We start from the raw sequence: 144,179 nt of genomic DNA, 5'->3' as shown, positions 1-144,179 counted from the left end.
TTTCACAACACAGTAGCCTATCTTATCACATTTCACAACACAGCAGCCTATCGTATCACATTTCACAACACAGCAGCCTATCTTATCACATTTCACAACACAGTAGCCTATCTTATCACATTTCACAACACAGCAGCCTATCTTATCACATTTCACAACACAGCAGCCTATCGTATCACATTTCACAACACAGCAGCCTATCTTATCACATTTCACAACACAGCAGCCTATCTTATCACATTTCACAACACAGCAGCCTATCTTATCACATTTCATAACACAGCAGCCGATCTTATCACATGTCATAACACAGTCAGCCAATCTTATCACATTTCATAACACAGTAGCCAATCTTATCACATTTCATAACACAGCAGCCTATCTTATCACATTTCACAACACAGTAGCCAATCTTATCACATTTCACAACACAGTAGCCTATCTTATCACATTTCACAACACAGCAGCCTATCTTATCACATTTCATAACACAGTCAGCCAATCTTATCACATTTCATAACACAGTAGCCAATCTTATCACATTTCATAACACAGCAGCCTATCTTATCAAATTTCATAACACGGTAGCCAATATTATCACATTTCACAACACAGCAGCCTATCTTATCACATTTCACAACACAGCAGCCGATCTTATCACATTTCACAACACAGTAGCCCACCGTATCACATTTCACAACACAGCAGCCTATGTTATCACATATCACAACACAGTAGCGTATGTTATCACATTTCACAACACAGTAGCCTATCTTATCACATTTCACAACACAGTAGCATATCTTATCACATTTCACAACACAGTAGCCTATCTTATCACATTTCACAACACAGTAGCCTATCCTATCACATTTCACAACACAGTAGCCTATCTTATCACATTTCACAACACAGTAGCGTATCCTATCACATTGCACAACACAGTAGCCTATCTTATCACATTTCACAACACAGTAGCGTATCCTATCGCGTATCCTATCACATTTCACAACACAGTAGCCTATCTTATCACATTTCACAACACAGTAGCCTATCTTATCACATTTCACAACACAGTAGCGTATCCTATCACATTTCACAACACAGTAGCCTATCTTATCACATTTCACAACACAGTAGCCTATCTTATCACATTTCACAACACAGTAGCCTATCTTATCACATTTCACAACACAGTAGCGTATCCTATCACATTTCACAACACAGTAGCCTATCTTATCACATTTCACAACACAGTAGCCTATCTTATCACATTTCACAACACAGTAGCGTATCCTATCACATTTCACAACACAGTAGCGTATCCTATCACATTTCACAACACAGTAGCCTCTCTTATCACATTTCACAACACAGTAGCCTATCTTATCACATTTCACAACACAGTAGCCTATCCTATCACATTTCACAACACAGTAGCCTATCTTATCACATTTCACAACACAGTAGCGTATCCTATCACATTTCACAACACAGTAGCCTATCTTATCACATTTCACAACACAGTAGCCTATCTTATCACATTTCACAACACAGTAGCGTATCCTATCACATTTCACAACACAGTAGCCTATCTTATCACATTTCACAACACAGTAGCCTATCTTATCACATTTCACAACACAGTAGCATATCCTATCACATTTCACAACACAGTAGCCTATCTTATCACATTTCACAACACAGTAGCCTATCTTATCACATTTCACAACACAGTAGCCTATCCTGTTGTGGCGGACACAAAAGCCCACTGGCGTGGTGACATCATTCCACGCACCAAGTGGGCGGTGGCCACGCCCGAGGGGTAGGCGTGGCCTCATGATATATACCGGGCGACCAGCCCGGAGCAGTTCAGTGTTACAGTGTGCTCTTACAATAAAGACGTTTATATGTTACCGCTTGTCCGCTTCCTCCTTGCTCACAAGCAGCGCGCGTAACGCCGCACTTCACTGGTGACCCTCGACGTTGGATCTGCCATCGCGATCCTTCCGAACACGACGCCATTGCAATGGCCAACGACAAGGCAATGGCGATTAAACTTCCTGAATTTTGGGAGGCCCAGGCCGAAGTCTGGTTCGTTCAAGCCGAAGCGCAATTTCAGCTTCGGCGCCTCACCAACGACGACCTGCGCTACTGCCATGTCGTCGCCTCCCTCGGGCCCGGCACGGCCGCTCGAGTTGTGTCCGTCCTTCGCCACCCACCGGACGGCCACAAGTACGAGGCACTCAAGCGGCTACTCCTAGCCACGTTCGGCCTCACGGACGACGCACGGTCCGACCGCCTCCTGGATCTCCCCGAGCTCGGTGAGACGCGCCCGTCGGTCCGAATGGACCATATGCTGTCACTGTTGGGCGACGAAGCCCCCGGTTCGCTATTCCGGGCGCTTTTCCGGCGCCAACTTCCAGCGCAGGTTTGCCTCGCGTTGGCCGGGACCGAGCTAACGGAACCCCGAGCATTGGCAGCCGAGGCGGACAGGTACTTCGCCGCTTCGGACATGCGGGCGAGCGTCGGCGTGGCCGCCATGGCCCTCGACGCTGATGTTCAGCAACATGTTCCACAGCATCAGCTTCTACAGCACGCTGATGTTCAGCAGCATGCTGATACGCACCTCTTGAACGCCGCCACGCCCCGCCCACCGCCGCAGCGAAAACCGCCAACTCCACCGGCCTGGCGGAGCCAGCCGCGCTCCTCCAGCTCCACCACCTGGTGCTGGTTCCACGCCAAGTTCGGCCACGAAGCTCGGCGGTGTCATCCGCCGTGCTCCTTCAACGGGTCGGGAAACGCCCGGGCCGGCGCTCAATAGTGGCGATGAGCGCCGGCCGTTCGAGCAGCCTGCTGTTCATAACGGACACCTTCTCCGGGCGCCGTTACCTGTGCGACACGGGAGCGCAGGTGAGTGTCATTCCCGCCGGCACGTCAGACAAGCACGCCGCGGGTGGGGGCCCCGCGCTGCTTGCCGCGAACGGGATGCCGATCCGTACGTACGGAAAACGCTGCCTCTCTCTGCGGTTTGGAGGGCAGGTTTTCCGATGGACGTTCGTCACCGCCGACGTGCACATGGCACTGCTTGGCGCGGACTTCCTGTGCGCTAATGGGCTCCTGGTCGACGTCAAGCGCAGACGGCTTGTCCAGGCCGAGACGTTCAGCTCGCTCGCTTGTGCGTTGCCCAGCTCAACGAGCGGCTTGCCAAGCGGCTTGCCGAACGATTCGGTTCCGGCCACGTTGGTCTGTACGCTTCCGGCAGCGGACGCATTCACCCGCCTCCTCGCCGGCTTCCCGGCCCTCACGCGGCCCACCTTCTCGGCGGGGGCCGTCAAGCACGGGGTGGCCCATCACATCCCCACCGTCGGGCCACCGGTCTACGCCCGGGCACGCCGCCTCGAGCCGACGAAGCTGGCGGTGGCAAAAGCGGCGTTCGCTACCCTGGAGCGACTCGGCATCGTTCGGCGCTCAGAGAGCGCTTGGGCGTCGCCGCTGCACATCGTGCCGAAGCCCGGCGGGGGATGGCGACCGTGCGGGGACTATCGCCGTCTCAATGACGCCACGACTCCCGACCGCTACCCCGTCCCCCACATTCAGGACTTTTCCGCCCGTTTGGCGGGCAGGTCCTTCTTCTCGAAGGTGGACCTCATACGCGGCTACCATCAGGTCCCCGTCAGGCCGGAGGACGTCCCGAAGACGGCGGTCATCATGCCATTCGGACTCTTCGAGTTCCTGCGCATGCCCTTCGGTCTGAAGAATGCGGCTCAGACGTTCCAGCGACTGATGGACAGCGTCCTGCGCGACTTGGATTTTGTCTATGTCTACCTGGACGATATCCTCATCGCCAGCGCGTCCCGCGAAGAGCACCTACGCCACCTCCGCACGCTCTTCGAACGTCTGGGCCAGCATGGCCTGATTGTGAACCCCGCAAAGTGCCGGTTCGGCGCCGCCACAATCGATTTTCTGGGGCACCGTGTCACCAGACACGGAGCCGTCCCCCTGCCGGCCAAGGTGGAGGCGGTGAAGGGGTTTCCGCGCCCCCGCACGATCAGAGGGCTGCAGGAGTTCCTGGGCATGGTGAACTTTTACCATCGGTTCCTGCCCCGTATCGCCCAGCTCCTGCGCCCCCTGCACGAGGCTCTCCGAGGTAAGCCGGGCAAAGGCGACGTTACCTGGACCGAGCAGATGGACACGGCGTTCACGGGCGCGAAGCTCGCCTTGGCTAACGCCACCATGCTCGCGCACCCGGCGCCCGATGCACCGATCGCCCTCACCACCGATGCCTCGGACTACGCGGTGGGCGCGGTGCACGAGCAATGGGTGCGTGGAGCTTGGCAACCGCTGGCGTTCTTTAGCCGGCAGCTTCGCCCGCCCGAACGCCGTTACAGTACCTTCGACCGCGAGTTGCTCGGACTTCACTTGGCGGTCAGGCACTTCCGCCATCTGCTCAAGGGCCGGGCGTTCACTGCCTTCGTCGACCACAAGCCGCTGATCTTTGCGATGGGCAAGGTCACCGAGCCGTGGTCGGCCCGGCAGCAGCGTCACCTCTCGGCCGTGTCCGAGTACACGACGGACATCCAGCACATTGCGGGGAAGGACAACCCGGTGGCGGATTGCCTTTCCCGGGCCGTCGCCCACGCAATCCACCTCGGCAGCGACTATGCCCGGATGGCAGCGGTCCAGGCCGCTGACCCCGACGTCCAGGCCTTGCGGACCGCCGTCACGGGCCTCCGCGTCACCGAGGTGCCGTTCGACGGCGCGGGCGCGGCCCTCTTGTGTGACGTCTCCCTCGGGCGTCCTCGCCCCATCGTGCCCGCGGGCTGGCAGCGCCAGGTGTTTGACGCCATCCACGGCCTGTCCCACCCGGGCGCGAGGGCCTCCCAAAGGCTGATCGCCAACAAGTTCGTCTGGCATGGACTCCGGAAGGCCGTCCGCGGCTGGGCCAGGACGTGCCTCGCGTGCCAGCGCGCCAAGGTGCACCGGCACACCCAGGCCCCGTTGGCCCCGTGCACGGTGCCGGAACGCCGGTTTGACCACGTCCACGTGGACCTGGTGGGACCTCTGCCTCCCTCGCGGGGTTTCACCTACGTCCTCACCATGGTGGACCGCACCACCCGGTGGCCGGAGGCCGTGCCCTTGGCGTTGACAACGGCGGCCGATGTCGCGCAGGCTTTCATCGCCACCTGGGTCGGCCGGTTCGGCGCCCCCTCAGACATCTCATCCGACCGCGGCCCCCAGTTCACCTCGGAGCTCTGGGGGGCGGTTGCGCAGGGGCTCGGGGTCCGGCTGCACCGAACCATGGCTTACCACCCCCAGGCTAACGGCCTGTGTGAGCGATTTCACCGCTCATTGAAGGCCGCGCTTCGGGCCACCCTCCGCGACGGCGGCTGGGTCGACAGGCTCCCCTGGGTCCTGCTGGGCCTCCAGACGGCGCCCAAGGAGGACCTGCGCGCATCCGCGGCGGAGTTGGTCTTCGGGCAACCGCTGCGGGTGCCGGGCGAGTTCCTCCCCGACTCCACGGCACCATGGTCCGTGGCACAGCAGCGCTCCGCTCTGCAAGAGACCGCCCAGAGGTTCGCCCCGGTGCCAACGGCATGCCACGGGCACCCACCGACGCACGTCGCCCCGGAGCTTCGCACGGCGGAGTACGTCTTCGTCCGCCACGATGCCCATCGGACACCACTGCGGCCCCCGTACGACGGGCCTTTCCGCGTGCTGGAGACCGGGGCGAAGCACTTCACCCTGGACATCGGCGGTACTCCTGACCGCGTTTCGGTAGACCGCCTCAAGCCGGCCCACCTCGATGTGGACCATCCACCGCCAGTGGCCCGACCCCCACGTCGGGGCCGCCCTCCTGCGGGCGGACCCCCGGCACCGCCCAGCCCCGCCGCCACGCCGCCCCCCGGTCCTGCACCCATCCCAGGGGCAGCCAGGGGCATCCCACCTGGCATCCCTGCACCCCGGACGCCGCCGATCGCCAGGGGGCGCTTCGGCCGGGTCATTCGTCTGCCCCGCAAACTGGCCCTCCAGGTGCGCGGGGATTCTGGGGGGGCGCGTGTGGCGGACACAAAAGCCCACTGGCGTGGTGACATCATTCCACGCACCAAGTGGGCGGTGGCCACGCCCGAGGGGTAGGCGTGGCCTCATGATATACACCGGGCGACCAGCCCGGAGCAGTTCAGTGTTACAGTGTGCTCTTACAATAAAGACGTTTATATGTTACCGCTTGTCCGCTTCCTCCTTGCTCACAAGCAGCGCGCGTAACGCCGCGCTTCACTATCACATTTCACAACACAGTAGCCTATCCTATCACATTTCACAACACAGTAGCCTATCTTATCACATTTCACAACACAGTAGCGTATCCTATCACATTTCACAACACAGTAGCGTATCCTATCACATTTCACAACACAGTAGCCTATCTTATCACATTTGACAACACAGTAGCCTATCCTATCACATTTCACAACACAGTAGCCTATCTTATCACATTTCACAACACAGTAGCGTATCCTATCACATTTCACAACACAGTAGCCTATCTTATCACATTTCACAACACAGTAGCCTATCTTATCACATTTCACAACACAGTAGCCTATCTTATCACATATCACAACACAGTAGCCTATCTTATCACATATCACAACACAGTAGCCTATATTATCACATTTCACAACACAGTAGCCTATCCTATCACATATCACAACACAGTAGCCTATCTTATCACATTTCACAACACAGTAGCCTATCTTATCACATTTCACAACACAGTAGCCTATCTTATCACATTTCACAACACAGTAGCCTATCTTATCACATATCACAACACAGTAGCCTATCCTATCACATATCACAACACAGTAGCCTATCTTATCACATTTCACAACACAGTAGCCTATCTTATCACATATCACAACACAGTAGCCTATCTTATCACATTTCACAACACAGTAGCCTATCTTATCACATTTCACAACACAGTAGCCTATCCTATCACATATCACAACACAGTAGCCTATCATATCAGTAGTTATCACATATCACAACACAGTAGCCTATCTTATCACATTTCACAACACAGTAGCCTATCCTATCACATATCACAACACAGTAGCCTATCTTATCACATTTCACAACACAGTAGCCTATCCTATCACATATCACAACACAGTAGCCTATCTTATCACATATCACAACACAGTAGCCTATCTTATCACATTTCACAACACGGTAGCCTATCCTATCACATTTCACAACCCAGTAGCCTATCTTATCACATTTCACAACACAGTAGCCTATCTTATCACATTTCACAACACAGTAGCCAATCTTATCACATTTCACAACACAGTAGCCTATCTTATCACATTTCACAACACAGCAGCCTATCTTATCACATTTCACAACACAGCAGCCTATCTTATCACATTTCACAACACAGGAGCCTATCTTATCACATATCACAACACAGTAGCCTATCTTATCACATTTCACAACACAGTAGCCTATCCTATCACATTTCACAACACAGTAGCCTATCCTATCACATTTCACAACACAGTAGCCTATCTTATCACATTTCACAACACAGTAGCCTATCTTATCACATATCACAACACAGTAGCCCCAGCTTATCACATTTCACAACACAGCAGCCTATCTTATCACATTTCACAACACAGCAGCCTATCTTATCACATTTCATAACACAGCAGCCAATCTTATCACATTTCATAACACAGCAGCCTATCTTTTTTCTTTTCTTTTTCTTTTTTTTTTGTATACAAGATCGAGGCTCGTGAAAGAGCGAACATTAATCACACAAAGACAAACAGACACATAAAACAAATAACATCGGGAGCGGTAGACAAGATGGGGAGAGAGGGGGAAGGCCACAAACACAACATTTGAGAGCAGGGACCGGGAGACATGGAGACATCGAGAGATCTGTGGGAGGGAGAGGGCTTTGGGGGGAGGCATGTGAAGGGGGGGGGGGGGGGGGGTGGGAGAGGTATAAACATATGGACACTGCCAGGACTTCCAGGAAAGAAGTTGGAATTTCAAACAAGGTGGATCTGGGGTGAATTAGTGGGGGTAGAAAAGATCAAGGTTTTGGATGGGGGAAGATAAGAGATGGTGGTGAACAGCTGTTTTAAAGACCTGGAGGGAGGAGTGGGATTGAAGGGAGTGTGGGAGTTTGTTCCAGAGGCAGGAGAAAAGAGGAATGAAAGAGTGAAGGTGAGCAGAGAGCCGAGATTTCGGCAGTTTAACCATCAGAGGGTTGCTGGCAGATCTTGTGCGACCAGTAGGAATATTTGGGGGACAGAGCACAGAGAGAGCTGGGGGAGCAAGGCTGGAGAGGAGTCGGTAGAAGACAGAAAGACCACCTACCTGCCTGCGGTGAGTGAGTGAAAGGCCCTCAGAGATAGCTTCATCGCGGGAGATTCCAATGATTTTGAAAGCTTTGGATTCAACAGCGTGAAGCCGAGCCAGGTGTGAGGCAGGAGCACCAGCCCATAGGGGAGAACAGTATTCCATTGAGCTGCGGATGAAAGCCTTGTATGTGGTGAGGAGCTCAGGTGTGCCGAGGAAGGACTTCACACGACGGAGGATGCCCAGTCGGCAACTGGCTTTGGAGGCCAGCTTGGAAATGTGGTTTTCCCAAGAAAGATCATGGCAGATAGTGAGACCCAAAAGCTTGAGCGACAGAACTTCTTGGAGAGGATTGTTGAGAAAGTAGATGGGAGGGTTGTCCAGTCGATCTTTTCGGAGAGACATAGTAAGAGAGTGAGATTTGTCAGGATTGAAAGACATGTTCCACTTGTTTGACCAGTCTGTGATTTTGTCCAGGTCTTCAGAGAGTGAGGAGGCTGCAGACTGCCGATCTGAGGGAAGAGGAATTGGAGCGGCAGAGAGTGGAGTCATCAGCAAAGAGATAGAGAGGATTTTCCAGAGAGTCGGAGAGATCATTGATAAAGACCAGAAAAAGCACAGGGCCCAGCACACTGCCTTGGGGAACTCCAGCCTGAACAGGAAGGGGAGATGAGAGAAATCCATTCAGGGCCACACGTTGACTACAACCAGAGAGGAAGTCCGCAAGCCATGCATGGAGATTTCCATGGATACCATAGGAGGAGAGTTTGGTGAGCAGAGCTGGGTGCCAGACCGTATCGAAGGCACGTGATATGTCAAGGGAGACAGCTCTGATTTCCTGTTTGGCATTGAGGACCTCCATGCATTGTTGAGACAGCAGAAGCAGCATGTCCAGAGTAGAGTGACCTGGTCTGAAACCAAATTGATGATCAGAGATCAAGCCATTGGAGAAGAGGAAAGATTTCATATCCGAAGCAATGATGGATTCCATGACTTTGCTGATAATTGGGAGCAGGCTGATTGGTCTGTAGTTGCAAGGATCTGTTTTTGCACCTTTTTGTGTAAAGCGGTAATGTTTGCTGATTTCCAGGATGCTGGCAGATGACCTTGAGCAAAAGATAGGGTGAAAAGAACAGAGAGAGGGTGAGATAGAGCGGCAGAGCAGGATTTTAGGACCCGTGGGCTGATGCCGTCTGGTCCAGTTGCAGAATCAGAGTCGAGGTTTGACAAAAACTCCTCCACCTTGTCAGGGGAGAAGGACACAGAGTCCAGGAGCAGTTGGGTTCGACTGGGAAAGGTGGGAACAGAGAGAGATGGGTTTGGGACGAAGGATTTTGAGGCAAACACAGAGTTGAGGCATTCGGCTTTGTCACGTGCGATGTCAACTGTGTGGCCATTTGAGGTAAGGGAGGGGATGGAGGGGGAACAAACACCAGAAACGGATTTGACCAGACGCCATCAGGATTTGGAGGAAGGAGACCGGTTTGAGAGTTCATTCTTGAGTGAGGAGAGATAGTGCTTCCTGGCACTCCTGAGGGTAGACACACACTTGTTCCGAGCTTGGTGGAAGGAACTGAGATTGCCTTCAGTTGGATTAGCCTTCCAAGAGGCAAAGGCAAGTTGTTTCAGGGCAACTGCCTCACCACAAGATTCAGTGTACCATGGACGGGAGGAAGGGTAAGACAACTGAAGGCGAGATGGGATAAATCTGTGCATGAGAGAGATCAGTTTGCTTTGGAAGAATTTCCAGGAAGAATTTATGTCGGAGGCAGTGGAGATGGGAAACCAATCCAGACGATTGATGGCTGCTTGAAGACCGTCCCAGTCGGCCTGAGTGAAATGCCAGCCTCGTCGACGCTGAGGAGGCTCTCTGAGAATGGCCAGAGAGATGTCCACTTTGACAAGCACATGATCAGAAGAACCGATTGGAGCAGAAGAAGAGCAGCAGATATTAGCAGGGAAGTTTGTCATAACCAAGTCTAGAAGAGAAGATACTCCATTGGCTGAGATCCGGGTCGGGAAATTGACAGATTGTGTCAATCCCAGTGAGTCACAGAAGTCCTTTGCTGAGGTGCCATGACTGGTGAGAGAGGAACCCACACCCAACCAGGTGGCATGATGACAGTTGAAGTCACCACATATGAGGAAGAGAGAGTTGGGATGAGTGGATTGAAGTTGGTCCATGTTGTCAGACAGTGAAATGTAGATGGAGTCATCACTATTTGGGGGACGGTACAGAACACATCTGAACAAAAGGTGGGAGTGGAGAGGAAGCCGTAGCCAGAGGTACTCCTGGGGGTGAGGAGGAAAGAGGGCAGTGCAAAGAGAGTGAGGAAGAGAGTTTTTGATAAAGATAGCCACCCCACCACCAGGCCGAGGCTCAGGTCTATCATACTGGAGGAGGGAGTAACCAGGAAGAGATATTAAGGAATCAGAGACATCTTGAAGGAGGAAAGTCTCTGTTAAGCAGATCAAGTCTGGATTGTCAGAAGCAACCTGTATGGAGAGATCAGTCACGTTTGAGCGAAGGCCCCGGATGTTTGAGGTCCATACCGTTAATGAAGAGAGATGGGGAGCATCGGGTACAGGACAGGGGAGGGGAGGAGTAGGGTAAGATGAAGGATGAGAGGGGGAGGTAGGGAGAGCAGTTGATAGTGTGTCAGATATTGCAGAAGAGTTCCAAGAAAGGGAAGGATGAGGAGGATGAAAGGTTTGATGGTGAAGGGATGAGGCACAGTGAGGGGTTGTTTGAGGGGGGGCAGAGGAAAGTAGAAGGTTTGGGGGGGTGGAGGTATGAGATAGAAGGGAGACGAAGTGGGGAGGAGGAAGCTTGGAGGAGGAGGGGGGAGGAGGGAGAATTGGAGAGGAATGGTATGGGGGGAGAATTGAATGGGAGGGGTTGGGGGGGGAGTTTTGAAGGGGAGGAGTGAGGGGGGAGTTTAGGAGGGGAGGGGCAAGGGGGGAGTTTAGGAGGGGAGGGGCAAGGGGGGAGTTTAGGAGGGGAGGGGCAAGGGGGGAGTTTTGGAGGGAAGGGGCAAGGGGGAAGTTTAGAAGTGAAGGGGCAAGGGGGGAGTTTAGGAGTGTAGGGGCAAGGGGGGGGATTTTGAGGGGAGGGGCAAGGGGGGAGTTTAGGAGGGGAAGGGCAAGGGGGGAGTTCAGGAGTGGAGGGGCAAGGGGGGGATTTGGAGGGGAGGGGCAAGGGGGGAGTTTAGGAGGGGAAGGGCAAGGGGGGAGTTTAGGAGTGGAGGGGCAAGGGGGGAGTTCAAGAGTGGAGGGGCAAGGGGGGAGTTTAAGAGTGGAGGGGCAAGGGGGGAGTTTAGGAGTGTAGGTGCAAGGGGGGGATTTGGATGGGAGGGGCAAGAGGGGAGTTTAGAAAGTGGATGATTAATGAACGACGAACATTGATAACAAATTGGGTTTGTTGTGATTTTCAAGTTAGCAATCCGATTCAGAACGATGGAGGAGGGATGGAATGAATGTGAATTTAGACCATGTAGTGAGGGAGACGTATAAGATATTGAATTTCTTTTTTTTGAAGTGGATGAGTTGGAGAGGAAATTGAGAAAAGCCTTTTAAATAGGAAGAAAAACAGCATGTTGTAATATACCACTGAATAAAACACAGAAGGGGAAAGGTTAAACATATTTAAATAATATTTAAACAGAACTGTGAACAATCCTATATGCACAAAATACCAATGGGGGGGAGAGCCGAGAGGGACCACCACGAGTCACGTGAACAGGGCAAACGGTGGATGGCAAGGAGATAATGGGGGCGGGGCGAACAGCACACCTGGACAGAAAATACAGGATGAGACAGCAGTACACGTGGAGAAAGGAAAATAAATGTTTTTTTTTTTTATGGGGGGGGAGGGTGGGGATTTTGAACGTTAGACAGAGTATTATGTTCGGGGTAGAAGGGAAAAAACTAAGAGCCAAGCAAAACACGCTTAAGTTAACAAAACACTGACGGGGGTACAACTACAAGGCCACACACGAGGAGCAGAACACGATTAATTAATTACGAGTTACAGGAAATTCAAACCAAAACTAACTATAATCAAACAATAACGCATGGACGATAAAATAACGAGTTGAAATTTGACAATCTATCTGGGGAAATGGGGGAGAAACACGTGGTCGAAGAACGAACGAACGAATAAGAATGAATAAACGAATGAGCACAGAGAAGGTAATGTCTTTTTTTTTTGGTTTTTTGAGTTGAGATTAACATAAGGAAGTAGGCTCTGGGGTGAAAAGACTGGGAAAACAGAGAACGAAAGTTATTGGATCACAAACGACGGACCGCTGAGAGAAAAACAAAGCCTCAATTTTGTACAGTGTACACTGTACAAGGCCTCAAGACACGAATTAACACGATTTTCAATACAGGTATGAAAGATTTGCACCGAAAATCTTTGTCGGGACAATATACGTACATACACCATAAAATAAATACAGTTATAACGAAAATACAAATGGGAACAATTACTTTACTTCGATTTCAATGGAGAGCGTGTAGAGCTGCGAATAAACGAACCCTCGCCAGCAAGACCGGAAACGGAAGTCCTATCGGAAATGGAAGAAACGGAAGACCGGAAACGGAAGACCGGAAACGGAATCTTATCACATTTCACAACACAGCAGCCTATCTTATCACATTTCATAACACAGCAGCCTATCTTATCACATTTCACAACACAGCAGCCATTCTTATCACATTTCACAACACAGTAGCCCACCGTATCAAATTTCATAACACGGTAGCCAATCTTATCACATTTCATAACACAGCAGGCTATCTTATCAAATTTCATAACACAGTAGCCAATCTTATCACATTTCATAACACAGCAGCTTACCTGAACACATTTCATGACAAAGTAGCCTACCTTAACACATTTCATGACAAAGTAGCCTATCTTAACACATTTCATGACAAAGTAGCCTACCTTAACACATTTCATAACACAGTAGTTTATCTTATCACATTTCATAACACAGTAGCCCACGTTAACACATTTCATAACACAGTGGCCTACCTTAACACACATCATAACACAGTCGCCCACGTTAACACATTTCATCACACAGTAGCCTCCCTTGTTGGAGTTCCCTATGTTAATTCACTTCATAACAAGAACCACAACTGCCATGTGTGTCTGTGTGTGTGTGTGTGTCTGTGTGTGTAGTTTTCACATTCCATCAGGATTATAAACATTTCACATCGCACTTGTATGGTATACATAGGAGAATATGCTTGGAGAATGTTCTCCCACGAAGTGGAGCTATTTAATTACATATAAGGAAAAACTGCCTTAATAGTGTCAATTCACTATGCTTTTCTCTAGGGTGTGGTTGTCTGCTTGTAAGCAGAGGATGATGCATTGCAGCATTTGTCGAGCGTATTTTGTGCAAACTTGGTGACACTGTGGGGCCTTTCCCTTTAGCAGCAGGGAGCGTGCACTTGTCTGGTACAAGCTTAGCCAACTTATTAAAATTACCTATCCGGGACATTTAATGTACAATTTGTTTCCATAACATACATTTATATTGCTGCTTTAATTACAAACAAGCGTTACGCCTAGGTCCCCCGGCGGTGACGTGATGCGAGTTGACAAAGTGGAAGACGCAAGGCGGCCATCTTGGATTTTGACGTGGCGACCCAATTTTCAATAGCGTTCTCCCTTATGCGTAGATACACCTACACACCAGATTAGAAGTTGGTACTTCGCTTATTTTTCAAGATATTCCACTCACAAGGTTCAGACATACATGGCGGCGGCCATCTTGGATTTTGACGTGGCGACCCAATTTTCAATAGGGTTCTTCCTTATGCGTAGATACACCCACACACCAGATTATAAGTTGGTACTTCGCTTATTTTTCAAGATATTTAGCTCACAAGTTTCAGACATATATATGGTGGCGGCCATCTTGGATTTTGACGTGGCGACCCAATTTACAATAGCGTTCTTCCTTATGCCGAGATACAGCCACACACCAGATTAGAAGTTGGTACTTCGCTTAGTTTTTCAAGATATTCATCTCAAGGTTCAGACATACATGGCGGCGGCCATCTTGGATTTTGACGTGGCGACCCAATTTTAAATAGCGTTCTTCCTTATGCCGAGATACACCCACACACCAGATTAGAAGTTGGTACTTCGCTTATTTTTCAAGATATTCAGCTCACAAGGTTCAGACATACATGGCGGCGGCCATCTTGGATTTTGACGTGGGTTGCACCCACACACCAAATTCGAATGCGGTCCTTCGCTTACGCACGCACGCACGGACGGACACACGGACGGAGGGGAAAACCACAGGCCCCCTTTCGCTCCGCGGTGCGACGGGGACAATAATGTGTAGGTTTTTTGGGGGTTTTTTTTTTTTTTTTAAACATCGGAGAATGGTATACATAGGAGAATGTGCTTGGAGAATGCTCTCCCATGAAGTGGAGCTACCTAATAACAAAGAAGGAAAAACTGCCTTCATAGTGTTAATTCACTATGCTTTTCTCTCGGTGATCTTTTCACATGGTCTTGGCTCGTGGTCTCGTGGAAGAGCTATGACACAGAACAGATCAGGATACAACATAGCAAAGGGAATAGCAGGAGAAAGGGGAAATGCCAATAGCAGGGCGGAGGGAGAATGTAGATAGAGACTGACAAACCAGGGATGCAAGTAATGATGAGGGTTAGGAGATAACACGAGGGCTGGACAAGATGGACACACAAGCAAATTTTTAGGAGGAGTGGTGACGGTTTAACGGGTGGAGAAAAGATCATGGCATTGGATGGGGGACGCAATACAGTCTGTTGAGACACCTGCCATTGAGACGATCGGTGAACATGATAATGAACTGAATCAGGAGGTAGTCCATAAGGCAATACTGCTATGCATCCTTGTGTACAACAAGAAAGATGACTTTGATGACATTGCTAATCTGCGATCTCAAACATTCCTCAACCAGAAATCATCTTTGCGACTGAAGCCACTTCCACCTGCAGAGGATTTGTCTCGGCAACATATAAAGCGCTGTGCTCCTGCCACAATCATTGACAAATATGCTTATTTGGCGCAGCCGACCCTACCATTCATTATACCAGAACTTGGGCTGGGCCAGAGAAGATACAGGCAAAATCACCCGATCCGATCTCTTCAATAAATCCACCACTGGCACCAACGGATGTCAAAGTCTCTGTCCTGCAGGGTTGTTGTCCAGCTGGAGCGCACCGGGGCGGAGCTCCGGTAAGTCAATCCATCAGAGGCGGAGCTTAGCTCCCCAACAGTTAAAAAAAAACCGGTTAGTGTCTTGTTCGGGGAGTATAGTAGCATTTTTTTTTTGTCATTCTGTTAGTCGGCGTGACGTCACAGCTATGCACCGCGGCGGCGCCATCTTGGAATTGGGGAAAACATTGGGCGCCATTCGCACGTGTTTGGTCACAGTTTGAAACCGCAAAATGCCAAAAAGCTGCTGTATTGTCGGCTGCACAGCCAACAAGCTGAAGAATCCAGAGCGGCAGTTTTATGTTATACCTCAGGACCCGGTGAGACGCCAGAAATGGCTTTCTGCCATTAGTCGAGCCGTTTTACCACTTCTGGAAGGGTCCAACTCGGCCAGCTCTGGTCGCTGGTCACCCCCCTCTCAGCACACCTATGTGTGCTCGATCCATTTTATCATAGGTAAGTGCAACCTGACAACTGCTACTGCTTCAGCCGGGCAAGGCTTGACATACTCTAGATAATACCGTTAGCCTGTTAAAATTAAACGCTGAATTATTGTGTGGTCGTCATAGAGGGGGGCGGGGGGGGGGCATGGGCATGAGTGTGTGGATCGACCACTCGGTCCACTGTCGCCACTGTGAGTGTGACACACTGTACACTGGTGTGTGTGTATGTGTGTGTGTGTGTGTGTGTGTGTGTGTGTGTGTGTGTGTAGGGGGGGGGAGGTCAGTTATCAATCACTATGTCTAGGAGGGGGGGGGGGGGGTTCAGGCTGTAGGCTAGCCCAATAGGAGTGGTCAGTGTTGCCCAATGATTGTTATGTTTCAAAAATATAGTAAACATATGGATTGCATGTGCATGGACTTACACTGACTGTCCTTTCTACAGGGGAAAAGGTGAACAATCCAACCCATCCCGACTTTGTCCCGTCACTGTTTCTGCAGCCAGCTGACACAAGTGGACGTGCTGACCAATCTGCCGAGAAGATGCAACGCTGCCAGAGAGCATCCAGGCGGTCAAGTGCCCGTGGTGAGTGTTCTTCGTCACAATTTTAAGGAATGCAGATACGGCACTATGGCTCAGATTAGCCCCAATAATTATGGTAGATTAAAGTAACCTGAAAAAATAACTCTTAGATGTAATTTGCTGGCACTTCGAAGCAGACTCTGGGATACAATTGGGTTTGTTTACATGAAGGCATATTAGTAGTGCTGGAAATCTCACTAAACAAATGTCAGTGATTGACCTTAGCAATGTGGGCATTGGTGGATTATAGTCAGATTATAATAAGGAAATATTGTTTGGGTTTGAGGCCAATATGCAGTTACGTTGTCCCGAGGGCTGAATATTGGCCGAGGCCATAGGCCGAGGTCAATATTCCGCCCTCGGTACAACATAACACGCATTGGCCAAAAACTCAAACAATGTTTCCATTATTATTATGATGGATGAAGGCAATGATAATATAATGGCTCCAATAATCACAGACAAACCCAAACTGCGCTACTCCGTATAGTAGGCCTACATGTATGTGGTCGTGCACAGGCCACGCCCATTCCTGGCCAATATTTAGGGTGAATATTGTCCTCTGCCATGTCTGGACAATATTCACCCTAAATATTGTTGAGGTGCACGTGCAGAAGCAAAATACCGTGGTGGTACACAGACCACGCCCATGCCTGACCAATATTTAGGGTGAATATTGTCCTCTGCCAGGCTCTGGCCAATATTCAAATATTGGCCAGGCATGCATGTAGATGCAAAATACCATGTTTTATGGAATGACACAATGAATCGAGAGTCTTCATCCATCATATAATAATGACTATTATTGTGAGCTCTTGTAAATATTCCGGTGTTTGTGCCATTTTAGCATTCACTGTCAAGGTCGACATGTGCTTTTGAAATACAGACTAGTCCCTTTTGGACAGTGGTGCCACATAGCGATTACATTAGGAGGGCCCTGGTTGGGGTCCAGAATCCAGTGTTGATTTTTCAAAATCCCCAGTGTCCAATGTCCATTTTTCACCAAGTTCAGTGTCGATTTTTCAATAATCCCAGTGTACATGTATACTCATAATACTTGTAACTGTATCAGGAAAGCAAATGTCCTTGTCAATTTTTTCAAAAGTCCAATGTCGAAAAGTCAATACTTGTGCCGGATGTCAAATTTAAAAAAAGGCATGTGTTGTGTGTTGCAAATTACCCCTTCCAGGGCCATATTAGGTAGCAGAATTTTCACAGGGGGTGATGTCCAACCCCATTGCCACCCCCCTGGCTATGGGCCTGATATTGATAATCTGAGTTTATGTCTCTACAACTGTTTCCATTCTTGTTTTCAGAAAAAGGTAGCCTAACTACAAGGCCTAAAGCCAGAAAGAAGTGCAAGTTGTCTGATCAGTTGGTGGAGGATGTCACTGTCACTGTCAATGACCCAGACCCAGAAGATCTGTGTGATTGTGATGTCCCTCCAGTTCCACTCCATGAGCCATCTGGACGTAGGCACGGTGGCAGCTTTGCAGTAGATGGGGTAGGTCCCATGCCAACAAACCTGTTGGCATAGTCAGTAAATGAGCTGAGGCCAACCACACCATGACCACCAAGACCCGCCAAGGCTGAAAGAAACTGCTGCTGCTCAGCTTCTGTAGAGGGGGGTATCTTAGCAGCCTTTCTTGCATTCCTCAGTCTATTTTTTGATCCATCCTTATAAAACTGGATATCTGTGATGCGCGATGCCTTCACGTCCTTTACAAAACAGGCATTCCACAGGCAAGGCTCATCAGTGCATGCTGTTGATGTGTAGCCCAGCCTGACTGCAGCCTCAATCTTGAACAAAACAGCACCGATGTGCGAACACGTTTCACCAAGCCTGCAACAGAAAGAACAGATTGTTTATGCTGATGCCACTTCTAGTGTTTCCTTCCCCTAGTGTTTCTTTATGAGGATTCAAGCACTATCAAAGTCCCCTGCCTAAATGTCATAAATTAAGATTCAAATACATGAACACGATGAATAGAGTATTTGAATGAGCCACGTTTCAGACAAAAAATCACTTTCTAAACTGAGATACAAACATAAATTATGTACATGTCAATACCTGTTACACTCTTACAGTATGCCTATATCTGTAACATATTATGTAGCTAAATTGCAAAAGAGCTGCAATGTGGCTCCCATGGTCACACTCACTGGACATAATTTTAAATATCTAGATGGAAAATGCACCTTACCCTGCCATGTAATCACAGTGAGTGGTAACCACAGAGCCGTCCATCGCCACAGCAACCCAGGGGTGGTGAGGCTCCTCAGTAACCTGCCATGAGGGCTTAACGTCAGCCTTGAAAATGAAGCAGCTGCTGGTCCTGATAAAGGTGACGGTCTGTACCCAGCCAGACACAAAAAAAACGTGTGCATCCAGCGACCTGTAGTTGGCCATCGCCTCTGATGAGTAGATCCCTGAAATGACACAATTCATAAACATGTGATCATAAACATTGCATTGAGATCAATCATTACTACAGGCTGAGGTATACACTTAAAGTTTTGGCACAGTTGGCAGGCCTACAGTGTGTGGTAGCCTGTACTATACATATTGTTACGGGACCGCGGATAAGATGTTGTTTGCCGAGCGGAGGCCCCGCGGCCGTAACAGTTACCCCGACTAACCCGATTCCTGGACGTTGGCCGAAATCGCGCCACAGATATTCAATTTGGAAACCTCTAAAGCGACCGAATGTAAAGAGGAAGAAGAAGAAGACGTACGGAGGAATAACAGGATTTATAAATTATTTTCACAAGCCAAAGCAAAGAGAGCAGTTGGTTATATACAGAAAATGGAATGAGCAGAAACAGTGAAATCATTAGCTTACCTATACAAGCTTAATTAATAAACCCCAGGACAACGTGAAAGACAGACGGACGATCACACTTACACGGGGAAATGCAGGCCGGAAGGAATGGCTTGGAGATGGGTGGCTTTTAGAGGCAAGGAAGGTTCAGCGGGTACTGGGCACGGTCGGGCCAGAAGGCACCGCCGTCAAGAAGCCGAGCTTTGGTCCCAAACTGCACGGGCGAAGTTCCTTTCTCCGTACTGCTGCCTCGTGCGCTCCTTGCGTTGCCCCGGTCCACTTTTCCTGCAGCGCGGCACGTCTCACGGCGGCTCGGTCACACCTGCTCATCTCCAGCGCATCTCCTGGACCCATCTCCTGGACTCATCTCTCCTCTCAGCTCATCTCCTGGCCAAACCCCTTGTTCTGGGTTGGATGAGCGGGGCCGACTTACTCCTCCCCTCTATGACGAGGTGGAGACCCGCCTTTCTTCTTCGGCGTTACCTCGTGCGTAATGGAGTCAAATGCTGCAAAGTGGACGGCAGATGAAAATGCAGCAAAGTGCCTAAAGAGCCAATTGCAGCAAAGTGGCAAACCTGGCACTTGGAAGCTGCCATGGGGCGTCGGAGGGCCTACTCTTATTTAATTCGGTGCAATGAAGAGTCAAACTAGTGGGAAACACATCCTTATCCTACAGAGAATAAGGGACTAACTATTTAAAAGGATATATCGTGTCCTGTGTGTAGGTTTATGGAATTAACTAAGAGGACGAGCTGCGACCATTCTTTACATTACGAGGGTCAGTTACACACAACAAAACCATACTCTTCACATTCGTTACACTTTCTCAAAATTGTTACACTTCTCAAATTCGTTACACTTCTCAAATCCGTTACACTTCTCAAATTCGTTACACTGCACCCTCCTTTCTTCAGGCCCGTCCTCGGGCTTACAAAACTTTAACTTAGTGTGACACGTAGGTGTAATTCCCTCTACAATTAACCTGACCCTGAGTGTGACAATCTTAAAACACAAATAAATATGTCCCCCTGCTGCATTGCACCCTGCCTAACAGATTTGCGCCCACAGGATAACCGAATTACGGAATTGTTTTCAAGCTATACATTTACGGTGGGGAGCATTATTTACAGTGATGTTATTTCTTATTTACAACGCAACCCAGGACCTGTGTTTTTTTCCTTTTTTAAATTCTTTTTTTTAGGGAAACAAAGAGAAGGAAATTCCTGTTGGGAGGGAGGAGACAGCACGCATTGCATCGATGCACCAGTACCAATAACACCAAAGCACCCAAAAGCACCCAAACGCACCAACCAGTGCACAGTCATTACTGTTTGCAATAAACACACAAAAAAAAACAACTGGTGGTGGTCTTCTTCTTCTCTGCTGGGCCGATGTTCTTCCCGATGTCTTCTTGCTTCATGCGGCCTAATTGGAAATATAAAAAGCACAAACCGTGTCCATTTTTATTTAGGGCCACAGGGGCCAACTAAGGGTGGTCCACCTGTTTGGCATAGGTGCCACCTTACCGAGGTCCGCAAGCAAGATTCCCTGGCCACTATTGCCGGTCTCCAACAGAGGTGCCCTGCCCCAGAACCTGGGGTCCATCAAGTGGTACTCAGCCACAGAACAGCGGTCCATAAAGTGGTACATCAATGCAATGCATGCTGGTTGAGAGGGTCCTGGCACACAAGACGACCTCCGCACGCTCCCCTCAACACCCAGTGGCGCACAGTCCTCAGGTGGGAGACAAAAGGGGGGAAAGACAGATGAGCGAGGGGTAAGGTCACAAGGGTACACATCAAACAAGGCAATGCAAGGCGAAGTGCGTATGGAGAGCGAAGTGAGAAAGCTCGTCCCTACCGTACGTCACCCCCCCCTGTCACCTACTCTACCCTTGCCCTTACCCCATATTTATAAAATCTACACCTTTACAAATCCATCGCTACCCTCACATCTTCCCCATATTTCCCCTACACCAAATTCGTCTCCACAATCCCTCTATCCAAAATTTGCCATCACCCAATTCATCATCAACCCTCATAAGGAGGAAGAGATGGAACATCAAGGCACAATGTCACACCCACGTCATGATGTGTCTCACACTCCAAACATTTGCATCAATAAAAATAATAAAAACCACCTGGCATGGTGTGGAGTACCTGTCACCTCAGGTGAGTGGATGCAGATGGTACAAGGAGATTTTCATCCTAACTACTTTCTAAATGACATTAACACACTTTACACTACCCGGGGTCTTTCCCTGCCAATCCATTGGCCAACTTACACTATGGGTTCTAAAAACCAATTCCCATTGACCAAACTGTGGTGCTTCTCAATTTGGGGTCTCACTTCCCCGATTCATCTCCCTGTGCCCTTGCACAATTTCAGGACTGGGGCGTGTAGCTCTCCCAGCAGGTCTACCCACCTGCACACCTCCACCACTGCAGTTGCCACCCGAGCTTACCTAGCTCCTCACCCTAACCTATCTAATTGGGGAAGGCCCCTCCTGGCTCTGTCACCCCTCGGTGCCCTCTGGCACTGGGCTACCCGGGTCCGTCCTCCGGATCCTCGGGCCCCATCCACAACAACTCTACCGGCTCCCAGAGCCCACCTGCGGCCTCACCTGGCCGACATCCTCACAGTGGTGGAGTGCCAAAACCAACTACACACACTAACAGGGTACACGCCCAGCCATTTCCACAACACTAATGCACCCATCCAAATACCATTCTTTCACCCGCACCACAGATGCCAACATCCAACTACAATTTACCTGTACCCGCTACCTAACACTTACACTACCCGCCCCGGGTATCCGTGATGGGGGTTCACTCTTCCCCCATTCACACCTTCGCACCATCCACTCCACTCCATAGTTTCCACCATACTCACTCCACGACCATCCATTCCAATACTCCATATACTCCAGACCATTTATTCCATACACCTGTTCTCCATTCACCTGTAGTTGCACACCTGTGCAATCATACCTGGTGCCACCTGCACCCTCCGTCCTTCCTGGACCATTTGGTCAGCACAACTCACAATCACCTTCTCTCACTCATACACTGCTCCATACCCCTGTTCAGTGCACACCTGTGCAATCACACCTGTTCCTCACACACTTTTCACAATACACTTCTGAATACACCTCCAACACTCACACAGCATCATCTAAACTACCTGTTGCCCTGCTAACTTAGTGCTCCCCGTCTTCCCTTTAAACTAAGCACATACCACGTCATTATCATCCACACTAACCTACCTGCGTCCCCACTACAGGTATCATTGTCACTACCTAACCTTAACGTTACCTAAGGTCATCTTCTAGGTCCCTACACATTATCCAAACCCTCCCTCGGCGATCTTACACTGCCATAAACCCCATAAATCTAGTGCTCCTTTGCCCCCGCTGTGAGGGATGACAGAATTGCCATCCCACCACATCGGGCATCTCCCACTACCATTTTTGCACACCAAATTTCAGCCAATCAAAATTTTTGCCAATCACTACCCATTATTTGCCAATCATCACTCTGCCAATCCTTTGCCAATCATTAAATTTTGCTTTGCAATTTCGGGTCCAAACCACTATCCTCGTCATCAGTCTTCTCACTAGTGCCTCTCGGTGCGCCAATTCACTTCTAAAGCTCGGCTTCGTAAAGCCGAGCAATGAATGCGGGTTGTTTGGTGCCGGCGGCTGGATGCGTCCGACACTCGGTGCAGGGAAGGACGCTTACCCGGGCCGAGATCCCACGCACCACCTCGGCACGGAGCCATCCAATGGCCCGATCTCGACCTGCCGGAACGCCTCAACAAAAAGGGGTCGCCATGACGACCCTTCCTATCGGGCTGCCCGCTCCGCCTAGTGGAGCACGGACGCGGCCGTTCAAAGCGAGGCCCAGAGTGGATCGCGTTCGGCGGTTCTTTCGAAACCGCCGTGGTTCGGATCCCCGCTGGTCCTCGCGGCACGCGAAGCTGCACGGCGCGCACCGAGGGCCCGATTCGGCTATAAGTCGCTCTAACCGCTAACCCGGTTACCGTCGATGCTTCACCTGCATGCTCACACGCATACGCTACCCCTTTCACCCTCACCGAGCTCGGTGCTCCAACGCCGCCCGTACACCCCGCGTACTTCGCTATTGCCCTCGTTCTTTCGCTCACAGACTTGGTCACACACCTGACCACCGCACACCTTTGCACACACTCGTTGTTCGCACACCTCACCAACACACCTCTTCGCGCCCCCTTCTCGGTCACCTCCTCTGTGACAATCACAGGTGTGCTCTCACTCGCACACCCAACCACGTGCCTCACTTCCAACTCAAGTGTGCATTCCCACACACGCTCTACCATTCCAGGTGTGCATCCTTCCATTCCAGGTGTACATCCTCTCTCACCTGTCACAACCAACTCACGCTCCGTGTCACTCTCACTACTTTCACCACCACTCTTGACAGCGCACTCACCCTTACTCTCGACAGCGCACTCTTTCCTCCTGCACCTGTCCGTTACACACCTTTCTCGCGCATCCTCTTGCGCACACTCTCCCGTTACTTCCTCCGTAACACTCACCACAGGTGTGCATCCTCCCTTACTCTAGACAGCACACTCTTTCCCCATGCACCCGTCCGTTACACACCTTTCTCGCGCGCCCTCTTGCGCACACTCTCCCGTTACATCCTCTGTAACACTCACCACAGGCGTGCATTCTCCCTTACTCTTGACAGCGCACTCTTTCCCCATGCACCCGTCCGTTACACACCTTTCTCGCGCATCCTCTCGCGCACACTCTCTCGTTACTCCCTCCGTAACACTCACCACAGGTGTACATTCTCTCGTTACATCCTCTGTAACACTCCCCTCTACGCGCTTCCATGTGCTCCCTCGCACACGCGCTACGACCGACTCACTCTCGACAGCACACTCACTCCTCGGCGCGCACATTTTCCTCACACACCCCAGAGTCGGACATTCTCGCACACCTCCTCTTTCGCACCCCGTACCTGTCGCACACTTCACCAACGGCCTCTCACGAACACCCGGATCCAAATCAACCCCCAAGCCGACTGAAGCTCCCCTCACATCATGTGCATTTCCTCGTATATCGCCACTCACCTCGGTACCTCGTCGTCGCACCTCTTCTGCCACCTGCAAACTCTTTATTTGGTTAGCGAGCACATCATCCCGATTTGAGCACCGACCTTGTACATATTCCATCACCTCCTCCTGTATTTCTCTCTTAGTTTCTGTCCGTCTCTTCTTAATTTCACTCACCTCTTCTTCCACTTCCTCTAATTTTTGCTTCACCTCTTTTATTTCCCGGTGCATCTCCTCAAGTTCGTCCTCTAAGGCTATATTGACCGTCTCTATGTGCGTCCTCACCTCCCGGTCCTTCGTCTCCATTACTTCTGTCACCTCGTCCAACCTCGTTGTCAGTCCCTCACGTACCATCTGACATTGCCTCTTTGTCGCTATCAAGTCGTCCTTGATGTCTTTGTGTCGCTTTTAACCCTCCTAGTACCGCAGTATTCCTTTGTACCTGCTCCACTAACTCCGTCTGTCCCACCGTCAGCTGTTCCACCTCCTGCGTCAGGTCTTCTATTCCCCCTTGTAACCTAGCCGTATTATTCCTCACCTCTTTCTCTATACGCTTTTCACCTCGCTTTACCTCCTCGCGTACCCCCGAGACCTCCTCACCTACACCTCGTCGTATCTCCTCTTTCATCTCCTCCATCTCTTTTGTAGATGCCACCCTCATCTGTCCCAATTCATCCCTCTGAGCATCCAATTTACTTTCTAACCCGATTTTCACCTCCTCTATCTGCTCTCCCATTTGTTTAATTTCTCGGGCGGACTGCTCCCCTATTTCCCGCAATTTGTTTTCCATCTTGTTTTCTAACCCCTCTAACCCATTTTTCACTCCCTCTATCTGATTCTCCTGGGCAGCCATTCTATTTTCCACCCCCGTTAACCCATGTTTCACCCCTTCTATCCCATTGTCTAACCCCTCAAATTTCTTATCTAACCCCTTAAAATTATTGTCTAAACCCCTCAAATTTTTTGTCTAAACCCTCAAATTTTTTGTCTAACCCCCCGATTTGATTTCCTAGTCGCTCCCCCATTCTGTTTTCCATTTTCTCACTATCAGCCCTCGCTTCGTCCCTCATTTCTTTCATTTCCCTGCTTCTTTTTTTGTTGTCGCACTTCGACTCCGCCATATATTCGCCGAACCGTGCCATGAACTGCTGCATGTCAAACGACTGCATGTTAAAGCCCGCTGATACAGCGGGCTCGGCTACCGCGCGCTCGTACGAGGCACCATTTTGCGCCTCTTCAACCACGTGCGAGCCACCATTTTGGGTCCCTTCAACCACGTGCGCGAGGGCTCCATTTTGCGCGCCTAAAACCCCCTCAACCACATTGCCATTGTTCTCCTCCTCCCTTTCCTCCACATACATTTCCCCGAGGTCCTGGGTCGATTCTACCCCGTCTATCTCTCCCACCGGCATCCCGTCGCCTTGACCAGCCATGGCGCGACTTTCAAATTTAGGATTTTATAAAATACAATTTTTGGGCCACTCGTAATTTGAGCGCGCTAAGCGCTTCAGGTCCGAATCCGACACTTCTGACACCAATTGTTACGGGACCGCGGATAAGATGTTGTTTGCTGAGCGGAGGCCCTGCGGCCCTAACAGTTACCCCGACTAACCCGATTCCTGGGCGTTGGCCGAAATCGCGCCACAGATATTCAATTTGGAAACCTCTAAAGCGACTGAATGTAAAGAGGAAGAAGAAGAAGACGTACGGAGGAATAACAGGATTTATTAATTATTTTCACAAGCCAAAGCAAAGAGAGCAGTTGGTTATATACAGAAAATGGAATGAGCAGAAACAGTGAAATCATTAGCTTACCTATACAAGCTTGATTAATAAACCCCAGGACAACGTGAAAGACAGACGGACGATCACACTTACACGGGGAAATGCAGGCCGGAAGGAATGGCTTGGAGATGGGTGGCTTTTAGAGGCAAGGAAGGTTCAGCGGGTACTGGGCACGGTCGGGCCAGGAGGCACCGCGGTCAAGAAGCCGAGCTTTGGTCCCAAACTGCGCGGGCGAAGTTCCTTTCTCCATACTGCTGCCTCGTGCGCTCCATGCGTTGCCCCGGTCCGCTTTTCCTGCAGCGCGGCACGTCTCACGGCGGCTCGGTCACACCTGCTCGTCTCCAGCGCATCTCCTGGACCCATCTCCTGGACTCATCTCTCCTCTCAGCTCATCTCCTGGCCAAACCCCTTGTTCTGGGTTGGATGAGCGGGGCCGACTTACTCCTCCCCTCTATGACGAGGTGGAGACCTGCCTTTCTTCTTCGGCGTTACCTCGTGCGTAATGGAGTCAAATGCTGCAAAGTGGACGGCAAATGAAAATGCAGCAAAGTGCCTAAAGAGCCAATTGCAGCAAAGTGGCAAACCTGGCACTTGGAAGCTGCCATGGGGCGTCGGAGGGCCTACTCTTATTTAATTCGGTGCAATGAAGAGTCAAACTAGTGGGAAACACATCCTTAGCCTACAGAGAATAAGGGACTAACTATTTAAAAGGATATATCGTGTCCTGTGTGTAGGTTTATGGAATTAACTAAGAGGACGAGCTGCGACCATTCTTTACATTACGAGGGTCACACACAACAAAACCATACTTTTCACATTCGTTACACTTTCTCAAAATTGTTACACTTCTCAAATTCGTTACACTTCTCAAATCCGTTACACTTCTCAAATTCGTTACACTTCTCAAATCCGTTACACTTCTCAAATTCGTTACAATATTATAATACTGCCAAGATGCTGGGAAAGCCTACAGTAGAGCTAGCCTAGCAGAACAAATACTAGCACTATACTACTGCAATGGACTGAGTGGTGTACTGTAGATTGTAGAACCATAATAATAATACTCCCCACATACTGGTACTAGGTAGGGGCCGACCAATGCAAGATAATGCAATGTGTGGGCTAGCCTTGTTATTTGCAGATACTGTAGTATAATATTCCAAACTAGATTACACTATGATAATAGTATACAGGTGATACCCCCCCACCACCCCCTCAACCCCCCCTCCCCCCGGCTCTGCTAGCTATGACTGTACAGATTAGGTCTAATCTACACTGAACACTCTACACTAGTAGCCGGCGAAGCCGGTGTTGTGAATGAATGCGTACATATTATGTTGAAAAGCCAGATTTTGCTGAATCCTTTGAGAATTCCAAGCTTTGACGCACCAAATCGCTCCATGGAGGCCGCCATCTTGCGGATGTGGAAGTATGCATAAAAAAATGAGAAAAAGTTCAATATGAGTTTGTTTCACCAATCTTTTTTGATTCACAATCTTATGCACCTCTAATTTGTAATTAAAATACTTCAAGACCAACCTCATTCCCCGGGCCCGCATGGGCCCTGGTTATCTTCAACGAAAAACGAGTTCCGTTTCCGGTCCGGTCGTGAGAGGACGCTGGCGTCACTTGCTCGCCGCTTCTCTGACTGGACCATTGTCCGTATCTTGCTTTCCTGGTGGTCGTGGCGGATTTTTGGCCATTGAGTCTTCCTCTGCACGGTCCCGGCTCTGCTCTGCTGCTCCTGGCTTCACCTGCTCGGCTCCTTCGCTGTTTCCTCGGGCTCACTCTCGTGGGTTGTGCCGCCCATTGTTTGCAGCGGCGGTGGTGGCGGTTTGCCGCCGTGATCTTGATTAGCGGCGGCGGTCATTTGTCGCTGCATTTGCCACTTTGCCTCCTCAACCTTGGCCTCGTGCTCGTCTCTTCGCTCCTGTCTGCCCTCTGCATGGTCCCGGCTCTGCTCCTGGCTTCACCTGCTCGGCTCCTTCGCTGTTTCCTCGGGCCCACTCCCGTGGGTTGTGTCGATTGTTTCGCCTCCTCACCCTTGGCCTCGTGCTCGTCCCTTCGCTCCTGCTGGCATGGCTCTGCGGTACTCCGCCGCAAGGCTTCTCCTGCTTAAAACCCGCTCCACCCCATCATGCATCTCTGCAATCAAATCGAATGGACTCCTGCGTCGACCCAGGTACATTCACCGTGGCTCCGGTCGTAAGTTTGTTTATTTACAATCAGGTCACTCCATCCCCATCCTCTGGTCGGCTCAGCGCACTCCCACTCATCGTCCCAACACACCTGGTCACAACAACGCACAAAATCGCACCTCCTGTCTGCGAACCCTGGCCAAATCACCTGGATTCATACCCGCCGTACAAAACAACATCAAGCTCACCCTGTTCAATACCCGGTCCCTCAACAACAAATGCCTCATCCTGAACGACTACATCCTGGAAAATAAACTGGACTTTCTCTGTCTCACTGAGACCTGGCAACAACCACTGGACTACTACACGCTCAACCTCACCACACCCAATGGATATTCTTACATCAATAAACCACGCTCGGAGGGCCGAGGTGGTGGAATTGCCGTTATTCACCGACAAGACATCAAGACCAACCTCATCTCCATCTCATCTGCTCCATCATTTGAACAACTGGCTTTTAAACTCTCTGGTCACACACAGTCAGTCATGGCTGTTGTCTACCGCCCTCCCAAACCACACCCATCATTCCTGTCTGACTTCTCCTACTTTCTGACCAAGCTATGTTCCCTCTCCCCCTCAATCCTCCTCCTTGGTGATTTCAATATCCACATGGACTCCACTGACTCCACGCTAACCACTGACTTCACTGATTTACTCACCTGCTTTAACCTCACTCAACATGTCAACTTTCCTACCCATAACCGTGGTCACATTTTGGACCTTGTCTGCTCTACTGGACTAATTTTGCACCATCTCTCTGGCTCTGACCTCACTCTATCTGACCACCTAGCCATCACTCTGACCATCAACATCCCCACCCCAGCACCAAGGCATTATCGCACTATCAACTTCCGTAAGCTAAACGCTCTTTCACCTGCCTCATTCTCATCGACCCTCTCTGAAAAAATGTCCACTTCTCCCTTCGTTGACCTCCACACCCCTTCTGACCTCACTGACTACTACAACCACACTCTCTCCTCCTGCCTTGACCAACTTGCGCCTATAAAAACCAAAACAGTTTCTTTCACCCATTCTGCTCCCTGGTTTACCCCTGAACTCCGCCTGATGAAAACTCGTGCTCGCCAACTTGAAAGACTCCGCAATAAAACAGGTCTCACAGTTCACTCCCAGGCCTACAAGGACCACATACAACACTATAAAGATGCCCTCCCCCGCGCCCGCTCCGCCTACTACTCTCAAATTATCCACTCTGGCTCCGGAAACCCAAAAGCACTCTTCTCTACAATAAACAAACTCCTCAGCCCCCTGAACACCACCACCCAGTCATTCACAATAGACAACTGCATCTCCTTCCTTTCATTCTTCCAACGCAAAACTGAAAACATCTACAACAGCTTGACCACCGCCGCACCCGCTCCCCCTCAAACCACCTGCCCCCCCTTATCCTGCCATCCCCTGTCTCAATTCTCCCCAGTCTCCCCTACTGACCTCTCTGAACTCCTCATCGGAATGAAAACTGCCACCTGCACTCTTGACCCCATCCCCTCCAGCTTTGTCAAGGCCTCCCTTCCTGCTCTCTCTCCACTTATCATTGCAACAATAAACTCCTCCCTGTCTACAGGCATCGTCCCACCATCCCTCAAAATTGCTGCTGTTACCCCCATTCTGAAAAAACCTGGACTAAACCCTGACACCCTAAATAACTTCAGACCCATCTCCAACCTACCCTTTCTGTCAAAGGTTTTGGAACGCGCTGTAGCCACTCAACTCAAACATCACCTCTCTGCCAATAACCTGTATGAAACATTCCAATCCGGATTCCGCTCCAACCACAGTACTGAAACTGCTCTCCTCAAAATCACCAACGACCTTCTCCTCTCCTCTGACGCTGGCAACCTCAACATTCTCATCCTCCTCGACCTCAGCGCCGCCTTTGACACTATCGATCACACCATCCTCCTCACCCGACTTGAAACCACCTTTAACATTACCGGCACTGCCCTCTCTTGGATTAAATCATACCTCTCTGACAGACGTCAGTTCATCTCCATCAATAACTGCAAATCCCCCACTGCTCCCCTCCCCCAAGGTGTCCCCCAAGGTTCAGTTCTTGGCCCCCTCCTCTTCATCCTTTACCTGTCCCCCCTCGGTCACTTAATCCGCCGTCATGGTCTCCAATTCCACTGCTTCGCCGATGACATCCAGCTTTTCATCTCCACCAAGTCCATCTCCACCGCCACCCACTCTATCCTGACAAACTGCATCACTGAAATAAAATCCTGGCTTCAAATCAACTTCCTCAAACTTAACTGTGATAAATCTGAAATAATCATCATTGGCCCAAAAACGCTCACCAAGTCCACCCATAACTTTGCCCTCAACATCGACGGTTTCCCAGTATCCACCTCCCCTCACATCCGGAATCTTGGCATCATCTTTGACCAAACCCTCTCCTTCGACAAATACACTAAACAGATCACAAAGACAGCCTTCTTTCACCTGAAAAACATCGCCCGTCTCCGTCCATCCCTCTCCTCCGTGGCTGCAGAAACCCTCATCCACGCCTTCATCACTTCCCGTCTGGACTACTGCAATAGCCTCCTTTATGGTTCACCCTCAACAATCACCAATAAACTCCAATACATTCAGAACTCCGCTGCCCGTCTACTCACCCATTCCCGGACCCGTGACCACATCACCCTCGTCCTTTACAAGCTTCACTGGCTCCCCATCTCCCAGAGAATCCAGTACAAAATCCTCCTCTTGACCTACAAAGCCCTCCATAACCTGGCCCCATCCTACCTGGCTGACCTCCTCTCCAGACACACTCCCACCCGCAACCTCCGCTCTGCTGGTACCAACCTCCTGACCCCCCCCCCATCCGGACCAAATTTAGATCCTGGGGGGACAGGGCCTTCTCCATCGCTGCTCCCACCCTCTGGAACTCGCTACCTCACACCATCAGAGACTCCTCCTCACTCACCACATTCAAAACATCACTCAAGACCCACCTGTTCAACACTGCATTCAACATTTAACCCACAGCATCTAACCCCTGACTATCTCCTCTCCTTCTCCCTCCTTTGTGCTTTGAATATTTCCCTATTGATTCTTCTTTTTTTGCAATTGTCTTTATGTTTTGCTATGCATTATGTTTTGCACTCTGTCAAAGCGTCTTTGGGCTTCCTGAAAAGCGCTATATAAAATAAATGCATTATTATTATTATTATTATTAAAAACGTCACCAAACACCGGAACCAATGAGATTCGAGCATTTGAAAAAATATTAAAAAAACCAAATCGCTCCATGGAGGCCACCATCTTCCGGATGCGGAAGTATGCATGTAGTGAAATCGTATTCGTACTGAACCCGGGGTGATGCTCGCTGCTCGTTGACACCGCTAGGGGCGTGACTATAAGACCCGCTGCTGCGGACGGTGCTCCGAGACTTCTCCTGTGACACGTTACATCTGGTAGACTCGCTAACGGTACGCCAGCATAGAATATTCAGCTTGCTTGCATTGAATGTTATGAATGGTCCCATGTGATGCCACATCGTATACTTATTGCATTTCCTGCATTAGAGGATGATGTCATGATCTAAATGGAATTAAACCACAAGTTGGACTAAAGTTGTGTGGACCTGATTGGTTTTCCACAACACTTAATTCCATTTACATCTACCGACATGGCTGGCAACAAGACGCTGGCGGTTGCCATATTCTGCGCCGACCAGCAAGCCCCGGATGGTGGCTTGCAACTGAAGCACTGGCTCAGAACATTGGAGAATCATTTCGAGGAGCCTGAGACCGCGCCGATGGCTGCCGCGAAGCTATCAACGCTTCATTCAAAAATCGACTACAAGGTGTACAATTCCATCGCTCAATTCGCGACGTATGACCTCTCGATCGCGGAGCTCAAACGGCTGTACATAAAGGGAAAAAGCCCGGTGTATGCACGATATTTGCTGCTAACGCGACGTCAGCAACCCAACGAGGCGATGGACCACTACGCCCAGGAGCTCCGGCAGCTCTTGCTGGACAGCATCAAGGAGCCACGGACTCCCGCGCAGTCTCAGGATGATCTTCTTTTAGATGCCTTTATTGCAGGGGTCTCCTCCCAGGAACTAAGGCTCAAGCTCCTAGAGAAGACCGACCTGACCTTCGCTACGGCACTCGAGCAAGGGAAAGTATACACCGAAGCGCGGATGCAATCGAACACCTATAATCGCACGCGCCTCTTGGCGGGCACTACACTACACGCCCGGCCGGAGAGTGCTACCGCCGAGGACGCGGACCTGCTCGCGGAACTCCGGGATGCTCCGGAGGAAGACCCAGTCCTGACGGCTGCCGCTACGGCCAGACCCAAGGCCTTACGCAGGGCCGCATGCTTTTTCTGTGGGGGGCCACGTCATGCCCGGCCCGTGTGTCCGGCACGAGACGCTATATGCCATTTGTGCTCGCAAAAGGGACATTACACGAAAGTGTGCAGGAAAACGGCACGCGGCTCGCGGCTCATTGAATCGCGCGGTCGCGGTCGCGCGGTCGCGGCGACCTTGAATGGGCTCATTGCGGAGCCTGCGAGCCGAGCCCGAAACCCGGCGCCTTACCCATCTTCGAAGGGGAGGGCCCCTCTCTGCGGGCCCCTGGGCGCTCAGACGTCCTTGGCGGGCGTCACTGGACAGCCACCACAGTCTCATCCTCAATCGGGCACGAAGTATGTGTCCTTGACCAAACTCCGGGCCACGCAAGGGGCTTTGAAGCCTCGCCAAGCCCCAGCGGAACGTTCTCCTCGTGTCGTCCATGAGCTAACGGTGGCCCTCACCCCGGAAAAGGCGATTTCGAATATTACGGAGGCCTTTTCCTGCCAAAAGTGTCAAAAGGCGTTTTCAAATACTACGGAGGCCTTTTCCCGTCAGAATTGTCCGATTTTGAATCGCGAAACACCGGAATGTTTGGGAAAGCCCTCTGATGGCATTAATGGATTCCCCATGGACAACGCATACTCCGGCACGACCGCAAAACTGCTGCTGGCATAGGATCCACCCGCGAGGCTTGTCCGACCCATTCGGGATGTTCAGTCCCACTCCCAGCAGCCTCGTCCGGCCTGGCTCAAGCCCTTATTCCCCTCATGGTCGAAGGCCATTGTGTTCGGGCCTTGGTGGATACAGGGTCTACGGATAGTTTTATCGACCAGCGACTTGTGCTCAGGCATGGATGGCGGATCTGGAGGTCTACGAGACGGATCTTCATGGCTTCCCAGGGGCTTCGACTCAGCACGAAGGGGGAATGCCGATTGAAACTCGTGCTAAAGGGACGGGTTTTTCCTGATGTACACCTTATGGTTTTACCCGCTTTATGTGCTGATATTCTGTTAGGACACGATTTTCTTAAACTGCATGGACGTCTGGTAATGGAGTTTGGTGGGCCTGACACGCTTGTTGTGGGGGCGGACGACGCGTTTGCGGTGTGCACCCTAGCGAAAATGGACATCCAGCCACTTTCGCTGTTCCCCAATCTAACCTCCGACTGTACCCCTGTCGCGGTGAAATCACGGCGCTACTCTCGCGCAGACATGCAATTCATTGCGGACGAAACGGCTCAGCTCTTGAAAGACGGCATCATAGAACCTAGCAGGTCGCCGTGGCGCGCCCAGGTCTTGGTGGTGCGCAGCGAGGCCCACCGCAGACGCATGGTAATCGACTATTCCCAAACGATTAACCGCTTTACACAGCTGGATGCCTACCCCCTTCCGGGGATGGACACGCTGGTGCAACAGGTGTCCCAGTATTAGGTCTATAGCACTCTCGATCTCCGTAGTGCGTACCACCAGATCCCTATCTCTAGGGCGGATCGTATCTATACCGCTTTTGAGTCGGGGCAGCGGTTGTACCAATTTACTCGATTGCCTTTTGGGGTAATGAACGGGGTGTTCTTGTTTCCAGAGGGCCATGGATGACCTCATTGCGCGGGAGCACTTAACCGATGTTTTCGTCTACCTCGATAATCTTACGGTTTGTGGATATGACCAAGGGCACCATGATGCTAATCTGAAGCGCTTCCTTGAGGTCGCGCAGAGGTATCACTTAACTATGAACGAGGATAAGTGCCAATACTCCCTACGCACGATAGATCGTCTGGGGTACACCGTGACCCATGGCTCTGTCGCTCCGGATAAGGAGCGTCTGTGACCTTTGCTCGACATGGCCCCTCCCTGTGATCGGGCGTCCCTGAAGCGCGACCTCGGGCTATTCGCCCATTACTCCAAATGGGTGCAAAATTTCTCCGCGAAACTTCGCCCCCTCGTGGCCTGCGACACCTTCCCACTGAGTCCGGCCGCATTGGCGGCCTTTGAAGGCCTTAAGGCCGACATCGCCTGAGCCGCCCTGGCGACAATCGACGAGAGCGGATCTTTCGTCCTCGAAAGTGACGCCTCGGATCAGGCCATCGCGGCGACCCTCTCCCAAGGGGGGCGTCCCGTGGCTTTCTTTTCACGGACTCTTACCACCGCTGAGCGGAGACACTCGTCCGTTGAAAAGGAAGCGTATGCGATCGTCGAGTCTATTCGGCGATGGCGCCCGTACTTACTTGGGCGGTGCTTCCAAATCATCACGGACCAGCAAAGCGTTGCGTTCATGTACGACACCTTACACGCCCAGCGCATTAAGAATGAGAAAATCACTCGCTGGCGTATCGAACTCGCCGACTTCTGTTACACCATCAAATATCGCCCGGGGAAGGATAACCGGGCCGCCGATGCCTTATCACGACCGGCTACATGCGCGGGTATCACCTCTTTGGAGGGCCTACGTGTGCTGCATGCCACTGCGGGCCATCCCGGCGTAACACGTTTCGCTCATTTTGTGCGGCGTGGCAATGTCCCATACTCGATTGACGATATCCGCCGTATCTGTCGCGACTGCGCTATCTGCGCAGAAATCAAACCGCGTTTCTATAACCCTCCCATGGGGACTCTGGTTAAGGCTACGCAGCTGTGGGAACGCTTGGCGATGGATTTCAAGGGCCCATTGCCGGTGTCGAGCAGCTCTCGCTATCTGCTCACTATCGTCGATGAGTACTCGCGATTCCCCTTTGCTTATATGTGCGCGGACATGACTGCTGCCACGGTGATGCAATGCTTATAGAACTTGTTCTCAATGTTCGGGTACCCGGCCTATGTCCATACCGACCGGGGTGCGGTCTTCTTGTCTCAGGAGGTGCGCGGCTATCTGCTCCAAAATAACATTGCTTCTAGTTACACCACGCCGTACAGACCCCAGGCTAATGGGCAGATCGAACGCTTCAACGGGATTATCTGGAGGGCCGTCATGCTCAACCTCCGGACCCTCGGCCGGGGCCTCGATAAATGGGCTTGGTCGCTACCTGCGGCGTTGAACTCGATCAGGGCTCTCCTGTGTACGGCAACCAACCAAACTCCCCACGAGCGACTTTTCCACCACCCCAGGAGCACGGGGTGTATACGGTCTTTGCCTAGTTGGCTCGCTGGGCCCGGGCCGGCCTACCTTAAACGGGCGGTTCGCGCGAGCAAGTACGACCCCCTAGTGGACAAAGTGCAGATTCTCCAGGCTAATCCTGAGCATGCTCGTGTGATGACGGCTGATGGCCGTGAGACTACTGTCTCCGTCCGTCACCTTGCCCCTTGCGGGGTCGCCGACCTGAGTAGGGAATCGGACGGACCGATCGAACCCATCTATGAGACTATGGCCTCTCCCGACGCTCCCATCGCCGAAAGTCTACCGACCCTCCCCTCGCCGGGTCTACCTGGGCCCGACGCCTTGGAGTTACCCCCTTCGTCACCCGACCCTGATGGCGCCTCCGACGCCGGGGACACAGGGATACGTGATGCCGTACCCGGGGAATTTCGGACGCGTGCTGGCAGAGAAATTCGCCGCCCGGCCCGATACGGTTGGGTCGACTGATGTTCCGCACCCTGTTTGTGCTGACGCTCGCTCGCTTCTAGCCGCACCGCCGTATAATTCTGACGGGGGGGGGGGGGAGAATGTAGTGAAATCGTATTCGTACTGAACCCGGGGTGATGCTCGCTGCTCGTTGACACCGCTAGGGGCGTGACTATAAGACCCGCTGCTGCGGACGGTGCTCCGAGACTTCTCCTGTGACACGTTACATCTGGTAGACTCGCTAACGGTACGCCAGCATAGAATATTCAGCTTGCTTGCATTGAATGTTATGAATGGTCCCATGTGATGCCACATCGTATACTTATTGCATTTCCTGCATTACAGGATGATGTCATGATCTAAATGGAATTAAACCACAAGTTGGACTAAAGTTGTGTGGACCTGATTGGTTTTCTACAACAATGCATAAAAAAATTGAGAAAAAGTTAAATAGGAGTTTGTTTCACCCGTCTTTTTTGATTCACAATCTTATGCACCTCTAATTTGTAATTAAAATACTTTAAGACCAACCTCGTTCCCTGGGCCCTGGTTGTCTTCAACGAAAATCGTCACCAAACACCGGAACCAGTGAGATTCGAGCATTTGAAAAAATATTTCAAAAAAGCTTATTACCGGTACCGCGTTTCGGAGGCTGAAAACGGCATCAAATATTCTAAAATTGACGAAGAATTATTTTTTAGAAATCTCGCGGCCGTAGGGGATAGTTTTTCACGGCTGGAAATATCCGAAATTGAGACGGAATTCACCGAATTAATCAAGAAGGAAATTAAATAAATTTTAATCTCATCCAGAATGCAAATGGTGCCATTTTGAACTAGGTATGGTAGTGGTACCTACTACACCTACCTACCTACCACGAACTACCTAACCTACTGATGCCATAGTGATGGGTAAAATAGTGGCAAGAGGCTTTGGCTTCGCTGGCGCATTGCAGCTTTGCAGTCGGGTACGAGTACTAGTCTACACTCCATTACAGTGCTCGGCCTAGGTCAGTAGAGGCTAGGCGGGGCCCACTGTACTGTCATGCATGGGCCTACTATCTACTACTAGCAGTCCACCTGTAAACGGGTTACTGGATGTACTCACGAGGATGTTTGATGAGATAGATGTACAAATCACTGTACTCAAGAGTGGGCCACACCTTCGGATCGTCGGTCCACTGGTCGGCTGGCACCTTATAGGGGCACATCTCTTGGCCTACCAGCCTCAATTTGTCCACATACCGGTGCTGCGCCTCTGGGGGCAATTCATCTGAGTACTGGTATGTCATGACAACTTACAACTAACGCACTAAAACTAGTTTTTCGCCGCGATGATCGGTTTGCGCCAACTTTCGCGCAATTTTCCCCAAACCAAGATGGCGGTGCGTTGCCCCGTGACGTCACTATGTATTCACGTGCATGACCGACTTCCAGAATGCATGTCAGCGTTCGCCTTTAAAAAAAGAAAAGGATGTACTGTATAAATACATTTATAAAATTAAAAGTATTGCAAGTTTTTTTAGAAATGAATGAAGAACCGGAGAAAACTAAATAACTGAAAAATATACATTACATGGACGTCACCTGTCACTATATTACCTATATGTAGGGCCTATATGTAGGCCATCCCCCAAATACAAATAGCTTCCGGTATGAGCTCGTGCGTGCGTTAAACACAAACAAATTTTTATTCTCGGTTTGTTACCCTACCTTCTTTATTTGTTTCTTGTCCACAGAGATAGAGTGAATGAAAATTGTTTTTCCTTTTATTTTGCCGAATAGACTCAATGCCATTAGTTTCCTGGGCAAACATGGCGGCCTGCAGGGAGGGGCATGTGTGTCGTCACTGATGACATATTCGACACGATTTACAAACTCTATGGGTGAAGTTTATTCTTCATTTTTGTTATTTCTGCTATGTATATACGTTTTATGTTTAGAACAAACTTTTCGTTCGGTATAACCAACCAATTTAAATTATTATATTGAAATAATTGCTTTTCAGAACAAAAAATAAAATACATTCATTGTTGCGCCATTATATGTGAATGTGATTACTGTTGGTGATTAGGCATAATTATGCATCATGGCTATTTGCGCATGCGTGGCCCGGCGGTTCCGGTGTCTTGTTCATATTGGTGTACTGATGCCTCATGGCTCGTCATCCGATAAAGTGTGGTGATTAAATGCTGATGTTATGACAAAGCCTGAACGTGGTTTGGTTGAACATTCGCTTCAAACAAAGGAGAGGCGTTTACCTTTTACTGGCGTTGTATAAGATATCCCACAATGCACTGCATCTTACGATAATTCACCAAATGTCCGTCTGTCCATTTGAAGGTACCTCAAAAACGGCTCAATCGATCGCAACGATATTTTGGGTGGGTATTCCTGGGACCCCTGGGAGTAAAATAGGCTATATTGTTTTTCCAAATTTTCCAGGTTTTCCAAACACTATGGAATAATATTTACCGATATGAACAGTGATGTGGCTTTTGTTGAAATTCTACAAATACTGTTTAGATTTTGATGACAATTATGAACCCGCAGCGAATGCAGAAGTGGACAGATGACGGTAATGAGCTGGTTTGATAATATCCCAATACAACCGTCATTCAATCATAATGTTAAATCGTTAAACGTTAATCCTGTTAATCGTTTTGTTAAAGTATCAATTGACGATTGGAATTGAGTGAATACAAGTACGATTTTGAATTCGTAATTATATTCACCCATCCGTACGGAACTTCACATCAGGATTTAAATATTTGTTTATATCACGAATGTTGTTAAAAGTTTATTTTTTATATTAATGTTATTTCATTTGTGATTGGAGTTATGCTGTTTGGAATGAAAAATAAAGATATCGAGTTCAAGTGAATGACGAAATGCCGTGACGGTTTCTACTTTCTAAACATGAATTCGCGGATCGCCATATGCAGATTCGCCATTGACTGGGTATGGAACACACGTACTCGTTTGTTTGCGAATGGGTACGTTTTTCATGGAAGTCCTTCACGAACTTGCTGTCCATGTCTGACGTGCGACTGAGGGTGCTACAGGAATGTGGAATTTATTGGTTTCTTGCTTTAGCATTTGCCGTTTCTGCATTGTCTGTTTGCTTCTGGACTCGCACCCGTGCGTAGCATGGGTACCTCACTAGTTTGTAAAATGGAGGAATCCATCGAAGAAGGTAGTTTTTGTTGCTGCGAAACAAAAACATATGACAATTCTTTGTTAAAGAAAGCACAACACTTTGTCATTAACAAACGGACTGACAATGGAGATGAGGAGATTTGCAGTGTTGCAGCAGCTTCAAGTTCAACATGGCGCACACACACAGTGTGGCACTGAAATTGGGGTTGATACGGCAACAGGTGTGTATACCTGTGCGGATGTGTGGACACAGGAAAAAGGAGACATATCCTTGGATAGACTGTAAAGATGGAAAACTCGGATGTAAAGTGTTTGTGAAAATCGATAAATACATCACTAACAATGCTATAAATACTAAATTATTCATTATACCACATGGTACTAAGTAAAAAATAATAATTTTCTCTTCATGTCTTAAAATACATAGTTTTGTCGGAAAATGGTGGATAGAGACTACATTGACCTGACCTTTTATAAGGGGATTCTTAATTGTGAGGTTAAGTGGGTGTTAGTATTGTGTTTTTGTTTATCATGGTAAAATTTGCATATTTCATTTACCACTCATTTTAGGGAAACTCATATGGTTAGTGACATGTTAAAACGTGATGTGATGGTACATCTGGCGATGACGTCACGGCTTACATTTTTGCAGAGCTCCTGCGTCGATGAGGTCACGGCTGACATTTTTGCAGAGCTCCTGCATCTCAAAATTTGGGACTACACCACTGCTGTCTTGCAACTGCAAAACAGGCTGTACCTACCGGCAGAAACTGTTCATGTTCTTGGAGAGGAGTTTCCTGCTACATCAGTTGCCAATGCACCGGAACATCTGGGAAATGTACCTGATGGCAAGACATAAATGTAGTTATACATAAATGTATAACTATACAATAATGAAATCCATGCACAGTTATTTTTTTGAAATAATGATGTGATGTGTTGACCTGATAGAATTGCATAATGAGAGTAAATGATTGTTAGAAATTTATTTGAAAGCTTTATGTCTATTTTGTATGGACCAAAATGTTACTCATATATGAGCAAAATGGCGAGTTCTGATAAATTGAATGGCGGCTATCTTGGATTTACGTTGCTGGGCTTTGAGTAAAAAACTGGAAGGGTTATACCTGCCTAATTTGTTCCTAGCCTCCTATAGAAGGTAGCCACATGATCAAAGCAAAAATATCACGCCGTGCCAGGTACACCTCATTTTATTGGGCCGGGGTCCAGTAGGTATGATGAACATGGATGAAGAGATACAGGAGTGACTGTCCATCGGTGAGGCTGCAAACACTGTGTTACTTCCTGGCAATTGAACGAAACTGTCGGATGAAAGGACAGAAGACAAATGTCTCATTAGAATGGTTTATTAAATTGGAGAAGCCGATTATGTATTAAATTGAACGCCAATTGACCTGGTACTTCGTAAGGAGTTAGGGTTAGGGTTATTATACCTTGATGTTCTTGTTCACAAGTGAAGGCCTTCTGACTGAATATTCTCTTTTTATTACCTAAAGGCATCAATGTGTGTGCCGTCCCTCGGATGGAGGTTAAACTTGGTGTCCCGTCTGACACCATTAGTTGGTGTTGAAGGAGCTGGGGCTCCCACGTCGATCGGAAGAATGGATGCGACAAAAAGCTGGAATTCATCCGAGTTGCTTTAATCAAACCAAACACTCAGGCACTCTGAAAAGCCCGTTTATCGGGCAGCAATATATATACATATTATCCCGGAGCGTTTGCCCAGGAAAGGCGAGAGGGGGCGTGGCCCAGCGTCCTGGCTGCGGCCTGGCAAGTTGAGGGCGAGCCTGCCCGGGCGTCCTGGACGAGCCCGGCATGGTGATCGCTCCGCGTCCTTGATAGGTGCAAGGTGATTGTGAAAACCCAGCGGTAGCCGCTACACACGTCCCCCCAGAATCGACTTGCACCGGCAGGGTCAATTTGAGGGGGGTCCTGATGACCCGGCCGAAGCGACCCCTGGCGGGTCATGGGAGGGGGTCCGGTGTGGTGGTGGGCGGTCGAGTAGGGGGCACCGTGGACGGGGGGCGGCCTCGCCGCGGCGGAAGGGCCACCCGTGGTGGGTGGTCGACGTCCACGTGCGCCGGCTTGAGGCGGTCCACCGCAATCCGGTCCGACCTGCCGCCGATGTCGATGACGAACGACTTGTCGTCCCGTCGCAGCACCCGGAACGGCCCGTCGTACGGCGGCCGGAGTGGCCCCCGATGTGCGTCGTGACGCACAAAAACATACTCCGCTGTGCGAAGTGCTGGGGGGACGTAGGACTGGGGGTCACCGTGGTGGGATGTTGGCACGGGGGCAAACCGTCGGGCGGCCTCCTGGAGGTCCGAGCGCTGGTGAGCTGCGGACCAGGGACTGGTAGCGTCGGGCACGAATTCGCCCGGGACGCATAGCGCCTGGCCATAGACCAGCTCGGCGGTGGATGCCTGGAGGTCCTCCTTGGGGGCCGTGCGGAGGCCCAAAAGGACCCACGGCAGCCGGTCGGCCCAACCGCCGTCTTGAAGGCCGGCCATGAGCGCGGCCTTCATGGAGCGGTGGAATCGCTCGCACAACCCGTTTGCTTGGGGGTGGTAGGCCGTAGTACGGTGGAGCTTGACCCCCAGGTTGCGGGCGACCGCGCCCCACAGCTCGGAGGTGAACTGTGGTCCGCGGTCTGACGAGATGTCCGCCGGTGCGCCGAAGCGGGCGACCCAGGTGGCGATGAAAGCCTGCGCCACGTCGGCGGTGGTGGTGGAGACGAGGGGAACGGCCTCCGGCCACCTGGTGGTCCTGTCCACCATGGTGAGCAGGTGTGTGAACCCCCGTGACGGGGGGAGGGGGCCCACCAGATCCACGTTGACGTGGTCGAAACATCGTTCGGGCACGGTGAAAGGTGCCAGCGGGGCCTGGGTGTGTCGGTGGACCTTGGCCCGTTGGCAGGCCGTGCAGGTGCTGGTCCAATCGCGGACGTCCCAACGAAGGCCGTGCCAGACGAATCGCGCCGACACCAGCTTCTGGGAAGCTTTCCGGCCCGGGTGGGAAAGGCCATGGAGGGAGGCAAAGATGCGGCGTTGCCAGGTGACGGGCACGATGGGGCGAGGCTGGCCTTGGGAGACGTCGCAGAGCAGGACAGTGTCCGCTAAGGGGATGTCGGCCAGGCGGAGGCCCGTGTCCGCCGCCCGGAGGGCTTGCACCGTGGTGTCGGTGGTTTGGTCCGCCGCCATAAGCGCAAAGTCCACGCCCAGGTGGACCGCGTTCGCGCTGGCCCGGGAAAGACAGTCCGCCACGGCGTTGTTTTTGCCGGCGACGTGCCGGATGTCCGTGGTAAACTCCGACACGGCGGAGAGGTGGCGCTGTTGGCGGGCCGACCACGGCTCCGTGACCTTGGCCATGGCGTAAACCAACGGCTTGTGGTCGACGAACGCCGTGAAAGGTCGGCCCTCCAGGAGGTGGCGGAAATGGCGGACGGCCAGGTGTAGACCGAGGAGCTCCCGGTCAAACGTGCTGTATTTGAGCTCGTTCGGCCGGAGCTCCCGGCTGAAAAAAGCGAGTGGCTGCCAAACCCCGTTCACCCATTGCTCATGTACGGCGCCCACCGCGTAGTCGGAGGCATCCATGGTGAGGGCGATGGGAGCGTTGAGCACCGGGTGAGCGAGCAGTGTTGCGTCGGCGAGGGCCCGCTTTGAGCTTTGGAAGGCCGCATCCATTGCTGCGGACCAGGCGATGTCGTGCTTGGCCGGCTTGCCCTGGAGGGCTTCGTAGAGGGGCCACATGAGTTGAGCAGCGCGGGGCACGAAGCGGTGATAAAAATTCACCATTCCCAGGAATTCCTGCAGGGCCTTTATGGTGCGGGGACGCGGGAACGTGGTGATGGCCTCGACCTTGGTTGGCAGCGGCACGGCCCCGTTCTTGGTGATGTGGTGGCCCAAAAAATCAATGGCCGTCGTGCTGAAGTGGCATTTGGCCGGGTTGACGATGAGGCCGTGCTCGCTGAGGCACCCGAACAGTGTTCGGAGGTGGAGGAGGTGCTCGGCCCGGGACGTGCTGGCGACGAGGATGTCGTCCAGGTAAACGAAAAGGAACGGCAGGTCACGCAGCATGCCGTCCATCAAGCGCTGGAACGCCTGAGCCGCGTTCTTGAGACCAAACGGCATCCGCAAGAATTCGAATAAGCCGAACGGCGTGATGACTGCCGTTTTAGGGACGTCGGCCGCCCTGACAGGTACCTGGTGATATCCCCGTATGAGATCAATTTCCGAAAAAATGACCCATCCCGCCAGATGGGCGGAGAAGTCTTGGATATGCGGGATCGGGTACCTGTCGGGGGTGGTAGCGTCATTGAGACGGCAGTAGTCGCCACACGGGCGCCATCCACCCCCCGGCTTTGGCACGATGTGCAGTGGCGAGGCCCACGCGCTATCAGAGCGCCGCACGATGCCGAGGTGCTCCAACGCGTCGAATTCGGCCTTCGCCACGGCAAGCTTGGCTGGGTCGAGGCGGCGGGCCCTGGCATAGACCGGCGGGCCCGTGGTTGGTATGTGGTGCTCGATCCCATGCCGTACTGCGACGGCCGAAAACGTCGGCCGCGTGAGGGCCGGGAACTCCGTGAGCAGGCGAGCAAACTCGTTCGCCGCCGGGACGGCGCATGCCAGCTCGGTCGGCGCGGAGCTGCTCAATGTGCATACCAGGGAGCTGAAGGTTTCGGCGTTGATTAAACGACGCCGTTGGACGTCCACCAGCAGTCCGTGTGCGCAGAGGAAGTCGGCGCCTAGCAGAGCCATGGGCACGTTTGCGGTTACAAACGTCCAAGCAAAGCGTTGGCCGCCGAAGCAGAGGGTGACGTTGCGCGGGCCGAAGGTGCGGATGGTCGATCCATTGGCCGCAACCAAGGAGGGGCCGCAAACCGCGGACTGCCTGTCCTGGTCAGAGGCGGGTATGATGCTCAGTTGGGCGCCGGTGTCGCACAGGAAGCGCCGTCCGGACGCTTTATCCGTGATGAACAGTAAGTTGCCCGTGTGGCCGGCGCTCATGGCTGATAATGAATGCCGGCCCGGCTGTTTCCCGGCCTTCCGAAGGTGCACGGGGGTCGGCATGTCCGGGCCTTCTGTCCGAACCTGGCATGATAGTAACACCACGCTTGGTCAGGTGGAGGCCGCGGTCGTCGTGCTGGAGGTGGTCGGCTCGGTGTAGCGGCCGCCAATTACGTCGGCAGTTCGGTCGTCGACCGTGCCGGGTGCTCGGGCGCCATGGGTGTTGCGTCGGACGGCGGTGGGTCCCATGTCGCCGCTGCGATGCGCTGACCTGCGGCGGAGATCTTGTCGGCTTCTCTGGCAAGGGCCCGGGGATCTGTGATCGTCGTGCTTGCCAGGGCGAGGCGTACCAGGTTAGGCAGCTGATGGAGGAACAGCTCCCGGAACAGGAATGCCGGAGAGTGCTCGCCGAGCAGTGAAAGCATGTAGTCCATTCGCTCGGAAGGGTGCGTGTCGCCGAGCTCGGGCAGGTCGAGCAGGCGCCGTGCGCGTTCCGCCGACGGGAGGGCGAAAGCGTCGAGGAGAAGCTTCTTAATCGCGCCGTATTTGTCAGCGGCTGGCGGGCTCTCGAGGAGGCTCAGGGCGCGGGCCGCGGTGGCCGAACCGAGCGCTGCTACCACATGCTGGAAGCGGGTGTCGTCGGCCGTGATGCCTCGCAGGGCGAACAGGGAATCCGCCTGTGCGAACCAAACCGCCGCGTGAGCCTCCCAGAAGGTAGGCAGTTTAAGGGCGACTGCCGTGTCCATGTCGGTAGGTCACCAATGAAGGAGCTGGGGCTCCCACGTCGATTGGAAGAATGGACGTGACAAAAAGCTGGAATTCATCCGAGTTGCTTTAATCAAACCAAACACTCAGGCACTCTGAAAAGCCCGTTTATCGGGCAGCAATATATATACATATTATCCCGGAACGTTTGCCCAGGAAAGGCGAGAGGGGGCGTGGCCCAGCGTCCTGGCTGCGGCCTGGCAAGTTGAGGGCGAGCCTGCCCGGGTGTCCCGACCGAGGCCTGGCAAGTTGAGCGCGGGCCTGCCCGGGCGTCCTGGACGAGCCCGGCATGGTGATCGCTCCGCATCCTTGATAGGTGCAAGGCGATTGTGAAAACCCAGCGGTAGCCACTACAGTGTACGTTAAATATCCCATGGGCCCTTCACGAAGAGTAGGCGAGCTATCACCGGCATCCTGAACAAATTCCTGCTCTAATCTACAGTGAGAATTGTATCAGCAGCAGAGCTGCAACTCCAGCGAATGATGCTACCAGCAACCATGTATTGCATACGAATGAAGAGGAAGAAGATTGTTAGAAATTTGGGAGGGGGGGGGGGGTCTTTTCTTTTTTTTGCATACAAGATCGAGGCTCGTGTAAGAGCTAATTTTAATCACAAAAAGACAAACTGACACATAAAACATCAGATAAAGGGAGAGGGAGACAAGATGGGGAGAGAGGGGGAAGCGCACAAGTACAATATTTGAGGGGGGGCGGGGGGCGGGGAAGGGGTGGGAGATGTGTTAACCTGTGTTAAACAGCCAAACATTGATTCTTTGCTTTGGAGCTCCGGTTGCCATGCCAACGTACCAGCTCTCGATAATGAAGAAGAAACGGGCCATGTGGCACCAAATGAGACATGTCCCCATTGTGGTGTTGGTAATCCAACCCTTTGTGAATTGTATTTTTTTTAAATTCAGCATGATACTGCAAGTTGTTTTAATGCAATGCACAATGTAATAGGCTGGTGACGCTGGAGAGGCAGCATCGGGGGCAGGTGGCCTTGTAAGCCATTTTGCCAAGCTGCATGGTTTGGATTGTGTGGCACCCATAATTTACAGTGTTGGTTCAAAATAGAGAACACCCCAAGGGCTCTCCGACAGGTGGGGTGGAAGATGGGCCCAAACGGACAGATAAAACGGATAAAGACCCCTATACTGATGTTGACAAACAAGAACGGATTGTGGATGCAAGTCTGGTAAGGTGTCAGTGTGGACGTGAGTTCAGATCCATCAGAGGGTTGAGGATCCATCAGGCCAGGAAAGCGTGTGGGAGTGATCATGTGGGAGATGTATGTCTATGGGGTGATGGTGTGCATGTGGAGGCAGGGCAGGTTCGAGAGAAGTGTGGGTGTGGACGTGAGTTTGAGTTGGTGAGAGGATTGCATGTCCATCAGAGCCGAATGGGGTGTGTGCGTAAGGTGGGTGAGGAGGAGGTACAGCAACGCAGTGCCTTTGAAAAGGGGACACATAAGATGGCCGGGAGAAACAGCCAGGTAGCAAGCCACAGTGTTGTATGTCCTGGGGTTGTACTTCAGCGGGGAAAGGATGTGAGGAGAGTGAAATGGCCAGGTATGGGGGAAAGGGAAATATGGGAGAGAATGGATGGAGTGATGTGTGGGGCACTTCATAGGTTGAAAGGAAGGGTGGAAGATGGATTGAGAAAGATGAATGAGATTGTGTTTGAGTATGCATGTGTCACGTTTGGAGTGAAAGAGTGTGTAGAAAGGGGTGAGAAGGAGGCATGTTTGAGCAGGAGGCAGAGGGAGATCCATGAGTTGAGAATGGAGTTTTGGAGTTTGAATGGAAGATGGAAGAGGGCAGTGGAAGAGGAGAGCAATGGGCTTGAGGTGTTGACGAAGCAGGTGAGGATGAGGTTGCTGAAGTTGAAGAGAGTGGAAAGGATGAAGAGGCGAAGAAAGGAGAGGCAGAGGAAGAGAAAGAGGTTCTTTGAAAAGCCTTTTCAGTTTATGAAGGATCTGTTGGAGCCGTCTCGAGGTGGTGTACTGAAGGTACCAAAGGAAGAGTTGGAAGGTCACCTGCGTGTCACGTATGCAGCCACAAGGAGGAACGAAGTGGTGGAGGACATCGAAGGATTGGTGAGACCGACAGAGCCAGGTGTTCCATTTGATTTGTCAGAACCAAAGATGTCTGAGATTGAGGCAGTTTTGAGGAAGGCACGGGCAGCATCGGCTCCAGGACCAAGTGGAGTGCCATACAAGGTGTTTAAGAGTTGTGAAGGCATCAGGCAGTATCTGTGGAAGGCTCTGAAGGTGGTGTGGAGGCAAGGAGTGGTGCCCAGTCAATGGACTAGGGCAGAAGGAATTTATATTCCAAAGCAGGAGGAGGCTGTGACACTGGAGCAGTTTAGACCAATATCATTGCTCGATGTAGATGGGAAGATATTTTGATGAGTGTCTTTGTGGCACGGCTCTCAGGCTTCATCAGAGGGAATGGTTTTGTGGATGGTTCTGTGCAGAAGGCAGGATACCAGGATCACCAGGATGCATTGAACACTCGGCAATGGTCTGGCAAGTGTTACAGGAGGCAAAGAGGCAAAGGAAGGATGTGGCACTTCTGGCAGTGGTACGGCTGGATTTGGAGAATGCATATGGTTCAGTGCCGCATGCCTTGATCAGGAATGCCATGGATTTATTTTGGGTGCCACGGAGATTTAGGGATTTTTTGATGGCATATTATGATCAGTTTTGGATGCGGTTTGCGACACAGTCCTATGTAACAGAGTGGCAGAAGTTGGAAGTGGGGATCCCGATGGGATGTACCATCTCCGCAATTTTGTTTGTGCTGGTTATGGAGTTGTTGATACGTGTGGTGAGTGGACATGGGAAAGAAGTGGAGCTAGCCCCTGGTCAGAGGTTGCCAGCAATGTTTGCTTTCATGGATGACCTGACAGTTGTCCAACAGTCCACTGATGCAGCAGTAGAGGTACTGGGCCGACTGGAAAGGTTGATGCGGTGGGCAAGAATGGGATTTAAAGCAAGAAAGTCGAGGAGTGTGGTAGTGAGACGAGGAGTGGTGGATGACATGCACCGGTTTGAGCTGGGAGGGGAGGTGGTTCCATCATTGGTAGAGGCCCCTGTGAAGAGTTTGGGAAGATGGTATACAGTGGAGTTGAATGATGTGGGAAGAGTGGAGGAGGTCAGAAACAAGCTTTTGAGAGGTTTGAAGAAGATTGATGGATGTGGTTTGCCAGGTAAGTTGAAGGTATGGTGTTTGAAGTTTGGATTGATGCCACGAGTATTGTGGCCATTGATGATGTATGATATTGCAATTGGGCATGTGGAGAGGATGGAGGTTGTGGTGAGCGGGTTTGTGAGGAGGTGGTTGGGAGTGCCACGCTGTTTGACGAACATTGCCTTTTATGGTCAGGGTGGAAAACTCCAGTTTCCCTTGACATCATTAACCGAGGAGTTTAAGGTGGTGAGGGTGCGGGAGTTCATGATGTTGCGGGATTCAAGTGATGCAGTGGTAAAGAATGCTCTCCCAGAGAAGAAGGGAAGTCGGAAGTGGAATGCAAGAGCAGAGGTGGACGAGATGGAGGAGCGGTTGCAACAGGAGGAGGTCATAGGGATGGTACAGCATGGGAAGCATGCTTGGGGTGGATAAAGCATGAGCGATGGGGAAAGGCATGTGTGAAAGAGAGGCGGAAGATGGTTGAGAGGGAGGTGAGAAAAAAGGAAGAGGAGGGGGGATATGTGAAAGCAGTCGGTCAGGCACAGCAAGGTGCTTGGACTAAGTGGGAAGGTGTGCGGATGAGGATATTGAAGTGGCAAGAGATTTGGAGGATGGAGCCAATATTGTTGAATTTCCTGTTGCGGGCAATGTATGATGTGCTTCCATCACCAGTAAACTTGAGATTGTGGGGGTTGTTGCAGGAGGAGAGATGTTATTTGTGTGGAGGTGTGGGAACAGTGCAGCATGCACTGAGTGCATGTTCAGTAGCATTGGCAGCAGGACAATACAGGTGGCGACATGATCAGGTGCTGGCAGTGGTGGTGCAGATGGTGCAACAAGAGGTGCTGAGGTCGAGAGAAAGAAGAGTGGAGAAGGAGACTGATGGGGGAGAGGTGTCGTTTGTCAAAGAGGGCCAAGTGGTAAGAGGTGGAAAGAGGAGGAGGAGGTGGTGGAAAGCAAGAGGGCTGTCAGATGCTTGTGATTGGCAGGTGGTGGCAGACCTAAAGCCACAATTGGTATTCCCAGAGGAGATCTGTTTGACAAGGTTGCGGCCTGACATTGTCATTTGGTCAGGTGCAACAAGACAGGTCATCTTCGGGGAATTGTCGGTACCTTGGGAAGAGAACATGGGGGAGGTGCATGAGAGGAAGAGAGGAAAGTACACTGAGCTGGAGGCAGAGTGCCGGGAGAAGGGTTGGCGAGTTTCGTGTCAGCCATTTGAGGTGGGGTGTAGAGTAGGGCTGTCAACCGATCCGAGACCGGGACGAAATCCCGGCGGTTTCGGCTTTCGAGACGGTCTCGGGACGGTCCCGAGATAAATTGACTGACACAATTTTTCGGTAAAAAAATCCCGGTTAAAATTCCAACTTCTTGCAGATATTTTCCATAATAGAGGCATTTATTGAGCCTTGCTTTCATTACTCTGCTTCTGCACAAGCATCATTTTTCGCAAGTGCAGCTGAACTGACACAAACGATGATAGATAAAGTAAACTCACTGTTCCAGGATTTTCCCCTCGTCAACAAACAATGCACTGCAAACGAATCCGAATTCCAAATCCGGATCTTCACCAACATCTAATCATGTCGTCCTTGTCACACACGCTGCATCTCCACAAAATTTCGTCCGAATCCGTTCACAACTTTTTGAGATATTGTGTTCAGAAACAAACGGCCAAACAGACAGGAGTGAAAACATAACCTCCATCTACCTTTGGTGGCGCAGGTAACGAAATCAGGATAAAGGTCCCAATGAAAATCTGCCGCATCGCGGCTTTATTTAAACCGTTGAATCCTTCCTTCCGCTGTATCACTCCGCCTCGCCCCGCCCCGCCCCGCTGCGGTCACGTGTCCGTCCTTGGAGACGAGTTACGGAATGTGGTTGCTAGGGTCTTTTGCACATTAATATCGAGGGATTCGCTCGAGGCCCCGTGAATGGAGGGACGATGTTTATTTAGATTAAAAACACGTTTATAACGGATTATTCTACACACAATGTATTAATACAAGTACAATACATTATGTAGTTTTATGAAATGAGTTTTTGATGAACGTTTATGTTTAATTGCAACGCTATATCTATAAATTGTAAGAATCCCTCGGGGTTTGGTTTGACGGTTTGAATGTGAAAGTATTTTGGTTATCTTATCTCCACTTTCGGCCTGATAAGTTGATTACGTTTACTTTAGTCACAGAGTCAAAATAAGGAGGGGGGGGGGGGGGGTGATCACTACACCGCCTGCTTTATAATTTACTAGCAGAAGTACCCGGCATTGCCGGGCCGGGGAGGGGAGGGGAGAGGGTGGGAACGGGGGGGAGCGAGCCCCTTGGCAAAGCGAGCGATTTTTTTTTTCATAGCGTCATAGCGTCATAGCGTCATAGCGTCATCACGTGATCGCTCTGAGCGAATCAGCGCCCACCTGCTCTGATGCCGTGGTTTCCGTGCGCTGAGGTAAATATGAATAAAAAATATTTCGTTGTGTGGCAGGAACTTCTGAAAATGTCTGCCGTCGGCCTGGTGGGGCTTCCCAGGAATTCAGGTAACGCAGTCGGGTTGATCAAAGCATGGGCTCGGATAACTTGGGTGCCTTATCAGTCGACAATTGTTAAAACACGTGAACATTCGATGAAAGGCGTTATTTAGCGTTATTAGTTTCAATTTCTGGAATAAGGGGTCGGTATATTCGATCCGTCCACCGAACGGCTATCAACGGGTTGAACAAAAAATTGTACATTCCGATTTGAGTTGAGGCACGCAACGCTGCGTCATTATAGCCCGCTTAACGGAACTATTAAAAAAAAAGTAACATGCACATGTGCGCAGCAGCAGGACGCGGCAACTATTGACCTATCATGAATATCGAACGGTCGTACGTGTACGCGCGCGAGCTACGAGAACGCTTGACATGCCCGATCACAACTCACAAAATGATAATGAAACTCCAACCGGGACTCGAATATGCCTGGGCAGAAACATTATCTCCCTCTCTCTGACATTCCGAGCAAGAAATTACACGACAATACAAACTGTAATGAGATCAATCGGTCCCATCGGTGGCCGATCATCTGCATGTAGGCGGTGTATTTTATTTCATCCCGGTAAATGGAAGCTAAGTCGGAATTTAAGTACTCAACATCAGAAATGAATTTTTTTCATTGTTGTTTATATATTGTAATGAAATTCCATTATTTTTGAAGCCTTTAATTTTATTTTTATGTATTACTTTGTCAGGAACCGAGCCGATCCGAGATCCCGTTATGAAAATTGAAAATTTATCGAGACAGTTCCGAGACGGGATTTTGAATCTAGCTAACAGCACTAGTGTAGAGGGTATATTGGCAATTCCTTTTCTGCATTGCTTGCTCGGCTGGGAGTGTGTGGGACAGAAAGAAGGAGGATGTATGACAAGGTGGCCCAGGTTGCCTTGAAAGGCTCATTTTGGATATGGAGGAAGTTTATGGAGGCACGTCGAACGGTGTGGGCTGGTTCTGTGTTTTTTTTGTTTTTTTGTCACTATTATTATTTCTTATTTTGTGTATATGATTGAGTGGGTGAGGGTGTGTGTTTTTGCATGAATTAATTTTTGCATGAGTGTGTGTTTTTGTATGTTGAGTGGTGTATGTTGTAAGGGTAGGTGGTTGGTTGGTTGGTGTTGTGTGTATGTGTGTGTATGAATGATCTGGTGTGTTTTGTTGGTGAGTGGTGAAGGGTGAAAGGTGGGTGTTTGAGTGTTCCACCATGTTTGTTTGGTGCTGTGGATTCTGGATGCGGAGGGGTTGTTGTAGTCTGCGTTCACACTGGCTGGGGGTATGTACGCATCCAGGTGTAGTTGCTGCATGTGGATGTGTATGTGCCCCCTGCTGGCCCACCTTAGCTGACCGTATCGAGGTTGAAGGGCCGAAACGGGATGATACTGAGGACCTCGACTGAGGACCCGGTCAGTGCGGCACACTTGTGACCAGGTGTGTTTTGAACTTTATATATATATATATATATATATATATATATATATATATATATATATATATATATATATATATATATAATATTGTTGCGGATATGAGGATTGTATTTTTTTATTGTGTGTTTATTAATATTGCTTGATTCTGGACCCTCCTGCCTCCAGTGTTGTGTAAAGGTCAAAGGGCATCCCATAATTAGTCCATAAAGCATACACGTCAGCCAATCATAGATTTCCCCCTGGTTGATAGTTATATCTTTATTATGTGTATTAGGGTAAGGCCTTGTCTCCCATTAAGATGACACTCCATTGCACCAAGTGAAATAGATAGATTCCCATCATTCTTCATTCCCATTCCCAAAACCTCCATTTCTCCTTTCGTCATTGCCAAGCCTCGATTGCCAATTACATCCCCTCCAAAACCACCATTGAACATGTGCTCGGGTCGGGGAAGACGGGCGTGCCCGCCCGTCGTCATCAAGGGCGGAGCCAGAGGGTTGCGCGACCAACCAGGGCCGAGGTGAGCACACCGATGGGCGTGTCCTGAAGGCCGGCGGCTTGATCGCCGGAGGCGTTATAAAGGCGCGCGCGCAAGAAGCAAAGTGGTTGCGTAGAGTTGTCGGTGGTGAGGAGTGATTGGACCAAGAGAGAGAAAGAGTGGTTGGACCAAGAAAGAGGAGATCCAGAAAGAACATCCAAAGAGAGGACATCCCGGAAAGCACAAAGCCTGCTATTCGTCGCCTTGATCGCCAATGTTGGACTGAGCAGTAGTTAACAGCAAGAAGCCTGTTGTAGTCCTGGAAAAGCGCGCGACGTCCACCGCAGCAGCAGCAGACAACAGCAGCAGCAGCGGCGGCCACAGCAGCAACAATAGCCGCTTGGGGCCTGGACGGCGGTTTTGAGCAGGGCCGCGAAGGAACGGCGGCTGCTAAACGCGCCGATCGTGCTGCAAGACCCCTTGGACCTTCCTCTCCCTCCAGCCATCCACCTCCTGCCTTTCCATCCTCTTGTGTACGTGAGTTTGTTTTGTTTGTTCTGTCCTGGGTATTTAATTAAGCTTGTATAAGGAATTTGCACTGTCTCTAATATCTTCTGTAAATTATTTTCTTATCTTTCCTTCTTCCTTGTTTTTTTTGAGCCTGTAAATAGCAAATAAATTATATTAGTATTTCCAACCTTTTTGTCTGCTTCTTCTTCACATCCGTGTCACCTTAGTCTTTTCTCTATTGAATATCTGTGGCGCGAACCGGCCAACGTTCGGGAATCGGGTTAGTCGGGGTAACTGTACGACCGCGGGGCCATCCGCTCGGCAAACACAACATCTTATCCGTGGGCCGTAACAATTGGTGTCAGGAGTGTCGGATTCGGACCTGGGACTAAATTTATTTAGCCCAAATTTTGGAACACCAATTGTACTATTGGCAGTAACAATTGGTGTCGGGAGCGGGGTCGGACCCGAAGTGCGCTTAACGCGCTCAAAATTACAAGCTGCCGAAATTTGTTTTGTTTTAAAAAAAACCCCGAATTTTGAAATCGCGCCATGGATAGTCAAGGCGATCGGATGCAGGTGGGTGAGCTAGAAGAGGGGTTAGGGGTAACTCAGGACCGGAGGGAAGAAATGGTGGAGGAGAACAATGAGGAGGTGGTTGAGGAGGTTTCAAGCGCGCAAAATGGCACTCTCGCGCACGTGGTTATGGCGGCACCAAATTTAGCGGCGCCCGTGACTGTAGCAGCACCAAATTACGCTGCGCACGTAGCCGCGGCGGCCGAGCCCACGGCGCCGATAGACATGAACCTCTTTCTGATTCATCTCGCGGCAAGCATGGAGAAGCTAAATGATAAGATGGAGGCTCAGGGTGAGCGAATGAGGGACGAAGCGAGGGCTAATAGTGAGCGAATGAGGGACGAAGCGAGGGCTGATAGTGAGCGATTGAGGGGCCAAATGAGGGATGAAGCAAGGGGTACCGGTGAACGGTTAGACAGTAAATTTGAGGGGTTAGACAAGAAATTTGAGGGGTTAGACAATGGGATAGAAGGGGTGAAACATGGGTTAACGGAGGTGGAAAATAGAATGGCTGCCCAAGAGAATCAGATAGAGGGGGTGAAAAATGGGTTAGAGGGGTTAGAAAACAAGATGGAAAACAAATTGCGGGAAATAGGGGAGCAATCCGCCCGAGAAATTAAACAAATGGGAGAGCAGATAGAGGAGGTGAAAATCGGGGTAGAAACCAAATTGGATGCTCAGAGGGATGAATTGGAACAGATGAGGGTGGCATCTACAAAAGAGAGGGAGGAGATGAAGGAGGAGATACGACGAGGTGTAAGCGAGGAGGTCTCGGGGGTACGTGAGGAGGTAAAGCGAGGTGAGAAGCGTATGGAAAAAGAGGTGAGAAATGGGATGGCAAAGTTACAAGGGGGCATAGAGGACCTGACGGAGGAGGTGGAACAGCTGACGGTGGGACAGACGGAGTTAGTGGAGCAGGTTCAAAGGAACTAGGAGGGTTAAAAGCGACACAAAACGACATTGAAAATGACTTAATAGCGACACAGAGGCAATGTCAGATGGTACGTGAGGGACTGACAACGAGGTTGGACGAGGTGACAGACGTAATGGAGACGAAGGACCGGGAGGTGAGGACGCACATAGAGACGGTCAAGGTAGCCTTAGAGGACGAAATTGAGGAGACGCACCGGGAAATAAAAGAGGCGAAGCAAAAGTTAGAGAAGGTGGAAGAGGAGGTGAGTGAAATTAAGAAGAGACGGAGGGAAACTAAGAGGGAGATAAAGGAGGAAGTAATGGAATATGTACAAGGTCGGTGCTCAAATCGTGATGATGTGCTCACTAACCAAATAAAGAGTTTGCAGGTGGTGAAGGAGGTGCGGAGACGAGGTGCCAAGGTGAGTGGCGATATACGAGGAAATGTATATGATGTGAGGGGAGCTTCAGTCGGCTTGGGGGTTGATTTGGATCCGGGTGTTCGTGAGAGGCCGTTGGTGAAGTGTGCGACAGGTACGGTGTGCGAGGGAGGAGGTGTGCGAGAATGTCCGACTCTGGGGTGTGTGAGGAAAAAGTGCGCGCCGAGGAGTGTGTGTGCTGTCGAGAGTGAGTCGGTCGTAGCGCGTGTGCGAGGGGGCACATGGAAGCACGTAGTGACGAGTGTTACAGAGGATGGAACAAGAAAGTGTACACCTGTGGTGAGTGTTACGGAGGAAGTAACGGGAGAGTGTGCGCAAGACGATGCGCGAGAAAGGTGTGTAACGGACGGGTGCATGAGGGAAGAGTGCGCTGTTAAAAGTAAGGAAGAATGTACACCTGTGGTGAGTGTTACGGAGGAAGTAACGGGAGAGTGTGCGCAAGAGGATGCGCTAGAAAGGTGTGTAAAGGACGGGTGCATGAGGAAAGAGTGCGCTGTCGAGAGTAAGGGTGAGTGCGCTGTCAAGAGTGGTGGTGAAAGTGGTAAGAGTGACACGGAGCGTGAGTTGGTTGTGGCAGGTGAGAGAGGAAGTACACCTGGAATGGAAGGATGCACACCTGGAATGGTAGAGCGTGTGTGGGAGTGCACACTGGAATTGGTCGTGAGGCACGTGGTTGGGTGTGCAAGTGAGAGCACACCTGTGATTGTCACAGAGGTGACCGAGAAGGGGGCGCGAAGAGGTGTGTTGGTAAGGTGTGCGAACGACGAGTGTGTGCAAAGGTGTGCAGTGGTCAGGTGTGTGACCAAGTCTGTGAGCGAAAGAACGAGTGCAATAGCGAAGTACGCGGGGTGTACGGGCGGCGTTGGAGCACCGAGCTCGGTGAGGGTGAAAGGGGTAGCGAATGCGTGTGAGCATGCAGGTGAAGCATCGACGGTAACCGGGTTAGCGGTTAGAACGACATTTAGCCGAATCGGGCCCTCGGTGCACGCCGAGCAGCTTCGCGTGCCGCGAGGACCAGCGGGGATCCGAACCACGGCGGTTTCGAAAGAACCGCCGTACGCGATCCACGCTGGGCCTCGCTCGGAACGGCCGCGTCCGTGCTCCACTAGGCGGAGCGGGCAACCCGATAGGAAGGGTCGTCATGGCGACCCCTTTTTGTTGAGGCTTTCCGGCAGGTCGAGATCGGGCCATTGGATGGCCCCGTGCCGAGGTGGTGCGTGGGATCTCGGCCCGGGTAAGCGTCCTTCCCTTCACCGAGTGTCGGACGCATCCAGCCGCCGGCACCAAACAACCCGCATTCATTGCTCGGCTTCACGAAGCTGAGCTTTAGAAGTGAATTGGCGCACCGAGAGGCACTAGTGAGAAGACTGATGATGAGGATAGTGGTTTGGACCCCAAATTGCAAAGCAAAATTTGATGATTAGTAGAATGATTGGCAGAGTAATGATTGGCAAAGGATTGGCAGACTAAGGATTGGCAGATAATGGGTAGTGATTGGCAAATTTTTGATTTGTTGAATTTGGACGAGCAAAATTTATAGTGAGAGATACCCGATGTGGTTGGATGGCAACTCTGCCATCTCTCACAGCGGGGGCAAAGGAGCACTAGATTTATGGGGTTTATGGCAGTGAAAACTAGCCCGGGAGGGTTTGGATAATGTGTAGGGACCGAGAGATTGACATTAGGTAACGTTAAGGTTAGGTAGTGACAATGATACCTGTAGTGGGGACGCAGGTAGATTAGAGTGGATGATAATGATGTGGTATGTGCTTAGTTTAAAGGGAAGACGGGGAGCACTAAGTTAGCAGGGCAACAGGTAGATTAGATGATGCCGTGTGTATGGTGAACAGGTGTGATTGCACAGGTGTGCAACTGGACAGGTGGATGGAGCAGTGTTTGAGTGAGTGATGGTGATGAGTATTGTGCTGACCAAATGGTCCAGGAAGAGGAGGAGGGTGCAGGTGGCACCATGTAAGATTGCACAGGTGTGCAACAACAGGTGTATGGAGAATGGTTGTGTGAAATACATGGTGTGTGGAATACATGGAGTGTGGAATATATGGAGTGTTGGAATGGATGGTCGTGGAGTGAGTATGGTGGAAACTATGGAGTGGAGTGGATGGTGCGAAGGTGTGAATGGGGGAAGGATGGACCCCCATCACGAATACCCGGGGAGGGTAGTGTAAGTGTTAGGTAGAGGGTATAGGTAAATTGTGGTTGGATATTGGCATCTGTGGTGCGGGTGAAAGAATGGTATTTGGATGGGTGCATTAGTGTTGTGGAAATGGCTGGGCGTGTAGCCTGTTAGTGTGTGTAGTTGGTTTGGGCACTCCACCACTGTGAGGATGTCGGCCAGGTGAGGCCGCAGGTGGGCTCTGGGAGCCGGTAGAGTTGTTGTAGATGGGGCCCGAGAATCCGGAGGACGGACCCGGGTAGTCCAGTGCCAGAGGGCACCAAGGGGTGACAGAGCCAGGAGGGGCCTTCCCCAGTTAGATAGGTTAGGTGAGGAGCAGGTAAGCTCGGAGGCAACTACAGTGGTGGAGGTGTGCAGGTGGGTAGACCTGCTGGGAGAGCTGCATGACCCAGCCCAGAAATTGTGCAAGGGCACAGGGAGATGAATCGGGGGAGTGAGACCCCAAATTGAGAAGCACCACAGTTTGGTCAATGGGAATTGGTTTTTAGAACTCATAGTGTAAGATGGCCAATGGATTGGCAGGGAAAGACCCCGGGTAGTGTAAAGTGTGTTAATGTCATTTAGAGGATAGTTAGGATTGAAGTCTCCTCACACCATCTACATCCACTCACCCGAGGTGACGTAACTCCACACCATGCCATGTTTTGTTATTTTTATGATGCAAATGTTTTGGATTGTGAGATGCATCATGACGTGGGTGTGACATTGTGCTTGATGTTCCATCTCTTCCTCCTTATGAGGATTGATGATGAATTGGGTGATGGCAAATTTTGGACAGAGGGATTGTGCGAACGAATTTGGTGTCGGGGAAATATGGGGAAGACGTGACATTAGCGACGAATTGGTAAATGTGTAGATTGTTGTACATATGGGGTAAGGGCAAGGGTAGTGTAGGTGACAGGGGGGGGGGGGGGGTGACGTACGGTAGGGACGAGCTTTCTCACTTCGCTCTCCGTACGCACTTCACCTTGCATTGCCTTGTTTGATGTGTACCCTTGTGACCTTACCCCTCGCTCATCTGTCTGTCCCCCCTTTTGTCTCCCACATGAGGACCTGTGCGCCACTGGGCGCCGAGGGGTGCGTGCGTGAGTCCGCCATTGTGCACCCGGAACTCCCAGAACCAACTGTCTGCATCGATGCACCACATTATGGACCACATGTCTGTGGCTGAGCACCACTGATGGACCCCATGGGTTGGGGCATGGCCCCTCTGCTGGAACCGGCCATGAAGGCCCGAGATCTTGCTGGCGGACCTTGGCCACAGGGCACCGATGCCCCACAGGTGAACCATACATAGTCGGCCCCCTGTGGGCCATAAATAAAAGAAATGGACACGTTGGGTGCATTTTATTTCAAGTGCAAATAGGCCGCCAGCAAAGGAAGATGACAACACCAGGAAAATAATAATAGCCAGCAGAGGGAGCCGAAGAGCAAGAGACCACCTGCAGGGTTAGGGGTGGTTGTTGTTATTTTTATTGATGAACAATGATGACTGTGCACCGATTGGTGCTTGAGGGTGTGTTGGTGCGTTTTGGGTGCTTTCATGGTGCGTCGATGCAGAGCAGACTGTCTCCCCCCCAGAAAGAACAATCACAGGTCCTGGGTTACGTTTTGTAAATAAAGTAGAGCCATTGTAAATAATGCTCCCCACCGTCAATGTATAGTTTGAAGACCATTCCGCAATTCGGTTAGCTGTGGGCGTGAGTCTGTTAGGTAGGGTGCAATGGAGCAGCGGGACATTTTTTTTTTTTTTTTCTTTTTGTATACAAGATCGAGGCTCGTGAAAGAGCGAACATTAATCACACAGAAAGACAAACCGACACATAAAACATATAACATCGGGAGCGGTAGACAAGATGGGGAGAGAGGGGGAAGGACACAAACACAACATTTGAGAGCAGGGACCGAGAGACATGGAGACATCGAGAGATCTGAGAGAGGGCGAGGGCTTTGGGGGGGGGGGGGCATGGGAAGGGGGCGGTGGGAGAGGTATAAAACATATGTACACTGCCAGGACTTCCAGGAAAGAAGTTGGAATTTCAAACAAGGTGGATCTGGGGTGAATTAGCGGGGGTAGAAAAGATCAAGGTTTTGGATGGGGGAAGATAAGAGATGGTGGTGAACAGCTGTTTTAAAGACCTGGAGGGAGGAGTGGGATTGAAGGGAGTGAGGGAGTTTGTTCCAGAGGCGGGAGAAAAGAGGAATGAAAGAGTGAAGGTGAGCAGAGAGCCGAGATTTCGGCAGTTTAACCATCAGAGGGTTGCTGGCAGATCTTGTGCGAACTGTAGGAATATTTGGGGGACAGAGCACAGAGAGAGAGCTGGGGGTGCAAGGCCGGAGAGGAGTCGGTAGAAGACAGAAAGACCACCTACCTGCCTGCGGTGAGTGAGTGAAAGGCCCTCAGAGATAGCTTCATCGTGGGAGATTCCAATAATTCTGAAAGCTTTGGTTTCAACAGCGTGAAGCCGAGCTAGGTGTGAGGCAGGAGCACCGGCCCATAGGGGAGAACAGTATTCCATTGAGCTGCGGATGAAAGCCTTGTATGTGGTGAGGAGCTCAGGTGTGCCGAGGAAGGACTTCGCACGACGGAGGATGCCCAGTCGGCGACTGGCTTTGGAGGCCAGCTTGGAAATGTGATTTTCCCAAGAAAGATCATGGCAGATAGTGAGACCCAAAATCTTGAGCGACAGAACTTCTTGGAGAGGATTGTTGAGAAAGTAGATGGGAGGGTTGTCCAGTCGATCTTTTCGGAGAGACATAGTAAGAGTGTGAGATTTGTCAGGATTGAAAGACATGTTCCACTTGTTTGACCAGTCTGTGATTTTGTCCAGGTCTTCAGAGAGTGAGGAGGCAGCAGACTGCCGATCTGAGGGAAGAGGAATGGAGCGGCAGAGAGTGGAGTCATCAGCAAAGAGATAGAGAGGATTTTCGAGAGAGTCAGAGAGATCATTGATGAAGACCAGAAAAAGCACGGGGCCCAGAACACTGCCTTGGGGAACTCCAGCCTGAACAGGAAGAGGAGATAAGAGAAACCCATTCAGGGCCACACGTTGACGACGACTAGTGAGGAAGTCCGCCAGCCATGCGTGGAGATTTCCATGGATACCAAAGGAGGAGAGTTTGGTGAGCAGAGCGGGGTGCCAGACCGTGTCGAAGGCACGTGATATGTCGAGGGAGACAGCTCTAATTTCCTGTTTGGCATTGAGGACCTCCATCCATTGTTGAGACAGCAGAAGCAGCATGTCCAGAGTAGAGTGACCTGGTCTGAAACCAAATTGATGATCAGAGAACAAGCCATTGGAGAAGAGGAAAGATTTCATATCCGAAGCAATGATGGATTCCATGACTTTGCTGATAATTGGGAGAAGGCTGATTGGTCTGTAGTTGCTAGGATCTGTTTTTGCACCTTTTTTGTGCAAAGCGGTGATGTTGGCTGATTTCCAAGCAGATGGCAGTTGACCTTGAGCAAAAGAGAGGGTGAAGAGAACAGAGAGAGGGTGAGATAGAGCAGCAGAGCAGGATTTTAGGACCCGTGGGCTGATGCCGTCAGGTCCAGTTGCAGAATCAGAGTCGAGGGTTGACAGAAACTTTTCCACCTTGTCAGGAGGAAAGGACACGGAGTCCAGGAGCAGCAGGGTACGACTGGGTATGGTGGGTATAGAGAGGGATGGGTTTGGGACACAAGATTTAGAGGCAAACACAGAGTTGAGGCATTCAGCTTTTTCACGTGCGGAGTCAGCTGTGTAGCCGTTTGAGGTAAGGGAGGGGATGGAGGGGGGAACAAACACCAGAAACGGATTTGACCAGACGCCACCAGGATTTGGAAGAGGGAGACAGATAAGAGAGTTCGGTCTTGAGAATGGAGAAATATTTTTTCCTGGCTCTCCTGAGGGTGGACACACACTTGTTTCGGGCTTTGTGAAAGGAAATGAGATTTCCTTCCGTTGGATTTGCTTTCCAGGAGACGAAGGCAAGTTGTTTCTGGGCAACAGCCTCACCACAAGATTCCGTGTACCATGGACGGGAGGAAGGGTATGACAACTGAAGACGAGATGGGATAAATCTGTGCATGAGAGAGAGCAATTTACTTTGGAAGAATTCCCAGGATGAGTTGATGTCAGAGGTGGTAGAGATGGGAGACCAGTCCAGATGATTGATGGCTGCTTGAAGACCGTGCCAGTTGGCCTGAGTGAAATGCCAGACTCGTCGACGCTGAGCAGGCTCCCTGAGGATGGTCAGAGAGATGTCCACTTTAACAAGGACATGATCAGATGATCCGATCGGAGCAGAAGAAGAGCAGCAGACATTTTCAGGGAAGTTAGTCATAACCAAGTCCAGAAGAGAAGATGTTCCGTTGACTGAGATCCGGGTCGGGAAATTGACAGATTGTGTCAGTCCCAGTGAGTCGCAGAAGTCCTTTGCTGAAGAGCCATGGCTGGTGAGAGAGGTACCCACACCCAGCCAACTGGCATGGTGACAATTGAAATCACCACATATGAGGAAGAGAGAGTTGGGATGAGTAGATAGAAGTTGGTCCATATCATCAGACAGCGAGATGTAGATGGAGTCATCACTGTTTGGTGGACGGTACAACACACATATGAACAAGAGGTGGGAGCGAAGGGGAAGCCGTAGCCAGAGGTATTCCTGGGGGTGAGGTGGAGAGAGTGCAGTGCAGGGCGAGTGAGGAAGAGAGTTTTTGATAAAGATGGCAACCCCGCCTCCAGGACGAGGCTCAGGTCTATCATACCGGAGGAGGGAGTAGCCCGGGAGAGATACTATGGAATCAGAGACATCATAAAGGAGGAAAGTTTCTGTTAAGCAGATCACGTCTGGTTTGACAGAAGCAACCTGTATGGAGAGATCAGTTAAGTTTGAACGAAGGCCCCGGATGTTTGAGGTCCATACCGTTAATGAAGAGGAAGGGGGAGCATCAGATACAGAACAGGGGGGAGGAGGGGTAGGGTAAGATGTGGAAGAGGTGGAAGAGATAGGGAGAGCTGTTGAAGGTGTGTCAGAGATTTCAGAATAGCTCGGAGAAAGGGAAGGATGGGGCGGACAAAAGGTTTGATGGTGATTGGGTGAGCCACAATGAGGTGTTATTTGAGGAGGGGGAAGAGCGAGGCAGAAGGTTGGGGGAGATGGAGGTGAGAGTTTGAAGGGGGAAGAAGCGGGGAGGATGCTTTGAGGAGGGGGAGTGAGAGGGGGGAAATTGAGAAGCAATGAGGGTGGGGAGATTTGAAGGGGAGGGGTGAGGGGGGAGTTTGGGAGGGAAGGGACAAGGGGAGGGATTTGAAAGGGATGGGATATGGGGGAGATTTGGAGGGGAGGGGTGAGGCAGGAGTCTAGGAGGGGAGGGGCGAGGGGGCGTCTTGGCGGGGAGGGGTGAGGGGGTAGTTTAGGAGGGAGGGGGCAAGGAGGGAGATTTGAAAGGGATGGGTGATGGGGAAGATTTGGAGGGGAGGGGTGATGGGGAAGATTTGGAGGGGAGGGGTTATGGGGAAGATTTGGAGGGGAGGGGTGAGATTGGATTTTTGAAAGTGTACGATTTATGGGAAACGAACATTTATTGCAAAATGAGTTTCTTGTGACCTTCGAGTTAAAAATACGTTTAAGGACGCTGGATGGAGGATGGAGTGCAGGAGAGTTTAGGGAATGTAGAAAAAAGGCACTATAGGAGATGGATATTTTTTTGGGGATGAATTGATTTGGTGAGCAAGTCGAAAGCAGCCTTTTAAAGAAGAAGAAGAAAAAGGTGTTTTAAAATATGACGGAATACATAACTTGAGGGGAAAGTGTAAACATTGAAGGTTAATGAGTGAAAACTATCTGGGGAAATGGGGGAGAAACACGTGGTTGAAGAACGAACGAACGAATAAGAATGAATAAACGAATGAGAACAGAGAAGGAAATGTTTGTTTGTTTGTTTTTTTTTTTTTTTTTTTTTTTTTTGAGTTGAGATTTACACAAGGAAGTAGGCTATGGGTGAAAAGCCTGGGAATACAGAGAACGAAAGTTATTGGATCACAAACGACGGACCGCTGAGAGAAAAACAAAGCCTCAAGGTTGTACAGTGCACACTGTACAAGGCCTCACGACACGACACGGCAAACAGACGATCAATTTATGAAAGATAAACACCGAGAAACAACCAAAGTTGCACACAATAACTTCACACACCGAAAGATAAATACAGTTTCGACAAAATACAATTGTGAACAGACTTAACTTCGAAAAACGTGGAGACCGTGTGGAGCTTCGAAAATCCCTCCCACCGTCTCCGAGATCTCGCGAGATCTCTCATTTATTTATGTTTTAAAACTGTCGCACTCAGGGTCAGGTTAAAAGTAGAGGGAACTACACCTACGTGTCACACTAAGTTAAAGTTATAGGCCCGGGACGTGCATAAGAGGAGGAGGGTGCAGTGTTGCGGATATGAGGATTGCATTTTTTTTTATTGTGTGTTTATTAATATTGCTTGATTCTGGACCCTCCTGCCTCCAGTGTTGTGTAAAGGTCAAAGGGCGTCCCATAATTAGTCCATAAAGCATACACGTCAGCCAAGCATAGATTTCCCCCTGGTTGATAGTTATATCTTTATTATGTGTATTTGGGTAAGGCCTTGTCTCCCATTAAGATGACACTCCATTGCACCAAGTGAAATAGATAGATTCCCATCATTCTTCATTCCCATTCCCAAAACCTCCATTTCTCCTTTTGTCATTGCCAAGCCTTGATTGCCAATTACATCCCCTCCAAAACCACCATTGAACATGTGCTCGGGTCGGGGAAGACGGGCGTGCACACCCGTCGTCATCAAGGGCGGAGCCAGAGGGTCGCGCGACCAACCAGGGCCGAGGTGAGCACACCGATGGGCGTGTCCTGAAGGCCGGCGGAGGCGCCGGAGGCGTTATAAAGGCGCGCGTGCAAGAAGCAAAGTGGTTGCGTTGAGTTGTCGGTGGTGAGGAGTGATTGGACCAAGAGAGAGAAAGAGTGGTTGGACCAAGAAAGAGGAGATCCAGAAAGAACATCCAAAGAGAGGACATCCCGGAAAGCACAAAGCCTGCTATTCGTCGCCTTGCTCGCCAAGGTTGGACTGAGCAGTAGTTAACAGCAAGAAGCCTGTTGTAGTCCTGGAAAAGCGCGCGACGTCCACCGCAGCAGCAGCAGACAACAGCAGCAGCAGCGGCGGCCACAGCAGCAACAATAGCTGCTTGGGGCCTGGACGGCGGTTTTGAGCAGGGCCGCGAAGGAACGGCGGCTGCTAAATGCGCCGATCGTGCTGCAAGACCCCTCGGACCTTCCTCTCCCTCCAGCCATCCACCTCCTGCCTTTCCATCCTCTTGTGTACGTGAGTTTGTTTTGTTTGTTCTGTCCTGGGTATTTAATTAAGCTTGTATAAGGAATTTGCACTGTCTCTAATATCTTCTGTAAATTATTTTCTTATCTTTCCTTCTTCCTTGGTTTTTTTGAGCCTGTAATTAGCAAATAAATTATATTCGTATTTCCAACCTTTTTGTCTGCTTCTTCTTCACATCCATGTCGCCTTAGTCTTTTCCCTATTGAATATCTGTGACGCGATCCGGCCAACGTTCGGGATTCAGGTTAGTCGGGGTAACTGTACGACCGCGGGGCCATCCGCTCGGCAAACACAACATCTTATCCGCGGGCCGTAACAAATATATATATATATATATATATATATATATATATATATATATATATATATATATATATATGTATATATTGTTACAGACGCGGTTTTGGATGTTAGTTTACCGAGCGGTTTGGTATGACCGCGTCTGCACAGTTTACCCGATTATACTCGAACGTTGGCCGAGTCGCGCTACGCTAGATCAATGAAGGAAAGGACACAACGGCTGGGTCAAATGACACGACACCAGGGGTACAGTTCTCAAGACCTCCGGAGGAGGTTATAATATTTGTATGCAGAACGTTTAGATTACACTGACAAGAGGTACAGCATAGGAAGGTGGGCACTTAAACACGGTCTTATATTAGCCCCGACAGACCACAGATAAACGGGACAAGACTGACTCACACAGGGATTGATGGCAAGGAAGGGCAGGTAGTCGATGGATAGCACAAGGTGCACCTTGGCTCAGGGACAGGATAAAGCGCGGTCCAAAAGATGCAGGGAGATCTCTCAGCGCTCGGAGGTGGCGACTTCTCTCTCCAAGCTGGGGGCGCATCTCACGTCACCTCCGGTAAGTGGCTGCGTATATCCAGCGGGGAGTGACACGCCCTCGGCTCGTTAGCTCCGCCCCAGATGGAATCGGCCCGCCGCTTCTTATTGGGTGCGGGGGGGTTACCGGGCTCCGCCCTTGACGAGGAGCTGACAGTCAGCCCCTTCGTGGTAACCCCGTCGGAGCACATGGGCAATGGCGGCCAACCAAGCCGGAGTGAGGGCGCCCACTCCCCGCACCGCGGCCGCGCCGCCGCCTGCTGTTGTTGTAGTTGTTGTTGTATGAGATGATGGGAGGATGCGGAGATGAGGTTGTGGGGAGGTATTGGGAGGTCCTAAACTCACTACTGGTGCCATAAAATCACATTCTGGTGCAACGAAGAGTCAGAATTAATGGAAACGAGTCCTTAACTGACATAGACTAAGAATAACTAGCAAGATGTCCTATAGTTGTCTACGTGAGATGCGGTGGACCTGGGCACGACATTTAATGGGGGAAAAAGGGGAAGGTCGGTTCTACAGAGTGTTGTTTACAGACAATGGGACTAGGGAATGGGGGATTGGGGATAGTTGGGGAGTATTGGGGAAATAGGGGAATATTTACAAGCGGATATGGATGGAGGCCAAATCCCATATCCGCAACATTGCACCCTTCTCTACCTCGGGGCTGTCCCGACCCGATAAATCTTTACCTACTTTAGTGTGGCACTCAGATGTAGTTCCCTCTACTATTAACTCTACCCTGAGTGCGACAGTTTTACAGATATTCACAAATGAGTAAATATGTCCCCCTGCGACGTTGCACCCTTCTCCTCACAGAAACACACCCACAGGATAACCGAATCGCGGAAAGAATTCTCAAACTAAACATACAGCCGGTAGGGAGCATTATTTACACAAGACTACGCTGATATTTACACTACGATCCAGGACCTGTTTTTGGAGGAACACATGCAGATGTTATGCATAGAGAGAGAGCACGCATGCCAGCATCGATACACCAACCCACGAGTGCTCTGTGGCCCTACGGCCTTTAATAATGTGCAGAGCACCCCTTCCAAGCACCAAAAGCACCACCCCCATAACACAGTCAGCACCATCCGGTGCACCAATAAAATGTTCAACGTCACCGGTGGTGTCGCAGCCGGCCGATGTTCTGCCGCTGGTCTTGCCTTCGTGTGGTGCACTTGGCCTTCTGGCTTCTTTAAAAATAAAGAAAGGCGCCAACCGCGTCCATTTCTGTATTGTGGTGTCAGGGGCCAACTATTAGTGGTTCACCTGTATGGCATAGGTGCCACGTTGACCCATAGGTCCATCCACGGGTGGTGCTTGGCCGCAAAAGAACTGCGGTCCATTGTGGGTGGCCACAAACATTGCGGTCCATATGGTGTATCGATCCAGGCAGCAAGCAGCGAAAGTACAGGCCCACAACTGCGGAGCCAGCACCTCTCTCTCCTCTCTCTCTGCCCCAAAGCCAGATCCTCGGAGGTGGGAGACAAAAGAAGGAGACAAGTGAGTAAGGTGGTAAGGGCGCAAAAGTGCACGCAATACAAGGTAATGCACACTGGGGGCACATGGGAACCAGGTGAGACAGGTACGTTCCTACCGTACGCCCCCCCCCCCCAACCAGGTAACCTACATTGCCCCTCCCTTACCCCTTACTGTATCCACAAAACACAACACTACCCATAAACATCTACTTTACAAATCAACAAACGTCCCTACTGTCTTCCCCGTTCCTCCCATAAACCAAATTCGTCTTCTCTCCCTCCTAACCAATCAAATTTGCCATTTCCAACTCTCATCAAAATTTGCCATCACCAATTCATCATCAGTCCCTCCTAGGGAGGGAGAGATGGAATCACCCCAATGTCTCATCCACGTCGTGATGCGTCTCACCAATCCCCACAGCAATTCTCATTTCCTGCACACAGAACAAAGGAGCACAGGTGTGGAGTCATCATCATCACCACAGGTAAGTGGCTGCGTATGGTGCGACAGGTTCATCAATCCTAACTATTTCCTAAATGACTTTAACAACTTTACATTACCCGGGGTCTTTCTCCTGCCAAACCATTGGCCCTCTTACACTATGGGTTCTAAAAACCAATTCCCATTGACCAAACTGTGGTGCTTTTCAATTTGGGGTCTCACTCCCCCGATTCATCTCCCGGTGCCCTCGCACAATTTCTGGGCCGCGACGTGTAGCTCTCCCCGCAGGTCTACCCACCTGCACACCTCCACCACTGCAGTTGCCTCCGAGCTTACCTGCTCCTTACCCTAACCTAACTACCTGGGGAAGGCCCTCTGGCGCTCTCCCCACTCGGTGCCCTCTCTGGCACTGGGCTACCCGGGTCCGTCCTCCGGATCCTCGGGCCCCATCCACAACTCTACCGGCTCCCAGAGCCCACCTGCGGCCTCACCTGGCCGACATCCTCACAGTGGTGGAGTGCCCAACCAACTACACACACTAACAGGCTACACGCCCAGCCATTTCCACAACACTAATGCACCCATCCACAACACCATTCTGCAACCGCACCACAAATGCCAATATCCAACCACAATTTACCTATACCTTCTACCTAACACTTACACTACCCGCCCCGGGTACTCGTGAAAGGGGTCCACTCTTCCCCCATCCACACCTTCGCACCATGCACACCACTCCGTACCACTTACTCCAACTCTCTCCACACACCTGTACTTGCACACCTGTGCTCTCACTCTTGGTGCCGCCTGCACCCTTCTCTCCCCAAGCGCATTCGCGCTGATCCACAACACTCACTACTCATACACTGCTCCACACTGCTCCACACACCTGTCCAGTTCTCACACAGCAATCACACCACAACTCACAATCATCAAACACACGGCATCATCTCATCTAACTACTCCCCTCTGAAACTTGCGCTTCCCAGTCGTCCCTTTAAACTATTGCGCTCCCTCGTCATTATAATCCACACTAATCTACCTGCGTCCCCACTACAGGTATCAGTCACTATCTAACCTTAACGTTACCTAATGTCATCTTCGCTAGATCCCTACACACAATATAACCTAACCCACCCGGGCTAGTTTTCACTGCCATACACCCCATAAACTATTGCTCCTTTGCCCCACTTGGGAAGGGTGGCAGGGATGCCACCCTTACCCACCGGGCCCATCGCTCACTACCAATTTTGCACATCAAATTTCAACAAATCAAAAATTTGCCAATCACTACTCATCATCTGCCAATCATTACTGCCAATCCTTTGCCAATCATCAAATTTTGTTTTTCTCTAATTTTGGGGCCAAAACACTATCCTCATCACACAGTCTACTCACTAATGCCTCTCGGTGCGCCAATTCCTGTCCAAAGCCCGGCTTCGTAAAGCCAAGCCATGAATGCGGGTTGTGTTGTGCCAGCGGCTGGACGCGTCCGACACTCGGTGCAGGGACGGGGGCTTACCCGGGCCGAGATCCCACGCACCACCCCGGCGTGGTGCCATCCAATGTCCCGATCTCGACCTGCCGGCACGTCTCAACAGAAAGTGGTCGCCATGACGACCCTTCCTATCGGGCTGCCCGCTCCGCCTAGCGGAGCCCGGACGCGGCCGTTCCACGCGAGGCCCAGTGTGGATCGCGCACGGCGGTCCTTTCCAACCCGCCGTGGCTCGGATCCCCGCTGGTTCTCGCGGCACGCGAAGCCCGGCACGCACCGAGGGCCCGCTTCGGCTAAAAGTCGACCTAACCTCTAACCCGGTTACCTTCGATGCCTCACCTGCATGCTTACACCCCGCAGCCCGTTCCTTGCTCACACATCCAGCCGTTTCCATGCTCCTCGTCGTACCTTCTCTAACACACCCAGGTACACTCATTCCACTCCCAGCCTTGGTCACACACCTGACCACCGAACACCTTGGCACACATTCGTCACCCGCACACCTCACCAACACACCTCTTCGCGCCCCTCCTCGGTCACCTCCTCTGTGACAATCACAGGTGTGCTCTCACTCACACACCCAACCACGTGCCTCACTACCAATTCCAGCGTGCATTCCCACTCACGCTCTACCATTCCAGGTGTGCATCCTTCCATTCCAGGTGTACATCCTCGCTCACCTGTCACAACCAACTCACGCTCCTTGTCACTCTCACTACTCATACCTCCACTCTTGACAGCGCACTCACCCTTACTCCCGACAGCGCACTCTTTCCTCATGCACCTGTCCGTCACACACCTTTCTCGCGCACACTCTTGCGCACACTCTCCCGTCACACCCTCTGTAACACTTACCACACCGCGCTTCCACGTGCTCCCTCGCACACGCACTACGACCGACTCACTCTCGCCAGCACACTCACTCCTTGGCACGCACTTTTTCCTCACACACCCCAGAGTCGGACTTTCTCGCACACCTCCTTTTTCGCACACCAGACCTGTCGCACACTTCACCAACGGCCTCTCACGAACACCCGGGTCCATCTCGACCCCCAAGCTCATTAAATCACCTGGCGCATCATACGCACGACCATATTGGTCACCACTTACACCAGGTCCTCTTCCTCTTTGCTTCTCCTCCATCACCTGCGAATCCCTCATCCGGTTAATGAGCACATCATCACGATCCAAACACAGACTTTGGACCAATTCTTTTATCTCCTCTTTTATCTCTTTCTTATCCCCTCTCCGTCGCTTCTTAATTTCGCTCACCCCTTCTTCCACTTCTTCTAATTTCTGCTTCACCTCTTTTATTTCCCGGTATGTCTCCTCAAGCTCGTCCTCCAAGGCTACCTTGACCGTTTCCATGTGCGTCCTCACCTGCCGGTCCTTCGTCTCCATTACCTCTGTCACCTCGTCCAACCTCGTTGTCAGTCCCTCACGTACCATCTGACATTCCCTCTTCGTCGCTATCAAGTCAACTTTTAGTTATTTCTGTGTCGCTTTTAACCCTCCTAATACCGCAGTGTTCCTTTGAACCTGCTCCGTTAGTCCTTTTTGTCCCTCCGTCAGCTGTTCCACCTCCTGCGTCAGGTCCTCTATGCCCCCTTGTAACTTTACAGTCCCCTTTCTCACCTCCTTCTCCATGTGCTCCTTACAGTGCCTCACCTCCTCGCGCACTCCTCCGACCTCCTCACTCACCCCTCCTCTGATCTCTTCTCCCATCACTTGCATCTCCTGCCCAGATGCCACCCTCATCTGCTCCATTTCCTCCCTGTGAGCATCCAGTTTAGTTTCTACCCCCATTCTGACCCCCTCTATCTGCTGCCCCATTTGTTTAACTTCCCCTTCCGCTTGGTCCCTCATGTCCCTCAATTTGCCTTCCATCCTGTTTTCTAACCCCTCTAACCCCTTTTGCATCCCTTCCATTTGATTCTCTTGAGCGGCCATTCTGTTTTCTACCCCCATTAACCCCTCCTGTATTTCCCCTAATCTATTGTCTAATTTCCCAAATTTCTTGTCTAATCCCTTAAAATTATTGTCTAACCCCTCACCGGTACCCCTCGCTTCGTCCCTCATTACCCCCATTTGGTTTCCCATTACCCCCATTTGGCCCTCTAATCGCTCACTATCAGCCCTCAATTCGTCCCTCATTACCCCCATACTGTTTTTCAAACCTCCAATTTGGTCTCCCATTTGTTCCATAAGGGCCCTCATTTGCAGGAGGAAAAGGTTCGAATCCACCAGCGGCGCTACCACGGTCGCGGGCGCGGTCGCCGTGGCCATGTGCGAGGCGCCATTTTGTGCGTTTGCTACCCTCACTGCTTCGCTCTCCTCATGTCCCTCATTTTGGTCCTGGATCGACCCTGCCTCACTCTCCTCTACCGGAACCCAGACGTCTTGGTCTGTCATAGCGCGACTTTCAAAATTCGGGTTTTTTTTTTTTTTTTTTGTAAAACACAATCAAATTTCACCGTTATAATTTCGAGCGCGTGAAACGCGCTCCGGATCGAATCCCACTTCCCGACACCAAATGTTACAGACGCGGTTTTGGATGTTAGTTTACCGAGCGGTTTGGTATGACCGCGTCTGCACAGTTTACCCGATTATACTCGAACGTTGGCCGAGTCGCGCTACGCTAGATCAATGAAGGAAAGGACACAATGGCTGGGTCAAATGACACGACACCAGGGGTACAGTTCTCAAGACCTCCGGAGGAGGTTATAATATTTGTATGCAGAACGTTTAGATTACACTGACAAGAGGTACAGCATAGGAAGGTGGGTACTTAAACACGGTCTTATATTAGCCCCGACAGACCACAGATAAACGGGACAAGACTGACTCACACAGGGATTGATGGCAAGGAATGGCAGGTAGTCGATGGATAGCACAAGGTGCACCTTGGCTCAGGGACAGGATAAAGCGCGGTCCAAAAGATGCAGGGAGATCTCTCAGCGCTCGGAGGTGGCGACTTCTCTCTCCAAGCTGGGGGCGCATCTCACGTCACCTCCGGTAAGTGGCTGCGTATATCCAGCGGGGAGTGACACGCCCTCGGCTCGTTAGCTCCGCCCCAGATGGAATCGGCCCACCGCTTCTTATTGGGTGCGGGGGGGTTACCGGGCTCCGCCCTTGACGAGGAGCTGACAGTCAGCCCCTTCGTGGTAACCCCGTCGGAGCACATGGGCAATGGCGGCCAACCAAGCCGGAGTGAGGGCGCCCACTCCCCGCACCGCGGCCGCGCCGCCGCCTGCTGTTGTTGTAGTTGTTGTTGTATGAGATGATGGGAGGATGCGGAGATGAGGTTGTGGGGAGGTATTGGGAGGTCCTAAACTCACTACTGGTGCCATACAATCACATTCTGGTGCAACGAAGAGTCAGAATTAATGGAAACGAGTCCTTAACTGACATAGACTAAGAATAACTAGCAAGATGTCCTATAGTTGTCTACGTGAGATGCGGTGAACCTGGGCACGACATTTAATGGGGGAAAAAGGGGAAGGTCGGTTCTACAGAGTGTTGTTTACAGACAATGGGACTAGGGAATGGGGGATTGGGGATAGTTGGGGAGTATTGGGGAAATAGGGGAATATTTACAAGCGGATATGGATGGAGGCCAAATCCCATATCCGCAACAATATATATATATATATTGTTACGGACCGCGGATTAGATGTTATTTTGACCGAGCGGTGGTGTAACCGCGGCCGAACAGTTATTCCCCGACTAAAACCCGATTCAACCCAAACGTTGGCCGTATCGCGCCACAGCTACTCAATCAGGAAAACTCTAAAGCGACCGAATGCAAAGAGGAAGAAGACGTACAGAAGAGTAACGGGATTTATTATTTACACACACAAGCAAAAAGGAGCAGTCACGATTATTTACAGGGACATGAGACGCAGGTGACACAGTGAATTCCTTATACAAGCTTAATTACCTACCCAGGACAGAACAAACAAAGACACTGACTCACGCGGGGAATTGCAGAGTGGATTGCTGGAAGGAGGTGTGTGGCTGGAGGGGGGGGGGGGGGGACGGCACGGAGCTGGCTGGAGCTTGATCCCGCACGGGACGTCGGGCTGGACCTCGACGGCCGCTGATGCCACCGAGCCTGTCGTGTGCGCGGAGTCACGGGTCGGAGCTGCTTGTCTCAGTAAAAGCGCATCTGCTCTGGCGACCCAGCTCTTTCTTTGGACTCAGTAAAAGCGCAACTCTCTGACGACCCAGCTCTTTCTTTGGACTCAGTAAAAGCGCAACTCTCTGACGACCCAGCTCTTTCTTTGGACTCAGTAAAAGCGCAACTCTCTGACGACCCAGCTCTTTCTTTGGACTCAGTAAAAGCGCAACTCTCTGACGACCCAGCTCTTTCTTTGGACTCAGTAAAAGCGCAACTCTCTGACGACCCAGCTCTTTCTTTGGACTCATTAAAAGCGCAACTCTCTGACGACCCAGCTCTTGTCTCCTCCCTCCTTGTCTCAACTCTTCGGGAACGCCCCGCCGGCGGGTTATATAGGCCCCGCCCCTCAACCTTTGCGAACTTCCCCCAAACGCTCTTCCTCCGCCCTCTCAAGCCAAACCCCTTGTTCATGGTTGGTCGAGTGGGGCTGGCTCACTCCTCCCCTCTCTGACGAGGTGGGGACCCGCCTTTCTTCCCCAACCCTGCCTCGTGGCCAATGGTGGTTGAAGAAAAACCGCCCAAAATGCAGTTGGCCATCGAAATGAAATGAAAGCGGACCTATTCTTATTTCACTTGGTACAATGGAGTATTTAAGTTAATGGGAGACACAGCCTTACCCTAAGACACATAATAAGATATAAGCTATCGAACAGGGGCATTCTATGATTGGCTGACGTGTATGCTTATGGACTAATTACCGAGACGCCCTTTTTACCTTTATACAACTCTGGAGGCAAGAGGGGCCATATCCAACCAATGGTACACAGCAGTTTACCACAATCCAATACACACAATCAAAAAAATGCCATCCTCATATCCGCAACAATATATATATATATATATATATATATATATATATATATATATATATATATATATATATATATATATATATATATATATATATATATATATATATATATATACAGTCACGTGAAAAAGTAAGTACACCCCATGTAAAGTTTTGAATTTTTCAACATATTTCAACATACAGCTATTTTTTTTTTTTTTTTTTTTTTTTTTTTTTTGTATACAAGATCGAGGCTCGTGAAAGAGCGAACATTAATTACACAGAAAGACAAACCGACACATAAAACATATAACATAGGGAGCGGTAGACAAGATGGGGAGAGAGGGGGAAGGACACAAACACAACATTTGAGAGCAGGGACCGAGAGACATGGAGACATCGAGAGATCTGAGAGAGGGCGAGGGCTTTGGGGGGGGGGGGGCGTGGGAAGGGGGCAGTGGGAGAGGTATAAAACATATGGACACTGCCAGGACTTCCAGGAAAGAAGTTGGAATTTCAAACAAGGTGGATCTGGGGTGAATTAGCGGGGGTAGAAAAGATCAAGGTTTTGGATGGGGGAAGATAAGAGATGGTGGTGAACAGCTGTTTTAAAGACCTGGAGGGAGGAGTGGGATTGAAGGGAGTGAGGGAGTTTGTTCCAGAGGCGGGAGAAAAGAGGAATGAAAGAGTGAAGGTGAGCGGAGAGCCGAGATTTCGGCAGTTTAACCATCAGAGGGTTGCTGGCAGATCTTGTGCGACCTGTAGGAATATTTGGGGGACAGAGCACAGAGAGAGCTGGGGGTGCAAGGCCGGAGAGGAGTCGGTAGAAGACAGAAAGACCACCTACCTGCCTGCGGTGAGTGAGTGAAAGGCCCTCAGAGATAGCTTCATCGCGGGAGATTCCAATAATTCTGAAAGCTTTGGTTTCAACAGCGTGAAGCCGAGCTAGGTGTGAGGCAGGAGCACCGGCCCATAGGGGAGAACAGTATTCCATTGAGCTGCGGATGAAAGCCTTGTATGTGGTGAGGAGCTCAGGTGTGCCGAGGAAGGACTTCGCACGACGGAGGATGCCCAGTCGGCGACTGGCTTTGGAGGCCAGCTTGGAAATGTGGTTTTCCCAAGAAAGATCATGGCAGATAGTGAGACCCAAAATCTTGAGCGACAGAACTTCTTGGAGAGGATTGTTGAGAAAGTAGATGGGAGGGTTGTCCAGTCGATCTTTTCGGAGAGACATCGTAAGAGTGTGAGATTTGTCAGGATTGAAAGACATGTTCCACTTGTTTGACCAGTCTGTGATTTTGTCCAGGTCTTCAGAGAGTGAGGAGGCAGCAGACTGCCGATCTGAGGGAAGAGGAATGGAGCGGCAGAGAGTGGAGTCATCAGCAAAGAGATAGAGAGGATTTTCGAGAGAGTCAGAGAGATCATTGATGAAGACCAGAACCAGAATTTGATCTTCATTTCAACAATATTGATAGATAAAGGTGATATAATAGAACAAATATCATGAAACATTTACATTTTGTTGTCCATCGTCTAATTTAAATATACATAAATGGTAAATTTCGCATGTGGAAAAAGTAAGTACACCCCTACATCGTCTAATTTAAATATACATAAATGGTAAATTTCGCATGTGGAAAAAGTAAGTACACCCCGACATGATATACAAATGGAGGGATATAATAGATGTCACACATCCACAATCACTACTTCAAATACCTAAAATTTGAATCAGGTGCACCAGCTCAGATGCAAATGATTAGAACATCGTTAGAGAGGATCTTGGAGGAACCTCAGACATTTAGTTTGGTTTGCTCTTTGTTGTTGAAGTGTGCAGCGTCACAATGCCTAGATCAAAAGAGCTCTCTGAGGCCTTCAGAAAGAAGGTTATAGATGCTTACGAGTCTGGGAAGGGATTTAAAAAGATCTCCAGAAAATTTGAAATCAATCATTCGACTGTCCGGAAGATCATCTACAAGTGGAGAAGATTCCAAACAACTGCCAACTTGTTCAGGCCAGGCCGCACCAGCAAGTTCAGCCTGAGAGCAGACCGCAAGATGCTGAAAGAAGTCTCTAAGGACCCCAGAATGTCATCATGGGACCTACAGGTAGCTCTTGCGACTGTTGATGTCAACGTGCACGAGTCTACCATTAGAAAGAGGCTGCACAAATTTGATCAACATGGGAGGTATGCCAGGAGGAAACCATTGCTGTCCAGAAAGAACATCAGGGCAAGACTAAAGTTTGCCAATGAACACCTAGGCAAAGACCAGCACTTCTGGAACAATATGCTCTGGACAGATGAGTCAAAGGTAGAGCTATTTGGCCACAGCACCAGAAGACATGTTTGGCGAAAACCAAAGACAGCATTTGACCACAAGAACCTGATACCAACTGCAAAGCATGGTGGTGGAAATATTATGGTTTGGTGCAGCTTCTGCATCTTCAATATTATGCAGTCACAAAAAAGGTGCAAAAACAGATCCTAGCAACTACAGACCAATCAGCCTTCTCCCAATTATCAGCAAAGTCATGGAATCCATCATTGCTTCGGATATGAAATCTTTCCTCTTCTCCAATGGCTTGATCTCTGATCATCAATTTGGTTTCAGACCAGGTCACTCTACTCTGGACATGCTGCTTCTGCTGTCTCAACAATGGATGGAGGTCCTCAATGCCAAACAGGAAATTAGAGCTGTCTCCCTCGACATATCACGTGCCTTCGATACGGTCTGCCACCCCGCTCTGCTCACCAAACTCTCCTCCTTTGGTATCCATGGAAATCTCCACGCATGGCTGGCGGACTTCCTCTCTAGTCGTAGTCAACGTGTGGCCCTGAATGGGTTTCTCTCATCTCCTCTTCCTGTTCAGGCTGGAGTTCCCCAAGGCCGTGTTCTGGGCCCTGTGCTTTTTCTGGTCTTCATCAATGATCTCTCTGACTCTCTTGAAAATCCTCTCTATCTCTTTGCTGATGACTCCACTCTCTGCCGCTCCATTCCTCATCCCTCAGATCGGCAGTCTGCAGCCTCCTCACTCTCTGCAGACCTGGACAAAATCACAGACTGGGCAAACAAGTGGAACATGTCTTTCAATCGTGACAAATCTCACACTCTTACGATGTCTCTCCGAAAAGACCGACTGGACAACCCTCCCATCTACTTTCTGAATAATCCTCTCCAAGAAGTTCTGTCACTCAAGCTTTTGGGTCTCACTATCTGCCATGATCTTTCCTGGGAAAACCACATTTCCAAGCTGGCCTCCAAAGCCAGTCGCCGACTGGGCATCCTCCGTCGTGCAAAGTCCTTCCTTGGCACACCTGAGCTCCTCACCACATACAAGGCTTTCATCTGCAGCTCAATGGAGTACTGCTCTCCCCTCTGGGCTGGTGCTCCAACCTCACACCTAGCTCGTCTTCACGCTGTTGAAACCAAAGCGTTCAGAATCATTGGAATCTCCCGCGATGACGCTATCTCCGAGGGCCTTTCACTTAATCACTGCAGGCAGGTTGGTGGTCTTTCCGTCTTCTACCGACTCCTCTCCGGCCTTGCTCCCCCAGCTCTCTCTGGGCTCTGTCCCCCAAATATTCCTGCAGGTCGCACAAGATCTGCCTGCAACCCTCTTATGGTTAAACTGCCAAAATCAAGACTCTCTGCTCACCTTCACTCCTTCATTCCTCTTTTCTCCCGCCTCTGGAACAAACTCCCTCACTCTCTTCAATCCCACTCCTCTCTCCATGTCTTTAAAACGGCTGTTCACCACCATCTCTTATCTTCCCCAATCCAAAACCTTGATCTTTTCTACCCCCGCTAATTTCACCCCAAATCCACTTTTTTGAGGTGACTTTTGACGCCTTTCCTGGAAGTCCTTGGTGTCCTTGCGTTTTATACCTATCCTGCCTCCCTCCAGGCCCTCTCCTTCCAAAAACATCTCCCGATGTCCCTGCTCTCAAATGTTGTGTTTGTGTGCTTCCTCCCCTTCTCTCCCCATCTTGTCGACCGCTCCCCTTTTTATATACTTTGTTTGCTTGTATGCTTGATTTGTTTGTTTGATAAATGCTAGCTCTTTCACGAGCCTCGACTCTGTATACAAAAAAAGAAGAAGCTTTGCTGCATCAGGGCCTGGGCAGCTCACCATCATAGAATCCACTATGAATTCTTCATTGTAACAGAGGATGCTTGAGCATAATGTGAGGCCATCCGTCGGAAAGTTGAAGCTCAACCGAAGGTGGACCTTGCAACATGACAATGACCCTAAACATACCAGTAAATTCACCAAGGAATGGCTGAAAAGAAAGAAATGGAGGGTTCTGGAATGACCAAGTCAAAGCCCAGATCTAAATCCCAGCGAGATGTTGTGGGGGGGGGGGGGGGGGGGGGATTTGAAACGAGCTGTGCATGCAAGAAACCTCTCAAACATCGCACAGCTGAAATAATTCTGCATGGAGGAGTGGGCAAAAATTTCTCCCAGTCGATGTTAGAGACTGGTAGACAGTTATAAGAAACGCCTACTTGAGGTTGTTTCTGCCAAAGGGGGCAATACAACCTATTGGAGCCAAGGGTGTACTTACTTTTTCCACCTGCGAAATTTGCATTTATGTTTATTTAAATTATACAATGGACTACAAAATGTAAATGTTTCATGATATTTGTTATATTATATCACCTTTATCTATCAATATTGTTGAAATGAAGATAAAATAGCTGTATGTTGAAAAAGACAAAGCTTTACATGGGGTGTACTTACTCTTTCACGTGACTGTATATATATATAAAGGGTGTTTCGAAAAGATTGATACAACTTTGACTTCCTGCCATTTCTTTGTTTTTTGACCTATACAGTTTTCCTTTTCAGGGTTTGGTGGTGTTATTCGGGTATTTGTTCCCTGGGATTTCTAGCTCTTTCGCTCAACTATGCCATTGACAGTGGAGCAGAAGACAAAAGTGGTGGCTGTGTCGTATGAGACTAAATCAACAACCAAAACATTTTCTGGGGGGCAGAACCACCTGAGGAGATCACTGAGAGGTACCTGAAATGGCCGAAGGTCACACGCTTCTGTCAGACGGGGAATGCTCGGGCCTTACTGGTTTGAGAATGACAACCGCAGGACGGTGACGATCAACGGTGAGCGCTTACCGGGCCATGCTCCAGAAGTTCCATAATGATCAAGCACAAAAGGTCACCCCAAACTAGCTCAGCATGACCTGGTTTATGCAGGATGGTGCCCCCCTCCCCTCACATACTGCTGGTGACACCATCACTTTCCTGCAGCAGCTCTTCAGAAACTGCCTCATTGCCCTGGGTACCGCTCTGTCTACGTTAACCGCCCTGCCACACTGGATGATCTGAAGCCTGAGGTGTCAGACTACCTCCAGGCAGTGCCACATGAGAGCTACAAGAAAGTTGGACAGAACATTGGAGTCAGGATCAATGCCTGTCTGAACCGTGGAGGGGCACACATCGAGAACGTCAATTACAAGGATTTTGTGTAAATGCCAATGTCAGACCTTGGGCTCTCACTAACTCTCGCAGTGACTTACTGCAATAGCAATCTGTGATAGAAAATACCATGTCGTAAGCTTTCAAGAAATGTTTGGTTCACATTCCTGAGGTTTCTGTTTCTTTGTAAATAAACGTTTAAAGTTGTAATACTCTTTTTGAAACACCGTGTATATATTGTCGTGTCGTCCTTGTAGTGAGCACCGAAGGGCGACGGATGGCCGACCGAGCTTTAATTGTGAGGCATACCCAAACTATGGTGGTTCCTTTTACATGCGCGGGGCTGGAGGGTAACAAGGCTTACCTGCACGGACCGACGCGGCACAGGGGTTATCCGATCCCCACAACAATTAAACATGCAAGACAGAGGACAATCAACAATGCAACAATTAAAATGCAACAATTAATGGTTTAATAAAACAAATGTCAGAATAACAACGAATGTGCAGTAAAACGAATTCCTAATTGAGGCTCCCCCAAAATGACTCAAATACAGACACAGGGAGAAATAAATGAAAGTAAAGATATGTGTAATGTTAGCTGGTACTCAGCTCTTGTCTCCATGATCGTCCGGGGTCGTCAAAGATGCAAAGGCGTCCCTGCGCGGGAAAACACGCGTTGGCGCAAAGACGCGTTCACCGCCTGCCGCCGACGCAAAGCAAACAGGCCAGAGCTCCTCCCTCGTCCTTCCTGCTCGGCTGCACCGAGCCCCGACGTTCCTTTCAAGCGCACACAGCGCCAAGCACAGCCGCCACGAAGCCAGCACCTAGGAGAGGAAAGGGTGCGTCCGCTTCCACCAGCCAGGAACAGTCATATGGAAATATGTCTGTTGAAGCCCAGACCGGGAGAGAGAATAAAATGCATCTTCCTACGACCAAGCCAGGGACAGAGAGAGAGAACAGTGCATCCACCTGCAATCAAACCAAGCGCAAGAGAGAGTGAAATGGCGGGACGTGTTCTTTTTGTCTCTGGCACTAGAATGTTCTCCCTGACGTCACCCGCACTCCAATCGTACCGCGCCATTGCATCACTCTATGGCCATCCTGACCAATCGTTTTCACGGGCGGGGCCTCATGACCTTTCTTGCTGCCCCTTGAGATGACTCGACTGGGTGGCGTTAGTGGTAGAATGTCCTGATCCGGTCAGCGGTTATGTTATTTAATTGTAGGCGCTGATCGCTTGGCTGGTGTTGCAAGTGTCATGAAGAACGAGGGGAAAACCACAGAGGTGACTACACACAGGGAATGTACCCTTATACCCTGACTAATTAGCATAGCTCCACCCCTCACATGGAGACATATATACACTTACGTGACATCCAGCCCTACGTAGTTACAGGAAGGTTTCTACACGGCATATAGAGCACACTACCCTATACAATCTACCTGGACTAAGGTATTCCATTGCCTACCCCCATAAACGTAACAATATATATATATATATTATATATATATATATATATATATATATATTTATATATATATATATATATATATATATATATATATATATATATATATATATATATATATATATATATATATATATATATATATATATATATATATATACACAGTATATATATATATATATATATATATGTGGTATGAGGTATGAGATATATATATACAAAACATATCTGGAATACAGAAGAGACAATTATGCACATTGGCACGGTATTAGCTGTAGTTATCATCATGGCGAGGGATAAAACTAAACCTCGGAATTACACAACCTATGGAAGATAGAGGCTGCTGCATCTGATGTGCAACGTTGTCACCACAAAGCTGCTACTTACTTTTGCATACCCTCACAGAAAGGAAGACAGTCTAAAACGTTCACCCCATGTACTGCCATTAAACGGTAATCACGTGGGCTGTCATAAGTTGGTGCACCTTAAATATCCCACGGTGTCCTTCCTGAAGAGTGGACGAGTTATCGCCGGCACCCAAACAAATTCAACAATTCTTGCTCTAACCTACAGGGGGCACCGCATCAGCCTTCAGCCAATGATGCTACCCTGCAGCTTTTTGCTGCATACGAATGAAGAAGAAGACTCCATATGCTCATTACATCATATGGACATACACCACACTCCACATCATGTTCACCACATGAGGTATATACACCGCAATGATGTGCTCATTACAATCTTACATTGTCAAATTTACAGTGAAACAATAGCACATGCCATTACCTGTGGTGCCCTTGTGCAATCTGTGGCCAGATAATTCCCAACGGTGTTCTTCATCGGTGTTCTTCACTCGCCTATTCTTCATCGGTGCTCTTCACTCACCTATTCTTCATCGGTGTTCTTCACTCGCCTATTCTTCATCGGTGTTCTTCACTCGCCTATTCTTCATCGGTGTTCTTCACTCGCCTATTCTTCATCGGTGCTCTTCACTCACCTATTCTTCATTGGTGTTCTTCACTCGCCTATTCTTCATCGGTGTTCTTCACTCGCCTATTCTTCATCGGTGTTCTTCACTCGCCTATTCTTCATCGGTGTTCTTCGCTCGCCTATTCTTCATCGGTGTTCTTCACTCGCCTATTCTTCATCGGTGTTCTTCGCTCGCCTATTCTTCATCGGTGCTCTTCACTCGCCTATTCTTCATCGGTGTTCTTCACTCGCCTATTCTTCATCGGTGTTCTTCACTCGCCTATTCTTCATCGGTGTTCTTCACTCACCTATTCTTCATCGGTGTTCTTCACTCGCCTATTCTTCATCGGTGTTCTTCACTCGCCTATTCTTCATCGGTGTTCTTCACTCACCTATTCTTCATCGGTGTTCTTCACTCACCTATTCTTCATCGAAAGACGTCATGACATCTGTAAACATGATCAGATGAGATGCGTCGCATGATGCAGGTAAGCATGTTCAAAGGTTGGTTTGCGCTGCTCTGTCAGGACTTTAGCTACCTGTTCTGAGAAACATAAGCACGAGAGCCTTACCTGTCCATTTGGATGAAGAATATTCCTCTCGCAGTACAGAAGCTCTTTGGTCCTGTCTTTGAGCTCGTACATCATCCCTAAGGATGGCTCGATGTCTAGACAACGATAAACAAGATGGAAACTCTCTGCACACTTTTGATGGAGCAGGATTATTGAATTTTGAAGCGCCCTTCCAAAAATGGCGGAATTGCTCATTTTCTTCACATTGCTCTGACTTATCTTTTTGAAAATGATTTTGCTACTTCCTGATCATGATGGCTGTAAGGATAGCTCAGGCCCGTGGAGGATACAAAAAAAAAACCCCTGAGATTGGGGGCACTCTGGGCACTCAGAGAGGACGCTCAACCAAACTCCTTTCAAAACTAAAAATGAACAATAGCCCCCGAGTGGGCTGATGGTCATCTATTGAGGGTGTTGTGTCCCTGTGGATTTGGGGAAAGCCCCTCGCGACCCTCATCCCACCTACGACCCAAAATCAAAAAATCTCAGACTGAGCGATCCTAAGGACCACCGAGTAGAAATGGTGTATTGGGTTCTAGAGCAATCAGTTGTAGAGATCAAAAGGAGATCCGAAGTTTCAGTGGATAGCCTCCCCACCCCCCACCGATCCGCAAGAATCCAAATTCGAGAAATACAGAATCTAAAAATCTAAGATTGAGCAATCCTGCAAACCATCAAGTAGAAGGACTGTATCGGGGTTCAGAGCAATACATTTTTGGCGTAAGGCTGCCAATTTTGGGGGTAAGGCCCCAACACCCCCCTCCCCAACCCCCCCCCCCCCCCCACACCCCATTCCCATTCTTCCCCCCTTCAACTGAAGGCGAAAATTTAAGCCCAAGCGATTGTATGGGATACTGTCTTGTATTTATGTGTCAAATCTCAGAACAATCTGTCAGGTGATAAGGGGGGAATTGCAATAATAGCAAAAAGTTAACGGACGGACGGACGGACACCCGGACATCACGACCCATTTTATAAGTTGATCTCTTCCAGAGTCGAGATGTACTGATCTAAAAATGCTCCATAGGATAGAGCAACCATATCCCATGCAGAAGCAGGAAAGCAAGAGATCTTTGGAGAGATAAATGAAAAGACACTAAAGTGGAAACAGAAACAATATGATAAGCAATCTGCGTAGGACAAGGACAACTCTGATCTCAAACCCGGGTGGGTTGAGCTCGTTAGCCTTGGTCGGCAGTCCACCAAAAATAGGCGAAGAGGCACTGTTGTCTCGAGGCACACGGGTTAACCCCTCCCAGCCCTTTTTGTTCTGTGAAGAGACAACTTTCTATATTTGTCTTGTTTCACTCCAAGGGGCTGGTTGTCCTGCTTTTGTTTTCTTTGTGGAGCCCCCACCTCGACTGGCCCAGTAGGATTTGTGGCGGGAAATACCCCATAAAAAATAAAATAAAAAGCAAGATAGGAGGTGGTGATGTGTGTAAGGCATGGTAAACTGGAGGTGCAAGAAGAGGAAGCTGAAACCAGTTAAGTAGTTACCTTTTTAGGTACAGAGTATGATCAATAATTACCCCGCACGTGCGAAGCAAAAAGTGGGGTTAAGCAATTAGTTCACTTTGTCTGTCTGTCCTTCTGTCTGCAGACATCAATTATAATTGATTGATAGAGGAACAACTTCATTTCCATTGAATGTTACATTTTTAACATGAATCGGACCATGAACCTGCACTTTAGCAGAACAATCTTTTTTGTTTTTTGATATTATTTTATCAAAAATTTTTTCGAGAATATTATAATATTATTTTTTATATCATTGTTTTTATTTTTTAACACATTATTATTATAAAGCGGCTAAAGTACCCGGCATTGCCCTGGGAAATTCCCAGGCGGGATGGGAGTGAGGGAGGGTCGAGGAGGGAAGGGGGAGGGAAATGGGGAGAGATGGGGAGGGGGAAGGAGGAGGGGGTGAAGGGGAGGGGTCGGGAAAGGAGGGGGGGAGGAAGAGGGAGATGGGGAGAGACGGGGAAGGGGAGAGAAATGGGGAGAGACGGGGAAGGGGGAGGGAGTAGGGGGAGACGTGGAGGGGTGGGGAAAGGATGGGGGGGGGGAGGGAGAGGGAGATGGGGAGAGATGGGGAAGGGGAGAGAAATGGGGAGAGATGGGGAAGGGGGAGGGTGGAGGAGGACAAGGGGAGGGGTGGGAAAAGGATGGGGAGAGGGATATGGGGAGAGAGGGGGGAGGGAGGAGAGGGGAGGGGTAGGGAAACGGGGGGGGGGTGAGGGAGATCGGGAGAGATTGGGAAGAGGGGTTGAGAGAGGGAGGAACGGGGAAAATAAGGGGAGGGGAGGGAAGGGTAGGAGAGAGGGAGGGGAGGGGTGGGGAAACGGGGGGGGGGGGTGAGGGAGATCGGGAGAGATTGGGAAGAGGGGTTGAGAGAGGGAGGAACGGGGAAAATAAGGGGAGGGGAGGGAAGGGTAGGAGAGGGGAGGGGTGGGGAAGAGGAAGTGAAGGGTAGGATAGAGGAATGGGAGGGGAAAGAGGAGGAGAAGAGGGGAAGGGTGGAGGAGGAGAGGGAGGGGGAGAAAGGGGGATGCGAGGGGAAAGGGAGGGGAATTGGAGGGGTGAGATGTACGTCATATACCAGTACATCTTTGTGGGGGGGGGGGGGGGGTTGACAGCCACTTCCGTTTTTGGGGTGGGGGTGCGGAAGAAGGGGAGGAGGACACATATACTCGTGCAAAGAGTGCTTTAACCTAAACGTTGCCCAGGTAAAAAAAAAAGGAAGAAAACCACCAGGTGGCGCTACACAGTACACATTTACATCGATAATTATTAATGCCCCCGCCCCTCTCTCGGTCCCCACACCACCACATGAGGCCCCATAGCCAGTTTCCCCCCACAGAAATTTGCATTTGTACCCCGAGTTTGGAGTATGTAACTTAAAAGATGTGGCCGTGCATAAAACATACAAACAGAGAGAGAATTCCGTTTATACTCGTATATAGATTTTTTTTTTTTGCATTCTTTTTCATATCATTATTTTTTTACATCATTATTTATCATGGATTTTATTTGTCATATCTATAATTCCAGTAATCTCTGTGTGTTTGTTTGTTTGTACGTTTGTTTGTTTGTACGTTTGTTTGTTTGTACGTTTGTTTGTTTGTCTGTGACCGCTGTTTCTCGACAACCACGGGTCCGATATACTTGAAACTTGCCAGGTATATTGCTGGGGACCCGAGGATGTGCCTTTTCAAGGTTTCATATTAATCGGACAATTACTTACCGAGCTATGTCCAAAAAACGATTCAACCAATCAGAGAGCAGCGAGCTATCGCGTGTGCCGAACGTGGCGAACACACTCTGCCTCGGATGGCACATTTGAGAGCGTATTCATTTATTTCCCGTCGGCAAACTATGTTGGCGCTATGTTGGCGTTAAACGATGTTTTAAAACTAATTAAAACCCCGGGGGGATTGTCACTGTACTCGCAAGCCGTTCGCCGTTCGCTTTGGCGTTGCGAATGGACCAAAACATTTCATGAACCAAACCATTTCATGTAAAGCGTTCGCCGTTCGCTTTGGCGTTGCGAATGGACCAAAACATTTCATGGACCAAACCATTTCATGTAAATAGAGGGGGGGATATAATTTTAGATATAGATATAGTACGGGCATGCCCTAGTTACCTCAACACCGATAATTATTTAACAGCTATATGAACATCGAAGATATATTTTTTATTTGAACGCTGATCAGATACAGTCGCATCTGTGCACACACACACTCTTACCCTCCTCAAGTTGTAATTCAGATCTTGCTAATCGCACGAAGCTCAAAAATAGAGCAGGGGAAGCATGAAGTCCGAAAGTATGCACCATTGCAAGAACACAGCAGGGATTGAGCTTCGCCAGTGCTTGCCAAGATTTTTCCTAATGGCATACGTGGTCCATTTCATTCCTAGCGGGCTGATTGCCTCTGTGCACTCAAGCATCTTGCCCCACTCGATGGGCACATATTCACACTCTGCGTGCTGCCTCACTCGGTATGGTGCCGAGTCCGATCGGTTTTGTCTGCACGAACAACTTATCGATCTCTTAAAGCAAACATCTTCAGCACATTACTCACTAAGTCACGATGTTCCAGATAATGCCATTTCGTAAGGCATCAGTGTCTTCACACCTGAAGTTAGATCACCATTTATAACAATACTCTAACCTTATGTAAGTCACAAACTCTTCGAATTTTTTTTGGTCCCACTGGAATGGCTTCCTGGCAAATCCTACCAACTCGTTTGATCACTCATGACGGAGGTCCAATCTCTCGGCTGAAGACTGTCAGCCATGATCAGTTTCAGGCAAACCATAAATCCGGACCGACTCCACAGGCGCTTGATAAGACTCCGCTGGACCGAAGCATTTCATTGCGTACCTCATTTTCTGACAAGGTAAAACTATCTTAACAAGATGAGGACTTTGATTCAAATTTGATGCACTGTCCTGTTTGGTGTTCTCAGATGAGTGCACAACTCATGAGTCATGATGTCGAGATCCCCAGTTAAAGTCACAAGTAATGGATTTCAACATTGCCGATGCCAATAAAAATGGTACCGCAGTACAGAATTCAAACGTTTGCAAAGAGAAGGCCTCTTGTACAAGCTTTTCACCTTCCGCAAGACTTTGTGCAGCCATCATATTGATTATGGAGCCATTGCATTGATTATGGAGCCATTGTATTGATTCTGGAGGCATTGCATTGATTCTTGAGCCATTGCATCGATTATGGAGCCATTGCATTTATTCTGGAGCCTATGCATCGATTATGGAGCCATTGCATTTATTCTGGAGTCATTGCATTGATTCTGGAGCAATTGCATTGATTCTGGAGCAATTGCATTGATTCTGGGGCAATTGCATTGATTCTGGAGCCATTGAATTGATTCTCGAGCCATTGCATTTATTCTAGAGCCAATGTTTTGATTCTGGAGCAATTGCATTGATTATGGAGCTATTGCATTTATTCTGGAGCCATTGCATTGATTCTGGAGCCATCGCATTTCTTCTAGAGCCATTGCATTGATTCTGGAGGCATTGCATTGATTCTGGAGCCATTGCATTGATTCTGGAGGCATTGCATTGATTCTGGAGGCATTGCATTGATTCTGGAGCCATCGCATTGATTATGGAGTAATTGCATTGATTCTGGAGCCTTTGCATTGATTCTGGAGCCATTGCATTAATTCTGGAGCCGTTGCATTGATCCTGGAGCCGTTGCATTGATCCTGGAGCCAATGCATTGATTCTGGAGCCATTGCATTGATTCTGGAGCCATCATATTGATTCTGGAGCCATTGCATTGATTCCGGAGCCATTGCATTGATTCTGGAGCCATTGCATTAATTATGGAGCCATTGCATTGATTCTGGAGCCATTGCATTGATTCTGGAGCCATTGCATTGATTCTGGAGCCATTGCATTGATTCTGGAGCCATTGCATTGATTCTGGAGCCATTGCATTGATTCTGGAGACATTGCATTGATTATTGAGCCATTGCATCGATTATGGAGCCATTGCATTTATTCTGGAGCCATTGCATCGATTATGGAGCCATTGCATCGATTATGGAGCCATTGCATTTATTCTGGGGCCATTGCATTGATTCGGGAGCCATTGCATTGATTCGGGAGCCATTGCATTGATTCTGGAGCCATTGCATTGATTCTGGAGCCATTGCATCGATTCTGGAGCCAATGTATCGATTCTGCAACCATTGCATTGGTTTGGGAGCAATTGCATTGATTCTGGAGCCATTGCATTGATCCTGGAGCCATTGAATTGATTCTGGAGCGATTGCATTGGTCCTGGAGCCATTGCATTGATTCTGGAGTCATTGCATTGATTCTGGGGCCACTGCATTGATTCTGGAGCGATTGCATTGATTCTGGAGCCATTGCATTGATTCTGGAGCCAATGCATTGATTCTGGGGCCATTGCATTGATTCGGGAGCCATTGCATTGTTTCTGGAGCCATTGCATTGTTTCTGGAGCCATTGCATTGATTCGGGAGCCATTGCATTGATTCGGGAGCCATTGCATTGATTCTGGAGCCACTGCATTTATTCTGGGGCCATTGCATTGATTCGGAAGCCATTGCATTTATTCTGGGGCCATTGCATTGATTCCGGAGCCATTGCATTGATTCTGGAGCCATTGCATTGATTCTGGAGCCATTGCATTGATTCTGGAGCCATTGCATTGATTCTGGAGCCATTGCATCGATTCTGGAGCCATTGCATCGATTCTGGAGCCAATGCATCGATTCTGCAACCATTGCATTGGTTTGGGAGCAATTGCATTGATTCTGGAGCCATTGCATTGATTCTGGAGCCATTGAATTGATTCTGGAGCGATTGCATTGGTCCTGGAGCCATTGCATTGATTCTGGAGTCATTGCATTGATTCTGGAGGCATTGCATTGATCATGGAGCCATTGAATTGATTCTGGAGCAATTGCATTGATTCTGGAGCCATTGTATTGATTCTGGAGTCATTGCATTGATTCTGGGGCAATTGCATTGATTCTGGGGCAATTGCATTGATTCTGGGGCCATTGAATTGATTCTGGAGCCATTGCATTTATTCTAGAGCCAATGTTTTGATTCTGGAGCAATTGCATTGCTTATGGAGCTATTGCATTTATTCTGGAGCCATTGCATTTCTTCTAGAGCCATTGCATTGATTCTGGAGCAGTTGCATTGATTATGGAGCGATTGCATTGATTCTGGAGCCATTGCATTGATTCTGGAGCCTTTGCATTGATTCTGGAGCCATTGCATTGATTCTGGAGACATTGCATTGATTATTGAGCCATTGCATCGATTATGGAGCCATTGCATTTATTCTGGAGCCATTGCATTTATTCTGGAGCCATTGCATCGATTAGGGAGCCATTGCATCAATTATGGAGCCATTGCATTTATTCTGGGGCCATTGCATTTATTCTGGGGCCATTGCATTGATTCGGGAGCCATTGCATTGATTCTGGAGCCATTGCATTGATTCTGGAGCCATTGCATTGATTCTGGAGCCATTGCATTGATTATGGAGCCATTGCATTTATTCTGGAGCCATTGCATCGATTATGGAGCCATTGTATTTATTCTGGAGCCATTGCATCGATTATGGAGCCATTGCATTTATTCTGGGGCCATTGCATTGATTCGGGAGCGATTGCATTGATTCTGGAGCCATTGCATTGATTCTGGAGCCAATGCATTGATTCTGGGGCCATTGCATTGATTCGGGAGCCATTGCATTGATTCTGGAGCAATTGCATTGATTCTGGAGCCAATGCATTGATTATTGCGCCATTGCATTGATTCTGGAGCCATTGCATTGATTCTGGAGCCATTGCATCGATTCTGGAGCCAATGCATCGATTCTGCAACTATTGCATTGGTTCTGGAGCAATTGCTTTGATTCTGGAGCCATTGCATTGATTCTGGAGCCATTAAATTGATTCTGGAGCGATTGTATTGGTCCTGGAGCCATTGCATTGATTCTGGAGTCATTGCATTGATTCTGGAGCCATTGCATTGATTCTGGAGTCATTGAATTGATTCTGGAGCAATTGCATTGATTCTGGAGCCATCACATTGATTCTGGAGTCATTGAATTGATTCTGGAGCAATTGCATTGATTATGGAGCTATTGCATTTATTCTGGAGCAATTGCATTGATTCTGGAGCCATTGCATTGATCCTGGAGCCATTGAATTGATTCTGGAGCAATTGCATTGATTCTGGAGCCATTGCATTGATTCTGGAGTCATTGCATTGATTCTGGAGCAATTGCATTGATTCTGGGGCAATTGCATTGATTCTGGAGCCATTGAATTGATTCTCGAGCCATTGCATTTATTCTAGAGCCAATGTTTTGATTCTGGAGCAATTGCATTGATTATGGAGCTATTGCATTTATTCTGGAGCCATTGCATTGATTCTGGAGCCATCGCATTTCTTCTAGAGCCATTGCATTGATTCTGGAGCAATTGCATTGATTATGGAGCTATTGCATTGATTCTGGAGCCATTGCATTGATTCTGGAGGCTTTGCATTGATTCTGGAGCCATTGCATTTATTCTGTAGGTGAGAGTAGCAATTTTAAATTATTGGCCTTATTAAATTATTTCTTCAGTGTGCGGTGATGGCTCGCCTACTCCATCAAGAAATCCGTAGGATCTTCAACATTCACTAACTAATGCCAGCAGATGTGACACCAAGTTTAACGTCCATCTGAGGGACGACACACACATTGATGAATCTCCCTGCCTGTGAATCAGCAGGATGACGGTTTATAGCTGGATCGAGCTACTAACCCAGGCTAGAACGACTTTATTGGCGAGTTTGCTACCTCGAGGCCATCCTGCCAGCCATAGCCATCTATTGGAAGAGTGTCAACAAATTGTCAAGCAGAAGCGTGATAATTGGTTTCCTGCTGTGGGCCCTTTACCCGAAAAGCAATCTCTTACCCCAGGTAACTGCCGTTGGACACTATTAATTGCAGTATTAATTGAAATAATTGAGCTGCATCAATTAAGGCAAGGCGAGAGGGATGGATTGATTATAATGGAGAGGGATGGATTTGTACAATGTTTGCAACAATGTAATGGTGAAAAGGGGATGGGGAGAGAAGGGGTGGGTGCAAATGTCTGCAAATGTGAATGAGTGTTTGTTTATACAGGTCAAGCTACAGTGATGACACAAAAGACCCCGAAGACCCCAGTAAAGCCGTGAAGATGTGATTACGTGTCTATTAATTATGTACTGTTTGAACGCCAGTTGCATACTGTCTATGAAGTATGTACGTTTATTAATTACGTATTGTTGGAATATACCTTTCGACCCTTTCGACTGCTGACGACATCCCTAAGACCTTTGAAGTCCCTCAAGACCCATAAGACCACCAAGACCCTGAAAGACCGAAAAGACCCCGAAAACCCCAAAGACCCATAAAGACTCAAAAGACCCAGAGAACCCAAAATAACCAGAAGACCCCCAAAGACTCAAAATACCCCCCCAAAAAACCCAAAGATCCAATATACATCCCTGAAAAATCCTTAAAGACTTAGAGAACCCCAAAGACTCAAAATACCCCCCCAAAAAACCCAAAGATCCAATATACATCCCTGAAAAATCCTTAAAGACTCAGAGAACCCAAAAGACCTCAAAGACCCCAAAGATCCAAAAAGACCTCAAAGCCTCAAAAGACCCAAAATACCTAAAAGACCCTGAAAGACAATTATGCTCCAAAAGACTATGAAGACCTCACAGATCCAAATACCCAAAATATCCTGAAGACCCATAAAGCCCCAAAAGACCACGAATACCCAAAATACCCTAAAGACGCAAAATATCCATAATACACAAAGGTCCCAAAAGACCTTTTTATTTTTGTATACAGGGTCGAGGCTCGTGTATGAGCGAACACATTCAACAACAAAAAAAACCATAAACTGACACATAAAACATACAATAAAGGGAACGGGAGACAATAAGGAGAGAGAGAAGGAAGCACACAAGTACAACAGTAGAGAACAGGGACATCGGTAGGAATTTCAGGAAAGAAGTTGGAGATTGAAAGATGTGGATTTGGGTGTTTGGGGTGCTTTAATCAGGATAGAAAAGATCAAGGTTTTGGATGGGGGAAGATAAGCGATGGTGGTGAACAGCTGTTTTAAAGACCTGGAGGGAGGAGAGGGATTGAAGAGAGTGAGGGAGTTTGTTCCAGAGGTGGGAGTAAAGAGGAATGAAAGAGTGAAGGTATATTTTCGTTATCTCTCCCCTTGTCTGTTTTCGTGTCTCAGTGGAGACGTCTCAAATTAGGATTTAGTTTCCCTCAACTTTCATTTTTATTCCGTGCCTTGATTTAATTAAATTTATTATTGTGCCATTTCATTTGTTGTGTCATTTATTTGTCCTGTGGGTTTCGAATAAAACCCCGTGAGCTCCGTGCAGGTAAACACCTTGCTGCCCTTCTGTCCCGAGGAAGTACCACCATTATTCGGAGTTCACCTCGGAATTAAACTCGTTACGGCCATTCGTAACCCAATGGTGTTAATCGCTGGTGACAGGACAGTACTCACAGACCCCCCCCCCCCCCCAAAAAAACGGGACAGACCGACATATGATGAAAAATGTCAATTTTCGCCATAACGAGACAGACTGACAATTTTGAAATTGACAATTTTCCTCATAAAAAAGCAAACAAACCAATGAAAAATCACTCATAGAGCGACACTTGGCAAAAGAGACAAAGTAGAATGGCACTCAGTAGAGCATCCTTTGAACTCAAAAATAATTGGTCGTTGCATTCAGTGACCTGACATGGAAATTGTCTTCAAATTTGAAGTTCATCGGATGAAAATTGACAATTTTCGAAATTCGGCCTATGTTGACCTTTTGGACTATGTAATTTCAAATATAATTGGTGGTTGAATTCAGTTAGCTGACATGAAAATCCAATAATTCAAATTTCAAGTCAATAAGATGGAAATTGAGGATTTTAGAAATCTGAAAATGTTGTTGACCTTTGGTCTATGTTGACCTCAAAAATAGTTGGTGGTTGATTTCAGTTAGCTGATATGTAAATCATATTCAAATTTTAAGCCAATCGAATGAAAATTGAGGATTTTTTAAGTTTGAAAAGGTTGTTGACCTTTGGCCTATGTTGACCTTTTGGCCTATGTTGACCTCAAAAATAGATGGTGGGTGAATTCGGTTTGCTGACATGCAAATCATATTCAAATTTTAAGTCAATCAGATGAAAATTGAGGCTCCGTCCATGCAGAATCACTCCTTCGCGTCCAGAATGGGAAGGGCAGGAGCGAAGAGATCAGAGGACAGATCTTCCACAACAAGCAGGAACCAGAAGGGAACGAGAGGAGGTCCAAAAACGAGAAGAAGCAAGAGAGAAAATTTCCGTCATGACCATCTGCTATCGCATCCAAAAATGACCAGAAGAAAAATGTCGGCTTGCGGTTCGTGGTCTGGCTCGTCGTCTGATGTCACCGGCCCTTCTCCTCCAATCAGCGCATCGCTTCTTGCTCGCCCCTCACGTCCCCCAATCCGAGGGAAGCTTCCTACTCAGCCTGCCTCGATCTCCCCATCAACCCTTCGACCAATTCTTCGCAAGGTGGGCATGGCCTCAGCCTGCCTGTTCGATGTTTCATTGCTTTTGCCAGCATAATGCATGGCCGCTTCCTGTCTGTTCTTCCAGTAAGTTTTATTGTGAGTAGGAAATTTAATTAGTGTGGTGCGCTAATGGGCCTAACTAGTGTCTCTTGGTGTGTTGCCATACGGGACAAAGGAATGATCACAGAGGGAACGACTACAATGGAATTTTATCCTTATGCCCTAATCTAGTTAACAAGCCCCGCCCCCTCGTGACGGGGACAAACATACACAAGCTTAATCCGACATTCGGGCGACAGAACTTATTACATCAGAATTCCCTATCACGACAAGTGAAGCACCTACCTATGCAGATCTACCTGGATCTATATATACCGTACCTCAACATTCATAACAATACTTTTATTTGTTTTGCCAAGTAATGAAATAGACCGACATATGAAAATTTTACCGACATATGAAAAAATTGAAAATTATCATCATACCAAATATACAAATTCTCTTTACTATTATCGATGAGCTACCAACCCCACATATAGGACATGGAATACAATACAAGATACACATTGTTGCTTTTGACATCATCCTTTATCTGAAAATCCCTTCATTCCTTTATCATGCTCTACTATATTGTTTTTTTTCTTCTCCTGAACTATCAAACCCACTATTCGTTTCAATCGCACATTCCAATTTGCTCTTCACCACATCATCTCAAACTCTACTAACGTCTTCAAATACACCCATTCTCTTCCCTCAATGCTCTAACCTTGCCCCCTATTTTTAGTGCATCATTCACTAACGTTTTCTCATTTCCCCCTTTATACTTCTTCTCCTCTGTATGTATTGAATTATTTTGAACCTTTTAGACTGTATTCATTTTTTAGCCTCAATTTCCAATATTGTCTTTTCTCTCGATCAATAGTTTTCTCAATATTGCAATCCCGTTTCCTTTATTTACAACCCTGTTTTCCTTGACACCAATTTGTCATTCAAGACCTGCATTCATACACATTAGGCATCCACACCAACACAAAGCTTGGCTAAAGGCCCAAATCCATAGCACAGGAACTGTCAACATTGGTCCCTACTTCTTTCTTCACATCAATGGCCCAACACATCAAGGCAGAATCCAACCGCAACTCCCACCCTTCCACAAGATCTTCATCACCCACAGCATCCTCTAACCTCTTGATTTTTTGGATATTGCGGCTGATGGTGGAGATTTTGGAGATTGATTGGGATTTTGGAGCTATCTCCCATATGATGGAGATTTTCCTCCTCTCACTTAATTGCTCAACAACAGAAAAGTGGAGATGTTCACTCCGTCATGATTGGGAAGGTCTGACATGAGATTGCAGCCAAGGTGATCTTCCAGCATGAGCAAACATCATCCAAATCTCATTTTGTTCCACATGAGTACGCGACCATGGAATGATGCGACACCAAATGATTAACACACTTCATTATAGTCAAACTACCCAGGGAAAACACTGCATTCCTGAACAAAATAGATGTTTAAATTGCAAACAATCCAACATTAACATCACTCTTCTCTACAATAAACAAACTCCTCAGCCCCCTGAACACCACCACCCAGTCATTCACAATAGACAACTGCATCTCCTTCCTTTCATTCTTCCAACGCAAAATTGAAAACATCTACAACAGCTTGACCACCACCGCACCTGCTCCCCCTCAAACCACCTGCCCCCCCTTATCCTGCCATCCCCTGTCTCAATTCTCCCCAGTCTCCCCTACTGACCTCTCTGAACTCCTCATCGGAATGAAAACTGCCACCTGCACTCTTGACCCCATCCCCTCCAGCTTTGTCAAGGCCTCCCTTCCTGCTCTCTCTCCACTTATCATTGCAACAATAAACTCCTCCCTGTCTACAGGCATCGTCCCACCATCCCTCAAAATTGCTGCTGTTACCCCCATTCTGAAAAAACCTGGACTAAACCCTGACACCCTAAATAACTTCAGACCCATCTCCAACCTACCCTTTCTGTCAAAGGTTTTGGAACGCGCTGTAGCCACTCAACTCAAACATCACCTCTCTGCCAATAACCTGTATGAAACATTCCAATCCGGATTCCGCTCCTTCCACAGTACTGAAACTGCTCTCCTCAAAATCACCAACGACCTTCTCCTCTCCTCTGACGCTGGCAACCTCAACATTCTCATCCTCCTCGACCTCAGCGCCGCCTTTGACACCATCGATCACACCATCCTCCTCACCCGACCTGAAACCACCTTTAACATTACCGGCACTGCCCTCTCTTGGATTAAATCATACCTCTCTGACAGACGTCAGTTCATCTCCATCAATAACTGCAAATCCCCCACTGCTCCCCTCCCCCAAGGTGTCCCCCAAGGTTCAGTTCTTGGCCCCCTCCTCTTCATCCTTTACCTGTCCCCCCTCGGTCACTTAATCTGCCGTCATGGTCTCCAATTCCACTGCTTCGCCGATGACATCCAGCTTTTCATCTCCACCAAGTCCATCTCCACCGCCACCCACTCTATCCTGACAAACTGCATCACTGAAATAAAATCCTGGCTTCAAATCAACTTCCTCAAACTTAACTGTGATAAATCTGAAATAATCATCATTGGCCCAAAAACGCTCACCAAGTCCACCCATAACTTTGCCCTCAACATCGACGGTTTCCCAGTATCCACCTCCCCTCACATCCGGAATCTTGGCATCATCTTTGACCAAACCCTCTCCTTCGACAAATACACTAAACAGATCACAAAGACAGCCTTCTTTCACCTGAAAAACATCGCCCGTCTCCGTCCATCCCTCTCCTCCGTGGCTGCAGAAACCCTCATCCACGCCTTCATCACTTCCCGTCTGGACTACTGCAATAGCCTCCTTTATGGTTCACCCTCAACAATCACCAATAAACTCCAATACATTCAGAACTCCGCTGCCCGTCTACTCACCCATTCCCGGACCCGTGACCACATCACCCCCGTCCTTTACAAGCTTCACTGGCTCCCCATCTCCCAGAGAATCCAGTACAAAATCCTCCTCTTGACCTACAAAGCCCTCCATAACCTGGCCCCATCCTACCTGGCTGACCTCCTCTCCAGACACACTCCCACCCGCAACCTCCGCTCTGCTGGTACCAACCTCCTGACCCCCCCCATCCGGACCAAATTTAGATCCTGGGGGGACAGGGCCTTCTCCATCGCTGCTCCCACCCTCTGGCACTCGCTACCTCACACCATCAGAGACTCCTCCTCACTCACCACATTCAAAACATCACTCAAGACCCACCTGTTCAACACTGCATTCAACATTTAACCCACAGCATCTAACCCCTGACTATCTCCTCTCCTTCTCCCTCCTTTGTGCTTTGAATATTTCCCTATTGATTCTTCTTTTTTGCAATTGTTTTTATGTTTTGCTATGCATTATGTTTTGCACTCTGTCAAAGCGTCTTTGGGCTTCCTGAAAAGCGCTATATAAAATAAATGCATTATTATTATTATTATTATTAAGGCCTCCTAAGCCAAAATGCAGAAAGGACATATCTTATTTTGCTTTGCCAAAAATCCAAAGCCTCATCTGGCACCTTTTCATCTTTCGCGGCGGATAAATCAACCACTTTCTGCTTGTTTTTATTCACCTGTGCCACCCACACAGACCTCTCAATCTGTGCTTGAATTAGCAACGACAAGATGCGCAAACCCGTCCATACTATCTTTACCTTCACCAGAGGTTATTTTCGGATGAAACTTGGTGGATGAGTTGAGTAGATGACAAAAACAATCCAATTCGATTTTGCTTCATGTCCGGATCCAAATCCGGCCTATCATAAAAACATAAACTGTTCAGCCTGTCGGATGTATGTTCTCCACCGAGTGCCCTTCTGGTTAAATTTGTTGTACAATACACACAGCACACATCTTACTCCTTAGTCTTGTTTTCTTTCTGTCATAATCTGGCTATGGAGTGAAAGAAGCATAATTTCTTCCATGGAGTCTACCATCATGAACACTTGGTTCTTGTGATATTTGTAACTACCCTGCACCCTGATAATGCCTTCCCAGATATGTGTTTGCATACCTAGATGACATATTGATCATCAGGTAGGTTTACAGATCTTGCTTCGTTTTCACCATACTTCAAAAGTATCGTATGAGCCAACATCTATGTTGTTGTTGTACAGCCCTGGACAGTTATCTTGAATAAGCATGCGGCATGGAGACAGCCGATCAATCTCGCAGGAGCAAATCTCGCAGGAGTGACTCCCCCACATCGAGGATGGTTTACCTCCACCTTCACAAAGTCAGGGCCACAACAGAGTTAGAGAGAGAGAGGGGGGAGAGAGAGAGAGAGAGCGAGAGGGGAGAGAGAGAGAGAGAGAGACTTTGACTTTTGTGTGCTTTTATTATAAAAGTATCCAAACACACATGGAAAAACACCACAAATTTTTACAAGAAAAGAAAGTTGTACAAGCAAAAAGGATGTATTTACATGTATATGTGGACATTGAGCATAAGTAAAATTTACAAAAACAAACTCAACACCTCATCTGTAAAAAAACGTCGTTCACACTGCCGAAACTTATCCGGGCCGACACTATTCCTTCAAAGCAAAAGAGCACATTTTCATCTCTGCCACTCAATTTGATCTTCCTAGTTTTATAAATTGCAAGTTTAGCAATTCTGCACAGAAAATTCAAGAAAGGGACCTCTGTCTTGCTCTTGGTGCTCCTTTCAATGCCATACACAAAAATTGCAACAGAAAAAACAAACTTAAATTTATAAAATAACTGTTGGAGGAAACAAAAAAAGGGGTACCAATCTCCTACATTTCACGAAAGCATGGGTCACATTTTCAACCTCTTCACAAAAAGGACAAACATTCTGTACAGAGGGATCAAACTTATTAAGTAAGTATTTGGTGACCAGGGCCTGATGAACTAATCTCCAATTTAAATCTCCGGTTCGACCTAAAGTTGAAAACCTATACATCTCTTTCCACACTGGAGAAAGGAACGAACTAGATGGAATGATCTCCTCCCGCCGATTTTTTAAAGGTTTTGTGAAACCCGGTATAAGCACCTCTTGGCATATCCCATAAATAACTTTTTTCCCCATCACATGAAACACACCACAACCATCTGAATTTGAGAAGACACAATGTTGTTTTTTTGAGGTGATTTGGAGCTCGAGGAAATAGAGACGAGAGTCCACCACTTCATCTGCCCCAGTCCACTCGATATTTAATTCCCTGGAAGTTTTAATCACAGCTCTCAAAACTTTGTCCACAATTCTAGATGGCCGAACCCCCACTTTTGATGTGAGAGAACCGGTGGATAACCATCCATTTAGGGAAGGCTTCATCAGGTCTCGCACTCTGTTTATTCCATTACTAGTGAAGCAATGCATAAATGACCTGGAGGTTGAAATTTCAGGGAATAAAGGATTCAGAACCAATGGCTCATGCATATATTTTTTGGCATCGTAGGACACCTCTAATCGTTGTATTCCAAGGACTTGCCAGGCATTCAAAAGGCTCTGATGAAACTCGGGGAGCAGAGTCGTGTTGACATGCTGCAGGTCCATGAGGAAGAGCTCTTGGTCATACTTCAACCCATCTGCTTCCTGCAGCCAAGCATTTGTGAGAGGCCGCCACAGGACACACTCACCATACAATAAACGCTTTATCGTCAACATGCGGAAAGCCATTATCCGACTCGGAACATGTATCAAGCTTTGGCCACCTGCATTTCGGGGTCTGCACACCATGTCTGGTCCAAGCCAATGGTGGCCTCCCCAGAAAAACTGAGTTAGAACCCTCTGAATGCCTTTGACCAAGTATCTCGGAGGTTTGAGGGGGATAACTTTATGCCAAATAAAAGGAACCACCAGGTTATTTATTATTGTCACCCTTGCCTTAAGCGATAGAAGGTGGTGCAACCGTTTCCATCTAGCCAGTTTCTGCTTAATTCTTTCCAAGAAACCCTCCCAATTTTTTTGTTCATATGCTTGGACTCCTAGAAATAACCATAAATATTTAAACACCTCTTTATTCCACTGCATTCCTCCTGGTAACACAGGCAGAGCTGAGGAAAGTGGACTGGGGCCCACCCATAAGGCAACACTTTTACTCCAATTTACTTTTGCCGTGGAAGTGAACTCAAACTGGGACAGACATCGAGAGACCTCACCCACATCATTTTGGCTGGAAACAACAACACAAATGTCATCCGCATAAGCTGAAGTAACCATTTTGTAGTTTTTTGTTAAGGAGACTCCTTCCACTGAGTTGCGGAGCAAAGCCAGTAAAGGTTCGACCGAGAGACTGTAGAGCATACCTGAAAGCGGGCAGCCCTGACGGATGCCTCGCTGAAATGGAAAAGGGCGACATAAGCTGTTGTTTACCTTCAACAGACAGGATGCATTTTCATACAACAACTTAACATAGGAAACAAAATTTTGTCCAAAATCAGCTCTCCTTAGTACAGCAAACAAAAAAGAATGGTCAACACTGTCAAAAGCTTTTTCTTGATCTAAAAGAACCAAACCAAAACCATGAGATGTAGTACGACCGAGACTGATCAAGTCTCTCACGAAAAAAATGTTATCGTAAATAGAACGCTCGGGAACACAATAAGACTGATCAATATCAATCAAAAGGGGGATGACTTCCTTTAGACGTATCGCGAGCACCTTCGACAATATTTTATAGTCCGTATTTAGGAGTGACACAGGCTGCTAATTTGTGATGTCTTGCAAGTTCCCTTTTTTTGGAAGGAGACACAAAACTGACCTCCGGCAACTTAATGGCAATTCAGCTTGTTCAAGGCTATCATGAAAGATGTCAAGTAGAGTTGGGCCTAGAATGTCCCAAAAGGCCTTGTAAAATTCAACTGGGAGGCCGTCAAGTCCAGGGGCTTTCCCATCTTGGATTCCTTTAAGAGCAGCAGTAAGTTCTCCGAGAGAGATGCCAGGCTCCAGTTATTGTTGCTGGTCTTCAGACAGAGATGGGAGCAGTTCAAACATCCCGTTTCTGTTTTCCTGGTTCACCGTTCTCAAGGCAAACAGCTTTGAATAAAAGTTTCGTAATTCATTCTTGATGTCACCTTGAGAAGACAGAGGCGTACCGGCAGAAGAGCGCAAAGCGTGAATTTGTTGAGGGATCTTGGCTGTCTTTTCCAAATTGAAAAACTTTGTTTGGTTTGTCAAGTTGGATATTGTCCATTCGCAGTCGGACGAAAGCACCAGATGCACGCTCTTTCACCATTTCAGCCAGTAGTGTTCTTTTCTTTGACAACTGCTGGACATTTTCGTTGGACATTCCAGACTTCTGCTCTAAATAAAGTACATCGTTTTTTAAGGCAGATATCACACCGAGTGTGTTACATGTATTATAACGGCAGTATTGCTGGCAAAAACACTTAATTTGGGATTTTGTGCAATCCCACCATTGCCTTAAATTTAGGTAGGAAAACTTTTGCATTTCACATTCTTTCCATACCATTCTGAATGCTTCTTTGAAATGCTCACTTTGTAAAAGTTTGACATTGAAAGTCCAATATGCACTTCTACAAACGTGATGAGGTAAGCCACATACAACAACGACCATGTGATGATCAGAAAAACCAGATGGCCTTACATAAGAATTCTTGACAAGATTTACCTTATCACGGTTAACATAAATTATATCCAAACGAGCCATTGTCAAAAGATTTCTTGAGGCACAAACCCACGTGAACTGCCGGATGTTAGGGTTCTGTACCCGCCACACATCCACAAGTTGAAATTTTTGAACGAGCTGTGCCAAAGGCTTTGCACTCGGTGGATGAGGCCCAGGAGTGTTTCTATCAAGTTGTGGGTTGAGGGTACAGTTGTAGTCTCCCCCCAAACAAACCAACATGGACAGGTCAATAGTGCTTAAAAAACCTGCTAACTTCTGAAGAAAAGCACTTCTTGCAGAGTTAGCACTAGGGCCATATACATTAGTCGTGCAAATCTTTTGGTTACCACTGACAAACTCCACAGATAGTAAATGGCCCTTGCAAATTTCCCTACATCTGATCTCCAACGGCTGGAGTCTAGGATGTATCACTACTGCCACACCAGCCTTGGCATCAACGAAAGCACTGGAGAAAAAGTGACAACCTTTAAGATTTTACGCCACTCAACCTCAGAAGACTGATTTGCATGCGTCTCTTGTAACATCAGCACATCAATTTTTTCATTATGAAACATTTGAAACACCTGGAGGCGACGCACACAACTGCGACCACCGTTGATGTTTAAGGATGCTACTTTTATCTCCATTCTGTTAACTATTCATGAAGTTCCTTACCCGCTCGAGTTACACATTTTCTTAGCCTCTGGAATTGAGGTTCTGACATGTTAACCTGATAAGGTTCACGAATCATGTTCTTTGCAGTCAAAATAAAATCATGTAGATTCGGAACGTATTCTTTGATTTTTACATGTCTTTTCCTGAACGTTTCATCAAGGAACTTAATAACATTTTCTTGAGAAACCATGGTGATGGTGTTGTCATCACCTGCCTCACTCTCTTGAGCACTTAAAGCACTAAAGAGTGGAGTAGAAGAGGTTTCATCAGAATCAAGTTCTTCGTCTTGATCTGCACCTTTTCCTACTATTTGTTGAACACTTAGTTTTGGAAACAGCAATTCTACAGGGTCAAGGACCTCCGTGCTCTTTGCAGACCCTTCCAAATTTACCATATCCCCTGTGGCTATGAGTATGTCCCCCACCTCATCATCCCTTTCATTTTTATCTGTCAGGGAAGGGTTAACGTTATCCTCACAGTCGCAAGGACTTTCCCCTTTATCTATTTTTTCCTCACTAGCAGATCCAGCTGCTAACTGGTCTGAGGGAGTTTCGTTATCAGGACAAGGACTTAACCCATCCTGAGAGGATCGACAATTTTCCGGGTCATGCAGAATCTCGGCAAGTGGTGCAAGCGAATCTTCCTCACGTACACACACTTCCGGTACCATCTCCATTACCGCCAAGGAGTTTCCGGTGTCGGCCTCACCCTGGAGGTCCTGCGAGCCTGACACGATCTGAATCTTATTTTGTTTTCTTTGGAATCACAGGATTCATCACTTGAACGCTTCTGACCTTTTTTCCTGGTGTCCGCTACGGGTACTTCCATGATATCGTCCGCACTGTCGTGTACAGTGGACGAAATGGGAGAGGGTTCAACCACTTTCATTCCCACCTTAGGTGGAGGGGCGGGGTTAGTCACCTCACGTTCAAGATCTATCACTTCCCCGCCCCCCCCCCCCCCCCCCCCGGGTCGGGGTGGTCGGGTCTGGCGCTTCGGCTTCGCTCACCGCAGTAGGTGGGGTGGATGGATTAACCACTCGATCCACCTCCTCCCCGTCAGTGTGCGGTGAAGAGGAGTCGCTCCTCACCAATCCTCCGCTTTCCTGCGGTGTAACCGCATTGGGGCAGGCACTCCTCACATGCCCGTAAGCCCCACACTCGAAACACGTCATAGCCTCCGAGGAGGCATACATTTTGTATTCAAAGCCGTTGATTTTCACACTCAACACGACATTGAGCGTTTTTACATTTGCCGGCAGTATCATGTACACCACTCTCTTAAAGGACATGACATGTGTGAATCGATCGCAAACATTTTGCATCGGCACCATCGAAATCCTCGATACGACCTTACCGAACTTGTTTAATTGTTCACGTAAATCCTCATTTCTAATAAATGGCGGGATATTACTGATGTTAATCTTTACCGTAGGGGCTTGTAAAACGAACACAGAGAGGAACGTGTTCGGTTCAATGAACAAGCCTTGTCCAACTACACTCGCCACCATGTGCTCCTCGGACAAAAATACCGGTACGACGAATTTCATATTCATACGAGAGGCAGCGCGAATACTGTGTGCACCAACGATGTTTCCAATGGCGGAAAGCACATCGTTAATTTCCACCTCGTTGGGAGGAACACAAACTAGCCCGTGTTTACGAGTTAGCGATTCGTAAGTATCAATGTGGAAACGTTCGCCCGCCAGTCTAACTCGACCAAAGACACGTTCGTAACCGAGAACCGAGAAAACCCAATGTTTGTCGAGCACCAACAAACAGATCAGCTATAGCCGAAAGCCATTAAACACAGCCACAAAGTGAAAAAAGACCTCCCCCCAGCGGCCATTCCAGACCGCCGGCTTAGGACCCTCTCAACACCGGACTGTGCGCTCTCTCCCTCTCTCTCGAAGACAAAAGTACAGAAAAGATGAAAACAAAACGCCAAAGCACACAGGATGGAAAAGGAGAGGGAGGGGTAGGGCAGGAGAGGAGAAAAACACACAAAGGGCTCACCACAACACAGAGCAGTTGCTCACAGCCGCCATGAGTCATGACGCCACACACAAATCACAACAGCCGGCAGGGGGCGAGAGAGCAAGAGAGAGAGAGAGAGAGGGGAGAGTGGAGAGGGAGAGAGAGAGCGAGAGGGGGGGGGGGTGGAGAGAGCGAGAGGGGGTGGGCGGAGAGAGAGAGAGAGAGAGAGAGAGAGAGAGAGAGAGAGAAAGGGGGGGAGAGAGCGCAAGAGTGGGGGGTGAAAGCGAGAGGGGGGGGGGAGAGAGAGAGCAAGAGGGGGCGAGGGAGAGAGCAAGAGGGTGGGGAGAGAGTGAGAGGGGGGGGTGAGAGAGAGCGAGAGGGGGGGGGAGAGAGAGAGTGCGAGAGTGGGGGGGCAAAAGCGAGAGGGGGGGAGAGAGAGACCAAGAGGGGGCAGGGGAGAGAGCAAGAGGGGTGGGGAGAGAGTGAGAGGGGGAGACAGAAACAAGAGGGAAAAGGCCAGTCAGGGGGACCAATCAGCACTCTGACAATGACCGGACTGCCCTGACAAATCCGAGCAGCAGAGAAGAATGCTGAAGATTTGGCCTCCGACTAGCGTTGGAGAGTACAACCACCACGAAGAGGCCCTCTTGTCTCTCTCTCTCTCCGACTCTCTCTCTGTCGTGGCCCTGACCGTGAAGTCGGGGGTAGACCATTCTAGATGTGGAGGATCTTTGGGTCGCTCCTGGGAGATCGATCGGCTGTCTCCGTGCTGCGGGCTTGTTCGAGAAAACCATCTGGGGCTATACAACACCAACAACAGCAACGACAACAACACTCCATGTGTGCCACCAGGATGGGTGCATATATTGTTGCGGATATGGGATTTGCATCCATCCATATCCACTTGTAAATATTCCCCTATTTCCTCAATACTTCCCAACTATCCCCAATCCCCCATTCCCTAGTCCCATTTTCTGTAAACAACACTCCGTAGACCCGACCTCCCCCTATTTCCCCCATTAAATGTCGTGCCCAGGTTCACCGCATCTCATGTAAGACAACGAAAGGACATCTTGCTAGTTATTCTTAGTCTATGTCAGTTAAGGACTCGTTTCCATTAATTCTGACCCTTCGTTGCACCAGAATGTGATTGTATGGCACCGTTAGGAAGTTTAGGACCTCCCAATACCTCCCCGCAGCTCTTCCTCACGGTTCAGCAACAACAACAACAACAACAGCAACGGCGGCGGTGTGCACAGGGAGTGCGCGTCCTCACTCCGGCTTGGTTGGTAGGGGGTGTTGGGAGGGCATGAGGCCTTCCCAGCGAGCCGCCATCGAACATGTGCTCGACGGGGTTACCAAATAGGGGCTCCCTGTCAGCTCCTCGTCAAGGGCGGAGCCCGGTAACCCCCGCACCCAATGGAAGCGGCGGACCGGTCCCATCTGGGGCGGAGCCAACCAGCCGAGGGCGTGTCACTCCCGGCGGAGCATGCGCAGGAAGAGGGAGGTGACGTCAGATGCGCGCTGAGCTTGGAGCAAGCAAGACGTACCCTCCGAGCGCTGTGAGGCCTCCCTGCATCTCTTGGACCGTGCTTGATCCTGTCCCCGAGCCAAGGTGCACCTTGTGCTATCGAACTACCTGTCCCTTCCTGCCATCAATCCCTGTGTAAGTCAGCCTTGTTCTGTTTGTCTGTGGTCTGTCTGGGATAAGATAAGACTGTAATTAAGTGCCTATCTCTTCTGTGCCTTTACCTCACTACCTTGTAATCTACCCCTTTTCTCCACCACTGTAATTATATCCTCCTCCGGAGGTCTTGAGAACTGTACCCCTTGCGTCGTTTCATCTATCCCAGTCGTTGTGTCCTTTCCATCATTGATTTAGCATAGCGCGATTTGGTCAACGTCTGGGTGGAATCGGGGTCTAGTCGGGGTATAACTGTTCGGTTGCGGTCATACCAACCGCTCGGTCGAAATAACATCTAAACCGCGTCCGTAACAATTGGTTATCAGGAGTTGGGATTCGAACCTGGGACTAAATTTATTTAGCCCAAATTTTGGACACCAATTGTGTTATTACCGTAACAATTGGTGTCGAGGAGTGGGATTCGAGGCCCGAACCAAATTTTTAAAAAACATCTAGAAAAAAATTTGGTCAAAATTATAAAGTCACCGAAATTTGATTTTGTTTTACAAAAAACCCGAATTTTGAAAGTCGCGCTATGGCAGATCAAGACGGCTGGGTTCCGGTAGAGGAGAGTGAGGCAGGGTCGATCCAGGACCAAATTGAGGGACATGAGGAGAGGGAAGCAGTGAGGGCGGCAGGTTCGCAAAATGGCGTCCTCGCGCACGAGGTTACGGGCGCGCAAAATGGCGCCTCGCACATGGCTACGGCGACCGCGCCCGCGACCGTAGCAGCGCCGTTGGTGGATGTGAACCTTTTTTTTATACAAATGAAGGCCCTTATGGACAAGAATAGCGAAGAAATGGAAAGCAGAATGATGGGGGTAATGGGGAACCGGATGGATGCTCAGAGTGAGCAAATGAGGGCTGATAGTGAGCGATTGGGGGGCAGAATGGGGGGCAAAATGGGAGAAATGGGGGAACGGTTAGAACAAAGGATGGGGTCCAATAGCGAGAAATTGAGGGATGACATGGGAAACCAGATCGGGGGTTTAAGGAATGACATGGGGGCCCAGATCGGAGGGTTAGGGAGTAGAATAGAGGGATTAGACAATAGATTAGGGGAAATACAGGAGGGGTTAACGGGGGTAGAAAACAGAATGGCCGCTCAAGAGAATCAAATGGAAGGGATGAAAAATGGGTTAGAGGGGTTAGAAAACAGTATGGAAGGCAAATTGAGGGACATGAGGGACCAAGCAGAAAGGGAATTTTAAAAAATGGGGCAGCAGATAGAGGGGGTCAGAATGGGGGTAGAAACTAAATTGGATGCTCACAGGGAGGAAATGGAGCAGATGAGGGTGGCATCTGGGCAGGAGATGCAAGTGATGGGAGAGGAGATCAGAAGAGGTGTGAGTGAGGAGGTCGGAGGAGTGCGCGAGGAGGTGAGGCACTGTAAGGAGCGCATGGAGAAGGAGGTGAGAAAGGGGACTGTAAAATTGCAAGGTGGTATAGAGGAGTTGACGCTGGGAGTAGAACAACTGACAGTGGGACAAAAGGAGTTGGGGGACCAGGTAAAGAAGAACACAGCGGTAATAGAGGGTTTAAAATCGACACAGAAGGAGATGAAAAAGGACATAGGGGTAATTAAAAAAGAGTGTCAGACGGTACATGAGGACCTGACGAGGAAAATGAACAAGGTGGTAGAGGTGATGGAGGTCAAAGAGCGGGAGGTGCGGGAGCACATAGAAAAAAATAAGGTGGAGTTAGAGGAAGAACTTAAGGGGGCGCACGAGGAGATGAAGGAGGTGAAGCAGAAATTAGAAGAAGTGGAAGAAGGGGTGAGCGAAATTAAGAAGCGACGGAGAGAGGATAAGAAAGAGATAAAGGAGGAAGTAAAAGAATTGGTCCAAAGTCTGTGTTCGGATCGTGATGATGTGCTCATTAACCGGATGAGGGATTCACAGGTGATGGAGGAGAGGCGAAGAGAAAGAGGACCCGGTGTAAGTGGTGACCAATATGGTCGTGCGTATGATGCGCCAGGTGATTTAATAAGCTTGGGGGTCGAGATGGACCCGGATGTTCGTGAGAGGCCAAGAGTGAGGTGTATGGCTGGTCCGGAGGGTATGGAACGAGGGTGCGAGCGAGAGGGTCCGGTGATGGGAGAGGTGCGAGGTGTGAGTGAGCAAGGTTGTGGTGGTATGGAATGGGTCGTGGGTTGCGGAAGTGTGACCCATGCATCGACACCAACAGGGGTAGTTTTTAGAGGGACAGGGGAGGCACGGGAGCCCCTTGGGGGTAATGTACTGTGGGGGCCCGGCCGGTTCGGCCCCGCGCTGACCCGGCAAGGGGCGACGCACAGGGTCCGGCAGGCGGGCAACGACTCACATACGAGGTGGTCCCACAAGGTCCCACTCGCGCCGTATGACGGTGGGTAAGGGTGGCATCCCTGCCACCCTTCCCATGATCGGGGGGCAAAGGAGCACTAGTTTATGGGGTGTATGGCAATGAAAACTAGCCCGGGTGGGTTAGGATATTGTGTGTAGGGTCCTAGAAGATGACATTAGGCAACGTTAAGGTTAGTTAGTGACAAGGATACCTGCAGAGGGGACGCAGGTAGATTAGAGTGGATGATAATGACGAGGGAGCGCAATAGTTTAAAGGGACGACTGGGAAGCGCAAGTTTCAGAGGGGAGTAGTTAGATGAGATGATGCCGTGTGTTTGAGGATTGAACAGGTGTGATTGAACAGGTGTGATTGCACAGGTGTGCAACTGAACAGGTGTGTGGAGCAGTGTATGAGTAGTGAGTGTTGTGGATCAGCGCGAATGCGCTTGGGGGAGAGAAGGGTGCAGGCGGCACCAAGTATGAGAGCACAGGTGTGCAAGTACAGGTGTGTGGAATATATGGAGCAGAGAATGAGTGGTGTGGAGAGAGTTGGAGTAAGTGGTACGGAGTGGTGTACATGGTGCGAAGGTGTGGATGGGGGAAGAGTGGACCCCTTTTCACGAGTACCCGGGGAGGGTAGTTTAAAGAATAGTTAGAAGGTATAGGTAAATTGTGGTTGGATATTGGCATTTGTGGTGCGGTTGCAGAATGGTATTGTGGATGGGTGCATTGGTGTGGTGAAATTGGCTGGTCGCGTGGCCTGTTAGTATGAGTGTGAATGGTTGGGCACTCCGCCACTGTTAGATGTCGGCCAGGTGAGGCTGCAGGTGGGCTCTGGGAGCCGTTAGTGTCAGTGGGTGCCTGAGGATCCCGGGTGTGGATCGGGCAGCCCGTGCCAGAGAGGGCACTGAGGGGGTGAGAGTGCGAGAGGGCCTTCCCCAGTTAGTTAGGTTAGGGTGAGGAGCAGGTGAGCTCGGTAGGCAACAACAGTGGTGGAGGTGTGCAGGTGGGCGGACCAGCTGGGAGCGTCACACGACCCAGCCACCGAAATTGTGCGGGGGCACCGAGTGTTGAATCGGGGGAGTGAGACCCCAAATTGAGAAGCACCATAATTTGGTCAATGGGAATTGGTTTTTAGAACCCATAGTGTAAGTTGGCCAATGGATTGGCAGGGAAAGACCCCGGGTAGTGTAAAGTTGTTAAAGTCATTTAGGAAATAGTTAGGATTGATGAACCTGTCGCACCATACGCAGCCACTTACCTGAGGTGATGATGATGACTCCACACCTGTGTTCCTTTGTTCTGTGTTGCAGGAAGGGAGAATTGCTGTGTGGATTTGTGAGACGCATCACGACGTGGATAAGACATTGGGGTGATTCCATCTCTCCCTCCTTAGGAGGGACTGATGATGAATTGGTGATGGCAGATTTTGATGTTGAGTTGGAGATGGCAGATTTTGATGAGAGTTGGAAATGGCAAATTTGATTGGTTAGGAGGGAGAGAAGACGAATTTGGTTTATGGGAGGAACGGGGAAGACAGTAGGGACGTTTGTTGATGTGTAAAGTAGATGTTTATGGGTAGTGTTGTGTTTTGTGGATACAGTAAGGGGTAAGGGAGGGGCAATGTAGGTTACCTGGTGGGGGGGGGGGGCGTACGGTAGGAACGTACCTGTCTCACCTGGTTCCCATGTGCCCCCAGTGTGCATTACCTTGAATTGCGTGCACTTTTGCGCCCTTACCACCTTACTCACTTGTCTTCTTTTGTCTCCCACCTCCGAGGATCTGGCTTTGGGGCAGAGAGAGAGGAGAGAGAGGTGCTGGCTCCGCAGTTGTGGGCCTGTACTTCCGCTGCTTGCTGCCTGGATCGATACACCATATGGACCGCAATTTTTGTGGCCGCCCACAATGGACCGCAGTTCTTTTGCGGTCAAGCACCACCCGTGGATGGACCTCTGGGTCAACGTGGCACCTATGCCATACAGGTGAACCACTTTTAGTTGGCCCCCCTGACGGCCACAATTTAGAAATGGACGCGGTTGGCACCTTTCTTTATTTCTAAAGAAGCCAGAAGGCCAAGTGCACTCCATGAAGGCAAGACCAGTGGCAGAACATCGGCCGGCTGCGACACCACCGGTGACCATGGACACTTGATTGTGCATTTATTATTGAACACTTTATTGGTGCACCGGATGGTGCTGACTGTGCATAATGGGGTGGTGCTTTTGGTGCTTGGACGGGGTGCTCTGCACATTATTAAAGGCTGTAGGGCCACAGGGCACTCGTGGGTTGGTGTATCGATGCTGGCATGCATGCTCTCCCTATGCATAACATCTGCATGTGTTCCTCAAAGAACAGGTCCTGGATCATAGTGTAAATATCAGTGTAGTCTTGTATAAATGATGCTCCCTACCGGCTGTATGTTTAGTTTGAGGATGCTTTCCGCGATTCGGTTATCCTGTGGGTGTGTTTCTGTTAGGAGAAGGGTGCAACGTCGCAGGGGGACATATTTACTCATTTGTGAACATCTGTAAAACTGTCGCACTCAGGGTTGAGTTAATAGTAGAGGGAACTACATCTGAGTGCCACACTAAAGTAGGTAAAAATTTATCGGGTCGGGACGCCCCGAGGTAGAGAAGGGTGCAATGTTGCGGATATGGGATTTGCATCCATCCATATCCGCTTGTAAATATTCCCCTATTTCCTCAATACTTCCCAACTATCCCCAATCCCCCATTCCCTCGTCCCATTTTCTGTAAACAACACTCCGTAGACCCGACCTCCTCCTATTTCCCCCATTAAATGTCGTGCCCAGGTTCACCGCATCTCATGTAAGACAACTATAGGACATCTTGCTAGTTATTCTTAGTCTATGTCAGTTAAGGACTCGTTTCCATTAATTCTGACCCTTCGTTGCACCAGATGGTGATTGTATGGCACCGTTAGGAAGTTTAGGACCTCCCAATACCTCCCCGCAGCTCTTCCTCACGGTTCAGCAACAACAACAACAACAACAACAGCAACGGCGGCGGCGTGCACAGGGAGTGCGCGTCCTCACTCCGGCTTGGTTGGTAGGGGGTGTTGGGAGGGCATGAGGCCTTCCCAGCGATCCGCCATCGAACATGTGCTCGACGGGGTTACCAAATAGGGGCTCCCTGTCAGCTCCTCGTCAAGGGCGGAGCCCGGTAACCCCCGCACCCAATGGAAGCGGCGGACCGGTCCCATCTGGGGCGGAGCCAACCAGCCGAGGGCGTGTCACTCCCTGCTGAGCATGCGCAGGAAGAGGGAGGTGACGTCAGATGCGCGCTGAGCTTGGAGCAAGCAAGACGTACCCTCCGAGCGCTGTGAGGCCTCCCTGCATCTCTTGGACCGTGCTTGATCCTGTCCCCGAGCCAAGGTGCACCTTGTGCTATCGAACTACCTGTCCCTTCCTGCCATCAATCCCTGTGTAAGTCAGCCTTGTTCCGTTTGTCTGTGGTCTGTCTGGGATAAGATAAGACTGTAATTAAGTGCCTATCTCTTCTGTGTCTTTACCTCACTACCTTGTAATGTACCGCTTTTCTCCACCACTGTAATTATATCCTCCTCCGGAGGTCTTGAGAACTGTACCCCTTGCGTCGTTTCATCTATCCCAGTCGTTGTGTCCTTTCCATCATTGATTTAGCATAGCGCGATTTGGTCAACGTCTGGGTGGAATCGGGGTCTAGTCGGGGAATAACTGTTAGGTCACGGTAATACACCACCGCTCGGTCGAAATAACATCTAACCGCGATCCGTAACAATATACTGTACCTCCAGTGAGGGAGCACTTTGGCAAGTGGGTCAAAGCGTTATCTTGGAGTCGAAATATTCAAAGTAGTTATTGGAAGACCAAATCTTGCAGAATTCCTCGACGACTGCAGGCGAAAGATGAATCGTGTTCAGCTGCAAAAGAAAAAAAAAAAAAAAATATTGTTGTGGATATGAGGATTGTGTTTTTTTATTGTGTTTTTATTGTACAGTAAATTGTTGTTAGAATATCGCCCTCCTTGCTCCAGTGTTGTATAAAGGTCAAAGGGCGTTCCCGTAGTTAGTTCCATAAAGCATACATGGAGGACACCATAATACCCCTGTTCAGTAGTTTATTTCCTTATTATGTGTATTAGGGTAAGGCCTTGTCTTCCATTAAGATGACACTCCATTGCACCAAGTGAAACAAGATAGATCCCTTTTCATTCCTGTAGTGAAATTATACCAAAGGTGAACCCAGGGTGTGCTCGCTTCAAAAGGGGCGTCTATAAGACCTGGGACAACCGGGGCGCACGAACACTCCAGCGGCACTCACTGTGACATAGTCCTGTAGTTTGAATGGTATGTACGCCCCTATATGCTGCGCTGATTGTATTTCTCTATTGTTATCGGCCATTGCCCATGAAATACTCTGATTCTAATGCCTGTTGCATGAATGTATTTTTACAGGATGTTACTTCAGATCTAAATGATATTAAACCTACCCAAGGGTCAAGTCGTGTCTGAGCTTGATTTTCACGACATTTAATATCATTTAGATCGCCGGAATGGCTGACCACAAGATGATCGTGGTACCGATTCTCGGAGCCGACTCTCAAGCTGAGGGATCGGGATCGGAGTTCACCCACTGGCTCAAAACGCTGGAGAATTACTTTGCTGCTCACGAAACAGAGCCCACCGCTGCGGTGAAGCTGTCCCTGTTACAGTCAAAGGTCCATCACACCGTTTTCCGGAGCATTGCTCGATTTGTGACGTACGCTACGGCTCTGGCCGAGCTGAAGTGACTATACGTAAAAACACGTAGCGCTGTGCACGGCCGGCATCAACTCTCCCAGCGGCGACAACAACCATCTGAATCGATCGATCGCTACGCGCAGGAGTTGCGTTACCTGTTGGCGGACTGCGTGCAGGAAGTACGGACACACGAGCAAGTGCAGGACGACTTGCTCCGAGATTCATTCGTCTCCGGAATTAATTCTGGAGTCTTGAGGCTCCGACTTTTGGAGACCCCGGATCTGACATTTACGGAGGCACTACGGCTGGCACGCGTCTATACAGATGCCCGAGAACAATCCACCGCTTATGATCACCCACGAGTCATGGCGGGGACCTCTCAACTCGCGCGACCGGAGAGGGGTACCGCCGAGGATATGGAGGAGGACCCGACCACCACGGCCGAGTCTCTGGGTGCTCCTGAAGCGGACTCCGCTTCCGGCCTAACTGCTGCCGCCACTGCCCGGCCACGGCCTGACCGGTACGCAAAATGTTATTTCTGTGGGAATCGGCAGCACCCTCGATCTGACTGCCCGGCTCGGGAAGCCATATGCCACCTGTGCTCCACCAAGGGCCATTTTGCAAAGGTCTGCAGGAAGGCCGCTCGGGGCACGCGTCCCCGCGTGACCTTGAATGGGCTCATCGCTGAGCCAACGGATTGAGTGCCGGACGGGGCGCCTCACTCGGCTTTGATGAGCCGACCTCCTTCTCGCGGGCCTCTGGCTGCACGCCCGACCTTGGTGAGATACACCGGGCCGCCGAAACAAATGGCGCGAACGCGACCGGCCGCAGCGCGACCGACCTTGACTGGCGTTCGAACGCCTACTTCAAACAAGCGACATGCTCCTGCTTTGGAAACTCCTCTCGATGTGCGGCAAACGCAGCACGTGACTCGAGCCCCATCTGACGGCGGCTCTTACAAATTACATGCACCCACTCTGGCATATGAATCTGCAGACGGCAGTGATCCTTCTCACGTGACTCGAGCGCCATCTGGCGGCGGCTCTTACGACCTACACACACTCACTCTGGCAAATGAAACTGCTGATGAGCCAACTATGCGCTTGTCACGAGGATTCTCCCCGGGCTGCCCGAATGACCGGCAAACTGCAGCCGGTGTGGGAACGTCCTCTGACAGTGGGTATTACGATTTATATGCTCCTGCTGAGGCCCAACCTGCCGACGATGCCCGGAGGATTGCAGCCGGAGTGGGATCCACCTGCTAGGCGCGATCTTCTCGCCCGGCCGGTACAATACCTGCCGGGTCTGCCGGCCTTGCGCAGGCCATCATTCCGCTCAAGGTCGCAGGCGTTTTTGCGCAAGCTTTGATTGACACGGGGTCTACGGATAGTTTTATCGATCAACCACTAGTGCATCAACATTGGTGGCCGGTTCTCGGGACAACCCGCCGGATCTTCATGGCCTCTCAGGGACTTCGGTTGAGCACAAAAGGGGCGTGTCGATTGAAACTTGTGATAAAGGGACGCACGTTCCCGGACGTGTATCTCATGGTATTACCTGCTTTATGTGCCGACGTTCTGTTAGGACTTGATTTCCTTAAGCGGCATGGATGTTTGGAAATAGACTTTGGTGGGGCGGACACGCTTGCTGTGTGCGCCCTCGCTCAAATGGACGTGGAGTCGTGGAGCCTCTCTCGCTGTTCCCCAACCTGACCACTGATTGTACCCCTGTAGCCGTCAAATTGCGGCACTACTCTCGCGCAGATGCGCAATTCATTGCGGAAGAAACGGCCCAGCTCTTAAAGGACGGTATTATAGAACCCAGTAGGTCACCGTGGCGGGACCAAGTCTTAGTGGTGCGAAGTGAGGCCCACCGCCGGCGCATGGTAATCGACTATTCGCAGACGATTAATCGTTTTACACAGCTGGATGCCTACCCCTTACCGGGGATGGACGCCCTGGTATGCCAGGTGGCCCTGTATTCCGTTTATAGCACTCTCGATCTGCGTAGTGCGTATCATCAGGTCCCCATCTCTAGGGCTGATCGCGTCTTTACAGCCTTTGAATCAGGTCAGCGGTTGTACTAGTTCACTCGACTCCCCTTTGGGGTAACTAATGGAGTCTCTTGCTTCCAGAGGGCTATGGATGACCTCGTTGCGAAGGAGAACTTGACCGATGTCTTTGTCTATCTGGACAATCTTACGGTTTGTGGGTATGACCAGGAGCATCACGACGCTAATCTGAAGCGCTTCCTCGAGGTCGCGCGGAAATATCGCCTAACCATGAATGCGGCTAAGTGTCGTTACTCTCTACGCACGGTAGATCTTTTGGGGTACACCGTGACCCATGGCTCTGTCTCTCCGGATAAGGAGCGTCTGCGCCCTTTGCTCGATATGGCTCCGCCTAGCGATCGGGCTTCGCTGAAACGCGCTCTTGGGCTGTTCGCCCACTATTCAAAGTGGGTGCAAAATTTCTCCGCGAAGCTCCGCCCCCTCGTGGCCTGCGACACGTTCCCCATGGGCCCGGCCGCCATGGCGGCCTTCGAGGGCCTTAAAGCCGACATCGCTGGCGCCGCTGTCGCGACGATTGACGAGAGTGCCTCTTTCGTTTTGGAGAGTGATGCCTCAGATCATGTGATAGCGGCGACTCTCTCCCAAGGGGGATGCCCTGTGGCTTTCTTCTCGCGGACTCTCACCTCCGCCGAGCGGAGGCATTCGTCTGTCGAAAAGGAAGCGTACGCGATCGTCGAATCAATTCGGCGATGGCGGCCGTACCTGCTTGGGCGGTGTTTCCAAATCGTCACGGACCAACAAAGCGTTGCAATTATGTACGACACCTTACATGCTCAGCGCATTAAGAATGAGAAAATCACCCGTTGGCGTATCGAACTCGCCGACTTCTGCTACACCATCAAAACCGCCCGGGGAAGGATAACCGGAACACGATCTGTGCGGAACTCAAACTGCGTTTTTACAACCCTCCTATGGGGACGCTCGTTAGGGCTACTAGACTGTGGGAGCGCTTGGCGATGGACTTCAAAGGGCCGCTGCCGATGTCGAGCAACTCTCGCTATCTGCTCACTATCGTCGATGAGTATTCACGATTCCCCTTTGCTTACACGTGCGGGGATATGTCGGTTGCCACGGTTATTCGGTGCCTGCAAAATTTGTTTTCTATGTTCGGGTATCCGGCCTACGTGCATACCGATCGGGGTGCGGTGTTCCTGTCCCAGGAGGTGAGGGGCTACTTGCTCCAGCATAATGTCGCTTCGAGCTACACCACCCCGTACCGGCCCCAAGCGAATAGGCAGATCGAACGCTTTAATGGGATTATATGGAGGGCCGTCATGCTAAGCCTTCGGACCCTCGGCCGAGGCCTCGATAAATGGGCGTGGTCGCTACCTGCCGCTCTAAACTCGATCCGGGCTCTCCTATGTACTGCCACCAACCAGCCTCCTCACGAGCGACTGTTCCACCACCCTAGAAGCTCTGGCAGTATCCAATCTTTACCCAGCTGGCTCGCTGAGCCGGGGCCCGCCTATCTCAAATGAGCGGTTCGTGCTAGCAAGTACGACCCCTTGTTGACAAGGTGCGGGTCCTCCAGGCTAATCCCGAGCATGCTCGCGTGTTAACGGCGGATGGCCGCGAGTCTACTGTCTCCATATGCCATCTCGCCCCATGTGGGGACGACGACAGGGATATCGACGAACCCGTCTACGAGTCTATGGACTCTACCGAAGCTTCCTCAATGGAACTACCACCGACACTTCCGTTGTCACCCACTCCCGTGCCCGAAGGCGCTGGGGCGCCCCCTCCGACACCCACCTCCGGCGGCTATTCCGACGCGGGGGACTCCGGGCTTGGCGACGCCGTACCCGGTAGTTTCCGAACACGAACTGGCAGGGAAGTTCGCCGCCCCGACCGCTACGGGTGGACCGACTGACGTGGATTGACGTGACCCATTCGATTATTGCTGACGCTTGCTTGCAACCTGCCGAGCGGCAGTATAGTTCTAACGGCGGGGAGAATGTAGTGAAATTATACCAAAGGTGAACCCAGGGTGTGCTCGCTTCAAAAGGGGCGTCTATAAGACCCGGGACAACCGGGGCGCACGAACACTCCAGCGGCACTCACTGTGACATAGTCCTGTAGTTTGAATGGTATGTACACCCCTATATGCTGCGCTGATTGTATTTCTCTATTGGTATCGGCCATTGCCCATGAAATACTCTGATTTTAATGCCTGTTGCATGAATGTATTTTTACAGGATGTTACTTCAGATCTAAATGATATTAAACCTACCCAAGGGTCAAGTCGTGTCTGAGCTTGATTTTCACGACAATTCCTATTCCCAAAACCTCCATTTCCAACTGCGTCATTGCCAAGCCTCAATTGCCAATTACATCCCCTCCAAGCCTCAATTACCAACTGCACTGGGCAGTTTGTCAGGTTTGCTACAGCTGTGGGTTGTTGATTTCGCCCCAAAACCACCATTGAACATGTGCTCGGGTCGGGGAAGAAAGGCATGTCCCCACCTCGTCATAGAGGGGAGGAGTGAGTCAGCCCCACTCAACCAACCACGAACAAGGGGTTGGACTTGGAGAGGGTGTGGAGAGAAACATCAAGGAGGTTCGCGAAGGTTCAGGGGCGTGGCATATATAACCCGCAGAAGACGCCCCCACTTCAGATGAGTCCTGGAAAAAGCACGCGACGTACACACAGCAGCAGCAACAGCAGCCACAGCAGCCGCCACAGCAGCTTGGGGCCTTGACGGCAGTTCTTGAGCAGGGCCGCAAAGGAACGACGACTGCTAAACGCGCCGATCGTGCTGCAGTACCCGTGGACCTTCCTCTCCCTCCAGCCATTCACCTCCTGCCAGTCCTATCATCATTCCCCACGTGAGTCTGTCCTTGTTTGTTCTGTCCTGGGTTTAATTAAGACTGTAGGTAAGCTAGCATTGCACTGTGTCTCTAATATCTTCTGTAAATTATTTTCTTGTCTTTCCTTCTTCCTTGGTTACTTTGAGCGTGTATATAGTAGGAATAAATTTAGTAGTATTTCCAACCTTTTTGTCTTCTTCTTCTTCTTCACATCCGTGTCGCCTTTGTATTTTCCCTATTGAATACCTGTGGCGCGATCCGGCCAACGTTCGGGAATCGGGTTAGTCGGGGTAACTGTTCGGCCGCGGTGCCATCCGCTCGGCAAACCAACATCCTTATCCGCGGTCCGTAACAATATACAGTATATATATATATATATATATATATATATATATATATATATATATATATATATATATATATATATATATATGAGACACACACCACAGCAAGTAGCTAATCTGGACCTCAAGATCGTGCAGAATGCTACCATAGAGATGAGTGAATTTCAATAGGATGAGATGGTTAAAATGAATAATTTCCATTTCATTCACTCGCTGCTATTTAAATTTGTGTGAAGATTGTCGGCAAAGTACAGCAATATTAACTGTAGAATGTGGTACGACAAAGTGCTGAGCACGACATACTTACAAGCTCCCTTTGGATGGAAAGCAAACGAAGAAGAGCACCTGGATCACTTTTACCATTGCAGTCTCATAAGGTAATACGAACAAGCTTGCATAGATTGTATAAAACGTGGAAATAGCCTCTCAAATGAGAAAAAATATGAGCACAACTTGGTAGCACAATAATAATTCTGCAGAGAGAAAAGGTCACAGGGCAGCTTTGCAAAGCACAGCTATTAAGGTAACAGTTGGCAAACACCACAGCATGATAATGATCAAAGCTTAAGTGAGGCATTTTTCACCATCACATATTTTTTTCCAGTTGTCAATATGGTCTAACATCTAATCTCGACAAATATCCAGAGAATTGCAATAAAAGCAAAATTAATTTTAAAAAATTTCGAAGGCACATTATGTAGCTTCTCTAATTCTTATTTGAAGTACCCAATTATTTTTATGGACTTTAACGGACCCGCCTTGTGGGGCAAGTGGATTGGGAGGTTCTGACCCGTGCTTCCAGAACTGGCTGGCCTGGCCTGATGCTCAACGGGCACTAATTTGAAATTTGTTCAGGGTACCACTGATTAACGGGCAACGGTTGCTAGAGTGAGATGTGCATGGAAGAAGTTTCGGGAACTGAGTGGCGTGCTGATGAGGAGGGGAGTGTCGTTGAAGCTGAAGGGAAAGGTGTATGCTGCATGTGTGAGAAGTGTTATGATTTATGGGAGCGAGACATGGGTAATGAATGTAGAGCAGCAACGAAGGCTGGAAAGGGTGGAAATGCGAATGGTTCGGTGGATGTGTGGAGTATCGTTGAGAGAGGAAGACAAATGATGAATTGCGAAAGATGATGGGAATAGAGCCTGTGATTGATGCTGTGAAGAGGCACCGGTTGAGATGGTTTGGTCATGTGTTGAGGAAGGATGAAAGTGACTGGTTGAGAAGAGTGATGGAAATGAATGTAGAAGGAATTAGAGGACAGGGAAGACCGAGAAAGACTTGGCTAAAGATGGTGGAAGAAGAAATGCGGGCAAGGGGGTTAACAAGGAGAGATGCAGAAAATAGGGCAAGATGGAGAAGATTGTCATGGGGACCGCAAGGCTAACCCCCGCTCTAGCAGGGAAAATGGCCTTAAAATGCCTGTTGTTGTTGTTGTACCACTGATTAACTCGCCTATTCTTCACAAAAACACCCTGGGATATTTAACATCCAGCAACGACTCGCGCCAGCATCCAGCAACGGCTTGACGTCCTTCCAATTGATTGTGCACAAATATTACCCTGGTCAAGCGAGGCTGACTCACAGGAAGGAGATATACGTTCCATGGAGGTGGGGCTGGTGGGGATGGGGGAGGTTAAGGAGAGATCAATATTATGTTCAAAGCGAAATAAAAAAAACTCAAAAACAGGGATGCATACACCTTAGAGACAAATCCCAGTGTCTGTAAAGGTGCACCGTGCAGCCTGAATCCACGCTTGTTAAATAAAAATGACTGCACTTCCTCAAATGGGACAAAACAATGAGATATGCACAGGGGTGAGAAGCTGTAAAGGTGCTAGCTGCCTCACAACCAAGCTCGAGGTGCGAGGCTCAAATAAGGAAAGCTGGAGCTTAGGGGAAAAATAAATCATCCTTCACTGCAAACTGTATTTCATGTAAGAAGCTTGGGGGATGGGAGGGAAGAGAAAAATATTATTGGACCAACTAAAGTCAACAAAATTGGCCGGAAGAACAGAAATGATTCCACTTTACATATTTGAAAGGGTGGCGCCGACGATCCACAAATACCTATCTAAATATAAAATAGAGGAAATTTAAATGAGGGCCAGACAGCAAGTGGCAAAAGAGAAAAGAATGAAGGGAGCTGGGTGCTCGCTGTTGGGTTAAGAAAAGGATAAAGGGGACTTGACTGCAATGGCAAGGGGAGTGGGTATGCAATGGAGCTGAAGCTTAGCACCAGAAGTCCAGAGGAGGAGACCAAGAATAAAAGAAAGAAAAGATTCAAAAATAATGTTGAACAGAGAAGAAGCCAAACCCGTTAACCCAAACCAAAGCTAACACAAACCAAGTGACACCTACACAGACAAAAGGGGGTAAGAGCAACAATGATAGATTATGGTTGCCCCCCACCCCCCAAAAAAAAATTAGGTATTTTTGTGTTTTTGTTTAAAGTCTTATGATTATGTTAGTATGATTCTACATGCTGCCCTGTCTTCTAGCAACCATTGAAATTGGTTTAAAATACCTTTAGTTGGTGCAGTATACTGTTTATTCTACCAGGTGAGCGCCAGTGGTATTGCCCTGATGTTTTTTCTTTAATGAGCAGAACTGCTGCAAAACCCACCACATTTCTTTCTTTCAAGGGGGCTACTTTTGGTGACATTTTTCTGAGTGCTCTGTTGGTTTATACCTGGTGTTGGCCTAATGGTTCGGGTGGCGGGCTTGGGATCCTAAGGTTCTGAGTTCGAATCCCACTCCGTTGTTGAGTTAATACCAGGTGGAGTTGAATCAGCCTGTTCATCCTTCTGATGTCGGTGAAATGAGTACCAGGGTACTCGGTCCTCTCTCCAGGAGGTTGGTGGCAGCGGTGGCAGCATTTGCACTCCGTCCACTGTAAAACACCTCATTCTGTAGCACACACAGTGGTGTGTGTTGGGATGGTGCTGAGGACTTGTCCAAGGATGCAGTGATGTGCTGATCTGGTGTATGCTAATGAAATAACAAGAAGCGTCATTTTATAGAATCAGCCAATACTGTGTCCACCCTTTGCCTTCTTAATTGTCATCGCTCTTGTGCCCATGCTTCCTGTATAAAACTGAAGCACTCTTTCAGGAATATTGTGCCAAATATCCCATCGTACATTCCACAGTACTGTAAGTAAGGTTCGTTGTGTTCCTCTTGTTCTTTGCTATTTCCAGGTAATCCCATATGACCTCGATGGAGCTCATGTCCGGAGAGTGTCCGTTCTGAGTCTGGGAGGTAGACGGTTCAAACCCTGGCCGAGTTAATCAAAGGCTTAAAATTTTTTGGATGTGCTGCATCCTTGCTTGCTTAGCATTCAAAAAGGATAGAGCATGGACAATCCCCATTGGTTGCGATCCATGGGGAGGAGGAAATGCCCTGCTGAGTGCGGTATTAAAAGCGGTGCCATTGTTGTGATGTTGCTGACACCCAGAATACCCCAGGAGGTGAAGGCACTTCCCCCAAGATCAGTGGCTGTGTTGTGTTTGTCTCATCAGTATGTCCATTTGTGTACGAGTGGCAGCTCTATTAGGCACATTAGACCTTGTATAGAAAAAATGAAAATAAAATTTACACTTGGACCTGCATGGTGCTGCAGTATCTGCTTCTACCTCTCTTTTGTTTTGTTATATTCAGTTTTAACTCCGTTTTTTTGATTTCTTTCTTGTTTGTTTGTTTTCTTGTTTGTTTGTTTGTCTGGAAGATATCTCCACCATCCCTTGAGCTAGGAAGCTGAAATTTGGGCACAATAGTGAAGAACAGCTTTGGCAAAAACACTATTTTTTATTTTTCGATTAATCGACTAATTGATTAATTACTTAATTATTATCAATTTATTAATTACTTATTTATTTTCTTTCTCATCTCATCAACATCTCAGGCAACTTTGGAACTGGGATGCTGATATTTCGACATGACAGTTACCAAATGATTTGGCTGTAAAGGGTATTTTGATTTATTGATTAATCAACTATTCAATTAATTATTTAATTTTTCTATTAATTACGGAATTAATTAATTTTCAAAAAGGTTACAGATTCGGATGAAACTGTAGTAATTTAGGTATGATATTATTAGACAAATAATAAACTAATTATTTTGTGATTATTATGTATTTCTTTTAATTATGCAATTAATTAATTAATCAATGTTATTGTCCACGATTACCTCCCAATTCCATCTCCATGTGTTGCAAAGTGGCATCGCCAAGCGCCGAAAGCGCCCCGGCAATGTCGCTCACTGGCGGATGTGTTATTTATTTATTTATTTGGCATGGGGGCAGTGTACTTTGAATGTATCTGTACTTGTTAACAAGTTTCCCCACACCCAACGCTGAGATACAACCACAGACAGTCACAGAGCCTCCACAGTGTTTAACGGGAGGCTGCAAACATTGTGGTATCGTAACGTTTTCCAGGTAGGTCTTCACTGTACAACTGCCGTCTCTTAGATCCAAGAAGTTCAAAATTCGATTTATCAGACCAGAGTATCCAACTTCATTATTCAGTCACCCAATCTTGGTGTTGCCTTGTAAATTTCAGTCTTTTCACCTTATTCTGTGGTCTCAACAATTATTTCTTTGCTGCAACTCTGCCATGGAGACCTGCTGTAATACATGTGAAGACATCCTAATATTGCAGAGTAATATTAAAACATATGACAAAACGTGATATAAAACAAAATTGCAGTACAGTGTTGGGTATAAAATGTTTTTTTAACCTCCGTTCATGGAAAAATCTGATAAAGTGGTTGAAAAATGTTTTATAAAAGAAAAGGTCCATCAATGATTGACTCTCCATTCAATTTTCAATACTTTTCATAAGCCATTTACTTATGTACATTCTCATGCTTTAAAATAGGCTAATTTAAAATTCAGCACAAGCAATTCAAGGTATTTATATAAAATAGGAAAAGGTCTTCAAAATAAACGACACCTCTTGCTGGTCTGTTCAATATATTCCTTCAATACCTTCAATAGGCTGGTCTGTTCTATAAATCATGCCATACACACTCTCTAGTAGATTATTAATGCCCGCAGGTCAACTTGGGATGGGAATTAAAATGGCGAGACCGTCCACATTCCCTTTAACTGAACCAATAAAAATTATCTTTCAATAAATGTAAGTACCCTCGGACAACGCTATTCACGGGGGATATGTTCCTGGAAAACTCCGCGAATAGCAAAACCACGAATAGCAGGATATTGTTTCAATGGAAAAAGGGGGGATAGGATAGACTGATAATCCAAATCAGCAAGCTCCGAGTCGCGAAGATCCGCTCATAGAGAGGACCAAGCCATGGATGTCAAGGCAAATTCCGCGAATGGTGAGGCAAAATCCGCAAATGGCGAGGCAAATTCCACGAATGGTAAGGCAAAATCTGCGAATGATGAGGCAAATTCCACGAATGGTGAGGCAAAATCTGTGAATGTTGAGGCAAATCCAGAGAATGTCGCCGATAATCCGTGAATGTCGGTGAAAGTCCCGCAAATGGCAAGGCAAATCCCGCGAATGTTTAAGATAACCCACGAAGGTCAATGAAAAGCCCGAGAATGTATGTCGCAGTATTGTTTCAATGCACCTGTAAAACCACGAATTCGCGGAAAACGGCCATGAATAGGAAAAAACCCACAAATTCACGGGTCACTTTTCCGTGAATAGAGAAACAGGTCGCATTTTATCACCCGCGAATACGCGGAACCCACGAATAGCGGAACTGTGAATAGCGGAACCGCGAATAGCGGGGCCCGACAGTATATTCAAACCTTTTTTCTCCCTGTATAAATATGCAAATGATGTGTGTTAGATATTAAGAGCAGCATCAGCAAATTATTCAGGACTAGAAACACACACCCGCTCCGCTCAGGAACATTGGCAAGTCGTCTTAATCCTGCCCCGCCTCCCCTTCCCTACCGGAGGTTTTTCTTGTGCTTATGACCTCACGCTGGGGGTTCATGGAAAAATCTGATAGAGATTCAAACCAAGACATATTCAAAATTTGATGGAGGTTGCCTGCTTTTCTCTATGACTTTCAGATGAACACACACACACATCGGGTGATCGCTTCTTCCCCTCGAAAAACAATGTTAAACTGCTGTCTAACCTAACAAAATAACAGCCGAAGCGATTAAGGTGATTTCAATGTGAGGAAGTTACTTTGGCTCTGGCCAATTACATGCAACCCAAAGTTACAAAAAATATAAAACAGTACCAGGAGTACCCGGCGTTGCTGGGGGGGGGGGGGGGTGGGAGGCAGGGGAAGGAGGGGTGAGGAAGGGAGTGGGGGGAATGGAAGGGGGAGGGGAGAGAGAAGGGAGGGGAAAGGAAGGGGAAAGATATACTACATATAGATCTTTTGAGTGGGGGTGGCTTTGACAGGCCCCTCTATTTTGGGGGAGGAGGGGAGGGAAGGAGTAAAAATTTTCCCATGCAAAGAGTGCTTTAATCTCAGTGTTGCACAGGTAAAAAAAAGGAAATTGTAATACCCTCTGCCACCATCACAAGGTGGCGCTACACGGTACACAATTACATACAGAATTTACTCCCCTCCCCCGGCCCCCCAGACCCTTGCATGAGGCCATGGCCACATTGCCTATGTTACACCCCAGACAAAGTTGTATTTGTATTTGTGTTTACAAATGTTGAATATCTTTACAAATGTTGAATGTCTTGAATATCTTTTTCTTGAATATATGCTGGTGAATGTGCGGTTGATCACGTTTTTGAGTTAAGTATGATGACATTCAGGAAGAAGAAGAAGCCCTTTTTTTTGTTTTTTGTATACTGAATCGAGGCTCGTGAAAGAGCTAACATTTACTTCACAAACAAATCAACCAGACAAACAAAATATATAAAAAGAGGGAGTGGAAGACAAGATGGGGAGAGAAGGGGAAGCACACAAACACAACATTTGAGAGCAGGGAGATGTGTGGGAGGGAGAGGGCTTGGGGGGAGGAGGCGTGGGAAGGGAGGCGGGGGGAGAAGTATAAAACACAAGGACACCAAAGACTTCCAGGACAGAAGTTGGTATTTCAAAAAAGTGGAATTGGGGTGAAATTAGCGGGGGTAGAAAAGATCAAGGTTTTGGATGGTGGTGAACAGCTGTTTTAAAGACCTGGAGGGTGGAGTGGGATTGAAGAGAGTGGGTGAGTTTGTTCCAGAGGCGGGGGAAAAGAGGAATGAAGGAGTGAAGGTGAGCAGAGAGTCTTGATTTTGGCAGTTTAACCATAAGAGGGTTGCAAGCAGATCTTGTGCGACCTGTAGGAATATTTGCGGGACAGAGCCCAGAGACAGCTGGGGGGGGCAAGGCCAGAGAGGAGTCGGTAGAAGACGGAAAGACCACCAGCCTGCCTGTGGTGAGTGAGTGAGAGGCCCTTGGAGTTAGCTTCATCGCGGGAGATTCCAATGATTCTGAACGCTTTGGTTTCAACAGCGTGAAGACGAGCCAGGTGTGAGGCAGGAGCACCAGCCCAGAGGGGAGAGCAGTATTCCATTGAACTGCGGATGAAAGCCTTGTATGTGGTGAGGAGCTCAAGTGTGCCAAGGAAGGACTTCGCACGACAGAGGATGCCCATTCGGCGACTGGCTTTGGAGGCCAGATTTGAAATGTGGTTTTCCCAGGAAAGATCATGGCAGATAGTGAGACCCAAAAGCTTGAGTGACAGAACTTCTTGGAGAGGATTATTCAGAAAGTGGATGGGAGGGTTGTCCAGTCGGTCTTTTCGGAGAGACATCGTAAGAGTGTGAGATTTGTCAGGATTGAAAGACATGTTCCACTTGTTTGCCCAGTCTGTGATTTTGTCCAGGTCTGCAGAGAGTGAGGAGTCTGCAGACTGCCGATCTGAGGGATGAAGAATGGAGCGACAGAGAGTAGGGTCATCAGCAAAGAGATAGAGAGGATTTCCAAGAGAGTCAAAAAGATCATTGATGAAGACCAGAAAAAGCACAGGGCCCAGAACACTGCCTTGGGGAACTCCAGCCTGAACAGGAAGAGGAGATGAGAGAAACCCATTCAGGGCCACACGTTGACTATGACTAGAGAGGAAGTCCGCCAGGCATGCGTGGAGATTTCCATGGATACCAAAAGAGGAGAGTTTGTTGAGCAGAGCGGGGTGCCAGACCGTATCGAAGGCACGTGATATGTCAAGGGAGAAAGCTCTAATTTCCTGTTTGGCATTGAGGACCTCCATCCATTGTTGAGAAAGCAGAAGCAGCATGTCCAGAGTAGAGTGACCAGGTCTGAAACCAAATTGATGATCAGAGATCAAGCCATTGGACAAGAGGAAAGATTTCATATCTGAAGCAATGATGGATTCCATGACTTTGCTGATAATTGGGAGAAGGCTGATTGGTCTGTAGTTGCTGGGATCTGTTTTTGCACCTTTTTTGTGCAAAGCAGTGATGTTGGCAGATTTCCAAGCAGATGGCAGATGACCTTGAGCAAAAGAGAGGGTGAAGAGAACAGAGAGAGGGAGTGAAAGAGCGGAAGAACAGGATTTTAGGACCCGTGGGCTGATGCCTGTCAGGTCCAGTTGCAGAATCAGAGTCGAGGGTTGACAGAAACTTTTCCACCTTGTCCGGAGGAAAGGACACAGAGTCCAGGAGCAGCTGGGTACGACTGGGTACAGAGTGGGATGGGTTTGGGACACAAGATTTAGAGGCAAACACAGAGTTGAGGCATTCAGCTTTTTCACGTGCGGGGTCGCACCAACTTCAGCCCTACGACCAACTTCGAACGTTTCCGGAAATGTTTGATTATTTGTGTTCAAATGTCTGGTACTTGTTTTGTATTTATCTATGCGAATGTGTACTTGTATATAGTTTTCATTAATCAAAAAGGCTTAGGCACTTTAGAGCGATTTAAAAAAAAAATCCAAAAAATAAACCTTTTTTTTTTCCAAATTTTGTTTTTGCCTAAAACACTCCCAGGCACTCACTGATGAACCTCTGAAAGTTTGATGAAGATCCGTTCAGCCATCTCTGAGAAAAATGGCGACACAGACAAACGGCTCTCTTCTATCTATCTATAATTCCAGTAATCTCTGTGTGTATGTTTGTATGTTTGTATGTTTGTCTGTGACCGCTGTTTCTCGACAACCACGGGTCCGATATACTTGAAACTTGCCAGGTATATTGCTGGGGACCTGAGGATGTGCCTTTTCAAGGTTTCATATTAATCGGACACGTAGTTACCGAGCTATGGCGATTTCTTTACCAAACTCCGCAAGCCGTTCGCTTTGGACCAAACCATTTCATGTAAATAGAGGGGGGGGATTGTCACCGTACTCGCAAGCCGTTCGCTTTGGACCAAACCATTTCATGTAAATAGAGGGGGGGGGATTGTCACCGTACTCGCAAGCCGTTCGCTTTGGACCAAACCATTTCATGTAAATAGAGGGGGGGGGATTGTCACCGTACTCGCAAGCCGTTCGCTTTGGACCAAACCATTTCATGTAAATAGAGGGGGGGGGGATATAATTTTAGATATATATATAGTACGGGCATGCCCTAGTCTATCTATAATTCCAGTAATCTCTGTGTGTATGTTTGTATGTTTGTATGTTTGTATGTTTGTATGTCTGTGACCGCTGTTTCTCGACAACCACGGGTCCGATATACTTTAAACTTGCCAGGTATATTGCTGGGGACCCGAGGATGTGCCTTTTCAAGGTTTCATATTAATCGGACAAGTAGTTACCGAGCTATGTCCAAAAAACGATTCAACCAATCAGAGAGCAGCGAGCTATCACGTGTGCCGAACGTGGCGAACAGACTCTGCCTCGGACGGCACATTTGAGAGCGTATTCATTTATTTCACGTTGGAAAACTATGTTGCCGTTAAACTATGTTTTAAAACTAATTAAAACTACTATCTATAATTCCACGGGTCCGATAAAAAACACCGTACTCGCAAGCCGTTCGCTTTGGACCAAACCATTTCATGTAAATAGAGGGGGGGGATTGTCACCGTACTCGCAAGCCGTTCGCTTTGGACCAAACCATTTCATGTAAATAGAGGGGGGGGATATAATTTTAGATATATATATAGTACGGGCATGCCCTAGTATAGTAGATGGGAGGAAAAACATGTGACCATACTTTAGGTTGATTACGTTTCTTTAACAATATTATTTTTTTCCCCTACAAATTCGAGGCTCATGGAAGAGTTGTGAGGTGGCAGATGGTAAAAAAAAAAAAAAGGCAGTGGGGCCACAATTGTAAGGGAAGGAAAAAAAAAGTGAAAAAAGAGGTGAGAGAGAAGAGGAGGCAAGGGGGGAAAACAAAAACTGCAAATAAGAGGTTTGGGTTGGTTTTGGGTTAATTTGGGTAGAAAAGATCAAGGATAGTGATGGGGTTGGGGATAACATGAGATGGGGGCTCTTACAAGGCCTGAAAACGACACTCTCACTGAGTCAAATGCTCCAGAATACGAATGTCAAAAAGACGAATGTGCCGAACAATCAGCATCATCTGATCGGGAGAACCTGCTCCAGAGAGCAGATATTTCAATAATGAGGCAGCAAGCTTATTGTTCATCGTCACTTAATTAGTACATCCAGCAGCAAGTAGTTGGTGGTTTGAACAGTCTCTTGGCACAGAGTCAAACAACAAGCCATAAACTCAATAGCCGCAGTCGTTTGTTTTTCACTTTCATTGCATCTCTGCAAATGTACTAACCAAAGTTGACACAGCCCTTTCCAAAGTGCTGGTTCATTAGTCGTGAGGGTGGCGGTCTGGGTGAATGGCCGAGAGATACGTACACTCTCCTCTGAGCTGTCTAGCCTGGGTTCGAATCCTGACCCGGATCGAAACTGTCACCCTGGTGCTCTACCGGTCGGGTGCTTGTAACAAGAACATGGTGCGCCATCCTTCAGCGGAGCATTCAACGGATTTTGCTAATCTGACTATAATTTGTTATTACGACTATTACTACTACCGCCACGGCTATAACAACTATGATTATTACTAAAACTACTACTTATACTACTCCAACGACTATCACTACTACTAATACTACTATGACCACTATTACTACGGTACTACTACGACTACTACTACTACTACAATGACTACTACTACTACCACCACGGCTATAACAACTATGATTACTACTACTACTAATAAAACTACTACTTATACTACTCCAACGACTATCACTACTACTAATACTACTACGACCACTACTACTATGGTACTACAATGACTACTACTACTACTACTACTACTATGACTACTACTACTACTACTACTACTATGACTACTACTACTACTACTAGTACCACCACGGCTATAACAACTATGATTACTAATACTACCAATAAAACTACTACTTATACTACTCCAACGACTATAACCACTACTAATACTACTACGACCACTATTACTACGGTACTACAATGACTACTACTATTACAATGACTACTACTACTACCACCACAGCTATAACAACTATGATTACTACTAAAACTACTACTTATACTACTCCAACGACTATCACTACTACTAATACTACTACGACCACTATTACTACGGTACTACAATGACTACTACTACTACTACTACTACTACTACTACTACTACTACTACTACTACTACTACAATTACCTCTACTACTACCACCACGGCTATAACAACTATGATTACTACTACTACTACTAATAAAACTGCTACTTATACTACTCCAACGACTATCACTACTAATACTACTGCGCCCACTACTACTACGGTACTACTACCTCTACTACTACTACTACTACTATTAGTACTACAATGAATACTACTACTACTACTACTACTACAATGACTACTACTACTACCACAATGGCTATAACAACTATGATTACTACTACTACTAATAAAACTGCTACTTATACTACTCCAACGACTATCACTACTACTAATACTACTACGCCCACTACGACTACGGTACTACTACTACTATTAGTACTACTACAATGACTACTACGACGATTACGACTACGACCACTACTACTACGGTACTACTGATACTACTACTACCTCTACTACTACTACAACCACAATTACAACGACTACTACAACGACTACTACTCCTAGTACTACTTCTACTACGACAACTACTAAAATACTACCACTAACCACTAGCTACTAACACTTTAACTACTACTACTACGAATACTACTACTACTACTTAAACAGAAACAATTAATCCCACCGTCTCGTGGGGTCGCCCGTGGGAACGTCTTTCGCTGAAGCTTTTCTCAAACCGACGGGTTCGGATTGATATTGAACTGGAACCGATTTGTGCCGGAATTTGTAATTTGTGCAGAATTCCTACAATAACTCGTTTACTCTTCGCAAAAGACACTGGGATTTTAAAAGTGCACCCACTAATGCTAGCAGACAGGACACCCGGCTTATCGGCCATCCGAGAGACGGCACCGTTTGTGATGTAATTGCAGAGTCTGGAATCGAACATATGAGGTTACAGAGCTCAAAGATAAGTTCGAAACCTCCGACCATCTTGAGCGACAGCACCAGGGATGGGAATATAAAGGTATGAATCATACGCCGGGGACATTTAGCTCACCCGTGGTGCCATAGTTACCTGGCCGATTTTCTAATGGCGGCCACGAGGCCGAGCAGAGGAAACTAAAACGCTGAACATCCGAATCTCCATGCAGGCAATGACGTCCGTCTCGGTTGGTCGGTGTCCCCCAAACTCCATCTGCACGTCCCCAAGACCCCCGATCGGCCACGTGACCAGCCAAATGCCGCCATTTCCCGCTCGCAAATTGCTCACTCATAGTTCACTGGGGGGCACCGCATCAAAGTAATGTCGGAGGGGATGTGATGTGATCCATGACCCGTCCCACAGCTGAGCCCGGATTGAAACGTCTTTTGCGGAGCAGAAAATTCAAATAATTCAGTGTTCAGTTTCATTTCGCTCTTAATAAAACCAGATAATGATTCGCTGCTTGAGAGGAAAACGGTAATAAACTAAGAAACTATAAAAGTGAATTAGTGATCTTTAGTTTTCAAATTATGATCCCTCCGCCCAAACCAACCCTTTACACACACACACACACACACACACACACACACACACACACACACACACACACACACATAGACACACACACCACACACACCACACACACACACACATCACACATACACATCACACACACATAGACACATAGACACACACACACACACACACACACACACACACACACACACACACACACACCACACACACACACACACCACACACACACACATCACACACACATAGACACACACACACCACACACACCACACACACACACACACACACACACATCACACATACACATCACACACACATAGACACACACACACACACACACACACACACACACACACACACATAGACACACACACACCACACACACACACACATCGCACACACATAAACACACACACAGGACCGTCTTAAGAGCATTGTAGGCCCTGGGCAAAGCAATCCACTGGGGCCCCTTCCCACCCACTCACGGGAATAAAAATGTAAACGGTCAATAAAATTAAACCTATAGATGTATTGGTACTTTCAACAAAATCAATGTTTAAACATAAAAAAAACATGCTGTAAAGCGAGCATTAATCAACACAAACTTTTGAACAATATAACATAAGCCTTGAAAAAAAAAAAATTCAACATATAAATAATAATAATTGGTACACCGTACAGACGGAGATGGTACAGTATGAATTATTTATTATTATGCAAACGTTTGCGAAATTTCTTGGCAGAATTGATTTATAATTGGCTTGAAGTCGATGGTCTTCAGGTGTCATTTTGCATGCACGTGAGTGAAAGCCAGTTCAAACGCTGCTGCCGCATTGCGCTGCGAAGCTGATTCTTTGTGAGCTTCAATCTTGAAAATGAACGTTCCCCTGTACAGTTGGTCACCATCATGCGCATGAACACTCTGAGTGCAATTTCAACATTGGGAAACACACATTTCTAGTTGTCCGAAATTATTTTTCTGTACAACGCAGGAAGTCTCACAATTTTCATCAAGAACCATATAGTGCTTGAGTTGCTGGCATTCATTGAGAAGGTCACCATAATCAAGGTCTTTGTGATACACATTAGCCAAGTGTTCACACTTTTTGTTTAACTCATCAGAACCAATCGTTTTCAATTGACGGAAGAAGGAAAACAGATTTCCAATCCATGAATAAGCATCTGCACGTTTTGTCAGGTCGGAGTTCAGAGAGTCCAGAACAGGAGGGAATGTTTCCACCCTGAACTTTTCACTTTTGTTTAGAAGTATCTCTTCTTCTGATCCGTCATACGTAGAAAGACGTACACTTCGCTTCCGCACCCGTTTATTCACATCGCTGTAATCCGAATCTGGACACCTACTCCTGGCCTTCGGTTCATATTCACTAAATTTGTCTCTCGTTTCCTGAAGATTCGTTTTCAGAGACTCAAGAAGATTCATGGCAACAAGTAAGTCCACATCTTTTGACTGCAGGACCTTACTCGTTTTGCTCACTCTTTCGAGAATGTCGTTCCAAAGAATTGTCAGAAAAATCGTTTCCAGGTTCTCCATTTTCTCGCTCAATCCTTCCGCCTCTCGCCTTGTGTTCACTTCCTGGTCAGTGTCAGCTGATGCCGAATCCAGTGCATGTTTAATTCTCTCGAAACCTCTATGCAGAGCGTGGACAGCATCAAAATGTGGCGACCATCTCGTGTCAGACAGACGCAAGACCACAATATGATCTTTTCCGAAAGATGATGCCAAAACATTCCATCGATGTGTAGAAGCCGAGAAAAAGGAATACAGACGCTGAACAAAGTCAAAGAATTTTACAATCTGTAGACAACACTTCCGCTTTTACTCCCACGAAGTAGAGGCTGTGTCCAGCACAGGGGACATAGATGGCGAACTCATTCAGTTGATGGATCCGTGCCTGCAATCCAGTATGGCGTCCAGACATATTTGAGGCATTGTCATACGACTGACCACGGCAGTTTGATGGCGGAATTTTGTTCCCATTCAGGAAATCCACAACAGTGTCTACGAGATTCTTTGCTCCACAAGAAAAGATGGCGATGAAATTGATGAAACGCTCCCCACGCTCACATCCTCGAATGTACCGGATGGTGAATGCCAGTTGATCAATGTGTGAGATGTCTGGAGTGGAATCCACACTTATTGAATAATACTTTGACTCTTTTATTTCTTCCAGAATAGCACAAAGAACATGTTGACCCATTAATTCAATAAATACCTCGCAAATGTTTGCCGATAGATACGACGGGTTCCCCTTTCCAGCATTTCCATGCAGTTTGAGATGCTCTTCCAAAAAAGGGTCAAATTCACTCAACAGCTCTGGAATACCTAAAAAGTTTCCATTTTTTGCCGACCCAATAGTTTGATCCTCTCCACGAAATGCCAAACCTCTGTAGGCAAGAAAGCGAATGACAGAAACCACACGTGACGTGTCAACACTTTGTGCCAGTACTCCTGCTCTGAGCGCTGATGTTCGATTAATAAAGAATCTACACATCCAGTTTCTTTATGCCGAATCAAATATGCCATCATGCACTTGCGATGTTCTTTTCCATTTTCATGTTCTACGATAAGATTGCTGTGTTTCCAGTCATTTGCGCGTTTAAAACACGGGAATTCTTCCAGATTATTTGCGATAAATAGACTCTTAAACTCAACTTCAACAAGAAGTGCGTGACGTCATTCAACAAATGGCAATCGGGATACACAAATGAGTGGAAATCTTAATGAAATAAGGTTAATGCATATTATACCATTTGCATATAAAATGAAATGTAATCTACTACAGTCTTATTTCGTAACTTAATCCCAGGCCTTTCCAGCGAGAGGTCGAGTAATTATCCACTCTGCCAAGCGATCTCTCATCCACAATATGGTAGCATGGTGCCCCGAGAATCGTGGGGTCCCTGGGCAACTGCCCAGTGTGCCCATGCCTTAAGACGGCCCTGCACACACACCACACACACACACACACACACCACACACATACACATACACACACACACACACACATACACATACACACAAACACATACACACATATACACACATATACACACATATACACACACACATACACACATATATACACATACACACACATACACACATATACACACATATACACACACACATACACACATATATACACATACACACACATACACACATATACACACATATACACACACACACATACATATACACAAACATACACACACACGCCACACACACACACACACACACCACACACACATATACATACACACACACACACACACATACACACAAACACAAACACACATATACACACACACACACATACACACATATACACACATACACACACATACACACACATACACACATATACACACATATACACACACACATACACATACACACAAACACATACACACATATACACACATATACACACACACATACACACATATACACACATATACACACATACACACATATACACACACACATACACATACACACACATAGACACACACACCACACCACACACACACACACACACACACACATATACACACACACACACATACACACATATACACACATACACACATATACACACATATACACACACACATACACATACACACAAACACATACACACATATACACACATATACACACACACATACACACATATACACACATATACACACATACACACATATACACACACACATACACATACACACACATAGACACACACACACACCACACATACACATACACACACACACAAATGGACACACACACACACCACACACACACCACACACACACACACACACACACACACACACACACACACATCCCCTTCACACACTCTCTCTCAACTTTGTTCCAATATTCAATATATATTTCACTAGTATTACATTCAATAAACCACCCGAATATAGATCTAAAAGCGGTCACTATGTGAAAATCGAGAATGAATAAAGATAGAAAAGAACAACAACGAGTTTGGGCTCCAAAAAGGTCGACAATGTTGAACGATGGTCAATGAGCAGTGCCATCAGTGAAGTCCACATCGTTGTGTGACCTTCAAGAGGAGTAATCGTAGGGGAGTTTGTCCGCAGCCATGAGAATTTACACCGTTATGTTGCTGGATAACACTGGACCCCTTGTTTCAGAGCAATGACGTCAATATTTCTACACATATTTGTGTAAGAACACAGCGACAGGAATTGGTGAATTGCAGGACCTGCAGACCTTGCTCAGAGCTCAATACAGTATAATATTCCGACTATCATTATTCCATTGTATTCCCAAATCGTATTGATGATGACTCCACCATCAGCCATGACATCCCTCACCTTTCAGAGAGCCAGGCAACAGCCTCTTCCTTCTCTTCACACCTTGACAAAATCCCAAAACTGATCAAACACTTGGAACTTGTCCTTCAATCCAGAGACATCACACACACTCGATCTCTCTATCCGAATGGACCGTCTGCACAACCCTCCCATCTACTTTCTCAACAAGCCTCTTGAAAAAATTCTGTCACTCAAGATTTTGGGTCTCACTATCTGCCATGATCTTTCCTGGGAAAACCACATTTCCAATCTGGCCTCGAAAGCCAGTCACCGACTGGGCATCCTCCGTCATACAAGTTCCTTCCTTGGCACACCTAAGTTCTTATCCAACTACGAGGCTTCATCCGCAGCTTCATGGAATACTGCTGCCCCCTCTGGCCTGGCTCCCCTGCCTCAGACCTTGCTCAGCTTGACGCTGTGGAAACCAAGGTCGTCAAGGTTATTGGAATCTCTCACAATGAAGCTGAGCCTATTGGCCTCTTACTTTCCCATTGCAGACAGGTAGGTGGACTTTGTCTTCTACCCAAGGTATTTGCATGGTTCACATAAGTCCACCAGCAACCACTTTCTGGTGAAAATCCCCAAATCCAGGATCACCAATCACCACCACTCATTTGTCTTCTTCTTTTCCTCCCTGTGGAACCAACTTCCACACTCTCCAATCTTGTTCTTCCCTGCACATCTTCAACACAGCTGTTCACCACCATCTCAGATCATCGCCAATCTAAAACCATGATTTTTTCTACACCCGTTAAACAATCCCCCCAGCCACCCCCCAAATAGCTTCAGTATCCATCTCCCCTAGCATTCTCCCCTACATCTCATTGTTACCTGCATCACCTTGTTTCTCCATCTATTTTCTCCCTCGGCCCTAATATTGGCATTTCCCCTCTTCTTTTTCTGCTATTCCTTTTGTCATGTTGTCCTGATTGTTCTGTGATCTAGTTCTTCCACGAGCCTTGACTCTGTATACAAAATAAATAAATCATACTAAAATACGCAATTTGGTGTCTGTCTGTCTGATGAATTTGTGACCCCAATACATACTGTTGTTACTTATCCAATCTCAACCAAACTTGACAGGATGACTAAGGGCTACATAATGAAGGATGTAATCTAATGCATTCATTTGCCCCCCTCCCCAAGGGGGTTTCTCCCCCGAGCGGGTTTTCCCCACCATTGCCGTCAATGGGTTGCATGTTGAGGTGCATAGCCATATTAAGTTAGCTTAATTGTGGTGTTTTCCAAGGCCGCTTCGAATAACAAAACCAACGATAATAGCCGGCGAAGCCGGTGTTGTGAATGAACACGTATGTATTATGTTGAAAAGCCAGATTTTGCTGAATCCTTTAAGAATTTCGAAGCTTTGACGCACCAAATCGCTCCATGGAGGCTGCCATCTTGCAGATGTGGAAGTATGCATAAAAAATTGCGAAAAAGTTCAATAGGAGTTTATTTCACCTGTCTTTGTTTGATTCACAATCTTATGCACCTCTAATTTGTAATTAAAATACTTTAAGACCAACCTCGTTCCCCCGGGCCCGCACGGGCCCTGGTTATCTTCAACGAAAATCGTCACCAAACACCGGAACCAATGAGATTCGAGCATTAGAAAAAGTATTTCAAAAAAGCTGATTACCGCGTTTCGGAGGCTGAAAACGGCGTCAAATATTCTAAAATTGACGAAGAATTATTTTTTAGAAATCTCGCGGCCGTCGGGGATAGTTTTTCAAGGCCGGAAATATCCGAAGTTGAGACGGAATTCACCGAATTAATCAAGAAGGAAGTTTTATAAATTTTAATCTCATCCAGAATGCAAATGGTGTCATTTTGAACTAGGTACGGTACCTACAACACCTACCTACTACCAACTACCTAACCTACTGATGCCATAGTGATGGGTAAAATAGTGGCAAGAGGCTTTGGCTTCGCCAGCTAATTGCGGCTTTGCAGTAGGGTACTAGTAGCGTAATATTAATGTTATTACAAAACAATATTCATACCAATAATATCCCACCTCCCAAAGTGTTTTTCCTCATTGAACAAACGCCGAGTCAATGTTTATAAATAACTTATCATGGCGTTTCTGTGGGAGCAACGGCCCAACGGCTTCTACAGAAAGTAAAAATATTATAAACCACAATCACGTATAATTAGCTCTTTAAACAGTCGCTAATGCTTTTTATAACACTAAACAAATAAATTTGGAGGAATCCCGACATGCGTGAGGTAAGTTTTACTTACAGAACCACGTTTTTACTTACAGAGCCACGCCCAGTAGTGTATATATGTTGCTTCTGGGACACTCTCATTTTCCCATTGACTTACATGTTAATTTTTCCCCTCCCTCATTGCCCCTAAACACCTCTATTTCTCTCACCCTGTTCTTTACGAACCTTCTAACCTTTTGACATGTTATCCTTATTCATTAGACCACTTAAACAATGGTCCTTCTGTGTGAACCTGTGATCCTTCTGACCTTATGGACCTTTTAACCTTTTACTCTTAATATCATCTGGTGAATCATCTTTGACCCACTCAAACAACGACCCTACAAATATTTGTTTATGCGTGGGAAATAATTTAATTCTCTTGCCACTCCCTTCACCATCTAATATATTAACAAAAAAGATGTTTGAGTTTGGTTCTTTATTAAGATATTTTAACTGAGCTAAGATAAAATGGTAAACCTCCCTCAATGTTCTTGTTTGAGCGCCTCCAGTGCCACACACTTTTTGGTAGGCTCTGCCCACTTTTTGTTAAGCTCCGTCCACTTTTTGGTAACACACGCCCACTTTTTGTTAAGCCACGCCCACCTTTATACTAAACCCGCCCACTTTTTGTTAAGCCACGCCCACTTTTACTAAGCCCCGCCCACTTTTGCTAAGCCCAACCCACTTTATAAACTCTTTAGCATTGTATCATTTCCAGGTAATACATTACATCATTTTCAGGGAATTCCCATCACATCATTTCCAGTTAAGACACGCCCAGGGAATTTCCACAGGAAATGACACACCCAGTCCTTATAAAAGGCACCGACCACACAGGCTTTTTCAAACACGCTTTCTGCTTCACTTGAGAATGGACTACTATGCCGAAATGGAATGGGATAACTTTGCTATTCCTTGGAGTCCTACTACCTGTGTAGAACTCAACCTTCAGATTGATGAACTGGACTCGAACCTTTTATCAATGGAGGTAAGTTTGTTTATTTATTTATTTATTTATTTATTTAATTAATTATTAATTTAATTATTTATTTAATTTTTTTTTTTTTTTAGATGAGACTCGTGTAAGAGTTAACAAAGTTTATTTTAATATTCATAGAGCTTGATTTATACAAATAAAAATATTGTATTAAATTAATACATTGTTATTTTCTTTCACAGGAAATTGTATCTGAGATACGAAATGAAAATTCTGCTTTTAACACAACTTGGGATGAAGTTATTTTTTTGTTTGAAGACATTTTGAACAACCAAGACCCCCAGAACGAGTTCTACCTTGATGACCCAGCCAAAGAGTTATACCTTGGAGATCCACAAAATCCTGAAAAAGAGTTTTACCATGATGATACTTGTTGTGAGTTATCAAAACAAAACCCACTGAACAAGTTCTACCTTGATGAGCCAGAATACAAGTCATACATTGGAGACCCACAAATTTCTGAAAATTGGGAAAGGGGAGTTCTCCCTGATGGTCCGCAGTTATACTATGTGAGACACATCATAGAAACCCTAAAAAATTGTGAAATGGGAATTCTCCCTGATGGTCCGCAGTTATACTATGATGCTTTTGAGAATGGACTACTATGCCGTTTATTCGATTAAAGGTTGTTGTGATTAAAGGGTCAGGAGCCCTTCTGGGGAAAAGGAGACTGGAAACGGAAGGAGAAAAGACACGAGGCCCGGGAGAAGCTGCCGTCTTCTTCTTCTTCCTCGCCAGCTCCGACGCGAGCGGTGTCGATATTGAGCAGCGTGGGGAACGCTGCGTTTGAAAGCCTGTCTGGCGAGAGGAGTTACTATGTTACATCATAGAAAGTTACATCATAGAAACTCATAGATTACATCATAGACATAGAAAGTTACACAAAGAGGAGTTACATCATAGAAACCCTAAAAAATTGGACAAGGAGAGTTCTCCCTGATGGTCCGCAGTTATACTATGTGAGACACATCATAGAAACCCTAAAAAATTGGGCAAGGAGAGTTCTCCCTGATGGTCCGCAGTTATACTATGTGAGACACATCATAGAAACCCTAAAAAATTGGGAAAGTGAAGTTTTCCCTGATGGTCCGCAGTTATACTATGTGAGACTTATCACGGAAACCCCCAATATTTCTGAAAATTGTGGTTCTACCTTGGGGACTTGGAAAGATGGTTATATTTTTGGAGACTCGGAATGGGGGTTTTGTTTTGATGACTGGGAATGTGATACCTATCTTGGAGGCTCAACAGGAGTGTGGTTATACCTTGGGAACTTGGAAAGTTGGTTTTATTTTGGAGACTCTACCTGTGGGGTTCCTCTTGGAGACTCTTTGGATTCTAAAGCAATGAACAATGTTCTTTATTTAATGACGCTTGATTTAAGCAATATCAAGAAAGTTCGAGGAAGAAAATGCTGGAAAATTCTTTCTTCCCATTTCTACTTCTTCAAACTTGAAAGCCTTGAAAGACAGAATTGGAAGAAGAGGAAAAAACGAAAAAGAAATACGTATTGAAAAAAAGAAGAAAAGAAAGATTATGTTAGGGTTTGGGTGGGATTTTGAATGTGAGGGTTAGGGATGGGGTTGGGTTAGGGATGGGGTTGGGTTAGGGTTGGGATTTTGAATGTGAGGGTTAGGGTTGGGGTTGGGTTAGGGATGGGATTGGGTTAGGGTTGGGATTTTGAATGTGAGGGTTAGGGATGGGTTGGGTTAGGGATGGGGTTGGGTTAGGGTTGGGTTAGGGATGGGGTTGGGTTAGGGATGGGATTGGGTTAGGGATGGGGTTGGGTTAGGGATGGGGTTGGGTTAGGGATGGGGTTGGGTTAGGGATGGGTTGGGTTAGGGATGGGGTTGGGTTAGGGATGGGTTTGGGTTAGGGATGGGTTTGGGTTCGGGATGGGGTTGGGTTAGGGATGGGGTTGGGTTAGGGTTTGTATATTATTATGACTCACTCACACATACACACACACACAAAAGTTAAGCCCCAACTGAAAAGTTGTGGGATTCTGTGTTTGGGGTTCACAGATTTAAAAACGTATCCCCATTATACACACACAAAAGTTAAGCCCCAACTAAAAAGTTGTGGGATTCTGTGTTTGGGGTTCACAGATTTAAAAACGTATCCCCATTACATTTTATTTATTTATTTATTATTTTCAAGGGTATTATCTGCTTACTTGTGTTTTTTGTAATTCTTGCGAGTAAAATGAACCCAAGATTTCTTCTCCATTTAAATCATATAATTTGTAGGTCCAAGGGACTGTATCCATTACATCAATGATTTTAAATAATTCACGAGTCCATTTTTGTGTATTAGTGTAGCAGCATAGCAAACCTGTTGTGCATTTTGTGATACAAGCACCAAATTTGGCACAAATGTACATTAATATGTTGCGAACATTTTCAGATATTGGGCCACTTGAAATTCCGTAATTTTTTTTTTCAAATTTTTTCAAATTTCGTAATATCAAATTTTTCGGGTGACACCGTCACAATTTCGGTCTTCGAGGCCGGCCGATATAGTGGGGCGGCTTAGCCCAAATATTCAAAAGAATTGTGCATTTTGTGATAAAAGCACCAAATTTGGCACAAATGTACATTAATATGTTGCGAACATTGTGTGGTCAGCAATGAAGACGAGAGTCTGAATTACATGTATGCAAAAGACCTTGTGAACCAGTGAAGCAAATACACGGGTAAGCATGAATTAAATCTAGGGCATGATATAATTTCCATGATGTTTACCTCTACACTCAATGGTGGAAGGAGGTAATGTTTTGATCCCAGCTTGTCTGTATGTCTGTTTGTCTGTTAGTCCACAAAATTCCAGACAAAGCTTGTAGTAGTGGTAGTTGTAGTGGTAGTGGTGATAACAGAAATTGTTATATAGAACTGAACTTATATTATTATTATATGCAGAAAATAACTTCATTTCTATATGCCCTGCAGTGGACAGGTTAATTGGTTTATGCACTGAAGGGGTCACCCTGGTGTGCACTGCTGTGTTCTGCCTCACTGAGTTGTTCAGGTATGATGTACTCAGCACAAGCTTCCGGTCGGCCCGGAGGTGGGGGTGCGGGGCCTGTCACGGAACGTCAAAACAAACGGCCTGCCGGGGCCGCCCAAAAGTCGGGCGTGAGGGGCGCGTCCACTAATGGAATGCCTCTCGCTTCCCAGATCGAGGGCCACGTGGTCAGGAGAACCTCGTCCCTTCCGGTCACACTTTGCCTATCGGCCGGCCTCGAAGACCGAAATTGTCCCGAAAAATTTGAAATTACGAAATTTGAAAAAAATTTGAAAAAAAAAATTACGGAATTTCAAGTGGCCCAATATCTGAAAATGTTCGCAACATATTAATGTACATTTGTGCCAAATTTGGTGCTTGTTTCACAAAATGCACAATTCTTTTGAATATTTGGGCTAAGCCGCCCCACTATATAACCTTTCTCAAAATGACTTTTCCATTTGTATATTCTTACAATATCACCAACTTTAAACTTGGGCTTTCTCAAATTAATCTCCTTTTCATATTCTAATTTTGTAAATGTTTCTGATGGTTTTGATTTTGTTGATGAATGAACTGTATTATTGTAATTATCTACAATATCCTGAATTAAATACACCCATTTTTGAGAACCGAGTTGTGTGAATTTTTTATATAATTTCTCTTTTAAGTATGATTAAAACGCTCAATAACAACTGCCTTTCCTTCATTAAAGGTGCTGTATAATTTAATACCCTTCCCCTTAAGAAATTTCATGAATATTTTGTTATAGAACTCTGTTCCCTCATCAGTCCATAACTTCTTTGGTTTCCTTTTATCCCGATCAAATATTAGCTTAAAGGCTAACATTAAAGTATCACCCCTTTTATTTTTTAAAGGGACAACCCAGGCAAATCTACTCCTCAAATCAATAACGGTTAAAGCATACCTGTATCCCCTGTCATTATTCAATTCAATTAAATCAGCGGACCATATGTGGTCGGTGTATTTAGAATAAACCTTCCTTCTTTTAAACTTTGTGATTATAGGTTTGTGTAATTCTTCAGCCAAAAGCTCCTCAGTCTTGATGACATCATTCGAGCCTAATAGTTTTTTGAGGAATAACCAAGACCAAGTTTCAATTTAGCATTTATCAAATTTCTCACAATAAACCTATCAACTTTCTCTCTCAACGTTGGATTTTGTATCAAAGACAAATTATACAACATTTCGCTGTCGGCTTTATGTTTTTCAGTCAATGTAGTGGTTTTCCCATAAGCAATATCATGCTTCATACACACTTCGTCAACCCTATTTGTAGGTTTAGACCAAGGTTTAGGATTGTCAGCCTCATCTAATCTTTTATCCAAGTTTGTTCCTGGACCACAGAAAGAATACCCTGGAAGGTGTAATTCCCCTGGAATTCCAGTTGTTGTAAATTTACTTCCTGACAGAAACTTTTGTATGTCTCCTCCTCTTTTAGGAGAGATGAATTGGCACTTTTTAGAGCCACACACTTGACATATTCCTTTTTGATAAACTCTATTATTTTTAGCTTTAACATAAGAGATATTTTTAGATTTAGTTTTCTTTTTACATTTGAGACAATAACTCATATTTATTTATCAGAAAAATTCCGACAGAGTATCAAAACCTTTTTGGTTTTCAACATATACATTTCAATCTTTATTTTTAAAACATAAAGAATCCTAAGGAATGCCTTCACTCTCTCCTCCATTTATTTACAAATAAAAACTAACTAAAGTCAATGACACCAACATCATCAATCACATAATCTTTTCCTTCTTCTTCTTCTTCTTCACCACTTTCTCGTTTAAATCTCCTCCCTGAAATTGAAGACATTGACGTTGTTATTTTTGAAACCATTATCTTCATAAGAGTTGTTAATTCTTTAATTTCCTCTTCGGTGCGTTGAGATTGATTTATTTGCTGTAATACACTCAATCTTTTACGAATCTCACTGATTTCCATCTTTTTATATTTTTCCTCCCTCTCTCTTTGCTCCCTTTCCTCCCTCTCCTCCTTCTCCTTTTTCTCCCTCTCCTCCTCCTTTTTCTCCCTTTCCTCCTTCTCCTTTTTCTCTCTTTCCTCCTTCTCTTCTTTAACTCCTTCCTCATTTATCTTCGCAATTTTTGATATCAATATTTTCACAGCATTCATTCTTTCTTTATTTTCCTCTTCGGTGAGTTGAGATTGATCTTCTTGCTGTAATACATCCACTCTTTTTTGAATCACTCTGATTTCCATCTCCCTCTCCTCCCTCTCTCTTTGTTCCCTCTCCTCCTTCTCTCTTTTCTCTCTTTTCTCCTTCTCTTCTTCAACTCCTTCCTCATCCCTTGCTACCCTTGAGTTTAAACCCCAAAGAATATTATACATATACTCATCTGGATTTTGAGATATTCTTGTATCTATAATTATTTTTCTCATAATAGGA

Source organism: Myxine glutinosa, chromosome 12 (genome assembly GCF_964187855.1).
Source record: "Myxine glutinosa chromosome 12, kmMyxGlut1.1, whole genome shotgun sequence".
NCBI lineage: Eukaryota > Metazoa > Chordata > Myxini > Myxiniformes > Myxinidae > Myxine > Myxine glutinosa.
The sequence above is the reverse complement of the archived record's forward strand: the minus strand, read 5'-3'. Positions refer to the sequence as shown.